At 44.7% G+C, this 144,179-nt stretch overlaps 1 protein-coding gene across 1 annotated transcript; it reads right to left on the minus strand.

The window, feature by feature from the left end:
• Positions 1-16,270: 16,270 nt before the first annotated feature.
• LOC116862533 (PDZ domain-containing protein 2-like) lies at positions 16,271-108,031 on the minus strand. The gene is given in 24 exon segments (XM_032849859.1): positions 16,271-19,257; positions 20,564-20,698; positions 23,527-23,788; positions 24,447-24,548; positions 27,863-27,980; positions 28,721-32,765; positions 35,137-35,281; positions 39,542-40,213; positions 40,215-40,339; positions 41,897-42,053; positions 42,792-42,826; positions 44,315-44,396; positions 48,816-48,948; positions 50,560-50,677; positions 51,830-52,055; positions 52,200-52,273; positions 54,767-54,881; positions 56,030-56,149; positions 59,168-59,313; positions 65,103-65,214; positions 89,385-89,540; positions 95,280-95,412; positions 98,347-98,489; positions 107,531-108,031. Coding segments are annotated over 24 exon segments (7,977 nt in total). The 5' UTR covers positions 107,987-108,031; the 3' UTR covers positions 16,271-19,090.
• Positions 108,032-144,179: the final 36,148 nt, after the last annotated feature.

Here is a 144,179-nt window from a genome sequence, read left to right on the forward strand (position 1 = left end):
CCTTGCCAGGCTCTGTATTTATTATTATTATTTTTTAAAAATGTAAAAGGTTTTATTAATTTGAGAGAGAGCACAAGCAGGGAGGAAAGGGCAGAGGGAGAGGGAGAAGCAGGCTCCTAGCTAAGCAGGGAACCCCATGTGGGGCTCCATCTCAGGACCCTGGGATCATGACCTGAGCGCGAGGCAGACACTAAAGCCACTGAGCCACCTAGTTGCCCCAAGGCTCTGTTTTTAATACATGGAAAAAGACAGATATTCTGTCCTTCAAAATTAACTTCCTTTACCTCTAAAAATGACACTACTGGTAGAAATTAAATATAGAAACTGTTAATTTGTTGTTTTTTTCCATAAGGGGAATACTCAACTGATAACTGATTCTATCCTGGAATTTCTTTTCAGGTGAAGATTTACTGTTTTTCCCTTGAAAAGATTTTAGAAGTGAGGTAATGGATATTTTTCCAGAGTATTCTTCACTTCATCACCAGCATCTGTTCTCAAGCAAGGGGGAAGGGCCTTGCCCGAACTTCTGTCAGTGTTTGTTTCAGAGCTGAGTGCCCAGCCCGCTCTTAACCTGTGAGTGGCCCCAGCTTCAGTGTGGGTTTCTGTAGCCAGAGGGGAGGAAAAGTAGTATGATCTGGATGTGGCGGGAGTGGGGGCGTTTCCTAGAACTCTTTATCCTATTAAAAAATGCTACTGCATGTAGGCCTCTTTAAAGGAGAAATGGTAGGACCTCATGGAAGTAATTGTGCTGTGTTGCAGGAGCAGTTCTTTCACAGGTTTATGCCACTTCGATCCAAGAATCAGGCAGTGAATTTTAATATAATAAAACTTACATGAAAGCCTGTTGTGTAAAGAATCTGGTCTTTAAATTCTTCATATATTGTTTAATTGTTGAGTGTTCCTTAAAGTAACCTGATCTTTAACAATGTTCTAACCTGATCTAGAACCATGCTTCAATAGAAAGGAGAAAGGGAACTTAACTTACACTCTGTGTCTAGTCAAGTAGTCTATACCTTGTTTTGACCTCCCCAAATTACAATTACTGTTTTCATTTAATGAAGAATAAGATTGGAAAGGATGACCTGCCCATTCTCATATTACCTGGTAAGTGTTTGAACTTTTAACCCTGAGTGATTGAATAGTAGTTGTGGCATTCAACTACAATTTTTCCTTTCTTGTTTTGGCACTAGGAGGGGACTTCTTTTCTCTAATAGAGACAAAAATAGAATAGCAGGCATGTGAAGAATTCTCATGGTGGTACAGAATTCAATGAAAAAGGTATCTTTGCCTTCTTCTAATATCTTGGTCTAACGTCTATAAATTTTCTTTTGGGGATGAGAAAGTGGGTCAATTGTATATGTTCTTAGAAGAAAGAAACATTGTGAGATGTTGGCCAAGAAAGCACCTGACTTGTTGAAGTAGGTCTCAATGCCCAGTGGTCTCAGGCACGTTCCATCTTTCAGTTTTTCCTGTTTGTAAACAGATGGATGCACCTCTGAATTTGGTCAACACCCAAAGTAAAGTGAAAGGGGCTGGTGTTTTGGTTCAGTGGCAGTCTAGGACCAGTAAGTAATGACATTCAGCCTGATGATGACAAGGGTCCATGACTGCCAAACGTGGCTATCCTTGCCGCAGGAACATGGAAACCAGTAGTCACAAGTGTGTGTGAGGTATTTACCTTATGAAGTTTAATCCCAACTTTATGGCCTCCATCTTGTATTAATGTGTTAAATATATTTACAGATAGTGTTGCTCCATTTCACTTTCATCCAGATCAAGATGACTGACAGCCTGAGAAAATTTCCTATTTATTGTAGCCCACTGAGTCCTGAGACAACATCCTGGCTCTTGTGAATTTTGCACAAATTTCCTGTATTCTTTAACAACACCAGTAAGGTAGTGGTATTAATGTCATAACCTTGCAGGCAACCTTTAAAAGGGTCTGGATGGTAATATAGTTAAACTGATACACATACCTTCTCAGTCCAGTGTTAGAATGAGCATCATATGGTAATAGACAACTTTGTTTTTCCATTTACATTGTGGAGAGCTTTCAGAATAAGCACACATCATTCTTAGCATTTTTGGCTTCATTGTATAACTTTTCCCATTAATGAACATTTGGATTATTCTCGTATTTGTTATTATTACAAACAGTATTGTATGTTTTGGTACATATGTCTTTATATTTGATTTCCATAGGAAGAATTCATAAAAGTGAATTTGCTCAAAGAGCATGCCTTTGAAAATGTAAAAGATAAAACCAGTTTGATTTCTAAGGTTCATATTAACTTACACTTCCACCAGTAAAGTGAAGCTGGTTACTTTATACTTTAGCCAGTAATGTAGAAGGTATCACCAATTCTGGTCTTTGCCAACCAAGCTAATAGAGGAGAAGGATCAAATTATTTTAATTACTGAGGGGTTATCGTTTACTATCTTTATTGGTAATTTTTTTTCCCGGTGAGTTACTTATTCATGTTCTTCCTTCTTTTTCTAATGGGCATTGACCTGTTTTTTGTACTGATTCATCAGGACTTTCATATATTATGGATATTAACCCTGTGTCTGTGGTTCAGTTGGTTTTCCCCCAGCTTTGGAGTTGGTATATTGTAAGCCCTTTTTTTTTTTTTTTTTTAATAGTTTGGGAAAATGTATAGTGCAGTGCTCAGACATGGAATGTGTGTAGACCTTAAATGTCCTACTAAAGAGATCTTCCTGGTATCAGATTGGGATATGTATATATCATAAGAATTTGGGGGATATGACTACAATATCTAAAAATCACATAAATACATAATTTGTGAATGTGTATTATGTAAACATTTAATTTTCATGATTAAAATACAAATGGAAAATCACATAAGCAAATGTATAGGCTAATAAATTATTATTTTTTAAAGATTTTATTTTTGTTTATTTAACAGAGAGCCATCACAAGTAGGCAGAGAGGCAGGCAGAGACAGAAGGGGAAGCAGGCTCCCTGCTGAGCAGAGCGCCTGTTGCAGGGCTCAATTCCAGAACCCCAAGATCATGACCTGAGCCAAAGGCAGAGGCTTAACCCACTGAGCCACCCAGGTGCCCCAATATTTTTTTAGTATATATATATATATTTTTAAGATTTTTGTTTTTAAGGAAACTTTATACCCAATGTGGGGCTCAAACTAACAACCCTGAGATCAAGAGTCATGCGTTCTATTGACTGAGCCAGCTGGGTACCCCTACATTAATTATTTTAAGGCACATACACTTGGAACCATCACCTAGGTCCGGAGCTAGATCCTTGCCAGCTATCCAGAATCTAAGGCTTCCTCCCAATTACGATCCCTAACCTTTGAGAGCGATCACTGTTTGACCCAGAATGCTTCTCTAATAACTTGTCCCGTTTCATTTTTCATTTGATGTCATTTTAAGTCTCTTAATTTATAGCACCCCCCTCCCCGTTTTATCCCTTGCAAAATATTTGTTGATGAAATTGGGTCACTTATCCTGTAGACTTCTCTGAAGTTTGGATTTTGCTGATTGTATCTGCATGGTGTAGTTTAATGTGGTTTTCTGACTTCTGTACTTCCCAGGTATTGGTAGTTGATCTAGAGGCTGTCAGATCCAGGTTTATTTGGGCAGCACTGTTTCACAGGTGGTGGTGTGCTTCCATCAGGAAGCTCAGATGTCTTTCATTTTGTGATGTTAGTAACCTTTTAATTATTTTTTAAGATTCTTGGTGTATTCATTTGAGAAAGAGAGAGAGCACACTAGCGGGGGGAGAGGCAGAGGGAGAAACAGACCCTCTGTTGAGCAGAGATCACAGGCAGGGCTGTATCCCAGGACCTGGAGGTCGTGACCTGAGCCGAAGGCAGATGGTTAACCATCTAAGCCACCCAGGCGTAGATGTTATCTCCCTGATGTTAGTAACCTTCTTGGTCAGTTCTTACATCTTATGATTTATTGGGATTGCACAGTGGTGATATTTTAATTCTTAACCATTTGTTTATTATCTGGAGAATTTGTATAAAGAAGAATTTCACCTTAGATCATTAATACCATTATTAATATAGTTCATGGAGGAAGGGTAGGATCAATTCTGTTTTATTTATCAATTTTCAAAATAGAGTTGGTTCCTTAACGTTCTCCAAAGGTAACTGATTAGTTTAAGTATTGTGAACTTGCGGAAATAAACACTCTTATCATCATCATTTTCCTTGATGAGAGCCGTGATTCTTGATAAGAATGGAAAAGTTGGAGGTACAGCATTAAGGCAGAGGCAGAAAAAAAACCTTGGAGTTCTACGTTTAAATGGGAAGTATCAGTGTAAACTTAATGAGATACTTTCTTCCTTTTGTATTGTGGTAAAATGCAAAATTTACCATTTGAACCATTTTTAAGTGTACAGTTCAGTGCCCCGTTTTGTGTAGCTGAGCTGTGTCTGCACTGTGAGAACACCATTATATGCTGCAGTCTGCCTTTTAACTCTTACTTAGTCTGAACTCCTCAGGGAAATGCATATTCAATACTCATTACCATTCCTTATGTCATTGTCTGTCATTTTGGTTGTCTTGCTCATTTGCTCATAGATCATTCAGAAAGGGCTTGTGAGGGTAATAGTCCCTGAGTGAGTGATGACAGTTTATTGGCAGCCCTTCATTTGAAAGTCCATTTGGATAAAATTCTAGGTCATATCTTGTTTTTTAGTGTGTTTAAGTATCTTCTTTTTGGCATAAAGCATTACTGTCAATGTCTGATTGTAACATGGTTTTCTTTCCCTCATGAATGCCTTGTTCTCTTTGTCTGGAGCCTATGGGATTTTCCCCCCCAATTTTTCTTCAGCGTCACCACACTGTGTTTGGGTGTTGGTTGTTCTGGATCAGTATTCCCAAGTACGTGGTGTGTTTCTTTAGTATGTAGTGTAAGATCTTTTCTTATTCTCAGTTTCAGGAAAATTAAAGTTTTAGTGTTCTGTCCCTTTGGGTTTTTTCCTTTGGAGACTATGTTTTTATAGCTCTTCACATCTATCACTTCTGCTTGGGTTCTTCTCTCTCTTTATGTTTGATCTTTAAACCTCTCACGCTTTTTTTTTTTTTTTTAAATTTTTTTTCTTTTAAGATGTTATTTTTACTCACTAGGAATTCTTGTTCTAATTTAGTTTTTTTCTGAAATTGCTTTTTCTGAGTTTTAATAACCAATTTCTGAATATTTTTCTAATTTCAGTTTTAAATTTTTTTTATTTTTTTATATTTTTATAAGTATATAATGTATTTTTAGCCCCAAGGGTACAGGTCTGTGAATCGCCAGGTTTACACACTTCACAGCACTCACCATAGCACATACCCTCCCCAGTGTCCATAACCCAATGACCCTCTCTTGACCCCCTGTCCCCCCAGCAACCCTCAGTTTGTTTTGTGAGATTGAGTCTCTGATGGTTTGTCTCCCTCCTGATCCCATCTTGTTTCATTTATTCTTTTCCTACCCCCCCAAACACCCCACATTGCATCTCCACTACCTCATATCAGGGAGATCATATGATCGTTGTCTTTCTCCCATTGACTTATTTCGCTAAGCATAATACCCTCTAGTTCCATCCACGTCGTCGCAAATGGCAAGATTTCATTTCTTTTGATGGCTGCATAGTATTCTAGTGTGTGTGTGTGTGTGTGTGTGTGTGTGTGTGTGTGTATACCATATCTTCTTTATCCATTCATCTGTTGATGGACGTCTAGGTTCTTTCCATAGTTTGGCTATTGTGGACATTGCTGCTATAAACATTTGGGTGCATGTACCCCTTCGGATCACTATGTTTGTATCTTCAGGGTAAATACCCAGTAGTGCAATTGCTGGGTCATAAAGTAGCTCTATTTTCAACTTTTTGAGGAACCTCCCTGCTGTTTTCCAGAGTGGTTGCACCAGCTTGCATTCCCACCAACAGTGTAGGAGGGTTCCCCTTTCTCGACATCCTCACCAGCATCTGTCATTTCCTGTCTTGTTAATTTTAGCCATTCTGATTGGTGTGAGGTCGTATCTCATTGTGGTTTTGATTTGTATTTCCCTGATGCCGAGTGATGTGGAGCATTTTTTCATGTGTCTATTGGCCATCTGGATGTCTTTGCAGAAATGTCTGTTCATGTCCTCTGCCCATTTCTTGATTGGATTATTTGTTCTTTGGGTGTTGAGTTTGCTAAGCTCTTTATATATTTTGGATACTAGTCCTTTATCTGGTATGTCGTTTGCAAATTTCTTCTCCCATTCTGTCAGTTGTCTTTTGGTTTTGTTAACTGTTTCCTTTGCTGTGCAAAAGCTTTTGATCTTGATGAAGTCCCAATAGTTCATTTTTGTCCTTGCTTCCCTTGCCTTTGGCGATGTTCCTAGGAAGAAGTTGCTGCGGCTGAGGTCAAAGAGGTTGCTGCCTGTGTTCTCCTTAAGGATTTTGATGGATTCCTTTCTCACATTGAGGTCCTTCATCCATTTTGAGTCTATTTTCGTGTGTGGTGTAAGGAAATGGTCCAATTTCATTTTTCTGCATGTGGCTGTCCAATTTTCCCAACACCATTTATTGAAGAGGCTGTCTTTTTTCCATTGGACATTCTTTCCTCTTTGTCAAAGATTAGTTGACCGTAGAGTTGAGGGTCTATTTCTGGGCTCTCTATTCTATTCCATTGATCTATGTGTCTGTTTTTGTGCCAGTACCATACTGTCTTGATGATGACAGCTTTGTAATAGAGCTTGAAGTCCGGAATTGTGATGCCACCAACTTCGGCTTTCTTTTTCAATATTCCTTCGCTATTCGAGGTCTTTTCTGGGTCCATATAAATTTTAGGATTATTTGTTCCATTTCTTTGAAAAAAATGGATGGGATTTTGATAGGGATTGCATTAAATGCGTAGATTGCTTTAGACATTTTCACAATGTTTGTTCTTCCAATCCAGGAGCATGGAACATTTTTCCATTTCTTTGACTCTTCCTCAGTTTCTTTCATGAGTACTTTATAGTTTTCTGAGTATAGATTCTTAGCCTCTTTGGTTAGGTTTATTCCTAGGTATCTTATGGTTTTGGGTGCAACTGCAAATGGGATTGACTCCTTAATTTCTCTTTGTTCTGTCTTGTTGTTGGTGTATAGAAATGCAACTGATTTCTGTGCATTGATTTTTATATCCTGACACTTTACTGAATTCCTGTACAAGTTCTAGCAGTTTTGGAGTGTAGTCTTCTGGGTTTTCCACATACAGTATCCTATCATCTGCAAAGAATGATAGTTTGACTACTTCTTTGCCGATTTGGATGCCTTTAATTTCGTTTTGTTGTCTGATTGCTGAGGCTAGGACTTCTATCTAGTACTATGTTGAATAGCAGTTGTGATAATGGACATCCCTGCTGCATCCCTGACCTTTGAGGAAAAGCTTTCAGTTTTTCTCCATTGAGAATGGTATTTGCGGTGGGTTTTTCATAGATGGCTTTGATGATATTGAGGTATGTGCCCTCTATCCCTACACTTTGAAGAGTTTTGATCAGGAAGGGATGCTGTACTTTGTCATATGCTTTTTCAGCATCTATTGAGAGTATCATATGGTTCTTGTTCTTTATTTTTTTTTAAGATTTTATTTATTTATTTGAGAGAGAATGAGTGAGAGAGGGCATGAGAGAGGAGAAGGTCAGAGGGAGAAGCAGACTCCCCAAGGAGCTGGGATCCCAGTGCAGGACTCGATCCTGGAAGTCTGGGATCATGACCTTAGTCGAAGGCAGTCGCTCAATCAACTGAGCCACCCAGACGCCCTGTTCTTTCTTTTATTAATGTATTGTATCACATTGGTTGATTTGTGGATGTTGAACCAACCTTGCAGCCCTGGAATAAATCCCACTTGGTCGTGGTGAATAATCCTTTTAATGTACTGTTGGATCCTGTTGGCTAGTATTTTGGTGAGAATTTTCGCATCTGTGCTCATCAAGGATATTGGTCTGTAATTCTCTTTTTTGATGGGATCCTTGTCTGGTTTTGGGATCAAGGTGATGCTGGCCTCATAAAATGAGTTTGGAAGTTTTCCTTCCATTTCTATTTTTTGGAACAGTTTCAGGAGAATAGGAATTAGTTCTTCTTTAAATGGTTGGTAGAATTCCCCTGGGAAGCTGTCTGGCCCTGGGCTTTTGTTTGTTTGGAGATTTTTGATGACTGTTTCAATCTCCTTACTGGTTATGGGTCTGTTCAGGCTTTCTATTTCTTCCTGGTTCAGTTGTGGTAGTTTATATGTCTCTAGGAATGCGTCCATTTCTTCCAGATTGTCACATTTGTTGGCATAGAGTTGTTCATAGTATGTTCTTATGATTGTTTGTATTTCTTTGGTGTTGGTTGTGATCTCTCCTCTTTCATTCCTGATTTTATTTATTTGGGTCCTTTCTCTTTTCTTTTTGATAAGTCTGGCCAGGGGTTTATCAATCTTATTAATTCTTTCAAAGAACCAGCTCCTAGTTTCGTTGATTTGTTCTATTGTTTTTTTGGTTTCTATTTCATTGATTTCTGCTCTGATCTTTATGATTTCTCTTCTCCTGCTGGGTTTAGGCTTTCTTTGTTGTTCTTTCTCCAGCTCCTTTAGGTGTAGGGTTAGGTTGTGTATTTGAGGCCCTTCTTGTTTCTTGAGAAAGGCTTGTACCACTATATATTTTCCTCTCAGGACTGCCTTTGCTGTGTCCCACAGATTTTGAACCGTTGTGTTTTCATCATCATTTGTTTCCATGAATTTTTAAAATTCTTCTTTAATTTCCTGGTTGACCCATTCATTCTTTAGGAGAATGTTGTTTAGTCTCCATGTATTTGGGTTCTTTCCAAAGTTCCTCTTGTGATTGAGTTCTAGCTTCAGAGCATTATGGTCTGAAAATATGCAGGGAATGATCCCAGTCTTTTGATACCGGTTGAGACCTGATTTATGACCCAGGATGTGATCTATTCTGGAGAATGTTCCATGTGCACTAGAGAAGAATGTGTATTCTGTTGCTTTGGGATGGAATGTTCTGAATATATCTGTGATGCCCATCTGGTTCAGTGTGTCATTTAAGGCCTTTATTTCCTTGTTGATCTTTTGCTTGGATGATCTGTCCATTTCACCGAGAGTGTTAAAGTCCCCTACTATTATTGTATTATTGTTGTGTTTTTTTTGATTTTGTTATTAATTGGTTTATAAAGTTGGCTGCTCCCATGTTAGGGGCATAAAATATTTAAACTTGTTAGTCTTCTTGTTGGACAGACCCTTTGAGTATGATATAGTGTCCTTCCTCATCTCTTATTATAGTCTTTGGCTTAAAATCTAATTGATCTGATATAAGGATTGCCACCCCAGCTTTCTTCTGATGTCCATTAGCATGGTAAATTGTTTTCCACTCCCTCACTTTAAATCTGGAGGTGTCTTCGGGTCTAAAATGAGTTTCTTGTAGGCAGCATATTGATGGGTTTTGTTTTTTTTATCCATTCTGATACCCTGTGTCTTTTTTTTTTTTTTAAGATTTTATTTATTTATTTGACAGAGAGAGATCACAAGTAGGCAGAGAGGCAGGCAGAGAGAGAGGAAGGGAAGCAGGCTCCCTGCTGAGCAGAGAGCCCGATGCGGGACTCGATCCCAGGACCCCGAGATCATGACCTGAGCCGAAGGCAGCGGCTTAACCCACTGAGCCACCCAGGCGCCCCTCTGTGTCTTTTGATTGGAGCATTTAGCCCATTTACATTCAGGGTAACTATTGAGAGATACGAATTTAGTGCCATTGTATTGCCTGTACAGTGACTGTTACTTTATATGGTCTCTGTTCCTTTCTGATCTACTACTTTTAGGGTCTCTCTTTGCTTAGGGGACCCCTTTCACTATTTCCTGTAGAGATGGTTTGGTGTTTGCAAATTCTTTTAGCTTTTGTTTGTCCTGGAAGCTTTTTCTCTCTCCTTTTTTCAATGATAGCCTAGCTGGATATAGTATTCTTGGCTGCATGTTTTTCTCGTTTAGTGCTTTGAATATATCATGCCAGCTCTTTCTGGCCTGCCAGGTCTCTGTGGATAAGTCTGCTGCCAATCTAATATTTTTACCATTGTATGTTACAGACTTCTTTTCCCGGGCTGCTTTCAGGATTTTCTCTTTGTCACTAAAACTTGTAAATTTTACCTGTTCTTATTGATTTTGAGGGGGGTTCTCTGCACCTCCTGGATTTTGATGCTTGTTCCCTTTGCTGTATTAGGGAAATTCTCTCCAATAATTCTCTCCAATATACCTTCTGCTCCCCTCTGTCTTTCTTCTTCTTCTGGAATGCCAATTATTCTAATGTTTCATCTTTTGGTGTCACTTATCTCTCAAATTATCCCCTCGTGGTCCAGTATTTGTCTCTCTTTTGCTCAGCTTCTTTATTCTCTGTCATTTGGTCTTCTATATCACTAATTCTTTCTTCTGCCTCATTTATCCTAGCAGTAAGAGTGTCCATTTTTGATTGCACCTCATTAATAGCTTTTTTGATTTCAACTTGGTTAGATTTTAGTCCTTTTATTTCTCCAGAAAGGGCTTTTATCTCTCCAGAGAGGGTTTCTCTAATATCTTCCATGCCTTTTTCAAGCCCGACTAGAACCTTGAGAATCGTCATTCTGAACTCTAGATCTGACATATTACCAATGTCCATATTGATTAGGTCCCCAGCTTTCAGTACTGCCTCTTGTTCTTTTTTTTTGTGGTGAGTTTTTCCACTTTGCCATTTTGTCCAGATAAGAATATATGAAGGAGCAAATAAAATAACTAAAAGGGTGGCAAAGACCCCAGGAAAATGTGCTTTAACCAAATCAGAAGAGACCCCAAATCGTGGGAGGGAGAAAGGGGATAAAAAGAAGTTCAGGGAAAAAAAAAAATTAAAAAAGGAAACAAATAAAGAAAAATATAAAAAAGAAAAAAAAAATATATATATTAGACTGTTGACTAGAACAGGGTCACCCACTTAATTTTGGGAGTATTTTGGTCTCTTAGAAGGAACTACCTCCCAAAATTTTAAATAATGAAAAACATATATAAGGGTAAACACAATGAAGGGATGGAGTATACCTATAAAGATGAAAAAAGAATTTTTTTAATTTCTAAAAAAGGATTTGATAAAGTAAGTTGGTTGGGAACATAAAGAAAAAGTGGAGAGAATTTGTGCGGGCTGGAGACTAGAACAAGCCCAGAGCTAGATTTAGGGAATATTTTGATCTATTAGAAGAAGTTGTACCCCAAATTTTTTAGAAGAAAAAGTCCTATGTGTATATAAAAAACAAAGTTAGATATAATGGATAAAATATGACTATAATAATAAGTTTCAAAAAAGATTATTTTTTTTAATGAAAGGTATTATTAAGATAAACTAGTTAAAAGAGGAAAGGGTAAAAGTTTAAAAAAAAATTAGCAGAAAAAAATTAAAAAAAAAATTAATTAACTGCAAGACTAAAGGATCATGGGGAGAAAGCCATGAATTCCATGCTTTGCTTTCTCTTCCTCTGGAAATCCGCTGTTCTCCTTGGTAAGTGAACTTGGTCTTGGCTGGATTTCTTGTTGATCTTCTGGGGGAAGGGCCTGTTGTAGTGATTCTCAAGTGTCTTTGCCTGAGGCAGAATTGCACCGCCCTTACCAGGGGCCTGGGTAAGTAATCAGCTGGGGTTTGCGCTCGCTCGGGTTTGCTTTCGGGAGCTTTTGTTCCCTGAGCGCTATCCGTAGAGTCCGGAGGACGGAAATGAGAATGGCGGCTTCCTAGTCTCCGGCCCGGAGGAGCCCAGAGCCCGGGGCCCCACTCCTCAGTGCGCCCTCAGAGAACAGCGCCCAATTGCTCCCGTCACCCTGGCCTCCGGCCGTGCTCCGAGCTGACCGAGCCTGAGACCGGTTCAAGGTAACCCGCGTTTAGAGCTCACTCCTCGGCTCTGTCTCTGTAGCCGGCTTCCCCGTTCTAATACCTGTGAGCTCTGCGACTCTCAGACACCCCCGATCCTTCTGTGACCCTGCGGGACCTGAGGCCACGCTGACCCCGCGTGCGCTTCACCCCGGTTAAGCCTCTGGAGCGATGTCCCTCAGCGGAACAGACATTTAAAAGTCCTGATTTTGTGCTCCGTTGCTCCGCCGCTTGCCGGGAGCCGGCCCCTCCCCCCGCGGTCTATCTTCCGGTCGCTTTGGATTCACTTCTCCACTAGTCCTACCTTTCAGAAAGTGGTTGGTTTTCTGTTTCTAGAATTGTTGCTCTTTTTCTCTTCCATCTCCTGTTGGATTTGTAGGTGTTCGCAATGGGTTGATAAGCTATCTAGCTGATCTCCCGCTACCTGATGTCGTCTCAGCCTGCTACTTCTCCGCCATCTTCTAATTTCATTTTTTTTTAAGATTTTATTTGAGACACAGGTAGTGAGAGAGTGCAAGTGGAGTGAGGGGCAGGGGGAAAAGCAGGCTCCCCGCTGAGCAGGGAGCCCCATGCGGGGCTCGATCCCAGGACCTGAGATGAATCATGAGATGAGATCATGACCTGAGCCGAAGGCAGACGCTTAACAGACTGAGCCACCCAGGTATTCCTTCTAATTTCATTTGAACATATTTTATGTCACTTTCTTGATGTATTCTAATTTGTTTCGAGGTATTCAGTTACACTTTTCACTGGTTTTCTGAGCATATCTCTCTGGTATGCTTTGTTGTCTGTAGGGATTGTATTTGCTACTCAGGCGCTTTTTCCTTATAATAATGTTGTATGGGATTTTATATAGATTATCTTCTCTTGCCTATTTTTTCTTTTAAAGATTTTATGTATTTATTCGACAGATAGAGATCACAAGTAGGCAGAGAAGCAGAGAGAGAGAGAGGAGGAAGCAGGTCCCCCGCCAAGCAGAGAGCCTGATGTGGGGCTTGATCCTAGGACCCTGGGATCATGACCCGAGTTGAAGGCAGAGGCTTTAACCCACTGAGCCACCCAGGTGCCCCTTCTCTTGCCTATTTTTTTTTTTCCTCTTGCCTATTTTTATATGAAATTACTTTTGCTGTTTTTTTACAAGGGATGTGGGTCAGGGCAGCTTTTCTAACTGTATTTATTCTCTATACCTTCTTCTTCTCTTTTGGGTGGAGTCTAAAGAAACAGGGCAGCTTACTTTCTGAGATCTGGTTCTGCTCCCCTATTGCTGATGCTGATTATGGCGGGGTATCCTTGGCAATCAGATGCCCTGTTGCTTCCTCTGCTTCCCTTGCACAGATCCCAATACCAAATTGATCTTGTTGTTAGTTTGTCCCTGCCTGTTTGTGTATTATGGGGTTTGGTGGGGGGTACTTTCATACGTGGTTTGTTTGTAGATGTTTACCTTGGTTTTTCTGTGCTGGTTGCTATGTTTGTGTATGGTGGTAGCAGGGAGAAGAGAATGGGTGGGATATGAAGAGACTGAAAAATTATCATTGTTCTGCCATCTTGCCTGAATCTGCTGGGATAGCCACTGGTTTTTAGTTTGGATGTAGTCTGGGTTAAATTATGAGTCTGTTGTTTTATAGCTTCTGAATTTAGCCTCCTGTTCATTGTATGATTAAAAAAACAATTACGATACACACTTTAAAAATGTGTTTATTGATGTCTTTCATAATACTTTTTCTTTTGGGTCCTAACTTAATGAATAATATTCTTAAAGATTTTTTTTTTAAGGAGTTTATTTATTTACAAGAAAGAGAGCATGAGCAAGCATGAGCAGTGGGGAGGGGCAGGGAGAGAGGGACAAACTGATTGCCTGCTGAGCACAGAGCCCAATGGTGGGGCTCAATCCCAGGACCCTGAGATCGTGACCTGATTTCTTAATTTTCTACCATTCATGTACTAGAATTAATATCACTTAGACTTGATATTTTCTTTAATGTATTGCTGGAGTCTACTGTCTAACAGTTCATCAGGATTTTTATTTTATTGATGAATATGCTTTGCCCATTTTCATTGTATTCTAAACATTTTTCAAGTTCATCTTCAATGCCATTGACTTGGGTTTCTGCAGTTTGATTTGACTTGATGCGTCTGATATGGCTTTAGTTTGGTAAGGTGGGCTCTTCAGTTTCTGTTCTTAGTTCTACCAGATCCATATTAATCTCACCTGATTTTATTTCTTCTTTAATCTTATGTTTCTTAGAAGCTACATTCTCTTTAATTATATTGAGAATACGAAACAGTTTGTGTGTTAATTTTCTTTTGATGCCCAAGGTAGCCCTCCACGTTATATTTTTTTATCTGCCTTTTGCATAATCTCTTTCAGCATCATCCCCCCACCTTTGCCAATTCTGCCTTCATGAGGGGGACTCTTGCTGAACAAATTGGGAGAGGTGAGGGTTCCATCTAAGCCTGCTGTTTGCCTGGAATTGGTCAGTCGTGGATATATTAGATCTCTTGCTTACGTATGTTCAGTTCCTCCCTTAGCACGAGAGAGGAAAGTTGGATAGCAGCCAATATTAAGATTTTATTTATTTTAGAGCAGAGAAAGTGCGAGTACGAGGAGGGAGGAGCAGAGGGAGAGGGACAAGCAGACTCTGGGCTGAGCATGAGCCTGATGCGGGGCTGGATGTCAGGGTCCTGAGATCAAGGGGCTGAACCAGAATCAAGAGGTGGCTGCTTCACTGACCGTGCCCCCAGCGTCTCACTTTCGTCTTGCTTCAGATAGAGGTTTTCGGAGGATTGGGAGGAGAGCATGTGGAGTGGTACTCACTGTAGCCTTTATGGGGTGGCTGAGTTGTGGCAGCTAAACTCTTACTGAATTAGTTGATCCCTTTTGTGGTAGGGGCCTGTCTGGCAGGGATTCCTCTCAGCCCAGACCATTCCTTGTGTGTTACGCTTCTGCCTGCCTAGGTTGACCCACGTACCTGGAAAAAGTAAAACAATCCCCCGTCTTCAACCTCACCCTTACTGTCATTCTGAGGAGAGTTAATGGCTCCAATTATGAGTGCTTCCTGCTTCTTCTGGGGCCCACTTTCTCCTGTAATCCCCTTTCTCCAGGTTAAGAATTGGTGGCGTTCTTCAGAACTCTCATTTTATACCTCCTTTGCTTTCTCTCACTTAGAATTGTATCCCATTTCATTGTTCTTCGGTTTCGTCTTGGGTCTTACTGTACCTGGTATATAGCCTCCAACGTTCATAGAATGGGTGGTTTCTATATTGTATTAAAACACAAATTTCCCTCTTTGTATTTGTTTGGGTTTTAGAGAGAAGAGTTATGTGAACAAGTAAGTGCGCCCTCTCCCAGAAGTAGTTCTACCCAAGTAGGAGTGAGCCAGTCAGAATCTTACTTTTGGGGTATATATGGAAAAAAAAAATCAGGCAGGCAGCAGCTGGTATGTCCTGAGAAATTCTGTGATAGAGGCCAAAATTATGACAACAACATTCATAAGGTTTCTAAGAAAAGGTATGAAGAGTTGGAGGATAAGGTCACCAGCTGGTGGAGGGAGAAGTGGGTCTACAGAAACAGACCCACATAAAGCAGGGGAGTCTTATCAGCGGAGGGCACTGAGTGACCCACGAACCCCACTGTTCCTCCAGTCTCAGAGGCCTGGTCACATGCCGAGTCCCAGTCTTAGATTTCAATGAGATGCCATCTTGTCTTCTTCCTTCGGCCACTCTAGGTTGGTGACTGCATCTTAAAATCAAGAGAGCCTAAGGAAACTAGATGCTTTTAATTTTACTCTGGGAAGGAAGATCCCAGGCCACCCATGCATGTGGTGGGGGGAGGTGAGTAGATCGCGGTTTTGAGAAAAATGAGGAATTGCAGTCATCATAAAGAAGTGAGAGAAAAAACTGACAAGGAACAATTGCTGAGTAGCATGGGGAGTCCAGCTGTGGTTGGGAACCATGAATTTCTAGTAGTAGTATTCTGTGTGGTCGTTGGATTTTCTCCAGGAATAGGACTGTAGGAACCAACAAGCTGGGTAGCTGGAAGGAAGGATCATGGACTAGGTGGGACGAGGGTGCGGAGTCTGGGCTGGGTGGGGCTGGTGCTCTATCATGGGTCTAGTCTGAACAGAGTAGAAATGAAAGGGTGGGGATTCTGATGGGGAGAAAACAGATAGTGGTCGGGGATTAGAGGGCTTGCTGAAACGGAAGACTTAAGTAGTAATGAGAGGAGGGCGTGGGTAAGATCCAGGAGGTGAGGAAGTTGCAAAGGCATATGGGATATGTAAGATTGAAGGAAGTGGAAGGGCTTTAGATTGGGCCCATCCTCAGTGTGGCCCTGTAAGAACTGTTGATTTTCTGTTGCATTTGGACCGCTCACTCAATGATGTAATAATTAAGGTAATAATAAACACTTCTCAAGATTTTACAAGGTTACTTTATAGATGGCAGAATTAAAAAAAAAAAGTAGTAAGCAGAGTGTTTATTTTTTTAAAATTACTTAAAAAAGGTTGTTTACAGAGATGTGGATTTACATAACTTGGCGACAACATTTTAAAAATGTACAGGCTATTTCATATTATTGCACTTACTCTTCCATAATATATAAGGCATTTTATTTTACATAAATAAAGGATAATGTAGAATATCATACAACAGGTGTGGTGCCAATTAAGTCAACCATAAAATTAAATGAGATGTGTTTCGGAGGACAGAAATGCAATCCAACTTATTTCAATCTTCACAGAATATCCTTGCAACTACAGTTTACTTGTTACAACACGTATTTACCCTCATAGCTTATTGTGGATGACTGATGCATTAGAAAACTGAAACAATGAAAGTTTTAGTAGGATAATAGAATACCATTAGTGCTCACTTCAGGAAGTGTGGGGATTAGACTCATTAGAAATACTAGTCATGCCTTGAACACTGAAGACAAATAAGTAGCTTTCGATCTGAGGGTCAGAGATAGTTTAGCCTTTTGCTTTCTCCCTTAAGTTCCAACTGTTGGCCAGGGAAACCCTTCTGGCAAGATATACTAGAAGTGATGACTTTAGCCTACTTCAGTGAGTGAAAGGTCCACCCTTGTCCTTTTCAGAGAAGATGATCAGAGACTCGGAAGGAGACTGTTCCATTGCGCTGAACTGCTCTAGAAATTCCGGTCTGTTCACATAGGACTGTGAATTTCTTACTAGGAGGCACAGCTGGAAGAGTGGAGGCAAATATTCTTACCACTTAGGCAAGAAAGCAGAAACCACACCCCTGACCCCAGAGACTTAAAAACAATCTAGCATGCACCTTGCACTGACTGCCTACAGAATCCTACCAGGAAGTGTAGTGAAAAGTAGAAGTTACATGAGTCATGTCTTTCTAGCTAACTCTTGTACTACATTCTCTTCTGTATAACCTGTTTAAAAAAAATGAGAAGTCTGGGCTCACACCAGCCAGATACTTCATTCTCATCCGAGAGACCCCTGTGGGCCAACTCGGCAGAGGTTTTATGGTAAGGGAGGAGTCCCTCGGAAAACGATGTACAAAGGTGACAGCGCGAGCATCTCCGTGATGGGGGCAGGGGCGGGTGTACAGTGACCTCACTTCTGTTCTCTAAGCCACAGATCCAGGCTGCAGGTTACTGAAGGAAGCGTCCAGCACAAAACCTGGGCGGCGTCCCGCACGCAGTTTGGCGTCCTCACCCGTAGTCCCAGGACTGGAGCAGCTGGTCTGGGTCCCTCTCGGGTCGGGGTTGTGCAACACAGTTCTGTTTCTTTACCTTGAAAGAGTGACTCACCCGCATTCCCCGTTGTCTTCTTTTTACATTTTGGTAAGTGAAGCTGACGGAGGTTTGGAATTTAAGAAAAGAAGGTGCAGTACGAAGGAGAGGAGCCAGTTTTGGGACCGGGAGCAAGAGCACACTGACTGGGAGCGGCTACGGGGAGAAGTCATGCTTTGACAGGAGAGCAGCCGGGACCAGCTTCACGGGCAGTGTGAGTCACGCCAGTCTTCTGCAGGGAACAGTTTGGGCCAAAGGAAGAATTTGCAAAACAGGAAAACACCAGCAGCAAGCAGTCCCTGCAGGGGCGTCGTCACAGCCAGGTCAGGAAGGTGGGCTGGTGCTTAGAAAGGGGCCGTTTCTTAAGCTTGTTGGCCAGGGGGAAAACCAACCAACCAAAGTCCCAAAAGGATGATTTTTAAGCTCTGCCCTTTGGATTGTAAATGTAATGCCTATGTTTATAAATCCAAGGATGCTAAAAAGATTACTAAAAATTTAGCTCAGTGTTGGGAGTGCATGAAATATAGAAATGGAAACCCAGTGACTATAGTATTTCTGCCCACTCCTGTGTTGACTGGTCTTGAATTCAAGCACTTACTCAAGACAAGTTCCGAACCATGTGCAAGGTGCTTTCAGAGCTGGAACCCGCTGCTCGTTCTAAGCAGCAGAGTTCATGGCTAGTTAGTACGGTTTATCAGAACAGCGTTTCTGTAAAATAGCCTTACGACTTACACTTTCAGATCACGATCAACACTTCATGATGATCAGTAACCCACGGAGTGAACCCTGCAGCCACACAGTGCACAGGACACTCACTAAAAAAATACCACTTTCCGGATTTTGCTTTTTCATTTTTGGATAATTCCTGAGCTCAGCTTAACTGTTAGGTCAGAACTGATTTTTTTAAGTCTCACTTTCTTTTCACCATAATGTACAGACCTACAGCTCCTTCCACTGAATGTGCCTGAAAGCATTCTCTTACTTACAAAATTATATAAAACTGTAGTCCTTTATTTGTGACATTCGCGTCGCCCCTCAGACTTGGTTGGCTCCCTCACTACCAGGATTAGGTCTGCTGAGCGAGGAGGCAGGAAGGACGCGAAGGTCTTAAGTAAATATTTTGAATGAAGAAGGGCATGCCACATCTTGTGTCCCCATCAATAAACACAAAAAGGGAGGGAAGAGGCACCGGAAAAAAAGGATCCCTCCTGGCCTCGGTCATCCGGGTAGAAGGCTTCCAGAGGTCAGCGCCATTGCCGTCGCACACACAAGAGGTCAGCTCCACAAAGATGTAAAAACCTGGAGATTTCTGTTGTCCTTGCCTATACCAAGGTTCCTGTGCTGTTTTAGGAACCCAGTGTTGAAAGAAGTTGTTCTGATTTGCTAAAGTAAGGGAACTGAGAAAAGGAGGTGGTTGTTAAAAAATGTAACAAGCCCCACTCGTGAGCGTCACTCCTGGTGCCTGTTTCAGGAAGAATTCCTGTGCTTCCGAATCAGCAACTGCACGGGTCCCTCCGGGACTGACTTCATAATAGTCCAGGCATCAAAGTGCATGAGCCCCACCAGGGGTTTCCCGTTAATGGCAAGAATTTCATCTCCGGCTTCGATTGTTCCCGCTTGTTCGGCTGCTCCACCTGTGAGAATAAACAGACAGCAATGCCGGGGCAACCTCGCAGGATTTCAGGTAAATTCTGGGCGAGCTAAAAACTCAAATGAGAAAAATCTCTGAACGACACGCCCATGATTCTTAGGAAAGGGAAACAGTCCTTAAAACACACAGAGCGTATACCCATGAAAAGAAATTTAGCTATGTAAAAATACTCAAATTCCCTCAAACACGCTATGGACTAGGAGAAGGCAAATTTCAACATATATAATCAAAATCCAGACGGACAGTTGACGCAGGAAAACAGGTTCCGCCTCTATCCGGTATACTGTGACGGCCCCCCGGTGCCTATGGAGAATACTTACACGGCCCTACGTACTTCCCCATCACCGCTGTCTGTACGACAAGCTTGTGGGTGTGCTACATATACCACATATGGATACTCTTAATACTATGACATTACATAGAATATGACATACAGTAGATTTTTCTATGTACTGGTATTAGTATAATAATACTTTTTAGAAAATTGTTTAGAATTAGCATGTGTGAGAGCTGGGGGGTGAGCGGCAGAGGGGGAGAGAGAATTTGCAAGCTGACTCCCTGCTGAGCGTGGACCCCCCCCCCCCCCACAGGGGGCTCCATCTCAGGACCCTGAGATTAGGAACTGAGCCGAAATCAAGAGTCAACTGCTTAACCAGCTGAGCCACCTAGGCATCCCCAGGATAATTATACTTTTAATATAATTGTTTAGCTTGAGAACCTGAAGAGATTTGTGAGAACTGTCCAAGATCATAAAATGACTGATCAAGTTCATAAAGAGACCTCTTATCTACCACATGTTTCAATCATCTTTACTGCTCTCAGCATCCTTTCCTGAAGTCCTGTAATTGAAGTCTAGTATTCGAAACGAATACTATCTCGGTCCATGGTAATTACCCTGACAGGCAATTCTTGATGGCACTGGCTTGGTATGTTTACATCAGTCCCAGCTAACATTAGTTACGAACATGGAGTTTGGGCTCTGGTGTAGAGGTTAGGGATGCTGACCCTGGCGCCTGACTGCCTAGGTCCAAGCCTCGTTTTGCCCCTTCTGTCCGTGTGACCTTCGGTGCTTGTGTAATTCCCCCGTGGCACACACCGTCTTTTGTGAAACAGGGATAATCGTACCTATTTGATAGGATTATTGGGGGGGGGCAACAGGAGTTCAAACACGTAAAATACAACAGGGTTGACATACAGTACACCCTGTATGTGACAGAATGCAAACGTTTTCTAAATGGAAGGCACAGGCACACACAGGAGAGAGCCGCCTGGCTTTTCCAGGGCATTACCTTTGTATACTCTCTTAATGAACAGGGGCCCGTCTCCCGCCGTTGAGGATTTCCCTCCGTCCAGACTCAATCCCAGCCCAGCGGAGGTCTTCAGCACTTCGACACACAGCGCATCGTGTGAAGGAAGGCTTCTCCCTGCAGCAACGACATTTGGAAGGATGGAAATGACAAGGACACTCATCACCTCCTCTCCCATCCCCCAAGTGTCTTACCCTAGCACCCGAGTCCCATCTACCTCTGAAACCAGCGTGAGGATGGGTCTCTCAGATTTGGAGCTGACCTCGTGGCTGTGTTCCTGCTGTACCTGCACCATTTGCTCTTCGAGGCATTTTCTTTAAAGATTTATGTATTTATTTGAAAGAGCACGTGCACATGAGCAGGGGAAGGGCCAGGGAGAGAGGGAGAGATGCAGACTCCCCGCTGTGCTCAGAGCCCCACGCGGGGCTCGATTCCAGGACCCCAGGATCGTGACCTGAGATGAAATCAAGAGCCGGATGCTCCACGGACTGAGCCATGCAGGCTCCCCTCAGCACTTTCTGGAAGCATGGAGGTGGCTCTGGTGCCCAAGGAGAAACCCTCAAAGGCCAGACTGCTCATGGCAAGCTCCACGCGCTGTGGTGGTGTGTCTCGGTGAAGCCACGCTTGGGGAATCAGATCCGATCTCCTGCCGTGTGTCACAGGCCAGGACTGATAGCCTGCAACACCCTCACAGGAGACTGATTGTGGACCCCAGAGCTCCGCGCCTTCCCCCTTCGGCCGTGCATGCTTATCATGCACCAGCGGCCCTCGCCTCTCTCCATGGCAGGGTGCAGAGTGTGGGAGGCACGTTTCCATGGCGGTGGGTCCTCCACTGCAACCAAAGTGTGCCCGCTCTGTGTGCTGGTTTGGAGAGGCCCGGCTGGGATCCATCCTGAGATCTGAGTAGCGATGGTGAGCTTGCCTCTTACTCCTCTTCCTGACACACTGCGCTGGTGAAGGATTTGAAGAGGTGAGTGGAAAGGCATGCCGAGCTCTCTGGGAGGCAGGGGAGGGACCACAGATTGAACTGCCCCCTTGGGGCTTGAGGCCAAGGTAGCCAGCATCCCTGCCTTTGAACAGAAAGGTCAGTCCATTAGTGTGGCTTAGAGAAGGTCACTCCATGTTCTGCGGGGTCTGAAGGCAATGTGTAGACAGGAGCAGCATGGTTTTCAGTAGGTCAGTCGCTTGCTGGTAAACAGAACAGGCCTATTACAGTAGCTCTCAGCTCTGGCCCGGTTCTATTGAAACCCCTAGGCACCTTAGAAAGCTAGTGACTCAGGACCCCGGCCTCCGCCCTCACCCTTCAGGGTTTCTGATTTCATTGAGCCGGTGAATTTGCTGGGCAGGAGGATGGCCCTGTGCAACCTCCTGCCTCCGTCTCCAAGTGGGATACTCTCAGGGCACGTGAAAGGATAGTTCCTTGGGTTCAGGTGGAGCCCTGGGCAGGGGAATTTTAAGGAATAGGAATATGAAAAAATAAAGTTTAAGTCCTGAAAGTGCTTATGATTTGGTGACTCTGTAGAATCTGGTTCAAGACCAGATGTTCTGAAGGTGTCCCAGGAATACTTAATGATTATAAATAACAGGATAGCCTTCTGTATCCTGAGTACATGAGTCTTAAACATTCTGGAAGTTGCTGGGATTAAGCGCCAAGTGGTTTCCTGTGACGTTAAGTTTCTCGGATCCACTGAGAACATACGAAGTAATGGAGACAGCGCTGGGGCAAAGGTGAGCGTGACACGGTCTGATGACTTAAGGTGTTTACCAATACTGGGAAGGGTTTCAGTCTTCAAGCAGCGCAAAAGCAAGACAACAGAGGAGAAGGGTGAGAATCCTCCAGGCCTGTGGAGGCATCTGGACAAGAAGAGTTTCCCACCTGTTTGGCAGAAATGAGTGCTGTTTTCAGCAAAGCAATCATGGATGGCCCAGGCCACCATGAGGCCAAGTTGAAGAGAGGAATTCAGCTTCCCTTGACTTTATTAGGGAGAGATGTTGAGAAGAAACCAAAGGCCTCCTCAGAAGGAGGAGCTGAAGCCTGAGCTTCCACAGGTTCTTCTTGCTTTCAGGACTGAAGACATTGCTCCTGAACTCCAAGAGAGAAACCACCACAGAGGTCTGAAGTAGTTCTCTTGAAGGCCGCATTCAGCCCAGTGCTTCAGAAATAGAAGTGGTACTTAGTTCTGAGCAAATAGCTCATATGCCTTCCCAGTGAGCCTTGTGATAACAGGATGGACAGCGCTTAGGAAATCCACTTCTGAACCTCTTTATAAGTTCTGTTGGTTAAGGCTAGAGTCTGTTTTCAAACATCTGTGCCTCCTCATTTCCTTATGTTCTTCTAAAACCGGAAAGAATATAAACCCTGGTGTTTTCAAGGACAAACGGTAGTTCTGCAATTTCTGCATACTCTCCATGATTCCCCTTATCACAAGAGTTTTGTGTTTTACCTACTGGCCACTTAAGTCCTAAGAAGATATAGCTGTGAAAGGGCTTCCCTTTCCCTCACAGGCGGAGAAACCGTCAAACAGTCGTTAAGTCTTCAACAGTATGGCTTTCACTACAGGGGGCAGTGGTTTCTAACTTACTAGGAACACTTTTTTCAAGAAGCATCCACAAACATTAGACTTTACTACATTTGATTTCTTATTTCTTCTTTTTTTGAGGGGGGGATGATTTGGGGGGCAGTGGGAAGAGCAGAGGGAGAGAAAGAATCCCAAGTAGGGTCCAAGCCCGGTGTGGAGCCTGATGCAGGGCTCAATCTCACAACTCTGAGATTTTTTTGACCTGAGTCAAAATCAAGAGTCCAATGCTTAACTAACTGAGCCACCCAGGGGCCCCTCCATTTGATTTTGCAGACCCCGAGAGCAGTAGTTAAGTTCCTTTTTGTCCAGCCAGGATCTACTCTGCCGGCTGCCCACTCCCTGCCAGCTGTTGAGCTGGTGTCTTACCTAAACCGGGCTCCAGGGTGCTGGTCTTTCTGGAGAGCGAGCCCTTCCCGTTGGCTTCCTGCCTACTGGAGGGTCTGGGCTGATCGTTCCCTTTCTTGATGACCACGAGGACATCTCTGTGCAGCTGTGCTTGGTGCAGAATCTTGAGGACGTCCCCATGGGCTAAGCCAGCCAGTGAGGCGCCATTGACGGACAGAAGGAAATCCCCTCGGTTCACAGTCCCTTCCTGAGAAGCAGCCCCCTGAGAACACACCCTGTGCACCTGGAGCGAGGAAAGACAAAAGCCAAAGTATTTGGAACCTTCAGTAAAAGCAAGAGGGCCGATGCAAATCTGTAGTAGAGAACTTTCTACAGGCAAGTTTGCAAAATCCTACAAACGTTCACTGAAAGCCTATATGCAGTGAGGGATGGAATTACAAATGTCAGTGCCGGCATCTGAATACAATACATTTTCCCCTCAACTTCTCGCTAGCGTCTAATCTGTGTGTGGCGCTTCGTGGGGCAGAAAGGTCACAAAAACAAACAGGACCTGGTCTGGTCTCACGGGTAATCTCAGAGGCCTTCGAGTGATCTAAAATTGGAGGTGGTTCTTGAGAAGGAAGTAATTTCAGAAGCATATGCAGATCTGGTCAGTTAATTCTAGTGTTTTCCAGTGCTTAAACAAAATGTTCAGGTAAATATGAGGAAACTCCAGAAAACTGTGGTTATATATATTGGCATCGAATAGGTCACTCTGTGGTAAATGTGTGTTATCTTTGCCAGTGACTAGTAATGTCTGTCCCCTACTTTTCCATTTTTGCTCTATTAGGAGGAAACAAACACCAGCGTTCTTAGAACACACGGACAGGATTTTGTCCTCGTCACCTCTGAGGCTGCATCAGGAGTGACCTCCCAGAGAGCATCTTGATGTGGTCACTTACCACAATTGATTTTGGCTCCACGTCTGTCCCTCCTGCCACAGTGAATCCCAGACCTGAGCCTTCTTTTTTATTCAAGACTATGAAGCAAACATCTTCTTTATTCTAGTAAAGAGAAACAGAAAAAAGTCCAGCTGGCCTCTGAATAACCCGGGGGGCGGCTCACCGACCTCTGCTCCATCAAATCTGCAGAGAATGCTGACCCTAAAACTTAACCACTAATAACCTGCCATTGGCTGGAAGCCTTACTCAGAACAGAAACAGCTGGTTAATGCATGTTATACATGTTCTCTGTGTTGTATAAAGCTAGAGAAAAAGGTGATTAAGAAAATCATAAGGAAGGGGCGCCTGGGTGGCTCAGTGGGTTAAGCGTCTGCCTTCGGTTCAGCTCATCATCCTGGGGTCCTGGGATCGAGCCCACATCGGGCTCTCTGCTCAGTGAGGAGTCTGCTTCTCCCTCTGCTTGCCGTTCCCCCTGCTTGTGATTGATCTCTCTCTCTGGCAAATACAAATAAAATCTTAAAAAAAAGGAAAATCATAGAAGAATGCATTTATAATTCTGTAAAAATCTGGTGCATAAGTGGACCTGTGCTATTCAAGAGTCGGCTGTCTGTCCCTCGTGCCAAGGGTTAGGAAGCTCTGATGCAAGTGAGTCCTGGTGCAGGGCCGTCGAGCTGCTCAGCACAAACCCGGTGGTTACTCGGGAGCTTTCGCACAACACTGGAATGGGAAGAGCTTCGTCTCAAGCGTCCTGCACCCCTCCTGGGTGGTGCTGACAGGAAGGCGTTTTGAGGGACACCCTGTAGCTGCAGGTCCGCAGGGTGGACATGAACCAGGACGCAGCAGGGGCAGCGGACAATTTAGGAGCTCTTCCAGGCACCAGAGAATGCCTTCCCAAATCTGAGCAGAGCACATCATCTGATAACGAAGGGGATTCTTTATCGCACAGCTGTGTACGTCTACAGTCGAGCCAAGCCAGTGTCAACAAGAACAGAGAGAAGTAGTGCCAAGAGGAGGCAGGACGAGAGACACTGAGGCCACTGATTTATGTCCCTGTCCTGTCATGTTCAGTTCACTGGATTTCAGGTGCAGGTAAGGAACTATCATAAAATACAAAATATGTTAAAACATATAAACTACCTTAAAACTGTCAACTCTTATCGAGACTAGAACATTCCTAGTAGTGTCCTAGGGTTAAGTAGCAAAAGACTGTCCTATGTTTCAAGCACCAAACAAAAGATATTTTGAAATAAAATACTTCAGATAACTGAGTTGGACTAATTATTCTGAATGGTGACTTCCTTCGCTCCCACACTATCTGATGGAGCACCATCTTAAAGGTCTGCATTGCTAGGTTCCCCACGGAGTGATATACAATCTGTCAGTTCAAGGTGTTCCCAGCCCAGCAAGAGAAAAGAATCTAGTAAGAATAACCCTTCAGTGTTGCTTTGATGAGAAAGAGTGAAAACACTAAACAGAGAGAACCATCTCCGTAGTGTGCTAGGGAGGGAACCCAGTATTTAAAAGAAAAAGAGTTCAGTCCTATTAGTGTGTGCTAAAGCGCAACCCCAAGCATTTTACACCTCCCGAAAGACGTTCATTCAACCCAGATCCCCACAGGCCGACACTAGAATATCGCGCAGACTGACGGTGAAGTCCAGCCGTTTCCGCAGTCAGACCCTGCTTGGTGCAGGGAATGAGGACCAGGCTTTCTCAGTGAAAATGGGAGCATGTGGTCTGGTCAATGACTTCTGTGTAGCTTCTGGGAGGTGATGCCTGATACTAAAATAGTACTTCTCAGAGACTTAAATGCCTTTATGGGAGCAAAGACAATATTTGAAAATGGAATTCTCTTGCATTCCAGGATACAACACCAAAATTTTAATTTACTCAAATTTATTTTCTACTCCTGTTTAAAGATACGAGTGTCAGGCCAAATCTCATCTCTAAGTAGCTCAGCACAGCATCAGGGAAGCTACATGCACTGAGAGCTCCCCAAGGTTTGGGTGTGCTGGGGTCAGAGGGGCCCAACTGATTTTTCTGCCTCTGATCTCTCACAGCGCCTCCATCAGGAAGCCGTGGGAATTGCCGTGCACAGTTCCATTTTTAGCGTCCCCACAAACCACACTCACTACAAAAGCAGGCAGGAAACTTCTGGGGTTGGTGGCATGAGCACATCTCTGCTCACGTGAAAGCAAGTGAAGACTGCAGGATTATAAGGGGGAAAGCCTCGTTCTGATCCAGGCAGGAATGCCCTTCCACAGTAAAACATAGTATGGTCTCGTGCAAAGTGTGGAACCAGAGCCAGGTGAGAGGGGAGGTGGGAGGCCCGAGAGGATGCCCCCCACCTCTCCTGGTGGCACTTGGCATTCTGTCCACATAAAGAGTCTCCCCTTTTGTTTGTGGTCCCTGAAAATGGCATCCCGTTTGTGAGCTGGTTGAGACCTTTTGATTTTCTCCTCCATTTTCTCTAACACTGTAATTTAGTCTGGAGGAAAAGGGACCCGGTGAACCGTGATCCCACCGTGCCACCTGGATTGGAGATGCCAGAACAAGACTTGCAGGAGGGCGACGCTTGCTTATTGTCACAGGTTGAAGGAAGAAGGGAGATGACAGACTAGTCCCTTTTACTAAAAGTGAAAATACTGGATGTCTCGAGGTTCACCGCACAGACCCAAACCAGTGGGCTGAGGACCAGAGGGAGTATAAGCTAAGGGCCACTGTCTCTTCCCCATCCTGGTTCACTCCTCAGTAGATGCCAACAGCACAGCCCTCCTGGGTAATATGAGAATTTCTGGAACAGTGTTCTTGGACTTACTAGTCGAGAAGATTTGTTCATAGTTCCTTCGTTTCTCTAAACAACTATTAGGGTTCAAATCTCTATGGGTAGTCCTGAGAAATTAATGTTCTTCAGCGACACATTCTAGATATGAACCCATGGCTTCAGTTTGTTGAAGGACCTCATCTGTAAGGACCACCGTGTCTCGAACCTCAGGCTTCAGAAGCTCCTGGGCTGCGGGCCCCGGCAGGGCTACACAGACGCGCTAACCCGCGTCCCCAGCAGGTGGCTCCCTTGACAAGTAGTTGAGGTCCAGGGATGCGCTTGTGGTCCTTCCCTCCCATCTCCAAGCCCCGACTTCCGTTCTGAGGACCCTCGGGGGACACACTCCAGACGTGGGGGGTGAGGAAGGCAGCTCGTCACTACTGGGGAGTCACACCAGCAGCTGCGCCTGGATTCCACAAGGCCTACCTAGCTCGAGGAGCGAGCCGCGGAGTGAGACCGCAGTCAGACCCCGCTGAAGAGCTCCCCGCACGGGACCCACTGCAGGTCCCGGGGCTCTCTGGGCTCGGGGGCCCAGTCTGAGTGCGCATGCGCGCGGCCGCTGCTCCCTCGCCCCCACTTGTCCGGTTTCGCTCACCTCCGATTGTGCTTTCGCTTCCTGAATGAGAGTGAGGACGGTAGATGGGGACCCCACTGATGACAGAACAGACTGCACTCTTTGCTGGTCCCCCGCTGAGATGAGAAGCTGATCCAAACTAAAAAATATAAATATATTTGAAGAACATTAAAGAAAAAAAGCGATTTTTCCATTTCATAAGGACATATTTTAAAAGATCTCCTTTCTACCAAATCATGCTCTCTTTCGGTCCTAACAACTCTCCATGCAAACCAAGGGGAATCCTGAGAGCTCTAATAGGAACTTATTCGCTGCCAACAGCTCGGGGAAGGACTATGGCTTCTGGGATCCCTCCAGAATGTTAGGGAACCAATCCTGGAGCTTAAAAGAAAATTTCTGACCCACTAAAAAATATTCTTTAAAATATGTTAGAAATTTTCTGCTGAACTCTGGTCACCTTCAAAGGCCCAGGTTCTCCCCCGAGGTGCATGGTAGGTGCCAAATCCCTTCCAGGCTCCTCTCCTGGGCTACAATCTAGCAAAGACTTTCTCTGCAGGCACTGTATGTTCTAGTATTGACATTAGAAACAAAGGGGCTAAACGTAATGTGGCATCCTGGAAGAGAAAAAGGGGGTTAGTGAAATTTGTTCGGTGAAATCAGAATGAAGTCTGTAGTTTAGTTCATCGTGTTCTGCCAGTGTTAACTCCTTTTGCCAACTGAACCATGAATACGTCCGATGTTCACATCGGGAGGCGCTGGGTGAGGGGTTCTTCACAGGAGCTCTCTGCGTTCTCTCTGCAACTTCCCATAAACCTAAAGCTAGTTCCTACTTCTTTTTGAAACGTTTATTTGAATAAAAGGGGAGAGGCAGATACTTACTTGACTGACCAGCCTTTTCCAGAAGGCAGATCCCGGGTGGTTTCACCCACATGATGGGCTGCACTGGGTCCCCCAGGCTCACTGGCTTTAGGGCTGCTTCTTCCTGGACAGGCCCCATCCCCTGGCTTCATGGGGCATGAAAGGGCGGTGGATCCACCGAGGCCTCCAGCGGGAGAGCCGAGTGACCTCCTGGGGACGATTTCCAGCTCGGTTTTGAAGAGCCCGGCAGTGGGCCTTGCCGGGAAATCCTCGCTGCAGAGCTTGTCCAGGTCTGGCATGCTCAGGGCACGCAGCTCCTGGAGCTTGGAGCGGGACAGGGGCGACGGCTGGGTGTGGCGCACGGAGGACTTGTTCCTCTTGCTGGGAGAGGCTGGAGTCACAGTGGGGGTGGGAATTCCAGAAGATTTCTTTGGGTCCAGGTCGGGGCCCTTGTTCCCAGCCTCTGCTGGGTTCTGCCGGGAGACTGTCAGCGTCGTGCTGGACGGGGACTTGCTCATTTGGGGGATGAGGGTGCTGGCTTCACTTTGGCTTTCGCTGCAGGAACTCAGGCTGCGTCTCAGTAACCTTGCTGTCACGTCAACAGGGTGGCTGAGGCCCCCCGAAACAATGCTGCCAGATGACCGTCTCCCGATGGGAGGCTTGGAGCTTACTGACAAAAAGGGGGACGCCCCAGACTTGGCCACCAGCCGGTCCGAATTGGCCAGGTTCTCAAAAGACTTGATCCTCTGCTTCACAGAGAAAAATGAGGTAGATTCATAGTTCTGCTCAGGGTAGTAATGTCTTCTGGTGACTTTGATTTTGTCTGTGACTAGACAGCTCCTTTCTTGCACTGAAAGGACATCCCCTTCATCTGTGGTCGGAAGGTTCCTCGATGTCTCCAGAAGGGGCTTTACGCTATATACGCCCTGTCCATTAGCCAGGCCAAGGACACTGCCTCTGGTTGCCTTGGCCTCAGGGAGGCCCCCACTTGTTGCAAGGATCTGGCTGTCCCGATGCGAGCGACCTGGGCTGGGCAGGCCATGCCCCTCCCGGCCAAAGTGGCTTGAAAACTGGGCAGGCATGGAGTAGGTCCTGGTCGCCGGCCTTGGTGTGAAGTATGGATGGTCATCTAGTGCTGGGCCCCCTGCTGCACCATTCCTGGGCATCCCTAGGGAGCCTGACGCCTGGCTTGCCTTCGGCTGGGAAGAATCGGCCTTTTTCGCAGGGAGTTGTGGGGAGGAGGAGGAAGAGGCCAGTTTTGCCACGCCGAAAGGTCGCTGGCTTTCCGGCTCCACCTGGGAGGCACGAGATGGGAGCGATGATGGCTGATGTGGGGTCGGCTCCAGGTACTGGTGACAGGGTCTGATTTCACTCTTGTCCTGACAGTTGCTCTGGGCCCAGAACCCTCCTAGTCTGTCACCCTCAGCGGGCTTGTCACCGCAGCCATTCTTTGGCATTCTCTCACAAGAGATTTCCACTATTTTCAGCTGGTTGGTTCTCTCTAGGGGATCGCCAGCAACTATTTTGCTTCCTCTGTCGCAAGTCACCCCTGGTTGGGCTGCCTGCAGTGCCGGATCCGTCTGGCTGGACCCGCGCCTCGCGCTTGGCCCTGGAGGTGGGACGTCCTGCCCGCGGGCGGCTGGGGACGCGCTGCTCCCCGAAGCTGCAGGGGGCGCCCTGCTCTCTGGGCTGCACCGCGGAGACGCGGGGGCGGCTGCGTAAGGGCCGTCAGGCTCCGGGTGGAAAGCCGCCTGCGATCTACGGCATGCGCCTTGCTCAGGAAGGGTCCTGGGGGAGGTGTGGGGCGAAACGGAGGCTGGGATGCTCGTCGCGGACGCGGGGGGCTTCGGCGACCCCGAGGCAGCAGGCGGCCGGCTCTCCAGCACGCACTGCGGGGGGCTGGGGGCTGCTGTGGCGCTCTTCTCCGGCTCCTCGGGCTCGGCAGTGTGGAACCGGGGGGCTGCTCCCTTGGGAAGCGCTCTGTGGGAGGCCTGGGGCGAAATGAGGGGTTTCCTGGGGTCCATCCCACCGGCCTTGGCCGCAGGAGCCGCAGGGGCCTCGGCAGTGACCTTGCTCTTGCTTTTGATGCTCAGTCTCTTCAGCTTAGGGCCGGACTTGGGTTTCTGACCGTTATTTAACAGTGTTTCCACGGAACCTTTTTTAGGTGGGTCTTTATTTTCCAGGCTCACTTTCAGCTGTGGGGGGCTCTGAAGCCCAGCAACCCCCTTTTTGTGGCTGGAACTCGACCCCTGACTTTTGGAGTCAGGACTCCTGGCGGGCACCACGGGCTGCTCCTTTTCCGTTTTGCCCTGCGCGGCCGAGCCGTGGTTATTTTTGTTTATTTCTTTAAACCAGGCCATGATGGGCCTCCGGGAGATCATTTTTGGTTTCTGGAGCGGGTCATCCACGCCCTGACTTTCGGAGACGTGCAGGCTCGTCAAAACGGATTCTCCATTCTTAGGGACATCCGCGCTGAAGGGGGACGGATTTTCAGTGGCATTGACGTTTGTGTCTTGTTTTTTATTGGGCGTTTTGTCACCGAGCAGGTCATGTTCTAGACCGTTTACCACGTTCAGACTGCGGAGAGTGACCGGAAGGCTGTGGAAATGCCCGGCGGCCTTAGGGGGCCGGCCGCTCTCCACAGCGGAGCCCGCGCGGGGGGCTTGCAGGGTTTCTTCTTCACACGGGAGCCTGGGGTTCCGTGACGGCCTTCGGTCTGCATGAAGCTCCTGCTCCCGAGAGCTTGTATCCAAGGGAGAAAACGGCTGCGAAGAGTCTGGAATCGAAGGGCAGGAGGTGCTAGGGACAAAGGACGCTCTCTGGCGCGGGTTTCCCACCACCTGACTGAGCGCGCTGTGCTTCAGCGGCAGCACTCTGGCCGGCACCGGGCAGGGTGCAGGCTGGGCGGGGGCGGGAGCAGTAGCTGAGCGGGGGTTGGGGGAACCATCTGGAGAACAAATCTCGATTTGCTCCTCCTCAGACTCCGTAGTGTTTTCCTTGTGAGAAGACCGGCGAGAATGAGGGGGTGACCAGTTGTCCCCGCTGGAAGCTCGTGGGGCTTCGCTGAGTGATTCCGGGTCAGAAGACGAGTCCTCTGCATCACCATACATGGATGAGAGGGATGGCTCTGTGCTGTCGCCGAGGCCTGACAGGGACATGCTGTCTTCGTGAAAACTGCTGAAATTTCTAGAGTAGTTGCTCAGGAAGTTTTTGTTCACAGTAAAATGTTTGTCAGGATTAATGGAATCCAAAACGGAAGGCTGGGAGGCCCAGTGTGGGTGAGGGGGCTGGCCAGCAGCTGCCCAGGTCCTCCTCGGGGTGGGGGTCTGGCTCCCCAGGACTGGCTCGGCAGGGCGGGAACCTCCGCTTCCAGCTCCTGCTGGAGGCTGGCCCTGAGAATGTCCCTCTTGAGTCAGCTGGTCCCCTCTGTGAGGAGACCGGAGTCTTGGTTCTGACGCATCCAGCTCCTTGAGGAGTTTGTCGATGTCGGTCACCGGACTGCCCCCGCGTTCCCTGGTGCAGCAGTGGCCCGAGACACTGCCACACACCCCATCAGCCTTGTCAGCAGGTGATGGCAGGGTGGGGCTGGCCTGCGGGGCCCTCTCAGACCCAGAGTCCGTTCCCTTGAGCAGAGCAGAGCCCCGGGAGTTTTCGGGTACGAGGACTGCTGTTGTCTGTGGAGCCTTGCTGTGGTTACCGGGAACTTTCGGTCTCTCCTCCTGGGACGTGAGGTCTCGAGACAGGGCGGTACCAGCTGGAGATGCTCGCTCTGCCTCAGGTCCTCCCCCGTGGGCAGCTGCCTTCCTGGGCGAGCTGGCTTCTGGGGCTGCTGGAGTGTTGCTGAAGTCATGCCGAGCCGCTGCCGTCTTCCTGGGGGATGAGCTGCGCTCCAGGCCGAGTCCCACTTGACATCTGTCCTCAGACTCAGGACCCCTGGGTGCCACTGGCTCTCTGGGGTCCTCAGGCCGCCTGGCTTGCCCTATGTCCATGGAGGTCTCGCTGGGGTCAGGATGAGCTGTCCCCTTCTGCCCTGGGGTAGGGACGAGGTCTGGGGGGCCATCCAGCCCTGGGTTGAGAATATAAATGAAAGGTGGGGTGAGAATATAAACAAGAGGTGGGGTGATAGGGGAGAGACAGGGGAAAATGTGAGAAAATAGAAAAACTGGTAATTTTTTAAAAAAAAAGGAAAATTTAATCTGTGTGTGTGTGTTTTTTTTTTTCCAGAAAGACCTTCTACAACCTAAATGTAGCCTTCCCGTCGTTCTGTTCTTGCCTCTAAAATTACAGAGCACTCACATCTAACAAATTCCACCCTGCTCTCGATGCGCTGAAACCCCTCAGACTGGCTGGCAGGATAAATCTCTGTTTCTGCCCCTTTCTCCCTTGGTAATTTTTAAGGATGGGGACATCAGAAATCCTTCACTGGGTCTCTTGACACCATCTGCTCTGATGGCAAAAGCCTCAGGAGTCAGGCTCGTTCATCCCTTCACTTTGTGGTTCATTCTGCGGAGGTCTGGGGTCTCCGGTAGCGCTTGTCGTGGGTTTGGCCTCAGGGTTTGGGTCGTAAGCCGTGCAGTGTTGCACAGTCAGGCGCGGACCTTGGGGGACTTACGGCTCAGTGCGGGAGAGGAGAGAGGAGGCAGATTTGGGAAGACACAGGGGAGCCGCAGAAGGATGCAAGCTGGACCCATGCCTGGACTGTGTCTTGAGTGTGTTCAGAGGCCCGCGAGTACTGCAAGGCCACGTGACCTGGGAAGTGGGGACAGAGGGGTGGTGACCTGACGGGGGTTCCGGGGGAAGAGGTGGCCACACGGAGATGAGGAGGAAGATGAAGAAAATGGAATGAGAGCAGGGAAGAAAGAGCATGTGATGGGAAGGGTGCAGGGAAAGGTGTCAATGCCAGGGACGGCATGACATGGTCATTCCAGGAGGTGGGTCCCAGAGAGCCTCTGTCCTGGGGGTACCTCCTTGTAAGGCCCTGCACACCCTCAGGCTAATCTGTGCGCCTCTGGCCCATGGCATCGGATAATCAGGGGAAACTGGCATAGAAGAGAACAGTAGATTTGCTATTTTCTTAGGAACCAGGGGTTATAGTGACACAGTCACAATGAAAGCACCTGCTTTGAGAAGACTGTCTACCCAAATGTTACACTCCTTCCTCATCTCCCACGCAAATCATCTTAATTGCATATGCCTTTCCCCTCCTGAAGTCCCTGTGTCAACAATGAAGGACTAATTATTAGCACTGTGCTACGAGTTCCTCATGCACTTAGTTTTCCTCCCAACACCATGAGGTGGGTCTGGTCTCCATCTGCTTTGGAACAGTAGGGAACTGAGGCACAGCGTGGCTTAGCAGTGGGTGCAGGACCACAGAGTGTACAGCCAGGGGTCACCTGGGAAGTCAGTCCCATAGCCTACCCCATTCTCTAAACCCTGACTGCATGACCTCTGTGTAGACAGCACCTGGCCACAGCAAGGTCGGCCCATCAAGACCTCGTGGAGACTGTATGTAACTTCCCCAGGCCGCCACGAAAGGCGAGGGATATGCCAAGACTTGACTCCGTGGGCTCCTGTCCTTCTCTGCTCAACCTTTTGAATTCGCTTCAGAATGACTTTCCTGCTTCTGCTGGTGCCAGCCATGGGGAACAGTCACAACGAGACAAAAGGAGGGGACGTGAAGGTTATTCTCTAGCTTCGGATCCACTTGCTGAGCAAACCCTAAATTTTTATTAACAATCTGACTTTATTGCAAAGTGTGTAACTGAAGAGCATTTTTGAGGGAGGTTAAGTGACACAGAGGCAGTTCTTGATGTCACCCCCTTCCCCAATCACATCATGGGAAGGACGATGACTCAATTATGGCACACGATGGGGAAGAGGGCCCGGCAGGCTTTGCAAACGATGTTGCAGGTACGGAAGGCCACGGCAGACGTGGGTGCAGTTTCCTAGCTAGAGTCGGTCACAGAGGTGCTGAGGCAGACGCATTAGTGCTCAGGACGGCTGGCCGGGCCCAGCACCAGTCACCCAGGCCAAAAGCATCTTACTGACCTCAGTATGCTGCTCAAACATTATATTCTGCGGATGCAGGAAGTAAAAAAATATTTCTCCATGCATTTGATTTCACGTGAGCCAAGTATTGAAATTCTGAAGGGCAGGAACTCCTCTATGTCATCTCATGTCTCATTCATGAAGGCACCCATCACAAAATAGTAAGGAGTGTCAAGTGGCTGGAAATGGACCACTCTGATGTGGAATTAAAACTATGAGTTCAGGCATGATGATCTAGTAAAGTTAAACGCAGGCAGCTTGTAAATATCACTAATCTGTGGAAGAGGTTTTTATCCCGCCCCCCTCAAATTTCTCCACATATAACATTTTTATTAGGGTAAGGTCTGCTCTCCCATCTTGAAGCTTAACAAGCAATGAAATAATCTTACCTGTCCTGGGTTGTTGACCCTGCTCTGGTGCAGCTTCGAGCAGGTTCTCTGGGCAGAGGCCGGCATCTGGGTGGGGCGGGGCAGCGGCAGGCTCCCAGTTGGCAGGGACATGCCCATCGCCGACAGTCAGCTTCCCCAGAGATTCCTGGCACAATGACAACCACGAGTCACTCTTGACAGCTTTCAGGTTTTCTGTGCCCTAACACATCACACATGAAAGCTCTGCTTTAGGAAATTTCAGAGAGCCCTGGACTAGGAGCCACAGGATCCAGATTCTGGGGTTAAGGCCGCTAGAAATTACATGGTCTTGTCACTCTGCCTAAGCCTCAGTTTTCTCAACTTTGAAATGAGGGTGATCAGGGAAATGCAAATCAGAATCACGTGGAGAATCACCCGCAAGGGTGGCTGTGACCCAAAACGGAAATAACAGGTGTTGGCGGGGATGGAGACGAATGGGAACTGTGCGCATTGCTGGCAGGAATGGGAAATGGTACAGCCACTACGGAAAACAGTATGGACGTTCCTCAAAAAAATAAAAATAGAAATACCATACGATCCAGATACCACATTTCTGGGTATAGACCCAGAAGAATCGAAAGCAGGTTCTCTAAGAGATATGTGTACTCCCGTGTTGATGGCAGCACTGTCTGCAATAGCTAAAATGTGGAAGCAGTTCAAGCATCCATTGAGAGATGAATGGATAAGCAAAATATGGAACAGACCTATGATGGAATATTACTCAGCTTTAGAAAGGAAGGAAGTTCTGACACGTGTTACAGTCGGGATGAGCCTGGAGGACATTATGGGAAGTGAAGTAAGCCAGTCACAGAAAGACACAGACTGTCTGATTCCATTTAGATGAGGTACTGGGAGTTGCTGACATCAGGGAGACAGTGGAGTGGTGGTTTCTGGGGGCTGGTGGGAGGGGATGGAGAGTTACTGTAGGACGGGCACAGAGTTTTCTGGAGATGGCAGTGATATTGCACATTATGAATGTTTGCCCCTGAACTGCATGCTTTTGTAATGTGTATTTTACCACAGTCAAAAAACTGGGGACAGGGGTGCCTGGGTGGCTCAGTGGGTTAAAGCCTCTGCCTTTGGCTCAGGTCATGGTCTGAGGGTCCTGGGATCAAGCCCCCCATTGGGCTCTCTGCTCAGCAGGGAACCTACTTCCTCCTCTCTCTGCCTGCCTCTCTGCCTACTTGTGATCTGTCAAATAAATAAATAAAAAATCTTTAAAAAACTGGGGACAAAATGGAGATAAGACTTGCTCTGTCTACATGAAAAAGTGCTCAACATCACTCGGCATCAGGAAAATACAAATCAAAACCACAGTGAGATACCACCTCACACCAGTCAGAATGACTACAATTAACAAGTCAGGGAACAACAGATGTTCTCACAGATGCGAAGAAAGGGGAATCCTCCTACACTGTTGGTGGGAATGCAAGCTGGTGCAGCCACTCTGGAAAACAGCATGGAGGTTCCTCAAAAAGTTGAAAGTAGAGCTACCCTACAACCCAGCAATCGCACTACTGGGTATTTACCCTAAACATACAAATGTAGTGATCCTAAGGGGCATGTGGACCCAAATATTCATAGCAGCAATATCCATAATTGCTAAACTATGGAAAGAGCCTAGATGTGCATCAACAGATGAATGGATAAAGAAGATGTGGTACATATATACAATGGAATACTATGCAGCCATCAAAAATGAAATCTTGCCCTTTGCAATGATGTGGATGGAACTACAGGGTATTATGCTAAATGAAATAAGTCAGAGAAAGACAATTATCATATGATCTCTCTGATATGAGGAATTTTGGAGGCAGAGTGGGGGTTGCAGGGGGCAGGGAGGGAAAAAATGAAACAAGATGGGATCGGGAGGGAGACAAACCATAAGAGACTCTTAATCTCAAGAAACAAATTGAGCATTGCTCGGGGTGGCGGGGGAGGGATAGGGTGGTTGGGTTATGGACAGTGGGGAGGGTATATGCTATGGTAAGTGCTGTCAATTGTGTAAGAGTGACGATCCACAGACCTGTACCCCTGAAGCAAATAATACATTATATGTTAAAAAAAAAGACTTGCCCTGTTTAACTCATAGCGTTTCATTTTATTTAACTTTTTTTTTTTGAGAAAGAAAGAGAGAGCACACGTACAGTGGGGGAGGGGTGGAGGGAGACAGAGACTCTTAAGCAGGCTCCACGAGCAGCACAGGGCCTGACCCGGGGTTTGATCCAACGATCCTGAGATCATGACCTGAGCCAAAATCAAGAGTCGGACATTAACCAACTGAGCCACCCAGGCACCCCTCATAGAGTTTTAAATAAAAGAGGATTAAGTGAACCATTATAGAAACCAAATGCAGCCCACAAAAGGCTTTCTAGGTGTAAGACATTATTGTCTTTATACTTGCATAATGATATCCAAGACTGTAAGATCAGCTCCTCAGTTTGGCACTTAGGGTTAGGACTTATCAGAATAAATGAAATTCACATTTACTATTTCAAAATTTCACTTTAGCCAAGTGTCAATTACTTTATCTTCCTTTCTTCTATCTAAAACCTACTATAAAATAAGAAAAGTCACTACGAAGTTATATCAGCTTTATTTAAAATTCGCCCTCTGAGTTAAGTAGTCAGAAAGTGGCCCAAAGGTGGCAGCAGAGGAGAGAGCTGAACTGTATTTTAAAATGTTTAATCTTGTTATATGATGTTGGTCTCCATTTAAAAAGTATTAAATAAAAACAGTAGAAGACAACGAAGAAGAGTTAAACTTCTGTGCAAAAGTTTTAAATGCATCTCAAAATTCTTATTGGGAATACTCATTCACAATGACAAAAGCTCTATATAAGTTATCATGAATAAAACCCGTGGTTTATATAGATATCCAAAACGGGCTGAGGATACTTTTTGAAAGAAGGGCTTAACCTATTAACTTTGCATTTTATTTTATTTTATTTTTTTAAAGATTTTATTTATTTATTTGACAGACAGAGATCACAAGTAGGCAGAGAGGCAGGCAGAGAGAGAGGAAGAAGCAGGCTCCCCGCCGAGCAGAGAGCCAGATGCGGGGCTCGATCCCAGGACCCTGGGACCACGACCTGAGCCGAAGGCAGAGGCTTTAACCCACTGAGCCACCCAGGCGCCCCTTAACTTTTCATTTTAAAACACATATGGTAAGGGGGCCTGGGTGGCTCAGTTGGTTAACCTCTGACTTCAGCTCAGGTCATGACCCGAGGGTCCTGGGATTGAGCCCCTCATCAGGCTCCCTGCTTAGCGGGAGACCTGCTTCTGCCTCTGCCCCTCCCCCTGCTTGTGCTCTCCCCCTCTCTCAAATAAATAAACAAAATCTTAAAAAAAAAAAAAAAAGAACATATGCTAGTTGGAACCAATAACATTTTTTAGGAGGATGAAAAAAGATGGATGTTTCTATTTTTTCTATACAGTTAACAAAAATCCCTTCTGCCTAATACAGTTTTTATGACTTCATATTTTCTGGGTCTGTTTACACGTATGTTTGTATAAAGCACTTGAACACGCATCTTTATAAACACGGCCTTACAATCACCTCAGAGAGAAACTATTTATGTTGAGATCGTAAACAACATTCATTTCTCTTACACTCTCCTTGCTTAAGTGGAAGTTTACTGATTACAAATGAGCAATTTGACAATTCTACATCGTTGTAGCATATGTGCAATAAAGCTGTAACATAAATAATATTGACTTGCATCTAAAGTGGTGTGTTGTAAGTTTCTTTAAGATTTTATATTTAAGTAATCTCTACACCCAATATGGGGCTCACACTTAAAACCCCGAGATTGAGAGTCACATGCTCCCGACTGAGCCAGCCAGGCGGCCCAGCGTGTGATCAGTTTCTAGCGTGCCCATTATTTCATGTGATTCTCACAACGAGGGTATGAGTAGCTTTCATTCCACATAATCACCAAAGTCTGGAAGAGATAAGGGTCGCTCAGAACCTCATCGACTTGAGGGAAGCACTGTTAGGCTATGTTTGATGGTCAGCCCGGGTCTGGGAGACGATCTGGGTCCATAACTTGCCTCCGTGGTCCCCCACCTGCCAGCGGAGCAGACCCGGTGCTCTTCGCCAGTCTCCCACCACCCTTCCCTCATCCATCATGGCCCCGTGTCCAGGCAAGAGAGTGATTTCATCATCCGGCAGGCTGATCGATGACCGGATCCCTGGGCACGGGCCCCCACCTGCCTGCTGATACGCAGGCAGGCTCCCGAGCAGCCCGTGGACGGCAATGGATGACCACTGCAAGAGAAGCGGCCAGCCACTGACCCTCTTCCAGGCGGGTTACGCACTCACACACCCCATCCTCACTCACAGGGTAGTGACTCAGGTCCCAAGTTATGAAGAGGAGATCAGTTACCTTTTCCGCAGTTCCCCCTGGATGAAAACCAGTCCTGGTCTCTTTGCTGGCAGTGGCCCGGACACAGGGGATGTTGGCTCCAGCGGTCAGGTGCACTGTCTCCGAGGTGCTGGGCCTGGCGTCAGCCTCGGGCCTTTTGTGATGTGGGCTGACTCTGGCCACTGGTTTGTGCCTGGACCCCAGGCTGTCATTCTTCTGCTGGGTGGACCTGGGGGGATCTGTGTTTCCCAGACTCTGGGTGCCTGTGTCAGCTTTGTATTCCAATTTGGGGGAACTCTTCGATCCAGAGAGCTCCTTCCTCCCTGAGCAGCCAGGGCCACCCCTGGAGGCTCCTGCAGAGGACAGCAGGTTGGCTGCTCGGGAAGAAGTGTCCCCCACACCCTCTGGGACACTCTCCTCTAAGTCCAGTGAGCGGCCAAGGAGAGGCACCGAGGAGGCCTTGCTGACCACGGTTTTCCGGGGCTGTTCCCCCCGGCTATTGATACCCATGACCTTGGAAGAGGTCATCAGGATGTGCCTTGAGTCGTCCTCTGTCAGAGGCCTGCTGGGACCGGGAAGGGTCCCCGGGAGAGAAATGCAGTCCCCTTCGCCATCAAACTCTTCCTCATCGCTAGCATCGTCTGTGTCATAGCAGCCCACCCTCCTCTGGCGGAGGAGCGGGTTCCGGGGGGGGCTGCGGGCTTCCAGGAAGACTGGCTTGTCTGGCAACCGTCACCTGCTTGTGGAAGAGCCCAGAGGACCGCTGGCTTCCTAGTGTCACAAGGCTGTTGGCTCGGGGTTTTCCTGGCTCCTTGTGAGCTGGTGGGGATGGGGAAAGAAACAGTCAAATGAATAGGGTTTCCTGTCTGACCTCGTTTTATAAATCCCCCCCTCATTACACAGGAGCATTCGCACCCTCAAAACTGCTGGCCATTCAGCCTCTGGCCACTGATCACCCAGATTCAAGGATGTGGCCTCCTGGGATTTGCACCCAGTGGACAGCCGGCTTCTCCCTCTCCTTTTCCTAATGGCCTCCATTTTTGTTTGCTTAGTTTTATTTTACTTATTTTCTTAACCTCAACCTCTGGATTGTATGCTGCCTAGAGACAGAAATGTTTAATTCAATGTCCAGGATGCCTAACACACTGCTGGGGTTCAAACCAGATGCTGTTGCTGGGAAGTCCTCTTTGGGACGATGCCCGGAGACCAACCAGCCCCACACCCCTGCACCTTCTGATCACAAGAGGCCCTTCTTCATTTGCAGAGACGGCTGGGGGCGGGGAGGGGTGTGTGGCACATAGAAGCTCCTAGAGCACGGTACAGGGAAGCCTGAGATTATTATCTATGTAAGTTCCAAGCAGGGACAGGGAAAGCCCGTGCTGCTCAGCAAATCCTCCAGAGCTTGCTAAATGTACGGAGAATTACACGTGCCTTCCACCGTGTGATAGAAATGCTTCTATCAGGGGTGCCTGGGTGGCTCAGTGGGTTAAAGCCTCTGCCTTCAGCTCAGGTCATGATCCTAGGGCCATCGGGCTCTCTGCTCGGCAGGGAGCCTGCTTTCCTTCCTCTCTCTCTGCCTGCCACTCTGACTACTTGTGATCTCTGTCTATCAAATAAATAAACAAAATCTTAAATTAAAAAAAAAAAAAAAGAAATGCCTCTATCAGAGACAAGAGTAAGCTTGTCAGCTGTTCCAAATGAGAGCCAGAGCTGTCAAGCCTGCCTATCCTAAGACAGGGATGTTCTGGTGCACACAGTAGAAACAAACAAACAAACAAACGAACGAACAAAAGAAAAGAAAAGGGAAAAAAAAAAAAAAAGCGAACCACACCAGTAGAAGCCGGAGGAATCAGTACGGTTCGCATCAGATCATTCTCTCATAGTATAGTGAGAGCTTGATCAAGGGGATTTAGAAGCAAACAACTGTTTGACAACATTGATCTCTTACAAGTTCTGAATCTTTCACTCAACTGCCTTATTAAAACAATTCAGTTTGGGCCTGGTGAGGGAAGGGACCTGGGATTTGGCTAGGAATCCCTAAAACAGAAGGCTGTTAGGTGGTCACGCTGATTTCATGCCATAAATGTCAAGATGATGCTACATACGTAGGATCTGAACACTGACCAGGTGAGCCACCTCCAACGCTTGGGTACAGAACGTGCGCCCGGACCCTTTGACCCAGAACCAAGGGGCCAGTCGGTGGGGGGACGGGGGCTGCATTTTCCAAAAATAAATTCAGAATTTAGTCAGGGTAAAAAGTCGGCTTCTAGGCGACCAAAGCCATGGTTTCCAGGTCCCCGTTACATGTCCCCAGGACATTATACTGTCCTGCTACATAAACTAAAGGGACCCGAGTCAGAGAATAGCATTGTTTACTGGAGGTTTTGGCTGGGGGGCCACCGTCCTCAGAGGTGCTGCCGCCGCTACCCGGAGGGTCCTCATCCTCAGAAGCAGCCACCACGACGTCTGACAGGGAGCCTGGGACACTGTGGGCAAAGTATGGGGAGGCTTCGGCTTCAGAAGTCAGGGTGTCCTGTTGGAGGAGACGGAGCGGGATGAGGAGGAAGGCACGCCAGAAGGCGGTTACCTAAAACAGTAATTCCTGGCTTTCCAAGAACACTCTGTTCTCACCCATGGCCGTCTGCAGCAGTGGTGAGAGCGGACGCCCACTCCCGTGGACCCTAGGACGGCTAAAGTAAACAACTAATGAAAAAGGCAACAGTTGCTGCCAGACAATGTTTTTAAGAGACTTTTTTTTGGCCAAATGTTTAGCGATGACCAGAAAAGCCACAGAAGCAATATATCAACCAACCCAGGAAAAACACTGGGGGAAGAGACAGGAAAATGGGACGCCATTCCAAGCCACTGGTTCAGCCTAGTGATGGAACAGAAAAGAGGGGAGTCTGAGTCCTGTGCTCTGATCCACTGGGACTGAGGCATCCCCAGCTGGGAAAGATTCCAAGTCTCCTTAAAGTCACAGGTCCCCCCCAAAACCAACTGGGGACCCCTTTATCGTGGAGCAGTTTGAAAACTGCTTCTTAAATTGCAGCTCAGTTCTTTTATTGTTTCTCTATTCTTTCCTTAGTTGAGTATTTAATAAAAGAAACACCCATTTTTGTATCTTCTCAAATTAGCGGTGTTGTCATCATCTGTGAAGTAGCCAAAATGACTCCTGGACAAAGGCATGGGCTGGGCCCTCAGGGCTGACTTATGGGCTCCAGGAATTGGTTCATGATCCAGCGGAGTGGCACAGCAGTGTGCCTTGACTCACCTTTTTTGCAAGAGAGGGACTCTTCAAGGGGGTACCTGTTGGAGAGAAAATTCACCAGAATGTCAAAACAGCAAAGCTCACATCCTTACAAATATTTTACATTCTTATCCACAAAAGACGGAGCCAAACACATTAATCCCCCTTTGCTTTACTGACACTGATGGGCCAGGTGCATATGTATAGACAGCCGTGTTCTTGACCTGGGTACCCGATCCCTACTCCATGCCACCTCCCATTTTCAGCTCCTGATGATGGGATGATCCCAGTCAGAAGTAACTTCTGAATCTTGAAAGTCTTTTGTATTGCCATTTCCATACACACAGTATAACTTAATTATAAGTGGATGCCCCTCATCTCCCTTCCTCAACTATGAAATGCTGAGACCTTTACTGATCTGACCCCACAGTGCTCAGCACTACACCTGGATCTGGGGAGTATTCAGTGCTATCTGTTGAGTGAACCTAAGGATCAACGAACAGAGAAACAACACGCAGGAAACTCACGAAGGAACTCGGAGGAGGGCTGAGTACCTATTTTGGTTTTCAGTAGAAGGATGAAAAGATTTGGCATTGAAACTTTAAATTATGTGCCATGAGCAAAAAGATCTTGCGCATGAATTTCACAGCTTAATAAAATCTTTCATGAATGATGGCAGGGGTATGCCACGGTTATGAGGGGACAGCTCGCAGGCAGGTCAGGAGAAGGAGCCGGCCGAATAAAGAGCCCATTATGGCTGTGGCCACTCTAAATATATTAATTACAGATGTAAATAATCAGGGTATTACATGGCTGCCAAAAAATCCTATGCCTTCCTTTTCCTCTGACAACCAGTAACTCATATCTCAGTTCCTTTTTCTCCTGACATCAATCTTGACATCGGCAATATCTTGAGTTGAGACATGTTTGCAGAGTCCCTTTGGATTTCCATTCTACGGAAACATTACTTTTAAAACTTGATGCAATGTTTCCCATTTGAAATTCATAGGAAATTCTTACTATCTCAATCCTTCTCTGCCTGAACTTTTCCACTTAAGAAGGCGGAAATCATGATTTGGGGAGCTTCTATGGTTACCCCTCCTAAGTTGAAACCTAAAAAAATATCTACTTATTACTGAAGGAAGGTTGCCTTACTGGGTGGAAATCTTTAATTCACGTAAAGAAACCCCAGGCTTTGGGATAGAGAACACTCTGTGTCTACCAAACAACCGATATTTTGGTATTACTTTTCCTCCTCGGCTATTTCAGATGAATTACACATAAACGCGTGAAATGCTGTTAACTCACTTTTGCAAATCATCTCATAGTGTAAGAAGCATGCATGATTAGAACTTTAATAAAGCACATTAAGTAACAACAGAAATCAAAAACAGCAGCTGGGAGAAAGCATAGGATCTGCTTGACAATGACTTCTGGCAAACCCGATGATGACAAAGAATCCAGTAACCCGGCATGGGGCAGGGCCCCCGGGGGAGCTTCCTGAGAAGCTCTGCTGAACACTGAATGAAGACGTGCTATTATAGTACCTGAGCCAGGAGAGGAGCTGGCCTCCTTGCTCTCCTGATAAGTGCTGCGTGCGATCACTGCATCCATTTCCTGCTCGGAAATCTGATTTTCAGCAGAAAGCACAAATTAGATGGTTTTATTTATTTATTTCCCCCCAATAAAAGTAGCTAGGACCTGAGTCAGAGGCTGAGTGCAGATAAGGAGGGAAACCATAAAGCCCATGATTATGCCCACCCTCGGAAGCAATGACTCAGGGCATATAAGGACACCAGGTTAGCCAGTCGCTTCCGATGGTGTGTTTGGAACAAGGTCTTCGGCTGCTTCCCAGCGTCGTTAATGCTCAGGTGCCACAGTTACCAACCATGGGCCGAAACCTGCCTTTCTCTAGAACTTTCACTTCTAAATCTTTTTTCCTCTAGATTTTATTTAAACAATTGCCAACCTACCTAAAGCTTGTAAGAGTAGTGCAAAAAGAGGGTACTCTTCGTGGTTGTTGGTTTTAAACATTCTGCCACATTTACACTCATGCTCTTTTTTAAGACTGATTTGATATATATATATATATATATATATATATATATATAGTTTATTTATTTGACAGAGAGAGAAAGAGGGAGGGAGAGAGAAGGCACAGGAGGGGAGGGAAAGCAGAGGAAGAGGGAGGGATAATCTGAGCACAGAGCCTGATGCAGGGCTCGATCTCATGAACGCGGGACTATGACCTGAGCCAAAACCAGCAGTCGGAGGCTTAACCAATTGAGCCACCCAGGTGCCCCACTCATGCTCTTTCTTCACACACACACACACACACACACACACACGCACACTGCTTCACTTTTTACCAAACCATCTGGAAGTTAGCTGCAGACATCAGGAACCTTCACCCAGAAATATTTTAGCATGTGTCTCCTCAAAACAAGAACATTCTCTTCAATAACCCTGGCACTATTGCCATTCTAGGAAATGTAACACTGATACAAATGACCATCTAGTTTACATATCTTATTCCAATTTAGCCAAGTGTCCTAACACTATCCTTCAGAAATGTCTGTAGATGGAAGTAGTTCCTAAGAAGTTTGATGCCAGCTTGCAACGAGACAGGTTTTTCCTCCAGAATGCTTTCCAACACTCAGTTTTTCACCACCAGTGTGTTGCTGGGCAAAAGTGTCCCCTGAACTGAGCAGTGTACATCGTGATGTAACTGATTTGCATTCTGGTACAAGCTTGTTATCTCATGGATCTTAGTAGACCGTCACCAGCCAACACCCTTGCGTAGTAATGCTTCAGAGAAATTTCATTTTTGGCAATCTGGAATTCAATTCAGGGTCTGGTTGCCATGTCTTTTTAGACTCCTTTAAGCCAGAACATTGCTGAGCCTTTCTTTGTCACAATGCTGATATTTTGGAAGAAACCCAGGCCAATCAAACCCTTGGTTAGGATTTGTGTGATAGCGTCTTCATGCTGAGATTTAGATGATGCACTGTTTTTTTGGGCAGAAAAACTACAAAAACTGTTTCCTTCTCAGGCTTCAGGGAGGCATTTGGGGTCAATGACTCATGTTTCATGACTGGAGATAACTTTGACCACTCGGTTAGGATGGAGTTCACCAGATCTTTCCACTGGGTTTTTTTTTTTTTTTTTTTTTTTTGGTCATCAGTGAGTGATCTGCGAGGAAACAGCTTGCAACAACATCCATATCATGCTCCCAGTATGTTTTTACTCAATGGTTTTAACATTATTGATCATTTTTACTTGGATCAATTTTTACAATGAACTTTTCAAAATAGTCATTTTCTAACTTTTTTTCTTTCTATATTTACTGTTATCATGGTAGATTCATGGATTTTCTCCCCATCAATTGTTACCCATAATTGTCCTTATTCATAGAAAAGATTTTTAAAAAGCCTGAGGTATGCTGAATTATGAGATATTTTAAAAGGCCATTACCTAAATTGCATAGAATTTCTTTTTTTTTAAAGGTAAGAATACTGTAAATTTAGAGTGGTAATTTTGTGTGGTAAAATAATATTTAGCATAAATAACATTTGGATAAGCATAGCAATTTGTCTTAGTAAGTACATAAAGCTATGTAGGATTCAGCATTACATTTTAACCTAACAGATAAACCATAATCACATCATGTTTATGTAATACTTTCTGGTGGGCCTTACAGGAAATAATAATAACAAACACACATACATGCACACAGGGATATACACTTGAATACACACACACACACATACACACTTCATAAAGCAAGAGCAATTTTGTATGAATGAGTCAGGAAAATATATCAGCTTAGACAGTGGTTGCTACTTTTTCTTGACATGAAACTTTCAATATTTGCAACTATTTTTCTGAGCGGGAAAAAAATGGTAGGGTTTGAAACAAGTGAAAGACTTCTTGGGTAATTCTATTCATGCTGAGAGCCCCAGTACCAGCTAAAAAAGGATCCCCCTGACCTTCTTTTGGCAAGTCCAAGTCTTAGCTTGTCTAGACCTGGAGGGTTTGAATATCCCAGTTGGGCAGCCACTGCTCCAGTCATTATGAGAAACAGAAGAAAAGCAAATCCTTGTGGTATTTCTATTGGAACAACATGAAAACTAAGGAAGCACATACATTCAGAACCAAAATGTACTATTGGCATGAAATGCCGGGGTGAGTGGAATAAAAATACATTAAACATAAAGTGGAATCTTGACCAAAAGGAAAATACAGGGTGGTGTTACAACTAAGAACACCACGTTTACCTACGAAGAAATGTGAGATCTAGTCAAACAAATACTGAAATCTGGTTTTGCGGGATGTATCTCTAGCACCGTCATGATGACCATTTTACTGTGGCTAGAGGCATGAATCAACCTGGATTCAGCAGGCTCGCAGACCACCAGTCCATCAGGATTATTATGTTTTGCACTGAAATGCCATTTTGATGTTTGATTATATTGGCAAATTAGGCAGATGCTTTTGGGCTGAGAAGAAGCAGACCTTCACACAAATCGTGACCTGTGCTACGCTGGAATGGATTCTGAAGTCAGACATGCCTTGAAGCCAGTGACTGCAAACCATGAGAACTTAATTTTTTATGATGTTGCTGAGGGACGTGCTAGGTCAGCCCCAGCTTATTGGGCTGCTTTGGAAGGGGGAAGTGGGGGTAGGGGGTAAGGCCATGCAGGTGATGGAATCCAAGAGAGGACCTTGGAGAAAGGAGCCAAGACCACTCGAGCTGTGAGTATGAGGAGGAATGCTATTAAAAATGACCCAAAGAGAGCCATGGGGGCAGGTGGGAGACAAAGGAGAATAGGTTTTAAAGGAAAGTGTCAAAACTACAAAATAGAAAGGAGGAAAAATAGGAAGGGACAAGAGAAAAAATGCAAAAAGGTAGAAGGAGGACTTGATTTTATATTAATGATATTCAAGAAGATTTTCTTTAAGACATATATGAGAATGCATGTAGACGAGAGAAAACAATCTGGGAAACAAACAGTAGTGGAGTTGACTTTGAATCAGTCTAATGGTTGACCAAGCACTGTGGAAAACCAGTGCAATGGACCCCACTGAGACACGAAACATGATGCCATATAATTTACATATGAAGAAATTTCACACAGGGGAGGACCCGCCAGGTCTCTCTGCACAGACGTCTCACTCTCAGAATGGCACGTGAGTCCATCAAATGGCCTGGGCCCATTTAGGACATAACAGTACAAATGATGCAGAGGAGGTGGTCATAGGACAGGCACAACAAGGGCTAATGTCCTTAAGGAGCATTTGAGTTGTTGGAAGAAAAGATTAAATTTCATAAAGATACACCTGATTGTAATACTAGAGACAAGCTAACTTAAAAAGACTTTTACATCAAGTATACTCGAAACAACAAAATAATAGTGCTCAAGGCCAGTAGAGTCCAATTTGCTAAAGGCCTCTGGTTAACCTTAAAAAATTCAAAGCAACTGCTTCAGTATAGAGAAGATACAATCAAATATCAGCAAAGTCCGAGGAAACAGGGGTTATGATGGTCTGCAAGTTCAACAATGTGATATCGATGCTGAAAAAAAATTAGTGGGCTCCTAAGCCTTAATTATAGAAGTATTCTGCTCAGGTCAAGGATGGCCTGGACAGACCATTTAGTCCAGTGCTCTCAGATTTTCTGGATACAGAAACCCAAAAAGGTTCAATATCTCACCAGAGATCAAACAATCAGCTGGGACGTCCTAGGAACCCAGTACTCTTACCTTCTACCATATTTTATATTCACCAATAACAATGTCAAAATTTCCTCATAAAATTTCTACGAGTGTAAAGACGAAGAAGTCCAGATCCATGACTTGTTTCCCATGGGTATCGGTTACCCTAGTTGCCGTGTGACCACAAGCTGCTGATGACCACGCCCAGCTGGGTAAACTGTCTCACCAAAGAGCGTGCGTCATCATACAATCATCATAGGAGCACGGGTCTCACTGCTGCTGGACAAACAGCCACCCTCTCTGCCCCTACTCAGAACAGTATGAAATACTTCACCTTTGGGTTAGGGTGCCGGCCGATGACAAGGCGAACGGGTCCTGGGGGGCATTTGCTCAGGATGGTATGGACCTTGCTTAAAGCAGCGTGGCGGACGTTGACCGAGTTCACTTCCAGGATTTGATCACCACGGCTAGGGAAGGCAAATGACCAGCACTCTGTGGTAAGAGCTTTTTACAGGATCTTACAAGAGAGGTTTATCACATGAAATCTATTCTGAATACCTTAAGCAAGCAAATGACATCCTTTTGTCTTTTCATATGGGTAAAAAAGCAACACATTCATAAAGCATGTTGGATATTAAACTGGCAAAGGAGTCATGCATATCTGAGTTAAATAAATTGATAATGGGACAATAGCAAGGGTTTTCATTTCTTGAGCTCATGGTGTAGACTGGGTGCCCCTATGAACAATTTACATAGCACTACTTGGACTATGTATTATTATTCCTATTATTTAGATAAGGCCTGAGGCTCAGAGAGGTCACCCTGACGTCACACACTGTTGAAGTCGGGTCTGTCTACCTTTTCATCACAAGATAGCCTCTTGACCACCATCATTTTCTTTTTTCCTACCATCTTGAAATGATTATTGTAATATAATTCGAGGAGGAAATATCTCGAGCTCAAAGGTTACCCAAGAGTTTGTAAAAACGTTTTAAATTTGAAGAAATGAGAAATTGGGGACAAGATGCCCATTTTGACTTGAAATTATAGGCAGAGAACTCAGTATGAGAGAACAAAGACTCTTTATGTGGGGTTTGAAGAATGTTCATTTGGCAGGCTCCAGACATATGGAACCATTCAAGAAAGAAACATCATCTTGGGATGTCATTAAAGGATTTTTTTTCCTAGGGTTCTAAAAGTATATTTTCTTTAATGTACTTTGGATGATTTGCTAACTTTTTTTTTTTTTTGTATGGAAATTCACTCTGATGATTAACTAAAAACATAATCTATTGACAGGGCCCCAGAATGGCAACCTCAAGGAATGTCATTTTGGACAATTCCTCAACTGCTCAAGGACTTGGAAGCTTACAGGGGAGAAAGGTGATACTGTTTGCACAGGGCGCTTTGTGCAATATGTGTACTTCTTGTGAAGTTTAGGTGGGCACAGACCCACTGCAATTACTGTAGGACAGAACACCTAGACATCTCTTGTACCAACAAACACCCAGGCTACCGATCAACTAGCCGAACTGAGAAATCAGACACGCAGTGATTTCAGACAATAAGCTTCTAGACAACATCACTCAAAAAGAAAGGAAACAACAGGAAAGCCTCAAGAGGTCATGTTCAATCACAAAGGCCTCCTGTTGAAGGAAGGGCAGGATTTCGGGACTCTTTGTATCTAGTGATCATGAACTGTTAGGAGCGGTTCCCCGCATCACATGTGAATTTTGCATAAGTGAATATAAACATGAAAGGAAATACTTAGATAATCATAGATATTTATACAGAGTTGTATTCTGTCAAGTTTCTGAAACTGAACTTCTGAGTTCCAACAGACCAAAACAGACAAGCCAAGATCTGGAGTTCTCTACGTCAACATTACTTTCATTTAGATTACCTTTTCATCTTTCAGGAAATGCTATTAATTGTAATCTTGGCTATGTTAGTGCCAATAATACAAAAGTCGAGGATCTCACACAAGGATGTTAAATAGGGCAGGGTACCTCACATGTACACTCATTCATTCATTCATTAACACTCGAGAAGCCCGTACGATCGGCTTCACAACGAACCTCAGGTTGCTCTCCATCTTTGCCACGGATCCGGGGGCCAGGCTGTGAATGTAGATCCCCGGAGGGCTGTTGTCCAGAGCCAGGCAGCAGGCACCGATGCCTAACCCAACCCTCGGCTCTGTGAGAGGCATCGGTCACAGAAAAGAAAAAAAAAAAGTATAAGTGATCTGAAGCTGCATTAATGTACATTCAGACCAATAACCATTTATTTGTGATCAGACTCAGAATGGAAATCCTGCTTTTCTTTGTCAACATCATCCTAGACTGTAAATGAAATGAGTCCGCATGCAGAACCGGGGGGCTAACTACGGGCCGTGTGAATCATTCTCTGCTTCGTCTTAGGAGCCTCCGCAAATCTGTTTTTGGGAACAGGGAGAGTCAAAGTAATACATATATTTTAAAAAGATTTTAAGTAATCTCTACACCCAACATGGGGCTGCAACTCACAATTCCGAGATCAAGAGCCGTGCGCGCCACCGACTGGGCCTGCCGGGGGGGGGGGCCCCCAGTATTTGTTATTCTGGATACACAGCTTTAGGTTTTCTTTCATTTGCCTTTTTTTTTTTTTTTCCAGCAACTAATCTCCTAGCTATTTAACTGCCAACCATATTTCCATAGTAGGTGTAGAGAAAAAGAAAGTTGAAAAGCAGTAAGATTTGGTGAAGGCCCACAACTTTTAGTTGTTGTTACCTGTTTTCTTAACTATAATCTTTGGTTCTTTAAAAATTTTTTGAAGATTTTTTATTTAATTGAGAGAGAGAGAGAGAGAGAGAATGAGCACACGAGAAGGGGGAGGTGCATTGGGAGGAGAAGCAGCAGACTCCTGGCTGAGCAGGGCGCCCCATGCAGGGCTCGATCCCAGGACCCTGGGATCATAACCTGAGCCGAAGGCAGATGCTTAATCGACTTAGCCACCCAGGCGCCCCTGTTCTTTAAAATTTTATATTAGCCAGAGAATTAAACCAGTCTGTGATTTTTTTGTTCTTTTGTTTTTTGTTGTTTTTTTTTAACACAGGTTTCTGACACACAGTGATTCATCTGGGGAGAGCTTAAAAGACTTTGTGCTAGTGGTAACTTCTTTTCATTTTTTCAGTGAAAGGACTAAAACCTCTACTTTTGATCCCATTGTCCATTTAGAGAATACCATATGTTGTTGGCAGATTTTTCCAAAAGAACAACTTACAGAAAAAATAGAAAAAGTTAACCCAAGCACAGATTGCAAATTGTTACTCAAGAGAATACGATGAAAGTGGGGAAGAGCTGGTATCACCTTTGTTCAGTGTTACTTCCATGACGATCCTGTCCTTGGGCCCGGGGGCCTTCCGACCCAGGGACAAAGAGCTGCTTTCCTCGGGGCCTGCCGCTGAGCTGCCCGCACTGGCGTTGAAGCTAGGGGAGCTGGATCTGCTCACGTGTGTGGGTGTGGAGCAGGGCGTGAGGCTTGGGCTCAATAACTTTGTGCGTACTGTTAAGACAAACAATCCACTCCGGATTTGCTGGAAAGACAAGAAGAGAGGACGGCTAAAACAGTCAGACTGTTCCGAGATCAAAGGGTAGGGGAAAAAAAAATCTCAAACCCAAACCAGAAGGAAATAAAGGACAAAAAATAAAGAAGACAAAAGAGATGAGAATGTTGTTACCTTAAAGGTGTGAATGGCTTCTTGGAACGTCAAGCCCTTGATTGGTATTCCGTTTACATCGAGGATTTCATCCCCTGGTGACCAAACAGGATTATGTTAACATAGAGCTTCAGAAGAGGACAGCATATAGAACCTCATTTACAATTCTATAAGATGATTTTTATTGTTCCAGTGTGTTTCCATTAGCTTAGCTCCCGGGAACTTCACAAAATGGGACAACTAATAATGCATATCCTTTCTCAGTATTTCTGCATCTCCATCTTTAATGAAAACAACCAGGGGAAGTACCCAGACCTTATTGTTTTGTCATTGCCGAGTTTGATAATAAGTGTCCCAAGGTTAGAGATCAAAACGCAATAATAAGGCCCAAGTCTTTCCTCATAGTATCTGTTTAAAAACGTAAGCCAACAGGCAAGAAAGCATGAACACACACAACACGTGAGAAAGCCACTTCTGTATTTGCAGAAGACAAGATTTTTGAGCTTGGAGAACCATCCTGGGGTGTGGACAATGGTTTTAACAACAGAGACAAAAAACTTTTGAGATACTATTTAAGAATGGCAGCCCTGCCTCCAGAAATAGTCTGGATGCTGGGGGTTACTGAGGCTGTTCCCGGTTCCCAGTCATGGAGCTGCTCAATTACTCCACGCTTCTATCTAAGACATTATCGTGGGTTAATGCCAAACTGCTCTCTCATTCATTCTCTCTCTCTCTTTCTCCCAAACTATCCTGGATTCATCCTCATCTTCAAGCCCAGGAAGGTACAGTCAGGTCATTTTTCCAGCTGTTGATAGTGTCTGCTGAGAATAGAAAAGAACTTGGACATCCTGTTGACTTATCAGAGTTTGTTTTTGGTTTGTACTCTTGTAACATGGTCTGTGTTTTGGAATAACAGTTCATCAAAAACACTACGAAGGGGCCCCCAAGAGAAGAACAGATGAACTTTGTACAGCAGTTCAGGACAAAAGAGGGACTTCCCTTACCTATAACAAAGAAGTGTAAATCAGCGTCAGAACACATTTTTCACCTCTCATGGACTGTGGACTCCATTTAAGGAATCCTGTAGGTGAGTTTGAAAACGTGGCAGTAGCCCAGGCATTTGTGTGCCTTCTCTCTAATGCAATTACAGAGGTTGTAAAAGAAGTGAAATAATCTGTTTAAAATAATCACCTAACTAGGTGAGGTTCTGGTTTGCTTCCACATGGGAAAAGGATACGATCATTAAAATGATTGTTCATGCTCTTAAACATCTCTATACAAGATTTTTAAAAGATCATTCAACACATTGGAAATACATTCCAATGATTTACCTTTATGGTAAATGAACATGTATGAAAAAACAGTATTTAGGAGAATCAAGTGCTATTAACCTTTACTATTGATTTTTCCTCCATTTTTCTCCATTCTAACAGTTACTGTAGGATGAATTTCAACCAAATGAACACATGGCACATCCATTATAAAAATGCTCTGTTAGAATTTTACATTGTTCTGAAACTAGCTACAAATATCACCTGGGAGTTAATCCTTCCTCTAAGAGAGAGAAATAAATATTCTGTCCTCACAATAAGCCTGGTCACGTCTGAACATTAGCATACAGGCTCCTAGGGTAGCTCTGCCTAGAAAAAGGAGACTCCAGGGGATTCTTATCAATTTAAAAAAAAAAAAAAAGCCGGCCGAATATAAGAGTACCCACAATTTGGGTCAGTTGAACTGAGCAGTTAGAGAATTTCTGAGGGTAACTACAAATAGTGTGATTTAGTCATTTCATGAAGGAAGTGTGTTAAAAAGGGAGGAAAAAAAAATCAGGACTCGTGAATAGGTTCTGGGGATCTAATGCCCAGCATGGTGACTATGGTTAGCAATACTGTGCTATCCAGTTGAAAATTTCTAAGAGACTAGACCTTACATGTTCTTACCCCGTCCCACCACACAGTCATTATATGATGTGATGAGGTGTTAGCTCGCTCAATGTGCTGCTCATTTTGCAATATATGTGCACATTAAATCATCATGCTGTATGCCTTAAACTTACACGATGTTATGGATCAATTACATCCCAATAAAGCTGGGAGGAAAAAATGCACTCATTTAGTATCTTTATGCAAAATGGCAAAATGGCAGGGAATATGGAGAATATAAAAGGTACACACACACACACACACACACACACACACACATATGCACTCTGGCCCTGAGGCAAAAATGGCCTGTAAGCTCTTAGGAATTTTCAAGGCAAGGAACATGATTAAGAACCAAGGGGACAAGACAGACATTTAAAGACCCAAATAAAAAATATCAAATCATTCCCCACATCATCTCCTTTAATCCCCACAATGACTCCTCGAGATAGGTACTAATAATCCAAAGTTTACAAACTAAGGAAAGTGAAGCTCAGGTTACATCAACTGTCCAAGGTCATGATGTACTAAGTATTAGATTCAGCTCAGGTCTACTTGACCCCCAAGCCCATGGCCTTAGCTGCTGTGCCACTGGCTTCACATCTTGCACGGGTGATGGAATCAGAGCCCACCACCACTGAGAACCACCGAGAGGCTTTCTCCTACCTTCTTTAAGTCTTCCATCCTCTGCAGCTGAGCCATTTGGGAAAATGGTCTTGACAAAAATCCCCATCTGTCCTCGAATGCAGTCTCGACCTCCAGCAATGCTAAAGCCAAGGCCCTACACCCCAAGCAGAAAGGTTGTCAATGCAGTATTTAACTGAGGGCATCTGCTCTTATTTCTATTTAACTGAGGCCTCCTTCCCAGGTAGGCTCAGGATTAAGCTAACTGGCTATAAATTTAAATTTGCATTCTCTTTTCCACTTCCTTCCTCAGGTCTATTTGCACTGTACTAGCTACACATTACATTAAAGGGAGACAGTTTTAGCTTGAAACAGGTGAACTTGCTAGTATTTGACAACCTATGATCTTCAAAAACAGCAATTTTGCATGGATCAATGAATAGCTCAAGAGAGTCATTTCGTACAATTTGGGTGCCATATTTATTTTATTCTTTGGTGTCAGTCTTCCCGTTTTGGGTAATATCAAAATGGATGGTTTGGTATTTGTATAATATCAACTTATTTGTATTATTCTCTGTGATAAAGGCAATGCTATGAAATTCATTCAGAAGGATAATCAGGGATATATCCCCAGCAGCTGCAGGAGTGGCTTTTCTTTCAATAGTCGTAAATGTTGGAGCATTCAGTCCACCCCACCCTGTCCCCTGACTCCCAGGACAAGGTGACTCCTTATGTCGTGAGGCCAAGAGGGCGTGTGTCACTCAGCAGCCCCTGGGAGAGGAGGCGAGGGAATCCCCTCTAATCTACACAAAGGCCACTCAATCTATTCCTCTTTGTATCTTTTAATTTTATTTCCATTAAAAAAAGTAATAAAGCTAGGGTGCCTGAGTGGCTCAGTAGGTTTAGTGTCTGCCTTCGGCTTGGGTCATGATCCCAGGGTTGTGGGATCGAGTCCTGTATCGGGCTCCCTGCTCCTTGGGGAGCCTTTCTCTCTTTCCCTCTTTCTCTCTCATGAATAAATAAAATAAAATACATTAAAAAAAAACAAAACAGGGGCGCCTGTGTGGCTCAGTGGGTTAAAGCCTCTGCCTTTGGCTCAGGTCATGATCTCAAGCCCCGGATTGGGGGGGGGGGTCTCTGCTCAGCAGGGAGTCTGCTTCCCCCCTCTCTGCCTGCCTCTCTGCCTACTTGTTATCTCTGTCAAATAAATAAATAAAAATTTTAAAGACAGTAATAAAGCTAACCATGTAAGAAGCAGATGCTAACATTCACCTGGGCCAAAAGAGTGAGCAGAAAGGAGCTCACCTTCCCCTTTTCTTTGTAAAGCCCGATGATGGAGATGACCGAAGGCCGGATGAGTCTCCACGGGGACTCCACCTGCGTGGTGCTTAGGGAGCGCGTGGACTTCTTTACAATGTGATATTCCTACAAGTCAGCATAAGGCAAGGTCAGGGATAGTCGTGTGTACCCTTCTGGGGCCTCTGGCATAGAAATATATTCAGATTTTGAAAATCTCAGTTGTCTTTTGGGTTAGACAACCATTTCTCCCTGCTCCATGTCTGACCGAGCAGCGTGAAGGAGCTGATGGACACCATTAGAGGACCAGCCCCTGCTGTCACACGCCACATGGTGCTGCCCTTGCCACAGAAAGAGCCGCCTGGAGGCTGCAAGCACCCAGTGGTGCCCTTCCTTTGATGCTACCTGGCACATCCTCCTACTTGCTTTCTGGAATGGAGTCAGGAACTGGAAGCCGAGAGACCTCAGAGACGTAGGAGGGCTATCCTGTGGTCAGGTTCTCCCTGGAAGCTGCTCCCTACCCCCACCCCGTTCACCATCATGGTTAAAAAGTATCTTGCCATTTTAAGCTGAATTCACTCAACCAAAAACGTAGCAAGCCCTTGTTTCTTATTAAAACCCAAACCGCAAGCCCCGACAACTGTTATTCCATATAAAACACCCCACTGACAAAGGGCAGCAGCTTCAGTTCTAACCCCTCACATGTGGAAAATAAAATACTTTTCCATCAGCTACCCTTTCCCCCCGTGCTGGCGCGCAGGAGCTCACATCTCAATCCCTTTGCTGTCCATCACCCACACGTACACGTGTGCAAGCAGGGTTCACCGTTTAGAACATAAACAAGACTTTAAGCAAATCTGTTGCTAAAGCACTTCTACAATCTATCTTCTTGCTATTCTTCTTAGAATAATAAATCTCTGAAACGAGACAGATAGTCCAGCATAAGCAAAAAAAAAGAAAAAAAAAAGAACGTTGTGCTTAATCTGAGAAAAGAGACATCAGAAAATAGTTTCTAGCCTTAATTAGTATATTCTACATCCAAAGGTAGAAATGAGTTGTCTGCTAATGATATTTTTGTATTCCTGGCAGCTTAGAACAATTCTATTTTGCAGTTTTACAAAATATCTGCTAGCTATGCTGGCCTCCCAGACTCTAATCTATTTAAAAAATGTTGGCTTGGCAGGGTTACTGCCCTTTTACTGAAACCATCATGGAGATGGCCAGACATAGCCTATGGGTTTCCAGCCCTCAAATATGGAGTTCATGTGTGGACTTGTAAGGGAACTCTCTCTCCAGCTGCACCTCCTGCCATCTCCCCTTCGGGAGCCCGTGGGAACCAGAGGCCGGCTCACTGTCTTATTCTCTTGATGAGCTTCAGGGGTCCCACTGCACTTCTTAGACCTCCGCTGTCCAAGATGGCAGCCACCAGTCACCTCTGGCTGTCTATATTTAAACAAAGATTAAAATTAAAAATACACTCCTCAGTCTCACTGCCCATGTCTCATGTGCTCAGTAGACACAAGTGGCTACCATACTGGACAGGACGGACATAAGATATCTCCATCCTGGTGGAAAGCTGTATTGGGTAGCTCTACCCTCCGCAATGCTTTGTAGGGGAGGGAGAGAGAACAAGGGAAAAGAAGGGTGAATCCTGGTAGAAAAAGAAAAGAGCAGAAAGGAAGAAAAGAAAAAGGACATTTTGACAAGGGGAAAAAAATCTTTCCTCTAAAATCTCACCAGCCTGTGCTTTCTAGGAGCTTTGTCAGAAATAGGTATTTCTGGGCTATAAGTATGGTCAGGTTTCTCAGCAGGTCACTTAAGAATATCACCTCAGAGCTAGGCCTCCTTGGTTGTGACGGCAGGAGACCCTCTCTTACTTTCTGCACTAACTAAAACAGCCTGACAAGTGGTTCTCCTATGACTTTCTGGTTTACCTCCTGACTGTTGGTCCAGCTGGATCATTCTGAGCAGGTCACAGGCTTGTCACCAGTCACGGGTCTAGAGGAGTTTTAACGAGTACCCACGCAGGTTTTCTGCTCTGCCTTTTCCCCATGTCCCAACTCAAGTTGTCTTTGGGTAGATTCCACACAAAATAACCTGATCAGCAGCTGCCTCTGGAACACGGGCGCTTGGTATTTGACTGGCTAGGTAAAATGTTCTTCCCAGGGATTCTGGCAAATCACTTTGAGTGAAATACTCACTCTCTTTGAGATTCACTGGCCTGTCTGTAAAATGGTGATAACACACCCAAAGGAATGACTTGACCCAGATGACCTGCCCCAGGACCTTTTCATCTCTATGATTCATGAGTCTACATGCACTTAAGGATGTCACTGCTCCACCCTCCATTTCCATTGCTGCTTCACTGTAGGCAAGATGCCAATGGTTTCTCTTCAGCCCTCTGGCTGACGGTGCCAGGACTGCAAGAACACTCCATGAGTTCCCCAGAGATTGAGCCTGCCTTCAACTAGGTTGGGAGCTCTCTACACACTTGTAACTGGACTGAGGATAATGTAATTGCGGAAGAGCCCTGTGAAGAATTAGGGATCCCTGAGCTCTTCTGGGGCGGGTCCTGGAATATTAACATCATTGCCTCCTTTACCCCCAACTGCAGTCCTCTGACCTTGTCTATTTGAACCACTACTAAGTAACAGATAAAATACTAGACATAGTATAGGCACATACATGCACTCCCCCCACTTCACACGACCCAACACTCACCCACCCACCCAGTGGTTACGCTGACACCTGACGCGCCCATTGAATAAGCAATGGTGGTTGACCACAGACCGTGAGGCGCCATTGTCTCCTGGCAGTTGAAAGCAGCTCTCAGGTCCAAAACACACAGTAGGAAGGGGATCAAGATGTCGAGATCCAACAAAGGATTATTTTTCTCTACTGCTTTCAAATCCTGGGCTGACTTCTTCCTAGCCTCCACAGATAGACCTCGTTCTCTGTGCTACATCTCTAGTCCCAAATACCCCTGCCCACACAGGTAGGCAGCTCTTCCCCAGAAGGATGCTCTTGTTGGTCTCTGAAAGAGTGAAAGAAAGCCTCAAGACCCAGGGGTAGAAACATGCTCTTACATCCCTGACCAGGCAACTCTGACAGTCTGAGAAAATGAAAGGCTCCATGGTACTGTCCTACCTGTGATGTCCCAGTAGAGTCCAGCAGCTGGGGAAGAGAGTGCTTTCGGCCATCTCGGGAGACTTCCAACATCCTGATCCTGGGGTCCCCATTTCGCACCATCAGCTCATTATATTCTTCAACAGACTCCAGACGGTGTACACCCCCTTGTGAAAACATGGAGAAAAACATGGCGTGATATGGGATGGAAAGAATGTTATGAGTATCACAGGCATAAAGTTGTTGGATTTACCTCTACACTACATGGTCTTCAGAAAGCCTGGTGTACTTTCAAAGTATTAGATGAGCTCAGTAGCTCATTGCTTTCTACCAATAAGCTCTGCCTAAGCTGGGGGTCTGTTGGGGCCATTAATGTCAGATAATGAAGCAAGTGCCAGTCTTTGAAGGAACCAGACCGGATATGGGAAAATGTACACATTTCATCTAAGTAAGATGTAGCCAGCATTGACAAGGCAGTAAACAACAGTGAGAAAGCTACCAGTAGATGGTTTTCTAGTGACGGAGGAACATTACTCTGTTTGGTACACTTCCATTGTTGGGGCAGGTGCTTTTTTCCCCCCATGTAATGACTTGTTAAATAAACTTCTTTATTAAAGAATAAAATCTCACAGAAATTTGCACAAGTTGTAAGTGTACAGTTCCATGAAATTTCACAAAGTGAATGTTCCAGAAACCAACAGTCAGACCAAGAAACAGATATTTCTGGTACTCAAAAGCTGCTTTGGCACCACTAACCAGCCTTCATCCATGGTAACCATTATCCCGACGTCCAACATCAGAGATGACTTTTGCCTATTTTTGAACTTTATATAAATGAATACATAAGATATGTACTTTTTGCATCTGGTTCTTCACTCTTAGCATCTATTTGTGAAAGCCCCCATGTTGGTGCTAATAGTCTGTTCATCCCATTTCTGTATACTACTCCATTGTATAAACATACCACAGTTATCACAGTTTGGCTATCCATTCTGTTGCTGATGAACACTTGCTTTGTTTCCAGTTTCAGTTCTAGAACAAGGGTCAAGGGTCAACTTTTTTTTTTTTTTTTTTTTTTTTTGGTAAAGGCCAGATAGTAAATGTTTTAGGCTCTATGGGCCACAGATGGTCTCTGCTACATATTCTCTCTCTCTCCACCCCACCCTTTTTTTTTTTAATCCACTGAAGATACAGAAAGTACTTCTAGCTTGTGGTCCATACAAATACAGCTATGGGTGGTAGTTTGCCGACGCCTGATCTAGAACAGACTGTTATGGAACATTCTCATAGGAATCCCATGTGTGGGGTGCAGACCTAGGCAGAGCTGCTGAGCCTTGAGTACACAGCCACCTTTCCCAATGCTGGAACACCACCGTATGGGAGTCCTAGTTCCCCCACATCATCGTCATACTTGGTGGTGCCAGTTTTTTAAATTTCAGCCAATCTCATAGGTACATAATGACATTTCACTTCTTCTTCTTTTTTTTTTTTAGATTTTATTTTCAAGTAATCTCTACACCCAATGTGGGGCTTAAACTCATAAGCCCAAGATCAAGAGTCCCACACACCACCAGCCAAGCCAGCCAGGGGCCCTCTTGTGGTTTTTAATTTACATTCCACTGATGACCCATGTGACTGAGCTTCTTTCAAATATTCGTTGGCTATTTTAACTTTTGTAAATTTGTACAATGGCTTTTTTTTTTTTTCCTGATAAAGTTGTAAAGTGCCTGTTTTGCTTATTCTTTTAATGGGTTTCTGTCTTTTTGTTGTTGACTTATAGGAGTTTTTATTTTTCTATTGTTAATGTTTTAGATTTGAGTCCTTTATGGGATCTATGTATTGAAGATATCTTCTCCATGTCTGTGACTTGCCTTTTTCACTCTTAATGGTATTTTTACATGAACAAAAATTCATAATTTACGTATAACGTATCGATTTTTCCCTTTATGCTTAGAAGTTTGTGTCTTAAGAAATTTTTGTAGTAATTTTTAAAGACACCTTTATCAATACTTAGTTTATATTATATGCTATTTTAAAATAAGATAAGGGAATTAATTTTAAATGATGGCTCAATTACACTGAATATAGCTATAATCACATCACAATGTTTACATGATACATTATGAATGTATCACACGTGTGTGTGTATAGCTATATACATATACAGATTTTTTGTAATATCAAATTCTCTAGATGATGTTTTATTTGATGAACTAAAATTCAATTTACTTAAACAATTTTCAGAAAGTTTTTCATGAAGTAAAACAGGATGATTCTGTACTCTTTTAAAAACAATATATTGAGTCTTTAATGGTGAGGAAAAGTTGGAAGAGTGCGGATACAGTTCTATTAACATGAACATCACTAAAAGCCTGGTGTTTCAAAAGCTACATATTAACTGTGATACAGGTTTTCAAACACCTGAGACTCCTTTGCAATCAAAGAGAAATTTCCATTTAAAAAGATCACAAACGTAGGGTATTAACACAGATAAATCAAAAATACCAAAATTAAAAGGGAACCCTGCTGGCAAAAAAGGCAGTATGAAGTAAGGAAAATTCAGGTTAGGATATCAGGAAAAATGTTCTATAAAATCACTTTAGTCATTCTGGAGCCAGACTAGGCAAAAATCTTAGTGGAGATGACTGGAACTTTTTTATAGAACCTCCTTAATAATTCAGGATTTACTAATTCATGGCCAGATTACTCCATCTTGGCATGCTTACTCATCTGAAAAAGATTTATTAGAAGAAAGTGCCTTTTGAGCTGACAGGGGGGCACTTGCCTCAGCAGAAGAGAAACCACATACGGTAGTGTCTGTAGATAAGATACAACACACGAATACCAGAGTGACTCGCTTTTAGAAACTAGGAAATAAAAATCCAAGTTTACAGGACAAATTAGCAGGTGATCACATTAAAATCTGTATTCAAATGTCTCCAGGCTGAACATATTTCACGGCACTGAATGAAGACCCAGCTCCGTAAGCCGCCTTTCTAGGTCTCAAATTACTTTTCCAGCCCTATCTCCCACGGCCCTGCCCCATGAATTCGTGGCTCTGGCCTGCTGATTCTCAAAGGAGAGGATCTGTCCTCCTCCCACATCCTTTCCAAAACCGGGGAGCCTATAAATATCGCCTGACATTTTACCTCACTTTGCCGGCACCATCAGCCCCCTCCTGGAGGGGCTCCTTACCCCTAATCTCCCTGACAAGCTCTGCTGGATTCAATCGTGGTTCCTGTTGGATTACTGGATCTTTCGGAAAGCTGAGGAGGAAAAACAGTTGCTAAAAACTTCTCTAACCAATTTTCCCTCATTGTCCATAAACATTTCTGGTGCATTTTCTCCCTTGTCCAGACCACCGTTGGCTTCCTCTTGGGTTCTGTCAAATCTTGCCAAGGCCCAGGCCCTCCTTCATCCTGTGTCCTCTGGATGCCTCCCCTGAGCACCACGACCCAGACAGACTTCCATCTTCGTACCTCCTGTCGCATGCCTTATCACCACCTAAAGTTCTCAAGAATACTCCTGTCTGAAACTATTCAAGCATCTTCCCCTCTTGACAGGGAAAGAGGAGACAACGATGATAATAAAGTTGGAAACGACAGTGACAAATGTGATGTTAACGTCGGCAGGGGTGGGGTGGGCCATCGCTGCCATACCTGCAGGGGCAGCGCCACATTCCCTCTCTCAACTCCATCTTTCAACCGAGATGGGGCACTGATTTAGAGAATAAATGTACAGTATAATCCTCACTCTACACCCAAAGAAACAGAGAACCCAGAGAAGTCAAGTCACTGGTCTCAGGTCAAGTCACAGCAGGGCTGAGAGGTGAACACAGTTCTCCCCGGCTTCATGCCTGTTATACAAATTTGCTTATTATGGCCCCAGGTGTCTGGGAAGGACAGGAAAAGAGGGTGACCTCCATTTGTGGCAAACAACAACCAGCTGTGGATTTTACTCAGCTGAATGTGCGGCTTGTTCTAAATTAATAGCATAAACAGCATTAGAGAATTATGATTTGAAAGGTCCCCAGCTATCTCCCCATCCCCATGTCTGTATCCATATAGCCCCAGCCTGGGGGCTAGGATTCCCATCAAGATTCTCAGGAAGCCAGGGTGGCTAAGAAGAACTATCTGGGAGGCAGATCTTTTTGCTGGCACTGAGTGAGTGACCTTTGGGATTCCCTTAACTCCTCTGGTCTCATCCATAAAATGAGGAATGTGACCGTATGGGTTTCAAAGGTCCCCAATACTTCCCCAGAGCTCTGTGGCCCTCCTGGGGACTGTTGATAAGGTGTTGATTAACTGTGCCAAGACAGCTGGCCTAAAGCTCTTCATCTGCTACGCCCCTGTGATGTCCAGGCCCCAAACACACACAGGAATGAAATGCATTTCTCTCTGCTGTTCTCAGGGCTTCGGGGGAGCTGGGCGGTCTCTCTGCGTGAGGACCTCACGATGTCTCCCCTCCAACTTAGCCTCTGGCCATTTCACTGGTCACCACCCTGTGTTCTGATAGACACTGCCTAACTATTTTGAGTTATGATCAGACTAATTCACTTTGTTACACTGGTTTGTTAAAAGAACAGATCTGTTTGAGGGTCCTATACCAGTCGCTTTACCTGAGAACAGCTCAGCAGAGGGCCAGGCAGTGGTGACAGGGGCGGGGGTGGCAGGGGTCCTGGGTGGCAGGGGTCCTGGGTGGCAGCACAGACAGCACCCCTCCACACGGGTTTGTGTCCAAGAGGAGACTGGCATGTTTTGGATGTTGACACACCTTGTGCTTCGGCTGGCCACTCCTGTATGTGTTTTGTTTTTTAATCTGCTCACCCTTTCAAAGTCAGGATTATTATCTCCTTTTCTCAAGTGAGGAAGAGGAAGTTAGGGACTTGAACGCAGCGGCCCAAGGTCTCATGAGACGCCTTTCATGGGTAGGCAGCCAGGGCGGGCCTCTCCGTCAGGCCAGCAGACACAGTGCAGAGGGCCCATAAGAAAGTTTTAAGTGTAAACGTCATGGTAATGAAGAGATAATAAAGAATCCAGCTTGTACCTTTATACCAATGCAGACACAAAATGTAACTTTCAGGGTTTTTTGGTTTGTTGTTTAATAGGGGAAAGAGCCCATCAGGGAGCGGGTGCCTAGGACCCTCGGATCATAATAGGTTCTTGTATGTGGCCTCTGCTTGCTTGCTTTCTCTTTTTTTTTTTTTTTTTTTTTTAAGATTTTATTTATTTATTTGAGAGGGAAAGAGTGAGAGAGAGAGAGAGAGCGCACGAGAGGGGGAAGGTCAGAGGGAGAAGCAGACTCCCCACCGAGCAGGGAGCCCAAATGCAGGACTCCATCCTAGAACTCCAGGATCATGACCTGAGCCGAAGGCAATCGTTTAACCAACTGAGCCACCCAGGCACCCCATGGGGTCTCTGCTTTCAACAAGAACTTTCTGTCTCAGAGCACCGGCCAGCTGCTGAGGCTATACCCAGGAAATGTGAAATCTCTGTTTCCAGAGCTGTAGCTCCCATCCTATTTTTCAGCCTGCTTCGTTGAGATGCAGATTTCGTATTAAGTCAATAACTCTTTGCCCCTGGTTCTGGTCAACCAAGGGCTGGGGGGAGAGGGCCATCTGCCGGGAAGACAGGCCACTAGGAATGTTCCACAGGGCACGGGTCACCTGGAGTTCTGTGCAAGTCAGTGAACCACACACACAGGAAATTTAGGTTTGAGCAGAGACAAACGGAGATGCTGACATTCACTTCATTATGACTCAAATAAAAATATTCACTTAGGCAGCCCGGCTGAGGGCAGTTTTAGGCTTGGGGCATGCACTTCCTAAAGGGAAAATAATTTTGAGGCTGTAAGGGGAGGGGGAGGCGCTCATTCTGTTAATGACTCTCCTCTTCGCACTCCTGAGGCTAGAAGCTCACTTTCGGGCAGGCCGCATCAGACACGGGGCTCCACTCACCTGAAAGTCGACTTTTGAGTTTCATTTTACTGCTGCCCTGCTTGGGACTTTCCAGGTTTCCCTTGGATTCCTCGGGGCCGCCCGAATCTTGGGACTCATCTGTCCCGGGCATCTGAAATGCAGAGAACACGGAGCTGACGGGGGAGGCGGAGCAGCGATCACTGATGAGATCCCCTCCCAGCAGTTATCTCCAGGCTAGAGGCCTCCAGGCTAGAGGAGCAGAGCTGCAACACAGGTATCACGTGAGGAAAAAAGCTTCCTGGGATCAAAGCACAGCCCCTCAGATAACCTGGAACCACACAGCTTTATGCCGGCAAGTTCCTCCTCAGCGAGCAGCCCTGCACAGCATAGAAATAGCAGGTTTCAAAGTGGAAATGGCCCCAGAGGCCGCTTCATTTCTGGAGGAAACTTGTTGGTCAAGATCACCCAGGGGGTCACAAAGCCACAAAGACAGCCCAGGTCTCTTGGCTTGTGGCTAGTGCTTTTTCCCAGAGTGTGAGCTGCAAGAACTATGAAACCAGAAATTAATTAATTAATTAATTTATAAAAAACAATTATTATTATATTTTAAGATTTTATTTATTTATTTGACAGACAGAGATCACAAGTGGGCAGAGAGGCAGGCAGAGAGAGAGAGGAGGAAGCAGGCTCCCCTGCTGAGCAGAGAGCCCGATGCCTGCCGGGCTCGATCCCAGGACCCTGTGATCATGACCTGAGCCGAAGGCAGAGGCTTTAACCCACTGAGCCACCCAGGTGCCCTGAAACAAGAAATTTAAACTCAATTCTGAAATACAGTAAAACATTAATTTGGGGGCAGCCAAATAACTACACCCCTTGGGTCAGCCACACTGTGTGCCACATTCCTGAGTACTAATTAGCACTGCTTGGGCCACGTGCAGGGAGCCCCAGAAAGTCAGCCCGCACGTCTGTGCGTTGTACGCCTATGCTCTCAGACCCTGAGGCGTGGGGCAGAAAAAGTCCCAAGGTCTGTAGAAAAGCCAAAAATGCTAAAACAACAACAACAACAAACGACATTTATTAGAAAAGAAAAGGTGACGTACATGCTTAAGAGTTCATTTAAAAAATTTGGGAAGTAAATTTATATGTATAAAACTTATGAAATCAAACAAAGAGTTTTCCAATTTGAAATTTCCTTTTCCTTGGCGGTTCTGGAGGGAAAAAAGTCATTAATTACAGCAGGTAGGATTCATGTGAACAAACATACATGAATTTAAAAAGACAGAAGATATCCTTTAACACTTCACAGTCATTGAAAAGTCACATAATTATAATGTAAAAAAACCCCCAAATCCTGAATGTTAACTGATAATAAAAATTAGACACTATTTCAAATTCAGTATATGAAAATGCATAAAGTAGTCTCCCAGGTAAACTCCACCTCCTTCTAAGAGGTTAAGTTCATATGGAAATCTTTTTCTTAAATATATAGATATATTTGTATTTTAAGTAGGCTCCACACCCAACGTGGGGCTTAAACTCATGACTCTGAGATCAAGAGCGCCATGCTCCACAGTCTGAGCTAGCCAGGCACTCCATATGTAAATCTTACATGTAATATAGGAGGTTTGCAAAATTCCCTCTTCCCCTTCAAGTTCAAATATCTCTCCAGATGAGAAAGAGGGGAAAAGAAGGTCTGAGAAATGAGGAGATGCAGGCGAGTTGAGGAAGGGGCCGTGGGAAAGCAAATGAATCCCGATACATAAAACAAAGATAAATTTGGTGAATCCCTATTACAATGTTGGGGATTGGCAGGTCTCCAGGTTTAAATTATGAAGTAAAGACAAGAATAGAATCCTGAGGATGATTTTAGAGATTCTCAAGAGGGAGGTCTTTCCCAACCCCAAACTGTAACATTTAATTCATACCCAGTGCAGAAGAACCCTCTTGGAGACTGGCCAGAGAGCTGAGGCACAGGAGGAGACATGCAAATGAGAATAATCCAGAGAGAAGCCTCGGGGCCTCCCCCTTTGCTTAATTTAAAAGCTTTATGGAAAAAACCTGTCTCCGGAACATAAACAGCAATTACTGGAGACTGAGTTAAGTTCCTGGTTCTTTCTCTCGGACCACCTGACCCAGGCTCAGCTTGTAGGTCATTACCTCCTCGGTGCCCAGTCAGGGCGTGGGTTACTCCACAGCTGCCAAGGCCCAGACCATCAGAAAGCACGTCAGAGGAGCTCCTGTCAAGGGAAGAAAACGATCCCGACCCACTGTTTCCAGACTTCGGAAGTTTCCTTCTTCCATTTTTCCTCTGTTTTCCCAGCATGGCTCCAGTTCTCGCAATCGGAGGAATTTTGGAGATGACATAAGCCCTCATATGAGTAACCGAAAGGAAAGTGACCTGCCCAAGGCTTTTCAACTCATTACAGGCAAGGCTGAGACTCCTCTGTCTCCTGATTTCCAGCTTTATGCGTCACGAGGATTTTCCCTTCCTCCATCCTTAGATGCATTTTAATTGAGTTAACATGTTGGGCGATCAATACCGCACCATACTGTGTAGTTGGTATTCCTGACATTTTTCCCATTTAATGTTGGCAGCAAACATGTGTCCCAAGGTAAAAAAAATGTTTTCTCCATCGACAGATGAGGAAATAAATAGAGACCCTGAAGTAATTAATACCTTTTTGTGTCTAACATATATCCGAGACCTGGGCTGGATCACGTGCGCAGGGATGGAGCGTGGAGTTTTACAAGAGCGAACATGCGCTGTGTCAAAATCTGTGTTCTTGTGATGCGAGCCCAGCCGCAGCCAAATCTTCTTTATTTTCAGAATCTGAGAGAGGCAGTTTAGAAGAGAATCACAGCCTTGAGGAATAACCTTCTTCTTCTTCTTTTTTTTTTAAATCTCAAATGTGCCAAAGAATGAGACGACATTTGGTTTCTGTGATCTATAAAATACTGATACCATTCCTTGTACCAAGGAAATCTTACGCAAAAGATGGTGTGTGTTACATGACCACCAAAAGCCCAAGATTAAACCGGTCAGAATGGACCTAAAGGCACTGCAAAGAGGCACAAATGTACACTGTTGAGCTCAAGGCAGAAGCACAATCTGATTTCAGAACCCCTGGAAGGTGTCTGCACAGGGTTCTGAATTTAAACAGATCCTTTTCCTCTTGCAACAGAAAATAGTCTGTCATGATTTGAGGTGGCGTGGAACTCAAGGAACAGAAAGTAACAACATACAAATTGCAATTAAGATTACAATGTGCCTCTCTTCAGTCTTCAGAATATTGTCTGAAAATGTCCACACTCTAAAGAGTCCCTTTGCTGTATTTTTATTTTTTCAGATGCACAGAACAAATCAAACTGTTCTGGAAATGATGTCATTTTAGTTGTTCTAAAATGAAATGTGCAAAAAGTTCTCCTGGAAAGCCTTTGGTTCAGCTGGTATAATCTATTATTCATGATCAATTTCTAATGCATGTGTTATACAACAATGCCATTAAATTAATGGAATCTAATATAATTTGCCAATTTCCAAGTTAGAGCCCTTCTGTTTGAGCAGTTTTCGACACTTGTAGCCTATGAGATTCTCTCTCACTGAAGAAGAATCTTTAGCTTCTGGTTTTGCAGTGAGGTGGTAGAGCAGAATGCTTAAGAATCCAGCTGCCTGGACACAAATTCTGGTTTTTAGCAATTTAGGCCCATTAGTCATCCTCCTTGAGCTTCGGTGTTCTCATATGAAAGATGGGGTTTGATTTCAGAATTAAGTGACAGGGGCACCTGGGTGGCTCAGTGGGTTAAAGCCTCTGCCTTCGGCAGAGGTCATGATCCCAGGGTCCTGGGATTGAGCCCCGCATTGGGCTCTCTGCTCAGCAGGGAGCCTGCTTCCTCCTCTCTCTCTGCCTACTTGTGATCTCTGTCTGTCAAATAAATAAATAAATAAAATCTTAAAAAAAAAAGAATTAAGTGATAGTTGGTTTTTTATTTTTTTAAGTTTATTTACTTATTTTTCAGAGAGAGTATACAAGCAGGGGGAGCAGTGGGCAGAGGGAGAGGGAGAAGCAGGCTCCCCTCTGAGCAAGGAGCCTGATGCAGGAATCGATCCCAGGACCCTGGGATCATGACCTGAGCTGAAGGCAGATGCTTAACCAACTGAGCTACCCAGGTGTCCCTACGTGATAGTTTTCTGATTAAAGATGACAGATTTCCTTCCTTTGTCCCCCTTCATTTGAAACCACACTCAAATGAAAGAGAAGAGATTTTAAAATGAAAGACAATCCCACAGGCAAAGAGAATAGCAACAAAATGTTGAAGACAACAGCAACAAAATTCTGGAAACCAGTAAGCAGATGAATATGTGGTAATGGATCCAACTTGAGAAAACGGAATTCTAAGCTGGGGTCAGAGAAAGCTGAAATGCAACCCAGTTTGAACAGAAAATCTCCCCCCAACCCCCACACCCCAAAGCTCAGGAGTTGCCCATAAAGGGTCTCTGGTAGTAGGGATGTAGCAAGGCTAAGCAATGGTGAGAGTGGAAAGTGGCTGGCACAGGTATTTAGAAAGGATCTGATTTTGTCCAGGCATTGGGAATGACCTGGACAAACTCTGGTGTGCAACAGAATCACCCAGAAAGTTAATAACGAACGTGGACGCCCAGGCTGATGGAAGTGGGGCAGGGCCTGGGGCTCGGTGGTTCACTATTGCCCTGGTCCAAACAGAGCTGGGTTGAAAGGGTTTAGGTGTTAAAATTATCTGGTAATGATCTAACAGGTTTATGATGAGGATTTAGTAACAATGCACTTGAAAGTACTAGCAGAGAACCTAACTGTACCCCAGAAGTACCGTGAAGATTCAGCCAAACAAAACCCCTCCAGCTTTCTCCCCACCAAGGCTCAGGGTGCCTCTAGATTTGATGATTACACGGGATTATAGCTCTAGACTGCAGATATAAACATTTCCATTTCCTACCTATAAATGGCAATACATTTAATGAATGAACAAAGCAAGACAAACAGTGACCCAGCATGGATATGCCATCTTGCTGGATTCACGATGAGAAAAAAACTCCATAAAATTACTGCAAACCTAACAGCTTAGAACTGTTTCAAATGCATGTTCTTGGAAATGTATGCTCCTGGAAGCCGGGTCTGCACGGGACACCAAGGATGACCTGAGAACACATTCTGGTCTCAATCCGAGCAGAAGCAGTGGCAGACAGACAGTCAAGAAACATGCAGATTAACCAGAAGAAGAGCGAGTCTTCTGTGAAGGAAAAGCAGAGATCCCAGACAACAGGCGGTGCAGGTCTGAAGGGGAGAGGAGGCTGTGAGGTCTGGGAGGCCAGTGCCCGACCACAGTGAAAGTGGGCGTCACACGAATGGGGAGACTCTTTAGTTTTTACTAGATTGGAAGGCATGACTGGGGACTAAAGAAATCCACCCGAGAAAAAGAGACAAAACCACAGGAACAGAATGCAATGAGGCTCCGATGGCTGCTTCAGGCCCAGAAGACAATGAGAGGTGATTTAAGAACAGCAGAGCTTGAGTAAGAGGATTTGGGATCAGAAAGGGATTGAGAGGGATCAGAAAGTTTGTACAGATCTGAAGGTGAATGGTAAAGAAGCCCACGAGGAGATTTAAAAAAATTCCTGGGTCAATTTGAAAGGGACAGTTATTTTTGTTGTCCTGACGGAAGTGGCCTGAGAAATGTCGGGATTCCAACTGGCCAGGAAGTAAACATGAGACCTGCTGAGGGGAGCTAAGCAGGATGATGACAAGCCAGAACTTGATGTTGGTCAGGTAGGAGCAAATTTCCTGGCTGGAATTAACCAGCTTAGAGGTGGTGGTGGTCCAGATGCATATGAACAAAGGATACTTTAGAAACATAGCACCCGGGACGCCTGGGTGGCTCAGCTGGTTAAGCAGCTACCTTCGGCTCAGGTCATGATCCCAGCGTCCTGGGATCGAGTCCCACATTGGCCTCCTTGCTCATCAGGGAGCCTGCTTCTCCCTCTGCCTCTGCCTGCCATTCTGTCTGCCTGTGTTCGCTCTCTCTCCCTCTCTCTCTCTGACAAATAATAAATAAAATCTTAAAAAAAAAAAAAAGAAACAGAGAACTCATTGATTACACACACCTTTCACAATGATGAGCCCCACGTGACAGAATCCAGACTAGTATTTTAGGAAAAAAGTCTATGTCAGAAAGCAAAGAAACAGGGGAAGTTTAAAAAACAAACAAACAAAGCAAAACAAACAAAAAAAAACCACCCAGACTCAGCAGGCAGGGCTGGGAAAGAAGAAAGGAGTCCATTTAAACAGCAGATTAAACAGAAACTCAAGGGAGTCTTCCCAAAAGGAGATAGAGATGAAACTCTAGAGACATATCCGATTGCTACCCCAAAATATGTAGCCAAAAGCCATGTTCCTCAACCCCTGGAACATTCAAAACCCGGAGGAAAGACAAATCTCAAGGAGCAGGTGGCAGAAGCAGCAGCCTTCCCGAGCTCATTAGGGGGGTAAGCCTCAGAATCGTCAGCAGCGGGTCTGGTCCATGAACCTGCAGAGGGTGTTTTTCCAGCTGAATCAATGGGGAGGAGAAACGCAGCTTTCTCTAGTCTAAGCCCTTCTCTGCATTTCTAAGAGGTGGTGGACATGGAAAACGGGGGCCCCGGACCGAAAATGGCTGCCCCAGAGAACACAGAGCCTCCGTCAGAGGCGCAGTCCACACCGCCCCCCTGCATGCAGTGGAGCAGGCAGCCCGCTACTTTCTTCTCAAAGTGCAAATGCAAATGAGGCCGATTTTGAATATAAACGAAAAGTACTTTAAGTAGAACCAACTTGATTTCCCCCCTCCAGATTGGGAGGAGGATTTCTGCCAGCTGAGTTTAAATTCATGGTCATGGACTCTAAATAACCACCACAGACTGAGCTGTATTTTGAGGAGACAGCACTATTTTCACCAGTGGTCCTTTATTTGATATGACTGGGACTCTGCTATGCGCCGCCAGGAGACCATCCTCCAAGGGCTTCTCCCATTTCTATGTGGCTTGAGAACTGAGGCACAGGCTGTTTTTACTCTGGATTATCTATCTTTTCAAAGCAAAGCACCTTGAAAGTCGGAGCTAGTGTCTCTGGAGGAAAAGGCAGGTTTGTTTATCGTCCAGTAGAACAAAGATAATGTCTCTCTGTGGAGCACAGAGCAGTCAGATCTGCTTGGAGTTTGTCATGGAACATGCAGGTTGCCAGCAATCCGGGTTCCTCAGCTGCGATACAAATCGGCTGCTTGTGCATCTGCTCGAGCTCCTCAGTATCATTCCTACTGGCCTTGGGGATGCAGGGGAACAGCGTGCAAACACGATGCTCTAAACCGGGATTGAATCCTAAACCGGGATTGGAGAAAGCCGAAAGCTACTTGCTGTGCCATCAGTAACGAAGTCTTTTGTCTCTGACCCAGGAATCTCATGTCTTGTGGCAGCAGCCATGAAACTGTAGTGGGAAATCTCAGACGTTTTATAGTTCTTGATGTGGTCTTTGGGCAAAATTAAATAAGATCCTGGGAACAAGAGTTTGCCTGGGACAACTGTCTAGGCATGAGGGATTGGCTCATTTTTCTAAATGTCAAGGGTGTAGGTCCATTTACTCTTTGTCCATTCACATTTCACTAAAAGAGAAAGCATACAAGAGACTCGCTGTTGAACAAATGCAACTTTCTCGGAGCTGAAAGAGCCGTATTTGTTGCAATGAGAAATGGCCCAGGCAAAAGAAAGAATAGGAGAAATTGAAGGAGGCCATTAAGTGCTTTGGTTTTTAACTCAAAAGGTGAAGGAAATTTAAGACTGGATGTTAATGACTTTTGATTTTAATGTCTTTGGATTATGACTTACAAGGAGGTTTGAATTTGTTGGGATGGTAATGATTTGAATATCATTATTGTATTGACATTTTCTCTCTTTGTAGCCCCTCTGAAAAGCTGTACTGAACAGTGAGGCTAGAAATAATTTTGTAGGCGAAACAGCCTAGGATTGAGTTTTAGCTTCTGGTAAGATTTAGTCTTCTGGAGGCAAGGAGCAAAGCATCATTACCTTAAGAGACAGGCCCCCTGGGTCCAAGTTAAAAGTCTAGTACTTAGGAATGGTCTATAACTGCCGTCCAAACCATTTACGAGATCTCCTTAAACACACTGTGACTAATATAATGTTGACTCCTGAGCATCATCTGTCTTTCTCAGCAAACTTTTGAAGACTTACAAACAAACCGTGCAAAGTGTGGCTTTCATCTCCAACCATCTCCACTGCGCAAGCAAATCTGATCCCAAGGAAAACTGCAGGAGGACGGGTTGCATCCAGTTCATGCCATGTTTTTACAGTTTCCAGCACTTGAAAAAAAAATAATCTGCAGATGTGACAGAAGACATCCAAGCTCCAAATCCCTAGGAGGCTGTGCTGGCTCATCCCCCTGGTCTGTGTCTATGGGACAGTGGAGCGTGGCGATTTCCCTTTTATGCTTCACTCACACTCAGATTATTTTTAGGCTGCCAAAGGAAGCTCATTTTCCAGATCTCTGGGGCAGATGTTTGAGTGACCAAAGGAGAACCAGATGGCCATCAGAGAGGCCAGGGCTGGGAATGAATAACCATTCAGAAAATGGGAATCAGAACAACAATAAATCAGCCCAAAGCAGCAAGAAGCCTATGAGTTGACTGCAGAAATTAAAACAGAAATCCGCTGCTACGTTAGAGTCACTGCTTTCCAACAAAGCGGACTTGGGACTGAAGAGGAAAACAGTGAAACTGAAAAGTAAAACTTGCCAGACCCCAGAATGTTCTAGTACACGTACAGCGTGTGTGCAGAGCGTCAGAGGCAGATGGGGAGAAGCCGCAACTGATGGGGGACCCAAGCGTTCGGGCTGGGGGCCTGAAAATGAAACAATATTGTCCTTGTTCAGAGCCTGTTTCTGGTTTCCTCCCCTTGATCATCCCCAAACAATCTGAATGGGCTTAACATGCTTGGTTGCTGATTATTTGGATGATGTTTATGCATACACATTAAACAGATTTCTTAGTCCCTTGGAAAGTTGAGGCAAAGAAATCACCTTTAGGATGTCAGAAGGTCATCAGGCACTGGTCCCCGTTTGCCTCCCCCATGGCAGGTTTGTAGGTGTCACCATCCCAAGGAGAGGACAGTGTCCTCAAGCGACTCAGTTCTTCAAAAATAACAGGAGATGCGGATCGCAAGGGGAATCGGCACATGTTCCTCCTTGGTACTGATTTCAAACTCAGACAAGGCAAGTGCAGACACTCTCTACAAAGCAGGAATCTATCATTCTCTCCGTGTTCCATGACCTAGTGGGTGAGAAAAATGTGGACTGGGAGCTCTTCTTTGGCTTGTGGGATGGCTACTATAGGCAGATCTTTGGGTCATTTCTCAGCAGGAGCTGGCTGCCTGCTCTCCTTCGACATATTTCTGGGAGCAGGACAATGAATTTTTTTTTTTTAAGGGAGGGAAAGATGGAGGAGGGGAGAGGGAGAGAGAGAATCTAAAGCAGGCTCCACACCCAACACAGAGCCTGATGGGGCACTCGATCTCACTATCCTGAGATCCCAACCCAAGCCAAAATCAAGAATGGGACCCTCAACAGACTGAGCCACCCAGACACCCCTGATATTCTTTGTCCTCAACTCCAGAATGATAAAATCGTGTGTGGCGGGGGACAATCTCAAGACACACAAAAGGTAGAAGTGGGTGAGCGATCAGAAAAGAAAGGCATGGGGCACCTGGGTGGCTCAGTCATTAAGTGGCTGCCTTTGGCTCAGGTCATGATCCCAGGGTCCTGGGATCGAGCCCCACATAGGGCTCCCAGCTCAGTGAGGAAGCCTGCTTCTCCCTCTCTCACTCACCCTGCTTGTGTTCTCCTTCTCCCTGTGTCTCTCTCTGTCAAATAAATAAATGAAATATTTTTAAAAAAGGTATGTTAAAAGAGACCCAAGAAGTAAGTGGGAGGGATGGAGGAAAGAAAATAAGGTATGAATTAAGACAGTCCCATACAAATGTTTTCTCTCTACAAATGTTTCTCTAGAGAAAGTTTTATATGATTATCTGGCTTAGAAAAATAGAAGATCATTTTGACTGAACACACCATGTAGGCAGGTTTTAGATGGAGAGTAACTGGTTAGGCTGTAGACATTGCCGCTAAGGGTTGATGTGCTGGCAGGTTCCGGGGGGTCACCCTGAGGTCTTCTGCTGCCTTTTCCAGATCAACAAGATTTGTACCCTCCACTCATTATTCTCCAGGACTGGTACTAACATCACGCTTCTTTGCTGATGTCTATTTCTAAGGGTATGCCCTTCTTGAAGAATCTGATTGGAAAGCTGGGGTGTGTTCATGGGAGCCCACATAGGAAGCAATAAGAAGAGAGGCTGCCCCAGGCTCACACATGATCATCTGTCGAGGGGTTGGCAAACTGCTCCCTGGGGGCCAAATCTGGCTCCAGATCTGTTTTTGTGAAGTTTTAGTGGAAAACAGTCATGCCCATTAGTTTTCTGATTGCCGATGACGGCTTCTACTCTACAAAGGTGGAGGTAAACGGTTGCAGCAGAGACTTGCCAGCAAAGCCTGAAATGCGTATGATCTGATAACTGCTGACCCCTCATCTGTAGGAATAGTTCAAACCCTAGCCCTCTACTGCCCACCTCCATCCCTAACCAAAGTCACTGTGAACAGACCTGAGAAGTTTTAAGAAATATAACTTAGTAGGGGCGCCTGGGTAGCTCAGTGGGTTAAGCCTCTGCCTTCGGCTCAGGTCATGATCTCAGGGTCCTGGGATCGAGCCTCACATCGGGCTCTCTGCTCAGTGGGGAGCCTGCTTCCCCCCTCTCTCTCTGCCTGCCTCTCCGCCTACTTGTGATCTCTGTCTGTCAAATAAATAAATAAAATCTAAAAAAAAAAAAAAGGAGACATAACAGTCAGCTGAAGGGAAGGTACTGACAAGAAGAGGCATCTTAAGGAACCTGCTACTGGAGACCAGGCTTACTGATCTACCATAGAATTTCCTCTAAGGACATCTTCGGCATCCATGCTTTGTGATTTTATCTTTAAATTTCATTTTAAAATGATACTGGTAAGAAACTCATTTGAAATAACAAGGGTTCTCTTTTTAAGATGCACATAGTTTGCTAAGTGTCACAGAATCGCTGGCCACCACTGAGAGCGGTTTAATCAGATTGCTTTAATAGCAAACATACTGCTTGGAAGAAATGGAAATGATTTTGCTTGTTGGATAGCCTTTTATGTTATTCATGTTGATAGCAAAAGTGGGGGAGATGACGTGGAGAAGAAGGATAGAGGACTTCTTGGAGTCCTGGAGTCTCCTGGGGGCCAGGGAGGCTGTGGGTACCCTCAGTAGGGGAGCTGAGAGCAATAGGAGGGCTCCCGGCTTCAGGAAACCTGTGAAGACAGGGACTAGCAACTGAGAAGGAGCAGAGCACAGGAAGCTGAGGTTTCGAAGGTAAACAAAATCCTATTCCAACTATTGGTTAGGATTAGTCCTGCCTTCACGAAAAAAGGTGGAGAGGAAATTCTCATCCTTCTTTTCTACCACCAAGCACCCCTTGATCGCAGAAGCCAGCCCTCAGCCTGGTGGGCTGGGCCTGCTCCCTTCCTCCACCGACCCGTCAGTCACACTGCCTCCCGCCTTTCCACCTTCATGGCCACCTTTCCTGCAGCACAGGCTCTGGTCACTTCCCAATGGGGCTACTGCAAAGGCCTCCACACCTGTGTGAGCTTCTACCCCTGCTCTGCTTTTCTTCAGTCTCGCTGTTTCTCTATGTCACCGTTGGAATAATCTTAAAACTAATACTCAGACTCCGTCACTCAACTTGAAAACCATCACTGACTCTAGTACTTGGAAGATAAGTCAAATTCTTTAGTCTGCAACTAAAAGCGTGGACTAAGTGTCTGTGTGTCATAGACTATTTGTTGATTCTTGAATGGGCCATAAAATTTCTTATTTGAGGACCACTGTGCATGTTGTTCTGCTCTAGAAAGTCACCCATTTCTGTGGGTGTTCCCCACAGATGGAGTAGTCAAACACCACCCCATCTACTGAACCCTCCCAGATTCCTGGGAGAAATCTGATGTCCCTCCTCTGGGTCAATATGGGATATGGCTCTTACTATACAGAAGAGGGGAATATGAAAAGTTTAGTAATACCTATAGTTCATTATGGAAAACAATAAATCCTGTTAAGAGAGAAAGACTGTGTCTGTTATCTCTTTGTACTCCCTGGAATCCCCAGCACAGCTCTCAGCAGCATGCAGATGGCAATGTTAGGCTGGCTGTAGTCCAGTGTTGGCTCCTTCCAGGACCTGGCTGTGGGCTCCTGCACGGCCAGGTTACCAGCTTCTGTGGTTGTATCTGGTGTCAGAGCAAAGAGTGTCAGGAAGGATTAGAGATGTCCTCAGCTTCTGGAGCTGAGGACAGGAGGTATGTGCATGTGTGTGTGATGTGTAGGTTATCTGTCTGTCTCTACTAGCTTAAAAGACAATTCCACAAATATCTACTAAGTAAATATGTCTTTCCTAGAGGAAATAAGTTTGAATATCCACACAATAGCTTTACAAAAAATGTTTTAAAATCATCTATCCCATTTATAAATCAGGAGTGGTCTTTCTGATTTTAAGTGCTATGATATGAGAAACAGACAAATGAAATTGGCAATCAGAGACAGTAGAGATGACAGAAGCTGGCACTATTAGAAAAGACTCTTTGAAAGATGAGGAGAGCTTCAAAAACTTGATAGGCAGAAGCAGAAGGAAGGATATTTCAAGTGAAGGTATAAGAGAAAGAACCAGAAGGGAGAGGCATGGTTTTCATTTTCTGCAAATGTCATTTACTGAGATCAGCCAGTACATAAAACACCGGGCAAGGAAACAACAATATCAGTGGGGGTGGGGAGAACCCCATCAAACTTAAACAAACCTATTCCTTTGAGAAATGTCTGCCCTGGATTCTACAGGGGAACTTCTGATCTCTTACATTTTGCTATGTTTTTATTTCTAGGCTCTGCACTACCATTTTGCATAAGACATAGTGAAAAAGGAAAAAACACCCTCAAAACTCCAAATCTTCCATTGCTCATGAAGCCTTCAAGTGAGGTGTGTGTGTGTGTGTGTGTGTGTGTGTGTGTGTGTTTCCTACATTGCCTATTTGTCTAACTCATCTATGCACTGTCAAAGCGGTTTTGTCATTTTCCTAAAAAAAACCAACACAATAACTGGAATTGAACCTAAGTGGGAATATCCTGTTTCTCTTAAGAGAGCAAGAATCTGACTGTATCAGCACGATCTCCATTTACAGTCTCAAAAGACACGTACATCTCAAGGATTTCTGTTACTTTCAAGGCTGAGTGAAGCTCATAAACAAGTAAGATAGATTTCCTAAGGCATACGGTGCACAAATGAGTCACACTGCCCTGTTCTTCCCTCCTGTGTAACTACCATCATTTTGGCTAGGGCAGAAAAAGTTTTCCTTTCAGTTTCATTTCTGAAACACATTTCATTTACCTTCCTCAAGTCTTAATATACTCGTCTTTATATTTCAGTGTGGATCCCAGATTTAAATTCCCAAAGGACATATAAAACTAAATTACTAGGGGTGATATTTATAAGAGGGAAATTCGTATTGGGGGGCAGGGCTGAAACGCATCTTGGGCTGCGGTAATGGAAAGAATACACAAAGACAGGAACCAACATGCCTGAAGTTGTAGTCGCCTCACGACTTCTAGGGTGTTATTTTCACAAAAGAAATTAATGAGAGGGCAAATAAATTGTATTACATGCTCTAGTGGACCACATTCTATTTTCACTGAAATTTGAAGGAATTTTTCAAATTTAGAAGGCGATAACAGCATTGACTGCACGCTAAGATTCGTAAATTATAACCCTATGCTACTGTGCTAATGTGTGTACACTGTAAAACCCGAAACAACCTAAAATGAAATAAAATCTATACACGTTCTACTACTTTCCGCCTATGCTCCACAGGATGGTCTGGCATCCCCCACTGGCTGTGTACACCCCACAGTGGAGACCGCTGTGCAGAGAGGGTAGACACAGTATTTGCTTTTTTTAATGCAAATCACTTGAGCTGTTTACTTCCTTGAGAAGTGCAAACTGCTCATTGGGAAATGCAGCCAAGAGCCAGGTAACGAGTTGGAACAGGCCCCAGAAAATGCACCGCGGGGACTCAGCCTAATGCAGACTTCAGCCGTTTTCTGGGCAATTTATCTAGGCCCAATCATTACTCTTATCTTCCGTCCCCCCACCCATTTAAATAATCAGTTCATCTCCTTAAGCATGAAACCAAAACAAACGAAAAACCACCCCCAAATTTAAATCTCCTTTTCCTAGACCAGCAATAATTACAGCCTTGTCTTATCTTGTACTGGCAATTCTGCACCTCACACTGGCCTTCGTGTAGCCTCTAACACGTGGCCCGAGCCAGCTGACGTCTGGCTTAGGGAACATCTGAGTGAGAGGAGACCTGTGTGGGCAAGTGTCGGACTCTGGAAGGGAAAGAGAGGGTAGTTCACTGTCTGCGACCGTGGAATGAAAACGTACAACTCCGGGAACTGTGGATCAGTACATGTGTTGCTGCCTGCTTCGGGCTGGTGCTGAGAACACGTGGTCTGTGCGCCAGGACCTGGCGTCTGCAAAGGCAACAAGGAGCACTACGAGATGCACGCAAGTCTCTGCTCGCGGAGGATCCAGAGTGGGCTGGGGGAGTCTGTGTTTCCAGGTTTCCCACAGCACCTCAAACACATGGCCTCACTCCCTCATCCCAAACTATGGAAAGGAGGGCGCCTGTTGGGGGCCTAAACCTTCCCCTTGTCCCGAAGCCATGGTCAGACAGGTATGAGGGTTCACGCAGCCCCCATCCGGGAGACTCAGGAGCCCTGCCACCTTGCAGCCGGCCCCGGACACTGCCACATGGCCAACAAAGGCTGTATCCGAACCTGCCACTTCCGACAGCAGTCACCTGCTCCCCCAAATTTGCTTTTCAAAATCTGGGTGGGCATCAGAATCACTGGGAAGCTTCTGAAGACGAACTCCTGGGCCCTACCCCACTCCAGCCAGGACCCTGGAGATCTGAGGACCAGCTGAAACCATGCCCTCCCCGTGCACTGGGGACACAGAACGCGGGGCTTTCCCCGCACACTGACGCGTCTGCAACACACACCCAGTCCCCTGGCATATTTGAGACGTGCTGTGAACGCCTCCCTGAGGACATTCACCTTTTCTTTCCCGGCTCTTTTGCTTTACCCTCGTAGCTGCCTTGAGCCATCAACCTGACTGGTCTGGGGGGATGAGCAGAGTTAAGCAGGCTTCTCTCTCACCACACATTTCTAGCTTATAAAAGGCACAGGTTGGACCGGCTGATCTCCACGGTTCCCTGTAGCTCAGACACCTTGTAGTTCTGTTCATGAGAATCCCCAACTCTGAGACTCTCCGTTCCGTGCTCTTTTCCCTGATACCTTTTTGGCTTGTCTTTTCACTTACAGTCCATGTACTCCTTCGCCAACTCCCCTGGGATGTTTAATCTTTTGTAGGTACTGTTGATTTGCTTAAAAAAAAAAAAAAAATCACATCCTAAATTCCATCTCTGGCCTGCAGCTTTCAAACCTTAACTGAACAAAAAGTAAAGAGATCTACTCATTTGTTAATGAGGTGCTACCACGGATGTCCTATTTTTAGGGAGCTATGCTGTGTTTTCCCCAATGCTATACATAGAAAAATGATTTCTCTATCATCGATACTCCTATGCCAGGTGGAAAATCCAGAAGGAAGAGGCAGATAAGGCTTCCTAGCTCGCAGAAACAAACAATAAGCGCCATGCCCGTTTTAAATTCATGCCGTGCTGGTGAAGGTGGACAAGTCAGTGGGAGATGGCCAAACATGACGACGGGGGACGTCAACTATCCACCTGCTCCAACATCCTTCCATCCCATACATAGGTGCACACTGAGAGCCAGCAATGAAGCCCTGGGGTACATGAGGAAGCAAACTTGACATGGTCCCTGTCCACTTGGGTCTTACATTAAGCAAGTCGGCGCATGCGTCCTTATAATCTGTGTTAAGGACCATGAAGGAAAATACAGGCCCTGTTATAGGCTGGGGGTCCAGGCATGAAGGATAAGTGTATCTGGGAAGACTTCTAAGGAGAAGTGAGTTCTGATGTTAGACGAGGAATAAGAGGAAGCCCAGAAAGAAGGGAAGGTCATATCTGACCCAGGGGAGTGAGCCATCTCAAAGCAGTTGCTCAGAGACAGCCTGAGGTGAGCAGCCCACACCCCTGCGCCTGTGCGAGCAGACTGTCTTAACAGCCTCTCCTCAAGGCTTTAGGGAAAGAACATCTGCTCCCCTTGCAAAAAGGGCAGGGTGCCCTGTTGTCAGTCTCTGTGCATTAATAGTTTCATTCTGTGAAGATCCGATTTCCAGACAGATATGGGGTCTCCCCATTTTAATACTAATTGCAAGTTTATGTAGTTGGTGCTCGTGGTTCCTTGCATAAGGCTCTCTCCTCAGCATCACCAGGAAAAAAACCTAGCTTAGGCACAAAACAAGAGACCGTTTCCCACCAAGGGCAGCTCGACTCAACCAGAAATGGTACTTCTAGACACCGCAGTACAAGTTCTCGGTGCTTGGACACTCAGGAAACTAAGGGCTGTCACTTTATCCGCTATTCAATCCAAACAAAGCACAAGAGGTCCTGTCCTTTCTTTCCATATATAGATTAATACCTACCCCCAAAGATACCAACTCTTCCAGAAGACTGGAATTCAGGTTCTCCCACCCCATGACTATCCCACCGACACAGAATCAAAGGCCAATTTCACTCACAGAATTGTAAGATCCAGTTGGGCTCTTCTCGCCTTCTGAAAGGTGAAGTCCTTTATTTTCTTCTTAAACCCTCCTCAGCCAAAAGTTCTCTAAGATTTCCCCGAACTGGTGATTCCAAAAACGTTAGAACTGATTCCCTTGATGTCAGAGGAAGCCGGATACAGGCCCAATGATTGATGTGCTAAACGAACTCTTCCCAGCTGAGCCTTGACAATCGCAGGTTTGGCAAGACAATTGTTACTTCTGGTTTTGTTTTTGTTGAAATTCAAAGAGGCTCCCAACTCCTTAAGAGGTATCCCCCCGTCCATGCCCTGTTCTAGTAAAACTTTTCTTCCCTCTCTTCGTTTTAAAAGAGAGGAGCCACTTTCTCAGGAGGCTAGACCTGAGAAAGGACACATATGTTTTGGAATAGCCAATAACACAGTTGCCACCCCTTTTACTGGAGGGCCCTGACGTTCTCAGATGTCAGCCTGGGTCCAGATCACCTAGAAAGCTTGTTCAACTGCATTGCTGGCGGCCAGCCTCAGGGTTTCTGACTCAGCAGGTCAAGGGTGGGACCCGAGGAGGTGGGACCCGAGGATCTGTGGTTCTAACAGATTTTCAGGTGATGCTGCGGCAGCTGCTCCGGGGACCATACTTTGAGAACCACTGCTCCAGGGACAGCTTTATGATCAAGAAATATGTACTGAGGAGTACCTGGGTGGCTCAGTCGGTTAAATGTCTGACTCTTGATTTTGGCTCAGGTGATGATCTCAGGGTCATGAGATCGAGCCCTATGTTGGGTTCTCTCTCCCTCTGCCCCTCTCCCCTGCTCATATGCGCGCTCTCTCTTTGTCCCTACTAAAGAGAAATATGTACTAAGTACTGAATACAGGGTACTCCAATGGATACTGAGAGCCCAAAGAGATATACCTGACTTCAAAAGTTTACAAAGTTGGGGCATCTGGGTGGCTCAGTGGGTTAAAGCCTCTGCCTTTGGCTCAGGTCATGATCCCAGGGTCCTGGGATCGAGCCCCACATCGGGCTCTGTGCTCAGCAGGGGGCCTGCTTCCTCCTCTCTCTCTCTGCCTGCCTCTCTGCCTACTTGTGATCTCTGTCAAATAAATAAATAAAATCTTAAAAAAAAAGTTTATGAAGTTTAAGTATTTTCTTTCTTCCCTAAAGAGATAAGCATCCACAAGTGAAGAGACAACAGCACCTGCTAAATGCTCAGGGAGCAGTGGTCAGCAGATTCAGCACAGAGAGAGATGTTGATAGATGTTTTGAGTAGAGGGCAGCCTTGGAGATAACTCTGAACTTGATCTGGTCCTTGAGAGGAAGGTTAGCATTTAGATATCCAGCGATGAGACACACGTGTAATGCCTCAAAGCAAAGCATCTCAGTTCCTTTCAACACTGATTCGCCTTTATACAGGGAGGTTGGCAGCGATGAGACACACGTGTAATGCTGCATCTTGGTTCCAAGTGCGCAAAACCTGCACCTGACTCAAGACTCCCTCAACTGGGCACGAAGACCAGAAGGGAATTACTCTTCCTGATTCTCCTGCCAGCAGCAAGGCCAGATCTTGCAGCACTGCAATGCCCCCACAGTGTGATACCCTCAATGGTGGAAGAGGCAGGGGCAGGGGCGAATTTCTCTGAAGAACAGACAGGGAAGGGTGCAGGCAAGGGCATATGTTGGGGGCAAGAGGAGTAAAGCACCAAGAGTCAGAGGCTCATGGACCCAGGCTGGTACCTCAAGGACATAAGAGGACCAGATGAGCACTAAGGGACAGATAAGAAGTGGTCAAGGAATGACCAGAGATCACAGGAGAATCCTTCCTCTTGTCAACCTCCTATTAGATCCCAGACCTGCCACCATTCTAGGGTGACAGAGATGCTTAAGGCATCATGGTCTTTGCCCTTGAAATGTTTCCACCTAATAAGGAAGACAGAAGAACAGAAAGATCAGTTATGAAGGCAAGAGGGTAAGCACTCTGGAAGAAATCTTCGTAGTGTCATGCAAGTGCAGAGGGAGACCATAGAACTTGGGGGGCTCAGGGAAAGATTTGCTTATGGGGAGAAGCAACATTTGGGCTGGGCTGAGGAATCTCTTCCAAGTGCAAAGAGGAGATTCAAAGGCACAAACTAGTGGAGAGTTCTGGAACACTGGGGAATGTGGAGCTCACGTGCTAGGGGAGGACTGTGTGTGTGTGTGTGTGTATGGCTGCTGGGAGCATGTCCAGACGTCAGCACAGGCAGGCAGGAGCTGACATATTCCACGTTAAGGAGGTGGGATTTTAACCTCAGTGTGATTGATAGTCCCTGAATAATTTTATACCATTAAGCGATATGGTCAGATCTTAATTTACAAATTGTCATTGCAGAGCAGAAGACAGTGGGGAAGACAGACTTGAGAAGGAATGGCCAGTCACATGGACCAGGACGGCAGCCGGCATGGCGGAGGCGGCAGCCTTCCACACTGGATATGGAGGGGTGAGCGATGGATGGTGGAGAGGGAGCCCTGTCACTGAAGCCAGACCCCTCTGAGATGGACGACAATTATGCAAATGACCATAGCATTTCACTGTCCCGCTCCCATTCCCTTTTCCCTGCCTCTACTCTTCAAATTTGATATCCACCATGTGGTTTCATTCCAAGCACAGCTGGACCGTTTTGGAAGGAAAATCTCCTTGCTGTCCATCGCAGCCATGAAAAGTAAATCCTAAGGGTGTTCATCACACAACCTCAGCATTTGTGTTACATTCGCTCAGCCAAGTGCTTGGAGCTCACCGTGACTTACAGGTGCAAAACCAGTCAACGTCTGAGTGCAGTCTGGCAGCGGTCTAATCATTATCATCTGTGAAATAAAAGGCTTTTGAACTTGATTAAACAGCACCAGGTTTCTTTCATTTAAATAGCGCATTCGTATTTAAAAAATGATGAAACAGAGGTGCTGTGTTATAAACATAGAACGGAAAGAGAATTTTTCTCCCCACAGTGGTTCAGTACGTTTGTAAGGCACTGTGGGGCAGACCCTGGGCACACCGTGAGATCCAGAAAGTACTTCGCATCAGCGGCCCTCCAGCCGGTCCTGCAGGGCTCTGTCTCCGCCTCCGTTCTCCTGGCTGAAGCGAGAGCAAGAGGATGGTGACACGTGACTGGTGTTGCGGCCTTACTGGGGAGCCAGGGAGAAACCCAGGTGTCCCCTCTCGGGGAGTGCTTTGCGGAGAAGCAGAGCAGAAGGCCAAGTGTGCGAGGTGGTGTTGAGGCTCCGAGAAGGGAGAACTGTTAAGGCAGGATCAGTTTGGGTTTCAACGGATAATGGATTTGGGATTTGTCTATGAAAGCCCCAGGTGATGTGACGGAGGTCTCCTAACGGACGGCACTGAAACACTGACTTGTGGAGAGTTAGTGCTGGGTTTTCCAAATAAATTATGTTCTCACATAACGCACTGACACGCGTTTGGCAGAAGTACAATAAACATACAAAACAATATGATTAATCAGTAAACCTTTTTTTTTAAGATAATGTTATTGGTGATGATGGGAACTGGCCACTGCTAGATCACTAAATTAGTAATAAACAACCTCTCTGGAGAAAACCTTTGACTATGCAATTCTGCTTAAGCTATTTAAGAAAATAGGAAAATAAAAAATGTGCACAGAGGTATATGGGTGAAGCTATTCTGTATAGCATTCTTTATAACTTTGAAAAAATCAAATATACATGTGATTGATGAAAACAGAATTTCTGGTAGAAAACTGGTGAAATAAGCTATGGCACTTCTATGTTGTGGAATATTAGCCATTATAAATCATGCTTCAGAAGCCCCTTTAGTGACACGGGGGAAATGTTCATGATTATATCACTGAGATCCTACCAAGTTTCAGAAGTTAATATAAAATCAATTAAAAATACACATGGGCTGTGGCATCTAGGGGGTGCAGTTGGTTAAGTCTGACTCTTAGTTTCAGCTCAGGTTGTCATTTTGTGGTTGTGGGATCGAACCCTGTGTTGATCCTTCTGCTTAAGACTCCCTCTCCCCCTCTGCCCCTCCCCAGTAGTCCCCTCACCCCCATATGCACACATGTTCTTTCTTTCTCCCCCACAAATAAATCTTAAATATATATATGTATATATATATATATATATATATATATATATGGTTATCTACAGATTTAACGCAATCCCTATCAAAATACCAACAGCATTTTTCACAGAACTAGAACAAAAAACCCAAAAATAGCATGGAGCCACAGAAGACTCCAGAGAGCCAAAGCAATCTTGAAAAAGGAGTAAAAAGCAGGAGGGATCAACAATCCCAGATTTCAAGATATACTACAAAGCTGTAGTGATCAAAATAGTGTGGTAGCACAAAAACAGACACCTAGATCAATGGAACAGAATAGAAAATCCAGAAACAAAGCCATGACTATATGGTCAATTAATTAATGACAAAGGAGGCCAGAATATGTAATGGGGAAAAGAGAGTCTCTTCAACAAATGGTGTTGGAAAAACTGGACAGCAACATGCAAAAAAATGAAGCTGGACCACTTTCCTATGCCACACACATACACGCACACACACACACACTTGTGGCTAAAGACCTAAATGTGAGACCTGTAATACTAAAAATCTGAAAGAGAACACAGGCAGTAATTTCTCTGACATCCGTCATAGCAGCATTTTTCTAGACGTGTCTCCCGAGGCAAGGGAAACAAAAGCCAAAATGAACTACTGGGACTTCATCAAAATAAACTTCTGCACAACAAAGGAAATAGCCAACAAAACTAAAAGATGAGCTACCGAATGGGAGAAGATATCTGCAGATGACACTCAAGCTGCTTTCATAATTTGACTATTGTTAACAATGCTACAATAAACATAATGATGCGTATTTTTTTTTTGAATTAGTGTTTTTTGTATTCTTCGGGTAAATACCCAGTAGTGGAATTACTGGATTATATGGTAGTTATATTTTTAACGTTTTTCCAAAGTGGCTGCACCCATTTGCGTTCCCACCAATAGTGTGTGAGGGTTCCCCTTTCTCCACATCCTCCCCAACACTTGTTTCAACCTCAGCAGTTCTGACAGGGTTGAGGTGATAACTCATTGTGGCTTTGATGTCCATTTCCCTGATGATGATGATGTTGAGCATCTTTTCAAATGTCTCTTGGCCATCTGCATGTCTTCTTTGGAGAAACATCTGTTCATGTCTTCTGCCCATTTTAAAAATTAGATTATTTATGGTTTTGGTGTTGAGTTGTGTAAGTTCATTATATATGGACACTAACCCTTTATTTGATAAGTCATCTTCAAAGAGGTGGTGGGGAGAAGACACTGGGTGCTCAGGTCCATTCAAGGCTTATTCAAGGACCGTCCCCTGCCTAAGGGGGCTAGAATGTTGATAGGAACCCAAGACCCTTTGAGGCTGCCAATGCTGTGGTCAGTTGTGGACCTTGGAGTAAACAAAATTCTTATGGTGGATAAATCCAGTCAGATTTGTGTGTCATTTTCATTAGCATTCAATGAACACTCATTCTGTTGTTTGTTTTTAAATTCATTTCGTTATTTATAACTCAGTACCAGATGTAGTGGGTAAACTCTAGAGATTCATCGGGACCCCAGTCTAGTCATCACGTTACCTCATGGAGCTTAGAACTGGTTGGGAGAAACAGATCTTAATCAAATAATCACAAACCCAAGTGTGACAAGTGGTTCACAGGAGAGCCAGCCACCTACTCATGCTGAGGGCAAAGAGATTTAATATACATGGGTGCATTCAGGAGAAGTTTCTCTGAGGCAGTAACACTATGAATAGGAATCATCAAAGATGATTCAAATTCAATTCCTATTCAAAGATGAATAGGAATCATCTTATTCAGGCAGAAGATTCCAGAAAGAAAGAGAGAGAAAATAGCATTTGCAAAGGTCCTGTGGTAGAAAAGCATGCAGTCTTCTAGAGGGTCCACAGGAAGGGTGGTGTGGTGGTTGCTTAGGAGTAATGATGAGCTCAGTGAGAAATAAGTTTTGAGAAGTTAAGCAGGCGTCAGAGAAGCAGTCTAGGCCACGAAAATTAGTTTGGTCTCTGCTCTTACTAAACATAAAATTAAGGGCAGCCACAGAATGGTGTCAAAATACAAAGAGATGGGAATAATCACGCGGTTGTTTTTAAACTGTTCACCTTAACTTTATTCATTCAGTTCTGATTTATTTACTTTATAGGTTACTGTTCTGAGAAAGTTCTCTTTTGAAGGAAAAGCAGCTAGAAAAATGTTTCAGATCAACAATGGGCTTATACAGTGCCTGTGGGCAAATTACAAAAAGGTATCTCTTCTTTGAGCGGCTTTCCCTCCTTGACTGGAAAATTGTCCCAATATATTGAATTTGTTAGAACAAAACTCTTTATTGCCATCTTTCAGAAAATTGTCCTAATGAACAGAAAAGCCTATGATGTTTACGAAGTGAATGGTGCTGCTTCGAGGTAACACACGTGCAGCCCACAGCCGCACAGCCGTGCTCGGTGGCCCTGGATGTCCGGGGATCGAAAAGAAAGGAGAAGAGCAAATTTTCTTCCTTAAAATAAAATGGCATATTACATATGCCATACAATTACATATGATGTAAATGTAACAAAACATGCATTTTTTGGTCTTCTGAGGCCCAATTATAACCACAATAAATTTTCCGATGCTCACCCATGCTGCCTGGGTTTAGCGCTGGTGGGAAAGACTACGGGGCTCCAATGGCAGAAGGGAGTCCCCACCCCATGGCTGGTTGGGGGGGAAACAAGAGCTAACAAGAGCTGACGCTAAAAATGCCACATCTGTCAGATCTGGGATCCAGAGAGGAAACAGGGGGCCACACTGCAACCTCAGTTTGCCAAAAGCCGTCCTGACCCCGCGTGCCCGGTGCAGCAGACCATGGGGGTGTGAAACGCACAGGCTGTGTTAGGAAGAGCCTGGCGAGAGTCCTGGTTTCCTTAAAACCGTAAGACTTATCCACACCTCTGTGCCCGAACGAGCTTTGCGCTTTTGGAACATTCCACTCTCGACCACAATCTCCCCGTCTAAGTTTAAATTCACAACCAATCATTTTCAAACACTACATCAAAAAGTAGCAATAAAATCCTCTTGTATATATGAATGACTAAGTGTCCTAAAAATTGATACGTGCAGTGCACTTAATATGCAATTGCTCTCTCGTCTCATTTCCAGTTTCAGTGTTTTTTTCTTAAATGGAAATCATTACCCTCACAGGTTTGTCTGGGAAGATCCTGATTAAAAATAAATAAATAAATAAAATAAAAAGAACGCCCTGTGGCCCACTCCCATGCCGGTCTCTATCCTACTGTCTTAAGCTATTATCTCTGATCCTGCCATCACCATCTTTGGGGAAACATCGTTCCAGCACAGCAGCTGGGGAAACCAGAGACACTTACTGCTCCCCGGACAGAAGACGAGCCGGGTCCTTCGTCTTCTTCCCCGTTTGGCTCCTGGTCTTCGTTGTCAGTCCAAGAGGACACGTCTTCTACTGAGCTGGTCAGATCAGGCAAACTCTTAGACGTTAACCTCAGGAGGTCCTCAGCAGAGTTCTCCTATGGGGACACAATTAAAGAGTCGTGAATTACCCTGTGGCACCAAGTAGCTCTGGGTCAAAGAAAACCCAGCAGAGCCTGCTGGGAGTGCTCATGTGCTCCGAACCTACAGGCCATAGGGGAAAGTAGGTTCCACGTTTCTAGGTTGGTAAGGTTACTTCATATGTCAGGGCTGGAGACCCAATTTAAACCCTAACCAATTTTTTTTTCCCTGAAAAATCTGTGTTTCTTAGCTATTTCTACAGGCAGTCCAAATTCCCTGAAATTTAGGTCCTTTGAAATCCTCTCCTGCCGTGTGTTCAGGGTAGTTTAAGCACCCTCATGGACAGGCCACCATCTCAGAGCTGCGGCCTCTGCCCAGTGCTCCAAACACACCTCCCTCCAGTCTCCCCTCCAACCCACACCTTCCAGTCCAGCCATACTGACCTTCCAACACACCAGGCTCTCCCCTGCCCGGATTCCTTTTCTACCAGCAGCTCCCTCTGCCCAGCGAGCTCAGCTTCCTGGCTCAGCACCCTCCCCTGTAAGCCCTCCTGGACCATCTCAGGAGGCATCCGGTTCACCTCTCCCTTCTTCTTGAATGTCCTTTACTGCTTCTTTCGTCACTTGGCACGTACGTCTGAATATACCTCTCTCTCCTGGTTATCTGAGCGTTCCTCAAACTAAATGTCATTTCTACTCTTTGTTGTGTCCCCAGGCCCAGCCCAGAGCCCTGATATCCATGTGCTCCCCCCCTCACGGCTCATCTCACTAGCATACGCTCACTAGAAAGAAATTAGACTGTTGATTGAATCACGCCAGTGGAGACTGATAACGAATGTCTCTTCAAAGAAAGCAGCCCTTGAACAATTTTTAAAGGTCAACAAAATACATGGAATCAGACTTCATTAAGATTAGACTATAAAGAGGCCTCCACCACAGCCCTTCTTCCTTCCTGCATACAGACAGGGTCACAGGGGTTGGTGGGAGGCAGGCGAGGTCGCTGGGGCCACGTGACAATCCTCACACGCAGAGGTGGCACACTCAGCCACCAGGAACTCTCGGGGAAATAGCACAGCCCAGGAGGCCAGGGACCAGGGCTGTGGCTGACCTGAGGCCAGAAAAGAGAGAAATGTGTCCTCCCTTCTCTCACACCAGTCATTTTTACAAGGAAGGAAGCCTGTGGAAAGCTTTGGTCGCCATATTCCCCGGGGCTTGACAGAAAGGAGTATAACAGAAGACACCCATCTTCAACAACGGGTGTTATTAAAGACCATTTGTGAGTGGGCGCCTGGTGACAGTGACGTTTGTTACTAGTTTGACTCGAGTCCCACCTTGTAGGCGCCCAAAGCTCCTTCATGTCAGGTCAGTAAGTGTGAATACTATAGTTAGATTCTACCTCAGGGAAGGTAAAAGCTATGAAGCAAAAAGTGAGTTCAGCCCTCTTCTGTGAGGTCAGCTCTACTAGACCATTAATGGAAACGAGTTTTTAAAAGAGATGAAGGTCCCAGCTCGTGAGTAAATGGCACAACAGCCACAGGATAGAAGACTCCACGGTCATTAGAACTGGTGCCACAGAAATGCACTTTCCGATGCGGAAAGATTCTTATGGCATGCTACTTAGTGAAAAAGCAGGTGAAAAACAGTATTATCATTTTATTAATGGACATTAACAATTAGCTGGGTGTCGTAATATGTGATAAACATTTCTCTAAGTGCTTCTTGCAGCCAGCTGCATTGCTCGGGCTTTTACATTTCACTTAATCTCCCTGACATTCCATGAAGTAGTTACTGATTCTCACCGTCCAGGTGAGAAAACCAAGGTTTAAAAAAAAATGCAACAACTTGTTCAAGACACACAGCTTTTAAAGGGCTGTGCTGGCTCTGATGCCCAGGGGCATTCTGTCTCGTTGTGCTTGAGTCTGTTAAAAATAGAAAACACGCCTGGACAGACAGATCAGGTAATGGGTAGAAGTACTGGTGGTGTTATGAAAACGTCATCTTCCTTTTCCTCTAGGTTTTCTACATAGACATAATAAATGCATATTACTTGCTAATAAAATCTGAGAGTGCTAAAGAGAGAGAGAAATCTGTGTGGATAGCACGTGCTTCCTGGGATAGCAAAGCACACTGGGAAATTCTGATTTCATTCATTTGACAAACCTTTCTAAGTTCTTATGCACAAGCAAACAACCTATTTGTATGGAGACATGAGACAGCCTGTCCCGAAGACAGTCATGGTTATATTTTCAAAACAATGTCCTAAAGTTTGGTGACAAAGTGACTACTTCCTACAATAATAATTTACATTTTTTATTATTCTTTGTACTCAGCAAATCAAATGCTCCCCCCCCCCCCTTCAAATGTGAAGACAAAACAAAGACTCTGGATTGCGTGCTCTTGTTGGGTAACAAAGAGGCACGGATGCCAAGAGGTGTGGAAAGACTTTTCTCTCCAAGGTGGTTGAGCATCTTAAGAGGGTGGGGATTCAGTTTAGGAACAAACAGTGGGCAGCTGCTATAGCAACGTATTGCCGTGAGCGGAGCCTATGGGAAGAAATGAAGGGTATTACCTCTCTGCGGTCTGGTCATCTTTAGGCCTATTGCTCAGTGCAGTTGGTCAAGGACAGTAGGTCGAGTGCATGTCCCTAAAGTCAAAGCCTCCGGCAGGAACACATGACCCTTCTCTAATGCCATTGGCTCCGTGTCCTTCATATCTTATTTGATAAGAGGCAGCTTTCCGTACAGGAAGAAGCATGAAACTTATGGGTCCACGATGAAACCTGTTTCTGCCCCCCACTGCTTGTGTGACCTCCAGGGAAATGAATTAACCACTTAGATGTTAATGTCATCTTTTGAATAAAAAGAACTAATACCTCTCTCATGGGGTTTCAAGAATTAAATGAGATCAGAGGGAGAAAGCCCCTGTACCCTGTGGATACCTGATACATGTTAATGTCCATTCTTTGAGCCAGTGAGTGAGATCACAGATCAGGCATCATCCAGGAAACCAGCTTTCAAAACCCCCTTATATGCTCCTTAATTATGCTTACCCATGAGTTGACTTTTTATTATTTAAATTTTAGGTAGCGCAATACTGGTTTCTGGAGTGGAACGCAGTGATTCATCACTTACACACAACACCCAGGCCTCATCTTCACAAGTGTCCTCCTTAATGCCCATCACCCCTCTAGCCCATCCCCCACCCATCTCCCTCAGTCAACCCTCAGTTTGTTCTCTACTGTTGAGTATTTTATGGCTTGTTTCCTCTCTCCTTTTTTCCTTTTCCTCCTTCCCATATGTTTATCTATTTTCTTTCTTAAGTTCCCCATATGAATGAGATCATATGGTATTTGTCTCTCTTTAACGGACTTATTTCACTTAGCGTAATACATTCTAGCTCTATTTCTGTCATTGCAAATGGCAAGATTTCATTCTTTTTGATAGCTGAGTAATACTGCATTGTACACACACACACACACACACACACACACAAACACACACACGAGCCCACATTTTCTTTATCCATTCATCAGTTGATGAACATCTGGGCTCTGTCCATAGTTTGGCTATTGTTGATAACGCTGCTATAAACACTGGGGTGCATGTACCCCGTCAAATCTGTATTTTTGGATCCTTTGGATAAATGCCTAGTACTGCAATTGCTGGACTGTAGGTTAATTCTGTTTTTAACATTTTGAGGAACCTCCATGTTGTTCTCCAGGGTGGCTACACCAGTTTGCATTCCCACCAACAGTATAAGAAAAGTTTCCCTTTCTCCACATCCTCGTCGACATCTGTTGTTTCCTGTGTTGTTAATTTTAGCCATCCTGACAGGTGCGAGGTAATATCTCATCATGGTTTTGACTTGTATTTCCTTGATGATGAGTGATGTTGAGCATCTTTTCATGTGTCTGTTAGCTATCTGGATGTTTTCTTTGGAAAAGTGTCTATTCATGTCTTCTGCCCATTTCTTAACTGAGTTGTTTGTTTTTATGGGTATTGAGTTTGAGAAGTTCTTTGTAGATTTTGGATACTAACCTTTTATGAGATATGTCATTTGCAAATTTCTTCTCCCATTCTGTAGCCCACCTTTTAATTGTTGATTGTTTCCTTTGCTGTGCAGAAGATTTTTATCTCGATGAAGTCCCAATAGCTCATTTTGCTTTTGTTTTCCTCGCCTGTGGTGGCGTGTCTAGTAAGAAATTGCTACCGCCGAAGCCAAAGAAGTTGCCGCCTGTGCTCTCCTCTGGGATTTTGATGGTTTCCTGTCTTACATTAAGGTCTTTCATCCATTTTTAAATTTATTTTTATGTATGGTATAAGCAAGTGATAAGTGGACCTTTTTTGTTTTTATTTTATGATTTCTTTGTGTTCATGTGTTTGTGGGGAACAGCTTGACCTAGAAAAGGTTTTCTCTTCCCCATTTTCCGAACTAGCAGGAGAAAGAAGTCAGTATAGAAATAAAGGTTTGGTGGCCATGGTATGCTTGTGCAGGAAACCCCGCCACCCACACCCCCCATTCTTGAGCCACAGACTGTGGGGAGGTGGGCTGTGCAAACACAGGCCTCAGTCTGTGTGAGTGTTTAAGACCCGATGGTGCTTTTCAAACCCCATCACCTCTGGCTGAAAGGGAACTTGCTTGTCCTTCCCTTCCAGCATTTCCCTCTTATGGAATTCAACAGACTGAGAGGGAACATCCCTGTTCTGCTCTCCTTCCTGTCCCTAGTGAGGAGACATCAGGGCGCCCCATGGTATCTCTGGGAGGGGAGGAGGGGGCCTGTGAGTGGAGATGGTCTCAGCCCCTGTCTCCAGGGCCTCAATGCCAACCCTTCTTCCCAAGTCTGTGCCAAGGCTCTGTGTTGCTGTTGGAAGCCCGAGAGTCCAGGTTAACAGACTGGTGACAGGTGTAAAAGGAGGAAAACAGATTTTTCAGATAGTTCAAAATATTCTAATTATTAAATACTCCCAAAATAGGCAACATACCTTGTAATCTAAGAGAGAAAATATAGAAAAAACCTGTGGATGTTAGGTTCAAAAAAATACTAGGAATAATGAGGAAAGAATGAGTCCTACTGGCAGGAGTGTGTTGCTGTGAAGGGTTAGGACTGGGATGGCTTCCCATCAGTGCTTCCATGCATGAGAACGAAGCCTAGTTGCTCCCTCGCACTAACTCCTGAGGCCTGTGGGCGCCTTCCTGTCTTATCAACAGCAGAGGGGACCGTGGAGCAGAAGCAAGTGGGCTCAGGTCCTCCTCTTTCTGGTCACACTACTGAAGAAGCCTGCAGCCTTTATCCAGGGCACTGAGGCTGGTGACACCAGGGGACAAAGTGGATGCTGGGGGCCCAGGACATTGGCACCCTTTCCTCCTCCAGGACCTGGGAGAGGTGCAGCTCCACACCTTTCCTGCACCCCTGCCGCCCAGTGGACATCCATGTCTCCTCTTTGGCTTCTCCCTGGAAGAGGTGCTACTCTCTCTACCTTGTCCTTCTGTCCTCCCTACCACCCCCCCGCCCCATTTCCTTAGTCCTATTACTGCTCTTCCTTCTACTAAATATTTCAGCTCAAGGCTGCTCACATGGGCTTGTTCTGGAGAATCAAGGCCGTTTAAATGGCACCGGTAAACTTGCAAGTAGGTGTGGAGTGAGTGTGTGTGGCACAAAGTGTGTGTGAGTGTGTGGGGGGAGGGCTCAAATCCAAATTCACCACCGATTTTAATATTAAAAATATTAAAAACTAAAACCAAAAACAAACTACCTACCTTGCTGGCTACCACCAGCTGAACCATTCCAGTGGCGGAGCGGAGAATGGCCACCGCTTCCTCATGGGAGAGCCCCACCAGTAAGTGACCATTGATTACCAGCAGCTCATCTCCTAAGGACAGTCTGCCGTCCCTGAGGAAATGGAGACGGGGGGGAAAAAAATCCCTTGTCAAGATATTCTGGACTTGAGAAGGGACATTCTCCTGGAGCTGGGGAGGGTCGTGAGAGGGCACAGTTAAAATCAGGCTAAGGAAAAAGCAGAGATGGCCAGCAACAGTTTGGGCTGGGACGTTTCCTTTGGTCTGGCTGGGTCCCGATGCCCACCTAGGGAAGCTCCATGATTTCACACGATCACCTGGCAGCGAGCAAGCTCTTAAGTCACTACCATTCCCTGCATCAACCTTAATGAAATGCCTCCCGTCCAGGGGGACACAATGACAGAGGAATTGAGACCCCCAAGGTTTTTGGATAGTCTAGTCATTCCATCCATTCTCAATCCTAACGCCATCCTGTCCTCGCAACTGAGTTGGCAGCTTAGTCACTGAGCTAAGCGCCCAGACAAAGGTATCTTAGACTCAACAGAAAGCCTTCTCTAACCTGCTGTCCTCTCTCTTTCCAGGTGACATGGCCCTGGCCAGATTTCCTCTGTGGCACCTGGTGCGCTACAGATGTGCATGTGCTTGTGGTCCCCCCGCTCCCAACACACACACAGAGTTATAGGACCTTGAGGATAGAGCCTCTCACCGCCATTTCCATCCTACAGCCTGGCTTCCTCAGGAGGATGAATACAAAATTGAACAGACTGACCAATTGACTGCTATTGCAGGTATCAGACCTGGTCTACAAATGTGTTCCTTTATTCCTCCAAAGTAAATTATAACTAACTTAAAGCTTCCTTCCCACTGGGCTGGGGCTGCCTGCACTAGGCGGGGTCAAGGTCCTGGGGTGGCACACTTGCCAGGGCATCGTGCAGGTGTCCTCAATCATGATGGATCAACAGTCCAGTGGGTTCCCGTTGAACCTCCAATGGTCTAGTTCTCCATGATCCCAAAGGGGCCAAAGGTTTTTCATCTCCATTGTTAAATATGGTACAGGAAATCTGAGGGGGGTGATCCCTAAGCCTAGGGTTCCACCATCCCCCCTGAAGGCTTTCCATCAACACCCAAGGTGCTGCTTGGGGACCTTTGCCTGTCTGCAATATTCCTAGATTCACGCAGCTTTCTCTCCAATCTGTCGACTCTTTCCACCTTGGTTTCTTTCAGCAAATCAACCAGCTTCTCTCCATCCTTTCCTCCCTCATTAGTTTTCCTCTCAGTTCTCTAGGGCATGCATTATAATCTTTTCCATGAATTTAGGCTTTCACGAAGATATGAGGCATCGGAGACTTCTGATAGCCTCTGATTTCTGTCCTTCAACAATCCTTAAAGCAGAAAAATACTAAGAACCCTTTTAGTTGCTTAGACTGAAAAGAGAAGGGGAATAGGAAGCCAACAGAGAACCTCAAGGAGGCATGTGGGTGGCCACCAAGAAAGAGAGGGATTCAGGACTAAAACAGAATACAAAGTTCTGACCAGTGTTCTTGAACTTACTCAAGACCATCCCTACCCCCTTCCTTTTTCTTATTTCCCTTTTCAATTCCATTCGTCTCATCTCCTTTTATTAGCTAGAATGCCCCACATTTGAATTATATACTCCAGAAGCAGAGAGATACATGCACACAACTCCAGGCTAAGGGTGAAGAGAAAATGGTGAAACCCACTAGAAACAGCCCAAATAGAAAACAGACAAGAACAGTTCTATATAAGTTTATCTCTGGGAACAGGAATTTCCCAATTGTCAACTTTCCAAAGACATGCTAGAACCTAAGACCTAGGATTAATGGGAAAATGGTTATCTGATGGGAGTTCCTCAAAGCATATCTCATGTGGGAAATTTAGTGATGCTTTTCTGGATAAAAACTAAGGTCTTAATCCTTCCATAATGACTGCTGCCCAGGTAACTGACAAGTGCAGTCATTCTTATCTCTAGTTGTTAGCATCTTACTCTGAGACTAAAATTGGGACATGACACACATTGATAGTTTGTACCCTTGACCTCTCCTTTGTCTTCCAATCTTTGCCTCTGGTTCCTTCAGGTCCACTTCATGAGATATATTTTTCAAAGCCGTCTCGGTCTAAGGCAGGCCAACGCCACTCTGGTTTGCCCTATCCCCCTTATAGCGATGATACCTGGACTGAACCCCAAATTCCCAACTAGGTTTACCTCCCTCATCTGGGAAACTCTACCTTTATACACTCACTGCATATGTGAGGGCACACACATGTGCATCCACCCCAGCGTGCCTTGCCAACAGTAGACACCCCATATACACAGAAGCAATCAGCTAGCAAGGCAAAAGCACGCGTACAGTTTGGGACAGTTACATCCTTATAACTCCAAATGGACTTCTTTGTACATGCTCTGCCTAAGCACTGTCATTCTTCCTACTGAAGACGATAGCTAAGATTAAAAAAACATGTTTTGAAGTATGAATTGTTCAGGTCACAAGGAGAAAAATTCACATTTACTTTTTTCCCCTTGGCATCTCCATGACACACGTATATAACTGCGTGTTGAATCCTGGTGGACCTGACACAGCACATGAACTGCGGTCACATTTAAAAGCAATTACTTTCTCAAGTCATTAGCCATGATCTTATGGGGGTTAAGATGTCAGGAATGTGGTGTTCTGTTGCGTAGCATGATTTTAATAGGGAACCACATATTACCAGTATCTCAAAAGTCAGGATAAGTAGCCATCACTTGAAACTCAAAACAGATTAGAAAGAAATCTGATCTCTTCTTCTGATTCAGAGGAGCCTGCACCAACTCCAGCAAATTACCCACTTCCTGTGCCCAGAGGTGTGTTTAATTGGAACTGCTCATGCCTGATTTTCTTCCATGCTCCAGCATATTTTATATGAACTGTAATTACCAGGGCTTTGACCAAGTGGAAGAGTCCTATGCCCAGAGGAAGGGAAGGGAGAGGATAAGGAGGCAGAGAAAAAGGGAGAGTTATCTAGTCACCTGTGAGCGGCACCTCCTTCCTTCACTTGAGTGACAACGATAGCGTGAGGTGAGCGCTTTGATCCTCGGCCTCCACTAACCTGAATTCCCAGCCCATCCGATTCTTTAAGCAGCTCCATCTTCCATATCCGGCCAACTTCCTCCTTCGAAGAAAGAGTGAGCACACTATGAAGTATATGGACAGACACATGGCGTTGACCCAGGAGAGTGGAACTGTTAGGTCAAGCCAAATACCCATCAATTGTCAACAGGTGTTGCAGATGACCGCAGAAGAAAAAGCTCCGTGTGCTGGATCGGAGTCTCTAGCTGCCAGTCCTGTCTAACAGAATGTTCTATGATGACGGAAATGTTCTATATTTGCATAATCCAACAGGGAGTCACTAGCCACATATGGCTATAGAGTGCTTGAAATGTGGGTAGTAGCAACTGAGATGCTAAATGTTTTACTTCATTTGGTTTTAATTAAATTAAATAGCTACCTGTGGCAAGTGGCTAAATATTGGATGGCAAAAGTGATTATCCAATTTCCTGACCGGGATGCTGTTAAATAAATCTTCTTCTGCCTGAAACCTGGACACCACTGTGTGTGTAAACGCTGGCTGTGTCTGGGTTCCATTTATTTACACACAGCTACTAATTAATAAAGGAAGATGAAAGAAGATGAAAGGAGGGCAAAGATAGGCCTTGGTGCTGGGAGACGTCAACTAATTTGAGCCCAGCTCTGCCACTTAGTACTGATGAAAGTCTTTATGCCTAAAACCCTTTCCTTGCCTCTAAAGTGGGGATAATTATGAATACTTTCAGGTTTGTCATTAGGAGTAAATGAGATGTTTATGGAAGCAGCAATGCTTCTGGCACCTAGTAGAGACATAATAAATGTTGACTGGTAACGTTATATTATCTGTATATGCACATACATATGGTAGAACCATCATACTGTAATATATCCAATGGTACTGTAATAGTGCTGCATTGTAACAAATAGTAGCTACAGTTGCGGTGAGTGTAGCATAATGTGGAGTTGCCCAATCACTACGTTGTACACCTGAAACTGATGTAACATTGTGTGTCTACTATACATCATTAAAAAAAAAACAAAAACCCATCATGTTGAATTGAATCTCAAACCTCCGTAGAACATAAAAATGAGATCTTTGGTGGGAGAAACCAAAACAGGAAATTAATTGATGAGCTTGTTATTGGCTTCTGTAGACATTGGTCTATACACTCTTTAAATACATTAAAACATGCTTCAACCCTTATAAAAATCTATTCTTTAAAAAAACTCATCGTGTCTCTAAGTCCTCTGGACTGCTGGTAGTTTTTCTGCTTTGGTTAATTCTTCACTTGACTCCCTATTTTACCCTGAGGATGCAGACATGAGCCGATGTAAAATGTTTGAGTTCCTTCAGATACTTGCTTTTTCAGAGAAATGAAAGCAAAACCTCCCAAGGTGATTTACTTTGGGGGGGGGGTCTTATGTTAGGCTAACTCCTGTAAGTTCTTTTTCTCTCTAGATCTATGGGTATTGGTCACAATGCATTCCTCAACATATAAAACAAAAACCATGTCCTTTCCTCATCCATCACGAAGGTCTGATGGAACCATTAAGGTCCAATATGGACAAAGCCATCCTCCTCCTAGAAAGAGGCAACCTTCCCATTTAAGCTGCATACAAAACAGGAAGAATGTGAGGTATTCAGAAAATCTGAAATACACACCGTCAGAGACTAAAATGAAACTTTATGCAATAGTAAAAAAACCAGATGTTAAACAGTCATGGATGTGCAGCAATAGGAATGTCTGGGGAAATTATTAACAGACAGCGACTTGCTGGATCCTCTGCTTTCTCCAGCACAGCCGTGCTCCGTGGGGGTCCACGGCTCCGGGAACGTGCAGTGGTGCCAACGGTCTCCCTCATCTGCTGACCACAGACAAACGATGCCTGTCTGGCCAAATTTAACTTCAGAAGTCACTGGCTTACCACACTCGTTCATGAACTTGTCAACAATCCCTATATCATCCAGTCACTTCACTTTGGACTCCATGGTTTTTGGTTTGTTGCCTCTGACCTCTGGAACACCTTTTTCTCTTCTCCATTCAGAAATAACGTCCCTGGCCTTCAAAGCCTCTCACAGCTCCACTATTTCCAAAAAGCCATCCTTGAGAGTCAGTGCTACTGATGAGATGGCAAATTTCAACACTTCTAGTATATGAGGTGCTGTGGCCGAGTAGATAGCCCAAAGGGAACAAATTCAGGGATGTGCTGACTAGCTGTTGTCCTGGCTTACTGGGGTCCCACTTTAGCACGAGGGTAGACCTATGGCTGCCTCCCTGGGCCTAACAAAGTAGCTGAGAAACTACGGCATAAAGGTGGCTTGAGATGTCCTTTCCATGGAAGATATGCCATGGCTACTAGGGTCTTAAAGATATGGGACAGTGTTCCTTCTTTGCCCAGTACAGAAAAGCTGTGAAATCCTTTCCCCAAAGCAACAGGCAACATTATTGGAGTCCAGAAATGAGCAAATCCATTGGGTTTTTGCCCAAATTAGTAAAAACCTATCCATCCCATTACAAGCTGCACCATCATCTCCCCCATCTTACTGTCTTTTTGTTAAACAGAACATGTTATGTATGGTTTACAGAGTATGACAATACTTGATACACAATCCTTTCTCATTTTTAAATGCTTTTAGAAATAGAACTTGTGGTAAGAGACATGCAAAACTATGATCATGGAGGAAGAGTAATGACTTAATGTATCCTCGTTATGAAAGAACTAAAGACAGTTTTCATTAGGAGCACTCACGTGTCCTCTTCATACCCATATACACATAAATGGCTGAATGTAAAATAAAACACATATCTAAAAAAAAAAATGGCTTCAGAGGGCAGGGATGACCAATCTGTAATACAGCCCCCAAGTACGCTAATCAAGAAGCAGATCTTCGTTTTCACTTTTATCCAGTAGCATGAGTTTTTCCCTCTATAACTGAAAGTAGTAACTCAAGCGGGGAGTTCAAAGAAGTCCATGCAAGTTTCCCTGCTCTGGAATTTCTTGATCATCTAATGAGGAGTTCAGAGGTACACAAAGGAAGGCACAAACAGGAAGAAAGAGGCAGATGTTATCAGTCTCAATTGTCCAACTGTCGGCATTAAATCTAGCTGCCCCCGGCTAAAAGCAGTGTTCAGTTACAAATAATATCGGCGTCTGAAGTTTATGAGGCTAAACCTGGCACTGGCAAAAAATCAACAGGCCAACTTAAATATGATAATATGAAGTATATTTCCAACTGCCCCCTTACAATTCCACTTGGGTATCTAATAACACACTTCAGAATGGTCAAAACAGGACTGCCCCCCTCTCACTCCTGGCTTTCCCACCTCCAAGGGAAAGGCACCATCATCTGCTTAAGCTAAAGAGGATATGCAAACTAAAAGCCCACAAGCTATCCTTGATTCCTCCTTTGATTTCCTATATGCAAATCATAAGCAAGATCTGTGGGTTCTACTTGCGAAACACACCCACATCCATCTACTTCTGCTCTCTGGCCACCACCGCTGCCAAGATCATCAATATCTCTAGCTTGGGTTAGTACAGTAGCCTCCAATCTGATCTCCCTTTTTATTTTTTGTTCGCCTACAATCTCCTATTCTCCATTATACATCTAGGGTGAATTTTTTTTTTTTTTAAAGATTTATTTATTTTAGAGGGAGAGAGAAAACATAAGCGGGGACAGAGGAAGAGAGAGAGAATCTCAAGCAGTCTCCCCATTGAGCATGGAGCCTGATGTGGGGCTCGATCCCAGGACCCAGATATCATGACCTGAGGTGAAATCAAGAGTTTGCGGCTTAACTGATTAAGCCACTCAGGCACCCCTCTAGGGTGAACTTTTAAAATACATACATCATGATGCACTCAGCTTAAACCTTCCAACAGCTCCTACTAGACTCAGACTGGGGTCTGAATCTTTGAGATGGCGCACCCAAACCTCTCCATCCAGTCCCGCCCATGCTCCCAAACCACCTCCTCGTGCTCTCTCCATCACACACTGTGCTTCGGTCTCTCTGCCCCCGGGGACACTCCATCACTCCTGCCTAGGACAGCTGCAAGGGCTGGCTCCTCCCTGGAAATATTCCGCCCCCAGATTTTGCAAGGCTTCCCTTTCCTGACACTCAGGCTTCAGCTCAAACATTGCCTCTTTAAGGAGGTCTTCACTGGTACCTATTTCTGCTAACTCCCCACCAGGATGCAGCCCAGGCACCTTTCACTTTACTGCTTGTTTCATTTATAGTACCTGTTTCACCACATAATGTTTAGGTTCAGCTATTTGCTTGTTAATTGCTTGTGGCCCCTTCTCTGTGATAAATGCACCGGGATAGAACCTTGTCTCTCATTTATCAACGGGTTCTCCAGCAACTAGAACAGTGCCTAGCATATAACAATATTGCATAAATTCCACGGAATTAACAAATACAGGATGTTTATATACTAATCTTATGGTTTTTCAGAAGTTATTGAGAGTGACATTAAGAGGCTTGCCCAGATGGGAAACCTGCATGTTTGCCAATGTTTAGTGTGTGAACACCCAATCCAGTTGTAGAAACGACTGAGTTCTGAAACAGATCCTGTCTAGACAGATGGCTCAAGCCTTTGCTTCCTTTTACACTGGCTTAAAGGGCAATGAGACTCTGTCAGCCTGTTGAGAATAAGCCAAACCACGCAAAACTGGTTGCCATGGACTTTTGTATTAATGCTGTCAAAGTGCTACCCTTTCCTATAAAACGGCAATTACTGTGTGATGCTCACACAGGCATCTCTTCAGAGAGGCAAAAAAAGAGAAGGGATTTATTTACAAAACAGAGGTGGTACATTAAAGGGAGCTGTCTCAGCAGCATTTAAATGACCTCATCTTCTGCTGGAACCAAAAATAATATTTCACAATCACATCTTTTCTCCAAATGTGAGAAGAAACATCATCCAACTAGAATTTTACTGCAGCATATCGTCTGGCACTAGTTGCAGACTTAGATTCTGAGGCTGTTTGTCTGTCCCTTCTTATTTACAACTATCAGTCAGAAATGAAAAGATATGTGACCCATGTCAGAGCTGTGGTTCTGGAGTCATCAGACCAAAATGTTCAGTTTATGGGTGAGGAGATGGAAGCTCAGAGGAAGAACGGGCAGCCTGATGGCCACAGAGTGGGGGAGGAAGAACTAGGGGTAGAACCTGGTGTCCCGTCTCTCAAGCCCGGAGCTTCCAGATGCCTTCATTAATAAACATCTGCAGAGCACCTACAGGTGCAAGGCAATGAGCCAGGACACAAAGACAAAAAGGTCCTTGCCCTTCCAAGTCTACTGGCGACACGACAAGCCACATGGTAATTAGAGTATGTGGGATTCATGCATTGATGAAGACCGAGAAGGGGCACCGTAGGAGCCCAAAGAGGAGATATCTAGAGATGGGACAGATGGCAGAAGGGTCACGGAAGCCTCCTAGAGGATTGTGTCATGGTGTTTTGTCCCCCAGAAGCGGAAGAAGCTAAGCTGCACGGGGGAGGGGAGGAGAAACCGGATAGCAAGAGCAGCAAAGGTTCAGAGGAGACAGTGAGCACAGTCTTTTGGAAAAAATTGTGGCTAATTCAGCCCAAACAGGGCAGGAACAAAGCAGTGAGAGACTAAGGCAAAAGGTTAGGTAGGGATCAGACAGTGAAAGACCTCCTGAGCCTCACCGAGCTACGGAGTTCAGGTATTACTCTGAAGGTAAAGTGGACCCACCCAGAGGGCTTACGCTGTGGAGTGTGTGAGTGCGCACGCGTGCGCCTGATGCACTCTTTAGAAAGTTCTCTCTGGTTGCCACGGGGACAGCGGATGACGGGATGACACTGGACAGTGGGATGGGCAGCAGAATACTATGACCGCCCACGTGGGAAATGAAAGCAGCTTGGCCCAGACAGAGAGCTGCGGGAGTGGGAGAGAGGAATGAGGTGTGTGGGGAGATCCCAAGGGGAGCCGGGACGGACAGGACTTGGTGATCAGCCGGACAGGGGGGAAGGAAGAGGGCAGCATTCCAGTTGACTTCAGGATACCAACTGTCCCAATTTGCTGGGATGAAGGCATTTCCTGGGATGTGGGGTGGTCTACACAAAACTAGGGAAAGTTCTAGACAAACCAGGTGAGAGACTGCTAGTTGGAATCTCAGGTTTCTGGCTTGGGCAACTTTACAGGTGGCAGGACCTGGAATACCGGTGCCGGCTTGGCGGTGCGGGAAAGTCATGCATCGAGTTTTAGGCATGATGTGAGATATGCAAGATGGAAATGTACTATAGGCTGGTGGTGGAAAGCTCGGGGTGGAGGGCACAGGAGAGAGGTAAAGGAGCAGACACGGACTGAGAAGAGACATTACCACATAGAAGGATAGAAGTTCATCCAGTGACCATGGAGGGGCTTACTAGACTAGGGCCATCCTCATACTGTTTCTGCTTGATGCAAACATCAGGGAGGACTCAGGAGATGTCCTGGGTGTGATCAGGGTGAATTACAAGTGTTAGGGGGAGACCACAAATGGACCCATAGACACACACACCAGCTATGAATAAATCTGCCTGGCTGGCAAACAGTAGGATTCTTTTTTTCACTGTGATGTGACTAAGTTGTATGTATTTTTGACCATGCTGCATTAAAAAAACACACATCTGTAGTAAACAGGCTTGCAAGAACTTTCCCCTTGGATGAGCAATGGTCTTCCCTAGACAGGGAGTAAGGAACTCTGAACTCAGTTCTAAAATTTCTTATCTATGTCCTAAGAGATTATGTTTTAGACAATGGGCCCACTTTTATAGTTTAAAAGATTAATCTGGTTGCATATGTATTATTATGTGTTAATATTTTATAGAAACATATGGCTTTTTAAAAAGAAGATATTTATTAGAGGAAACGTGTCCTATAATTCTGTTAAAGGGAAAGAGGATATGAAAACAAAGACTGAAGATTTATTTTCATGTTACAAATAACAGTCTATGAAAAAGAAGCATCTGACAAACAAAAATGGGCTGAATGATTATAAGCCTTTTCTGTAATTTATTAAGTCTTTGTAGATATATTAAATCATTAATAAAGCAGAAACAGAACAATGCTGACATGTTTAATCTCCCATTATTCAAATGGAATGGAATTTTTTACCCCAAGGGCTTAAGAGGTAAATACCTAATTTTTGTTTTCCTGGAAATTCCATTTTAGTATGACCTTGGGCTCATCCCAGAATAAAAATAAAAATCTCCTCAGCCCAAGAACCTACAGGACCTTCTGTGATGGTCTACTGGTTCCAATCTGGGTGCTACCTGGATGTGGGGGAAGCTGTGAAGACCTACTTCTTGCCAACTCAATCAATCCGGGGTACGTGCATCAAATGATGATGCTTCTGGGGTTGAAAAGGGTGCTAAAATTTATTCATGCCTGAAAGGATGTGTGGCCCATGCTGACTTTCTAAGATGGAAAGTATAACCCAGGGTCAATATTCAGCCTACAGATTACGGACAGTTATGAAGAATGCAAATTCCAGAGGGCAGGTCTCTTCTTTCTGTTGGCACGTAGTTTTAGAAAAATGTCCCCAAAGCAAAAGACCTAGTTTTTTTTTTTTTAAATCACCATTTCATTTATATCTTCTTGAACATTTGACCTTGAGTGCAAAAACCAGGCAAAGAAACTCTGATACGTGTAGCCTTCAGATAGTCTAATCCAGAAATTCAATTTTATGTTACAGCCTTTAGTTAAGATGAGCAGAGAATAGTAGCCTCTTAAACGCTTTTTTTTTTTTTTCCCTTTTAAAGTCATTTCCAAATTATTTCCAAATGAAATCCTGTTCTTTGGACTATATATGAGATTCAATCTCTTCTGGAACTTAAACCTTCAAAATTATTAAGAGAACCAACACTCCCTAACTTACTCACTCTAGGCTTTCTGTGTATTCATAATTTAATCATTTGGAGAAAAAGTCATATCCAAGTAGAGTATTACCAATAAGAAACACATTATAATCTTATTGCCCTTAATTCTTTTTTGAGAGGGACCATAAAGTTTGTAGAGAATCATTGATAGAGACATTACTTTTTTCTTCTCCTTCATTTACACATTCCATCTACAAATCATGCCTCCTCTGGGTAAGGCTTTATGAAGATCACTGAGAACCTCCGAAGAAGGAACACGGTCCTCCGAGAGAGGGGTTATTTTAATTCCTCTCCTCTCATTAAACAGATCAGCTGTGATTACAGAGAGATGCGTGAAACAGCCTTACTAGAAATTCTATTCACTGCCAGGGCACCATTTCAGCAGTATGCAAAGCTGAACTTGATACTTCTTCTGTGCCCATTTTCTATCTTTCCAACTTCCTCTTCCATCCCAAAAGGGTGTCTCATGGAGGGACTCAGAGAGGAAACCAATCAGAAACCACGTAGCAAGTAACTGCTTCATTAGGAACCCACAAGAATATGTGCCAAGAGGAATCTTGGAAGGAACATGCTTACCCTAGAGCTATTTCACTTCAAGAGAGAATGCAGGTTATAACGAAGGAGGTGGTTTGGGGCTAGAAGTGTACCCAGCACCATTCAGAGTATACCACATCTGCTTTGCCTTTAGGGAAGACTAACCCTGACCATCACAGCTGGATATCAGAGTATCAGAGACTTCTGTGAAATTTCTAAACTTCGCTGGAATTCAGCAATTTAATAACATGAACCCATAAAAATGTCACTGGTTTTGAAGTGTTAAAAAGAAAAGCAGATGCTTCTCTGCATGGTGAACATCCTTCCTGTGTAGTGCTGAGGCTCAAATGTTCATGCTATCAGCTGCCACCACGAATCCTTGGCCTTGCCGTGGCAATTCCACTGGGGACGGTAGTGATAAATAATGATGCGGTTCAAGTACTTTATCTGGGGCTCATATGACTCAAATTATGCCACAGAAGGCTTGAATTTTCCACTTAGCATCATTCAACTAGCTCTTTATTTAAGTAGGACAAAATGATTTGAATTTTTTTTTTGTTATTGTCTGTCCTCCGACAATTTATCATAATAAATGTGTTGGCTTCTAAATACAAGGCCATCTTAGATATATTTTCTAAGCCTTAAAAGCAACTTCAACAGTATTTCTTTTAAAATTCAGGCTCTATAATCAAAGCAAAGCTTACCCGTGCCAGGCAGTCACTCGATTGGAAGTCTGTCTTCCCAGATTTTGAGAAGCGGCGTTTGTCATTGCTTGTGGGTAGAGAAGCATCTGTCTTTGGAATGCTATGCTCCGTCCCTCTGTCTGCTTCTGAACTGTCTAGATGGGATCCGGCCAGCTCCTTGAGAGGTTCTGGGCCATTTTCTAGCTCAAAAGCATGACCATTTCCAAGTTCAGGGTCTGGGCCATTGTCCGACTCAGAGATGGGGTCATTGTCCAACTCACAGCCAGGACCGCTCTTGGGTTCTTCAGTGGCCTTCTGGGGAGAAGGCCTGGAAATGACTCCAAACTTTCTTGCTCGTTTCCCCTTTTTCACAGCTTGGTCACCCAGCTCCAAGGTCGGTGTCTCTCCTGGTTCAGAGCTGTTGCTACTGCTGCCATTGTAAGGAGAGTGGACTTTGTGCTTGAACCGGCGCAGCATGATCAGGTAGATGAAGCCGCCATTCCAGCACTGTTCAGCCAGGTAACTGCAACAAACACAGACGTGCCGGTTAACACCCCCAGAACAGCGTTCTTGACTGGCGCATTGGGCTGGTGCACTCAGCAGCCCACACGGGACCCATGTGATTAACCACCTGCCCAGGTAACCGAGGTACTGAGCTTCCTACAGAGGCTCAATATGCCATTGTTTTAATCTACATAGTTGCTGATGTGAAAAAGAACCCCCAAACAAACCAAAACCCCCATGAACTAGATGTTACTAAAGAAAACACCCTACAGTAGGTAGTCAGAAATGGACTTTTCTAGTCACAGAGCCAATCTTAACACGGGATTAAAAAAAGCAGTAATTCTCCATTTCCTCAACGATGCCTTGTATTAGAATTATGCAAGCCTCGCATTTACATAGTTTATAAAAAAATTTTTTTAAAGACTTTATTTATTTATTTGACAGACAGAGATCACAAGTAGGCAGAGAGGCAGGCAGAGAGAGAGGAGGAAGCTGACTCCCCACCGAGCAGAGAGCCCAACATGGGGCTCGATCCCAGGACCCTGAGATCATGACCTGAGCCGAAGGCAGAGGTTTTAACCCACTGAGCCACCCAGACACCCCTATAAAAATTTTTTTTAAGTGAACCTGCCCCATGTGAGGCTTGAACTCACAACACCGATATCAAGAGTCGCACTGAGCCAGCCAGGCACTCCTCCATTCATATGCTTTTGCCACAATTACTCTGCAAGTCCCCGGGGGAAAGAACAGCTGAAACAGACTGAGGAGAAATGTGAGGTTCTGCTCTTAGGATCAAAGTATCAGCTGCAGAAGAAGGACCTCTGCCTCACAGCACTGAAGTGAGAAGAGAGCAGAGGGGGAGGGTGCTGGCTGGGATCAAGATGCAACCGATAAGCGGTCAACGGTCCGCTACATTGAACGCACGTCAAGTTCACTTCCTGATAACGGTTCTAGTTCGGGTGGTTCCTGGCGCACAAGGAGTGTCATTTTCAGTCGGGGTATCGCATTAAGAGGAACCCCAACATAATGAGAAACATGCAGACATGGGGTGACTGGGACCAAGAAGCCTGTTGGAAACTGTGTCAACCAGGAAAAGTGAGAGGGGAGAGGGATGCTTAGCTCAAAGCAGACAAGCCCGGCTTGGGTTGCGTTTCATGCACTTGAGGAGCAGCAAATGCTCAGAAGCAGGAAATCACATAAATGAGATGAAGCGAGTGAAGCCTGACACACAAGAACGGCTCCAAATCTCAAGGACTAACCGTAGACAGAACACCCAACGAGATAAGTAATTGGTGGTGTTCAGGACCATTAAAGCTTCAGCAGAAAAACCCACACTTGCTCCAAGTCAGGAAACCAGGCTAGGCTAGACCCTCCACTCACGCCGCCCAAGCTAAGGACACGCAAACCCCAGATGAACCCAGGGAAATGCCTTCACCATGGAACGCTGTCACATTCTACACATCACCCGGTCACAAGCAAAGAATGTCAACAATCAAACCCTTAACGAGTTGGACCTGCTTCCAGTCTTCATGTGCCCGCAAAGAGAAAGCCAATGTCCTCAATAAGTGAGAAGCGGAGAACTTTTTCAAGTATGCCAAGCTAGCTGCTCTCTCCCAGGCCTGCAGCTCAGACCTGAGAGCTGGGGCAGTCCATATGCAAGAAGGAGCCAGGTTATAAGGAGAGGTGATCAGCTGTGTTTGAAATGTACTAAATTCTGGGCCAAAGCCATGTTATCACCCACACCTAATGGTCAGGTTAATGCAATGACAGTGCCAGTCTCACTGAAGAAGAATTTTTACCACGAAGTAGAGTGAACAGAGAGAGGGGTCCTCAAACCACCTCCAGAATCAATAAAAACTTTCTTTGATCCTGGGTTATAAACCATGGTAATGAACTTATATGTGAAAGCCAGGTAGATAAAGGGTACCACACAGATCTCAGGCTGTTCTGTGTAATACAGTGAGATGAACAGGTAAAAGCAGTCCACTGAAGTCTAGTAAATGAAAATTAAACTTGGTTCTCAGCACAATTTTTCTACAGCGTTTAGATTTCGTTGAGTTGTGTATTTTTTTTCCACCCTGGAAAAATTTCCGTAAAGGTATAAAATCTTCTAAGAGTAGTTATTAGTAAGGTTTTAAGGGTTTCTTTGAGCAAATCACTACTCTTAATGCAACACATATGCCAGAGGTTATGAAAAACAGTGTTGGGGTAGTAAAAATAGGACCAGGGAGAGAGTCAGACACCCAAGTTCTCATTCTGGCTTTGGCCTAGCCATGTAAAACTATGGGGATTATACCAAATTTCCATCAACCTACTACTAGATAAACAAAATGTAGTATATCCCTGTAACGGAATATTATTTAGCAATAAAAAAATGAAGTATACACTATAACTTAAGTGATGCTAGGTTTAAAGACGCCAGACCACAAAAGGCCATATGTCATTCCATTTATAGGACATGTCCAGAATAGGCAAACCCAGAGAGACAGGAAGTAGATCAGTGGTTGCCAGGAGCTAAGGGGAAGGGAGAACTGGGACTGCTAACAGGTACAGGCTTTTTTTAGGGGTGATGGAAATGTTCTGGAATTAGATAGTGATGATGGTCACACAGGACTGTGAATATACTCACTGAATTGTACACCTTAAAATAGTGAATTTTATGTGATATGAATCATGTCTCAATTAAAAAACAATAGCAGATATAATAATTCTGGCCAAGTTTTGAGTTACTTCTTTGAGTTGGCGCTCCTTAAGAACATTCTTTACAGAATAAGATACTGAGGCTCAGAAATATTTAATTATGTTCCCAGGTCCAGATAACTGCCAAGTGGTCAGCCCAGGCCCTCCTGCTTTCCAAACCACATGTGCACTGTGCAGTTGTGTTGTTTCAGTTACGCTTGTGTCCTCATCTGTAAGACGAGGGTGTTAAAATGGGTCATCTCCAAGTTGCTTTTACAGTTTAATAACTGTGAAATGGTAGTTTCTTGGGAAGACTTCTGGGGATTAAAGTAGCAGGCCATCCTGAAGGTACTGACCCAGTGCCAAGGACAAAACAGAACCCTGGAAAAACAGAAACATTCCTTGTACGTCCAAGTTGTCCTAGGTCTCCTGGACACTTACCATCAATCTGAAAAAAATCCCACCTGGAGAGGCAATTCCTTTACAATTGCTTTAGGGATTCGATCTTTTGCTTTAGAACTCTGAGCCGTTGGGTGGGTTCTGAGCAGAGACCTTCTTTTTCAGGGCTGAAAAGGCAGGCCTATTGACTCAAAGTATAGGATCTTAGGTATTTCTACTCTCATGGAAGCTTCAAGAGCCTTGTGACCGAGATTATTTTATTCTTTCTACAGGGCCCATGCTCAAAAAATTACAAAGCAAGAGGAGTTTATCTTTAGTTTGGCACCATCTCCCCATCGTCTCCAGACTTCCTAGCAATAAATAAGGCTCTGACACCTTCAGGGAACTCTATGACACGGAACTCTGGAGACAGGGAAGTCTATTTTATTCCTTCCTGGACACTGAGACTTCTAAGGTCATCCCAAAGACAAAGTGCAATGAATGAACTATGGATATCACAGCAAATTGGTGAGAAGACTTTCAGGCAGGGGTAGTTTTCTTGCAATTCTTCCAATCACCTTATATGTAATGCTTCCCTCTCCATCTGTACTGAAATGACTTACCTAACTTTTCTAGCACTTTCCTAGCTAATTCATGCTTCCAAATCTCTGTTTCTATTCAAAAGAATTCCTACCCACCATTAGAATCTTTAAACTTCCAAGTAAGTCTTTAAGAAAGAAGAAATGGAATACAATCCTGGTCCAGAAAATTAGGTCTTCTCTTCAACAACGACAGGTAAAATTAACCTTTTGGAGGCTTCTCTACCATGTAATTATTATTATTTTTCTGTTTCTTCCCAAAATGTAAAACTGTCTACTGGTATGTAAAGTTATTAATTCAACTCAATTAAAATTTATTTGATTTTGACCCTCCCAGGATGGTCTTAAGATAAATGAGGAAAGACGAGCATATCCAGAAATGGAGTTCCAAATTCCAGCCTAGAGCCCTCCCTTTGAAATGTGTTGAGGTTCCTCACTTCACTTGGTCTTTGCAAGCATGTTTGGTGACTAAATCCCCTTCTACTTCCCTTTCCCCTCAGACTGTGCTTTAACAAAACAAACAAACAAACAAACACAACAACTTTTGAGCACCTCCTGTTTCTTGATCTATCATAATTCTGGAGTCTGGGCTCTCTAGGTATGGGAAGCCTAGGAAGGGTCACAGGGGAGGTTGGGTGCTAGGAAAAGCTAGAAGGATGAAGCTGCCTGGAGTTTGAAGAGCCAGGACAGGCAAACAGGAGATAAGAGAGAGGAAAAGACAGACAGGTGTTGTAAGGCCAATGACACACATTATATACCCATGCCCCAATTCTACCAAAAAAAGGCTTAGGGCAGCTGAGCAATTTTGATATTCTAGACTGTCTTGCCAATGTCCTCTGAAGAACCGATCTCCAGATGCCTTTGAAAAATCCTCCTGGGCATTTGGCCATCAACTACGGATGCCTGGTAAACATGTGAACCCACAGAGGGGTGCTGCCAGGCAGAAGCACTGGTATATATGTGTGTGTAATTCAGAGTAAGTTGGATTGCCACCCCTGGGCATTGGCCTGTACTACAATGCCATGAAAACAAGGTGTAACTCAGACAACATAAAAGAATTCTAGAACTCAGACTTTTCTGCAAAGCAGACATTCTTACTTCATCTGAGTAAGTCTGGTCCCCAGTATAGGCAACAGGAGAGCAAACACCGGCTGCAAGACATTTCTAGATGAGTTCCTAGGATGGGTTATGAGTTTTACAGAATGGGACTAACTGCTGATAGCCACTCTAACGCACAGGATGAACGGAGATCAGTTGTTCTTGCCCATGACTGCCCCTCACAGAGAGCAAGGGGAGTCTAAAAAGCTGTTTGTGGTCCTTTGAAAACCTGCTAAGCCTAATTAACCCAGAGGGCTGTCTGAGGTTATAAATCTGTAGGTTCCCAGAGGAGAACGGGTTGAGAGGAAGTGTTAAATATATACAGATTAATTTCCCAATGAAGTCTTGGCTGGGAAACAGAGGGAGGCAAGCTCGGACAGCTCCGTAAGAGGGGGTGGGAGGATGAGAAACATTTCCTGGAGAATCAGATTCCCCAAGATCAGTCTGTCTCAGGTGCTACCTCCCAGCTACTTGGAATTTTGGGCTTGCTTCTCCCCGATTCCACAACCCACCCTGGAATGAGCCAAACTTTCTTCTGGGGACTCTGTAGGCAGAACTTTTGGGCTGTATATAGTGCTGAGAAGAGTGACTGCTATCCCTGTGTGTTCACATGGCCACTTTCTAATCAGTCCCGATTATGTGGAGGAAGATGGGGCTCAGGCACCAGTAAGGCACTGAAAATAGACCAGAGTCTAGGCTTAGAGCATAAGGGACTGAACACCTTATTCCAACTGCTGTATGAGAGAGGTGACTGCCCAGTTCTGCTCATTCTCACCTCCTCATCCAGCATAAACAGCTGGGGTCAGCAACTCTTTCCTCTTCCCCCTCATCTGGGGCCAAGAACAGAGAGTATGAACACATGAATCTGTCCTCTTTTTATGAAATCTGTATTTAATTATTTTTTTTAATCATACAACTTGGATTGGGAAACAGGTGGGTAGTGAAAAATACATATATTCTTAGGTATATAGGTATATAATAGGTATATAGATAAGTATTTATGCAAAAGTTTTTTTGGACCTATGATACAGTATTAGACATTCGAACTCAACCCAAATTATCAGCTGCCCAAACTTGCTACCACCATAGAGCTTAGTGGTCAAATTTAAATCATACCCGTCTATCCACTGGGACAGAGATCCATGTTGCCCTGAAGGGAACTGGGGCACAGATGCTGAGAATCTGGCTACTGCTATTTCTATGAATAATAAATGATCTTTCATCTTTGATCCCAGAATCTCATGCTTTCTGCCCGCATTCATGAAACTGTGGCAGAACAACTTGGGTTAGCTTACCAGTAAAGTAAAATCACGGTTCTTGCTTTGCAGCAGGATAATCCACACAGTAACTCAGTTTATAACTGGTCCTGCTCCCCAACTTTGAATGTATAGAAGGAGCTTAATGATATATCTTTTCTTGACGCCAGCGAGTAAGAAATAAAAATAACTATGCATCTTAAACCAATACTGCGTCTTTCTTGAAGGCATATCAGACACAGGTGAAAGAGGAGGAAGAAAAAAGGTAGGTGTTCTACCCTCTGATTCTACAAACACTGATTAAATTCAGTGCATCACCTCAAAGGCAGAAGCCACATTTGTGTCCAGTAGTGTTAAGTGGACTCCCTTCTGCCCTTTCCCTACTTGAATTCCATTTCCTGCAACCCTTTGCTGCAATATCTACTTCTGTGTGGAGGCAGAGCTGGTTCTCTTTCTCTTTCCTGCTAAGAGCTTCTGGATGTAAAGGGATTGGGGTGGCAGAGACATGGCAGAAAAACACTGGATAAAAAGCAGCTAAATCATGGAAAAAGTTGTTCTGATTTCCCAGCAATAAGGTATCATTGATTTTTGTATTCATCTTAGAAACTCACATCGCAAACTAATGAGCATGATTGAAATAGCTCCTATGTCAGAATGCACTACACATTTTCAAATCCAGTGTAGCTTTACAGCAAGGAAGCAGAGCTGTGGTCCTTTCCAACATATAGCAACAGGTTTACAAGAAGTTCTAGTTTTCCTCAAAAGTTTTCATGCAACTTATGTCTGCGCAAATCAATGTGCTTTTTTAAAAGCCACCATCTACTTTGTTGAAAACAGAAACTCAGAAGCTAAATTAAGTAGAAAATGCGTGATCAGTGATGAGAATGGACCTAATAAAACATACTACAGAGATACTGGCCCTTAAAAGAGAACTTCCAGGCTTCTCTTTGCAACTGATTGCATTTCTTTATTAAATTACTGTGAATGAATCAGAGTTTCTTATAACTATATGAGATCAGCTTGCAGCCTATACAGAATCAAATCAAAACTCTAGCCACATAGCTCGGCTAAGTCATCCTGATGACGGTCCCATCCCCCCCCCCCGAGGGCTGGGGGGCAGAAGGAATGCTGGGAAAGTCAGACTTTGCTGTGCATGAATGAGTCAGTCTCACCTCATGAGCGGAGTGATGAGCTAAGAAAATGTGCATGGGAGCTCATCACTTTTCTCTTTTATGACATGAAGCTGCTGTTTTTGTTTATAAAATCACTACTTGCTCATTACAAATTCATTCATTCATTCAACAAATAGTTGCTGAATACCTATCACACGCCAAACGCCGGGAGGCACACGGGGGTACGGCAATGACAAAATGATGCCTGTCTTTGTGGCGCTTACTATCTGGTAGGGGAGACAGGCGATAAACAATGGATCTGTTAAAGCATCCTGTATCATATGTGAGAAGGTGAGACATGTTCTGGAAAACAGAAAACACAGGATAAAGAGGATGAAGCATGCCAGGAGCTGGAAGAGCCAGGTGGAAATTTTAAGGGCTGTGCCTGAGGTGGCCCCACTGGGAAGAACACACCGAGCAAAGACTTGAAAAAGATGAAAGCGTTGGCCATGCCACTGCCTGGGGAAGATTGTTCCAGACAGAGGGAAGAGCCAGGGCAAGAGTGGTACACTGGAAGCTTGCCCGCTGTGTTTGAGGAACTGGAGTGTTGGAGACAAGGGGCAAGGGAGGAGGAGAGCAAGAGGAGACAAGGTAGCAGGGACTGGTTCCGGGAAGGCTGTATATGCTGCTCTAAAGATTTTCCTGTGAAATGGGGAGCAGTTTAGTTTTAAGCAGTGGAGTAATGTGATATGTGCTATGTTTTAAAACAATCCCCTTTGTTCCCCTTTGTTCCTGTGTGGAGAATAGACTGGGACGGAGACAAAGGTAGAAGGAGGGAGACCAGACGGAAAACCATCTTCCAAAATTCCAGCAACAGCTCAATGAGAAGCCATAGGGATGGTAAGAAATGGTGAGACTCATGATCAGTTTTGAAGACCGAGTCAACAGCCTGTGCTTTTGGAACTGACAGACGGTGTGAGAGAAAGCAAGAGGTCATGTATGGTGTCTAAGTGTTTGGCGTTAGCAACGAGAAGGGTGGCGCTGCCATCACCTAAGCTGGTAGAGCCGCCTGTGGGGCTGGGGGCTCTCTGACCGATGCTGAATGCAGGGAGCCATTCTGGAGTTCGGTTCTGGACATGCCGAGCTTGAGATGATATCTGAATCTGGATTTTGGAGCAGAGGACTAGTCTGGAGAGAGAAATTTGGGAGATGCAAGGCTATGAACAGTATTTTAAGATCCCAGAAGATAAATTCCTTCGGGGAGATTTTCTGGGTCCGAGGTTCTTCTTGCTGGACCAAAGCATATCCAAGGGTTTCCTACGTAATTCTAATCTGTCCTCTTGAAAGGGGTAACAATTTAGAATCCCAGCAGTAGTGCTTTAGAGAACTGTTTGTTCCTGAATATTGTCACTTTTTAATCTTGGCCAGCTTGAAAGTCAAAACCTACCTCATGTCATAATTAGCAAATGATGACTAGTGAGGTCAAAATTCTTATTAGTCACTTGCTTCTTTAAAAATTGCTTACTTACACCCTCTTTAAAAAAAAATCTTCATATTTGTACCCCACTAGCATGGTGGCTGTCACTTATTAAGCATTATAATAAAAATGACAGGTCAATGAGAATTTCTATTAAAAATTCTTTTAAAAATGACTTTGAGGCAACTTTGCACAGCATATAATTCATCCATTTCAAATGTACAATTCAGTATTTTTAGGACATTTACCAAGCTGTGCAACTGTCACCATAAATCAGTTTTAGAATATTTTCATGACCCCATTAAGACCCTTCCCGCCCATTAATGCTCATTCTCCATCCCAGTCACCAGTTTCTTTCTATAGGACTGCCTCTTCTGGCCATTTCATATAGATGGAATCATATAATACGGGGTCTTTTGTGTCTTGCATCTTAAATACAATTCCTTTTTTACTAGGTTCTTAGTCACCAGTCTTTACCTCCTTATGCATTCTCTGCCATTTACCCCTTACAAAATCTTGATTCATGTAGACATGCCCTTTTGATGGTATCTCTCTCCCTTTCCTTGAGATCATACCCAGTTGTCCTGAGGAGATTGCCCTCATGCCCTATCCTGCCCTGTATCTTCTCCCACCATACCCACCACTCCTTCTAGTTTAGACTATGGAAACCCCCGGTAGCCTCTCCTATCTTTAAAAACCCTCATGTGACTGCACGTGAGTACGTACCCCTTCCCATTTAGTCTCCTAGATTTTTCCCCACTGTTCCACTGATACCATAAACCAGATCTGCCTCCAAAGGAAATCTTTCTATGGCACCTGGGTTCCTCAGGCGGTTGAACATCCAACTCTCGATTTCAGCTCAAGTCATGAGGTCAGGGGCATGGGACAGAGCCTCACTTCAGGCTCTGCTTGGTGGGGGATCTGCTTGAGATCCTCCCTCTTCCTCCCCCTCTACCCCTCCCCCTGCCACTCTCTCTAACATAATACATAAATCTTAAACATTTTTTTTCCTCATTAACAGTAACTAGCAAAGCTCCAAATATCATGCTAATGCAGTAGTATATAATATGTATCATATGTTAATATATTCAAGTTACTACATATTCACATCAATAGCATTTCATTTTTTAATTTTCTCCATGCTATTTTTGTCCAGGCCAGGTTACCAGCACAAGATTATTATGAGACCCAGAGTCTTTTCTGTACTACCTTTGCCTGGAATGCTGCTAATGAGCCTTCCATAGCTTCCCTATTCCTTGCTCCCTGGCCAGCAAAAGACATTTCATATCACAGAGGTCTTTGCTAGGATGTGCCCCTGAGAGCCGAAGATGGGCCAGGTCTGAGACACACAAAAAGCAGGGAAGCCTTCTGCCTGTCTTGAGTCTTGCCTGACCTCCAGCTTCCCAGCCTCGCTCAGTGCATTTCCTAGAGCAATTCCTATGTTTCCCTCTGTGTGGTGCTGCCCTTGGCCTTGCCTGGAAAGAGGCTATGATCAAGGTAAAAGGATACTGAAGCCACACCATGTCCCAGAGATTATGTTCAATTTGCTTTTTAGCTTCAAGGCCACCAAGCCCTAAGAAATGTGTCAAAGATGACACAGAGGGGCGCCTGGGTGGCTCAGTGGGTTAAGCTGCTGCTTTCGGCTCAGGTCATGATCTCAGGGTCCTGGGATCGAGCTCCACATCGGGCTTTCTGCTCAGCAGGGAGCCTGCTTCCCTTCCTCTCTCTCTGCCTGCCTCTCTGCCTACTTGTGATCTCTGTCTCTCTGTCAAATAAATAAAATCTTAAAAAAAAAAAAAGATGACACGGGGACTCAGTTCCATATTGCCCTTGCTGCCACTTCCGTGTCCCTCCACAGTGAAAGCCACTGGAAGCTGTGAGACTTAGTAATACACATTCTCCCTTTCTTTCCCTCTTCCCTAAAACCAGCTGAATCTGCGATTTCACAACAGCCACTCATCCTCAAACTTCCACACTGCACAATTAGCAAGGCAGCCACCCTTCTCCCCTTCCCTAAAGGTGATGCTAAAAGAAGGGGTCTACACATCTCACAACGCACGTGAAGCTACTCACACACTCACTCAAGCACTGATGAAATGTCTGGACCCTCCAGTTTCCTCCCCTTTCAAAGGGCTCCAGCTCCATCTTGAACCAATTTCCTCGGCTTGCCTCAATCCTTCCAGGGTCTGTTCCGCGGGCTTGGCCAGAGCCTGCCCTCACCTCACGCCAAGGCTGGTTTTGCTTATGTCAAAACAGCTTCCATCAAGATAGTGGGCTTCTTTTCCACGTTTTGTTCACTGTTTTGAAGTTGGCAGAGAAGAGATACTTAAGAAATTGCAAGATGAGTACCTCTATCGGTGTGTTCCAGCGAAAGTCACGCACTGTTCTTCTCTTGAATCTCTTCTCTACAGTGTACTGAGACTTTTTTAAAGCCTGATTTTTCTCTTCTTTTTCTTTCTCTTCCAAGGCGCTCTGGCAGGCAGAGCTGGGCTGGACAGGTCTCATAATCTACAGAAGTTCCTTTACACTGGCTTTGTAAGTTTGGCAACATTCTCCGCTAAGCAAAGGGATGTTCCTAAGAAGCTAGATTTGTTGGATATTTTCCCTCTTGTTCATCCATCTGCATGAGCCTCTAGGACTCCTCTTGGTTTGGAGGACTTCGACTGCAAGAAAGCCAGAGCAACAGAACCCTGACCTAGAAAAACAGGTAAGCCAAGTCCTTACAGATAGGGACAGAACAATTAAAAATCTTGGCTTCCAATCTGTGCATTCTTCATAGTGACCAATGCGAACTGTGGCGTCACGGACTATCTCTGTGGCCTCGCTTCTTAGTTCATGTGCAGACAAGGGACGTGCAGAGGCATTTGTACTTATCTACTGAGATTTTAAAGATAACTGCAAGTTAAGCCTTAAAGAAACCTTAAATTATTGGATGTACAAGCATAGACGCTGATACAAAAATGTAAAACTTGCTTCTAATGGTGTGTTTCTTTTTCTTTCTTTTTAATTATTATTATTTTTAAAGATCTTATTTATTTATTTGACAGAGATCACAAGTAGGCAGAAAGGCAGGCAGAGAGAGAGGGGGAAGCAGGCTCCCTGCTGAGCGGAGAGCCCGATGTAGGGCTCAATCCCAGGACCCTGGGATCATGACCTGAGCCGAAGGCAGAGGCTTAACCCACTGAGCCACCCAGGCACCCCTAATGGTGTGTTTCTATTAAAAGTTCCCAAAACTAACGTGAATTACAATAGACAAGGGGGTGAATGCCAATATGAAGTCGTAACTACATGCTGCGTACGGAGTTAATGACACACACACTTTGCCTCATTTCAGTAGAAAGCAACCCTGTTAAGGTTGACATTATGAGTCATGTTGTAGAGAGGAGCAAACTGGGGCTTAGAGAGAATAATTTGCCCAAGGTCACAGAGCTGGCAGGCGTGGAGCTGGGATTCAATTCCCATCTGACTACAAACAATCCCAGCCCGTGACCTTGGGATTCACTGTGGCGAAGCCCCATCCTAATGCTGGGTATTATGATAAGGTTTAAATGAAGGAAAAGAGCTACAACTTCTAACAGCCAAGAGAAACCTCTCCCAACTTTCATATCACAAGGGATTCCATTTCCGTGGTATGTTAACACCCAAATATGTGCTACACCCATAAGAAAAGGGCCCCAGGGAAAACAAGAGGTATTTCCAGGCAAGCCCAGAAGGCAGGTTAGTATTTGGGAGGGGTACGGTGGTTTCTTGGGGTGTGGATAGACGTGGCCAGCTCTAATTCCATTTCTCAGGTATGAGCTGAGACAGTCCCCAAGATTTCTGGAAAAGTAGAGGCAATATTTGCTTCCATTAGCTAGAATCAGAGGATTAAGGAATCAACTTGGCCTCCAGCTCAGCCAAGGCCAAACAAAATGGCTAAACCAGCTACGCCCTGCACTGCCGGCCTCTCTTTCAGAGGCATTCTGGAGCCCAGTCATCCCTCTCCCTCCCTAAGGATCCTCACTCTAGATCAATGCTTGTCAAGCAGCACTATGCACTGGACACCTCTCCTTCCACGAGGAACGGCCCCTCCTGATCGCAGGCGGTCTGGGCACACCTTCAGGCCCTAAGCAAGAGGTGTCTTAATACCATATTCTTTGTTCCTGTGGATTGTTCGTGGGAGATAATGTGCCGTCAAGTGGTGATGAGCTGACACGGATTAGAATAAGGAAGAGGCAGGCAAATCTCTGGGCTGAAGTAGGGCTCAGATGTCCCTTCAGTAAGGACTTGTCCAGCCGGTGAAGAGTGTATTAGCTCAGGACCTCCCGCTGCGATCTTCAACAGAGTCCACCTTGGCTTTCAAGTCAAGGTCATGCTGGGGCAATTCCTGGCCAATGGTGAACAAGATGGTATGGGGCCAAGGGCAGGATGGCCTAAGATGGGCAACCTGGGTGTGAAGATTATTTTGAGTTAAAAGACAATTAAAACTCCTAGATTCAGGAAAAGCTCCCTACCTCCACCACAACCGCCTAAAAAGAATTTAGATAGACGACCTGCTCCTGGAAGAGAGCTATCAGCATAGATAACTACATTATACTATGAACTAGATATGGGGGACAGGGAGGAACCTACCAAGGCCTGTTTGATCAAAGCCTCTATGTCCCATTGTTTCTGAGTGGCCCAGAAAACATTTGCTTACCAAATATTCACTCTTTTTCATCTTCCTGTGAATTGCATTCCTTACTTTTGAAATCCCAGACCCCTACTTCCTTCTGCTTAGTTCAGAATGATATATATATACTTCATTGTGCCTGTCTTTGGAATTTACATGTCTGTGTGGATTCCTAGGATGCTATTAAATTTGATTTTCCCCTGTTATTATGCCTGACGTCATTCTGATTCTTAGTCTGGCTAGAAGGACCTTGAGATAGGATATTCTTGCTTCCTGACAATGCGGAGATGAGGGCTGATCATTTCCACCCAGTGTGGGACTCCCCCAGGCATACTTGGCCTAGAACTCCCTGTTGGACAAACGGGCTTTGTCAGGGGGACAGCAGGGTGTGCGGCTCCCATGTCCAGTGCTGCTTCCTCCTGTTTCCTTTCACAAGTGTTATCCCCACAGACATTTCACACTCTTAGCTCTAACTTAGCATCTGCTTCCTGGAGAACTCAATGTGAGTGAAGGCAATATAATGATATTAACAAAATATGTCCCCAAAAGGAGATGATAGAAAATAACAGTAGCCAAAGAAGGTCTGTTAGGGATGGGTAGGACTCAGCTAACTGGGTATAGAAGCAGCCAGCAGAGCATTCTTGAGAAGACAAGTTAGATGAATGGAATTCACAAAGATTTCCTTTAAACCTGTTGGCCAGTAGCAGGAAAAACCAAATGGCAAAAGGCTTCTTCTGCAAAGGAGCTCTTTTGGATTAGGACTCTCTTTACTCATTATCCAAACAATTTCACCAAAATTCACCCCAGTATCAAGTATCTGGAGCAAGATTATGCTTGGTTCAGGTGTCAGCATTTCCACTTGGGCCTGTGGGCAGGACACTTAACCTCTGAGACTAACCCCTCAGACTCATAGACCTATGGCGTCATGGGGAGGATTGCAGAGGATAACGGACTAAGCAGGCTGGTTTCCCGCTTGGCACACAATATATGCCAGTGTCAGCTCCTTGCCTTTTCAGAAATTTGCTAGGTAATCACAGGTCGACTAGTTAGACCTGTCTGTTGCCCCTGTCCGGTCTGAAAGCCTGGACAGGGCAACTCAGAGAGGAGAGTGATCAAAGCTGATTCTATGGTCTGAGTGCAGCAGAGAGAACCACGGTCAAGTCAGGGAAAAGGAGTCTCTAGAAAAATCAAATTCACAGGGACAGGCAGAGACTCAGAAATGATTCCAAAACTGAAGATCTGGAAAGGCAGGGCAAATGTGTCCTAGACACAGAGCTCTCACAGGGAGGCATTCTGAGGGTCTCATGGACCGCTGTGTGTGTATCCTGCGTGTGCTGTAGGGGATCAGGCAAGCACAGGCAACCAGCACCAACTGCAGGCCATCTTCTCTGCCAGAGAAAGAAGAGACACATGTCTTTCAGAACAAAGACCAAGGGTGGCCTCTTGTTTTGCTTCCATGTCCATCTGGCTGTGGTCAGAGCAAGTCCCAGAGCAGTTGCAAGCTTTCTGGCCTGACCTGAACTCTGAGGATGGTCCCAGAGCCCCTGGAACCACCCCAGCACTCTGGGTGGAGCCTGGGAGGTTGCCCAGCCCAAGCTGTGAGATGAGCTGACCCCTAATATTTCGTAAAACACGTGGGCTGCTTACACTGACACGAGCAACTGCCACAACGAAATCAGATGCACGTGTATGTGTGCGAGAGAGACGCTGCCTCTTTCAGCACTCACTCCTTCCTGATGCACCTTTCTGCTATTTCTCACAGAAATATGGACAACCCTCCCTTTTGGCTCAGCTACCTCCTTTAAAAGGGATTCTTTCACTTTTTTGAGGCAGGGATTTCAAAAGCCCAATTGCTTTTAATATTAAATGTTTCAACATGTTACAATGCCCTTAGTGAACATTATGATATTTTTTAAAATGTTTGGAGAGGGTCTCTGTAGACACAGGATTACAACTCTAGGGGAAAACACCCCTGGCATGAAGAGCCAACTCTGCTTTTGTATAAGGTGCAAACAGGTGTGGGTATTTGAGTCACAAGCATGTCTTAGAATATGAGGAACTCACTTTGTTACCAAGCGTTCTTAACAGGAAATAGCTGGCAGACGGTACACACTAAACTTGGAACCCTCCAGCTCAAAGTGAACGGAAAACATCCAAAAACAAAATCAGAGCCATGGGCCGCCTAGAAAAACAAACACCCCAAAAAGTTATTTCTTGAATTGCACACCAGGAAGAGCGTGATCTGGAAGACTGTGGAAGTGGGAGAAACAAAAGCACTGACCAGAGGACCTTCTCAAATCTCTGAGGGAAAAAAAAAACATGAGTTTTCCTCTGTGGCGTTGTTCCATTTAGACTCAAACATTTCTGACAGATAAAGGGGCATCTTCACTTGTTCTGACTTCCCCAAGTGAGGACAAACCACAGCCACTTTTCACACAGACTGGAGCTTTATGAGGCCGGCAGGGGTCGCAGGTCGGGGTTCAGGGCACCCAATTCACCAGATACTTAAAGAGCTCCACGTGGGCTCAGGGAAAGCCCCAGGACACCATACTGTCAGAGAACACAGCAACTCTCCACAACTAGGGGATTTTTTTTTTTTTTTTTTTTTTTGCTGTTATTAACACCTTACATCCTGAGCTCTCTTCAGACATTTCCTCCTAAAGAGACTTACTGTACTCTTTTAAAATTTGCTTTTATGGTCTACTGAGAGGATCAACATGAGATTTGTTTACCCTCCCTGTCCAACTTCCTCAAAGGATTTACATATTGGCATCACCTCTTCTCACAACGTACTTTGGCTTTGGGCAAAAGGACATGATCTCCTGGATGACTTAAGGGAAGGAAAAGCTAAGTCTGATGAAGCAGATCTGTGGAAATTTCAATATTGCCGTTTCTTCAAGAACTAAAAAAGAAGGATTTTTAAATTATCAGGCACAAAGCTTACAAGGCCCAATTTCACTTTGAAATAACTTCAAAACCTATAAGTAAATACACTTCAAAGTCCAAAGGGGCCTCTCACAGACTATTTCTTTTTTAATTGTGTTATGTCAGTCACCATACAGTACATCACTAGTTTTTGATGTAGTGTTCCATGACTCTTTCAAATGGCTTAAGTTCCAGATCAGAGTCCTCAGACCTGGTCTGTAGAAAATGTCTGGTTTTTAAAACTGAGATGTCCCAATTCTCTCTTTCCCTGGGGCAGAGATGAGAGATAGAAGGAAGAAAAAAAAAAGGAAAGAAACTGAGGGGAAGAACAAATAAGAAAAGTGAGTTTTCAGATTTCATTCTTGTCTTAAATCCCAACAGGGCCAATGAATAAAGCTGTATTTAAAATGCCTTGCCTTGGCTTTCAAGACAATATGGAGACACCCCTCACACAACACCGAATCCGATCATAAATCACTCCCCAGCTTCCACGGGTGAATGTGGAGGCTGAAGAGAAAAAACACACAACTATTGCCCCAGCCCTCAACACTCACAAGGGGAGTTCCTGGGAGGCATTCACTAAGCAGACCCAGAAGGGAGTCAGACTTGTGCCAAGGAACAGATTTTCTCTGAAAATTAAGGGGATGCTATGAAGAGAATAAGGTTCAAAATTCTGAGTGCAGGCTTGCTGGCTCAGTGCAGACAAAACAGTGAATAAGGCAGCTGATTTCTGCCCTCACAGATTTTCAGTCAACCTATAATTAATGTTACAAATTAATGTGTCAGTTTTCTAATTAACTTTATATAATTATTATAGTGTATTATGAATTACATTGACAGGTTATATTATTTACATATTGTATTATTACATAATTAACATGTTATTAACATATATATAGTGTTATATCATTATTTATACTATAATAAATTATATATTAACATATATAACACATATATTAATATGTATATTATTTCTATCATAAAAATTATACATTACAGAAATGAAATTTTATATAAAATAGTAATAAAAATTAATAGATATTAATAAAACGTATTAGCTACTAGGTAAATATTTAATAAAATAATATTGATATAAAATAATAAAGATATATAATGTGGATTTATATTCTCTACATTTTAAAATACTAATTATATGAAGAATGTTCCAACAGAAGCACAGGTTACTTCAAAATCTTCTAAAAGAGGGACTGGCCTGCTTTGGGGGTGGATGTGGACAGACAAGGTTTCCAAAAGTACCTGGGGTCTGAGGTCCAGCAGACGTTAGCTAGGCTGGGAGAGGTCTGGATTGAGGAGAGAGGGTCCAGGCAGAAACTAAGACCATGTTTAAGGCCCTGTGGTGGAATCTGACTATGAATTACAATTCCTCCTCAAACTGGAGATGTAGTAGTGGCAAGTCTCTGGGTGGAATAGTTCCCTACACCCACCCCCCCAAATTCACATCTATCTAGAACCTCAGAATGTGACATTACTCGGAAATAGGGTCCTTGCACGTAATTACTTGGGGATCCAGAGGAGATCATGGTGGATCAGGGTGGGCTCTGAATCCAATGAAAGTGTCCTTCTAAGAGACAGAAGAGAACATACAGATACCCAAGAGAAGGCAGTGGTGTGTAGCTGGGCCTGGAGGTTGGAGTGATGCATCCACAAACCAGGAAATGCCAGGGACTTCCTGCAAAGACGGAAGCTGAGAGAGACGCAGGAGGTGCTTCCTCCCTTGGAGACTCCAGAAGGAACCACCTCTGCTGACAACTTGATTTGGATTGCTAATCTCCAGAACCGTGAGAAAAGACATTTGTCCTATTGTAAGCCATTGCATTAGTGATTTTTTTTTTTATGTCAGTCCTAAGAAATGAACACAGCCTCCTTCTGCCCCTTTCAGCTTTTCCAAGACTTTTTGACTCTTGAACTTCTTTCACAATAGGATGAAATCTTGTAAAACCTCTAAGACCTGCTTAAAATAATTTCATCATGTTTTTCATGGTCATATAACCAAGTAATTTTAAATAAATATATTAGATATGCTCTTAAAGAGGTTTAAAACCCGTTTTAATATAATCTTTAAAAATATCAGGGTGTATTTCCCTGTTTCCCAAGTAATGCATGCTGTGTCATTTACTTCAGATTAATCTGTAAGGACAAAGACAATGTACTGACTCGAATTTAAATAACGTGCATCATTTTAAAATATTTAAAACATACATTTTAAAATACAGAGAAAAACTACCTATGGGATAGTTGTGGTATCAATAATAGGAAAAGTAATAGCCTGCTGTTTTAATTATTGATCTTTAGAATTTTGCATCTGAATTGTATAAAATGTCCTAGTTTATTTTAAAAATTATTATGTTTGGTATTTAGATGACAACATGAGAGATATTTCCAGCTGCAACTTGTAATCATTTCTCCTTATGTAATACATTGGGGGGCGAATAGTCTTTACTCCAACAAACAGCAGCAACATTTGCTAGAGCAAGAGACAGAGGTTATGTGCGCATTTTGATCAGATGAGCGGAACCCGAAGATCTGGTGAAGGTCATCTTCAGGAGAATCATCACTGTGACATTCCTTGTTTATATGAACCATCAGTGCCCTTATACTCCTTGTCTTTCACGACTTTTAAAAGGCATAGCCACAGGGATGTTACCAAGCAGGGGAAATGATTTAAGACCATACAATGGGCAAAACCACTAGGGTGGCTAGAGCTGATCTCTGTGAGATGAAGTTGTCTGGGTTTCTGAGTCACAAGAACACCAACTGTTTTCCCATTCAGAATCTGCTCTGAGATTCTTTTTTTTTTTTTTTTAATATTTTATTTATTTATTTGACAGAGAGAGACACAGTAAGAGAGGGAACACAAGCAGGGGGACTAGGAGAGGGAAAACAGGCTTCCTGTCGAGCAGGGAGCCCAATGCGGGGCTTGATCCCAGGACCCAGGGATCATGACCCGAGCTGAAGGCAGACGCTTGACTGAGCCACCCAGATGCCCCATGCTCTGAGACTCTTAACCCATGCTGGAGGGAAAATGTTTAAGCAATTCTTTTATTTTCTGATTTTGAGCAAGGCCACTGGGCTTGACTCCATGATCTCCTTTAACAACATGACCTCAGGAACACCACTGCCAGTTCTCGGTAACTTCCCAGTCACAGGTTTGTAATGTGCGACCTCCTGCCCGAGGGTGGGGTCTTGTGGTACAGTGAGCTTCAGAGAGCTCAAACCACTGAGTGGTGGTTTCCCCCTGGGTTGGAGCCAACAGGCATTAACTGCTGTCATGTCAGCTTCTCTCCTCACTAAACATGCCTCAGAAGCTATTTAAAAAGCAAACAAACCCAATAAAGATGTCAACGTGTATTATCCATGTTTCCCACAGGTTTCTAAAGGACCCTAAACTTTGGAAGGGGCTCGGTTTCGTCTGTGTCCTTTCCCCTACGGCATCGGACAGGTTACCAGAACGCAGGCTTTAACCTGACAGCCACTCCTTCCTTTTCTTGTAGCACTAGAAGTGGACCGCCATCTTGTCGGCCACGCACAGACAGGCATGCTACCTAACGGCATTACAGACTCAAGCCGTTCGCATTGTTCAGACCCCACCTAAGAGTTCCTGTGAAGAGGAGAGTCCCCAGTCATACCTGCTTTCAAACATCCCACATTTCTAATGGGTGCCTTCATCTCACAGGACTATTTTCCCTTCCTTGTTCAATAAAGTTGGAATTGCTACTCGCAGCCTTCTGTGGAAAAGAGAGTGGAAGGAAAGGTCAAGAGAATTGTGTCAGGCAAAGCACGTCTGTAGAGGGATAAAAGAGCTGGGATTACACATCAGGCACTCACTACGATCATTAATGCTTCCTTACTTTGTATAACTCTACATCTTTCCAAAGTCAGTAACAGTCGTCCTATCGTCATCACTATCTGACCACTGCAAACTCGTGAGCTGGGTAAGGAAGATGCGCTGCCACCCGTCTGTCAGTGACAGAATTGAGGAATGACAATGATGGAGCTGCACCGAGCCCATCTGGACTCCTGGTACAGAGCACCTTCTTCCTTCTGTACAGAGGGAAAGAGATGGTAAAACTGTTGCCTTAGGAACAGGCTGCACTATGGTCAGGAAGATCTTCCAGAAATCTCCTGTGCCACAGGGAGAAGTGATGCTCACTGGGGAACGGGCTGGGTTAGACCTAGCAGCCCATTGGACAGAACACACGTTTTGGAGCCTGGCAGACCTGGGTTTGAATCCAGATTCCGTCACTTGCCCGTTATAGGACCTTAAAATGAATTATGCATTCTTTTTCTTTTTTGCCTCCATTTCCTCATCTGATATGGGTTGCTTTGAGAATTAAATGACATTTAGATATAAAGCATGACACCTACAAATGCAATACCTGACATATGTTCATAATGACTACATCCAAGCCCGCTGGGCTACATAGGCAGACAAATCAACTAACTACACATACAAATCCCCACTGGTGAAGGCCAAGAAGGAAAACCCACATGATGAAGTTGAATGTGGCGGGGAAGTGGATACCAGCCCTAGGGCTCTGTCCCACATACTCAGAGAAAGTTGGCTTTCCTGGAGCCCCCATGAGCACGCCAACTTTCTAATCGAGCATTCTAGAGTATCACATGTGAATCACCCCAAACTCAGAGTATAGGCTCAGCTAGAAAGATGCTCGTTTCAAAGGAGCAAGAGGACAGGGAAAATTTCCAGATATGTCTGTCTACCATTGTTAAACTCCTTGATTCACCTCTTCCCAACCCCTCAAGAGGCTGGTCCCCTCTGAGGTTCCACAGAACACAGGTGTTAAGACATCCTCCAGTACCAAGCCTCGGGCCAATTACATTCAACTTGGCATTTGATGATAACACTTCCCCAGAATGTACTCTGGCTGTGTCCACGTGCTTGTCATGTTGATCAGCAAGACCATGTACACCTTAAAGCAGGTTCATGGCTCTTTTACAACCTCTCATCCCTGCCTCCCATGTTCTCCCAGAGAATGCAGCAGGTTCCCAAGCACACTGCAAGCCAAGAGCCACAACTTATTTAATAACAGAATTGAATCCTTTACCCCTGGCACTGAGAAATAATGAGAAAACAGCATTTACAGTATCAGCAACAAGGCAATGGTTTTCAAAACATAAGACAATTTTACAAAAATATACTTAGACATGGAGCTACACTTTCGAAACATGAATCACTGCAAGTAAGGAAGGGGTTTAGAACTAGTAATACCTACCCAAAACTGAGATGCACGTGCCACGGTCCACACACGGCAGTGAGCATGTTGAGAAACTTATGCAGTTTGTCAATATGCTCTTCCAAAAACTCACATGGCAGAGGAGGAGAGAGAGACATGCAAGTCACTCCTTCCTATCGCCCTCCAAACCATTCCTATAACGTTCAACTTACAGCTTCTCTGTAAGTTTAATCTTCCTTCTCCTTTACGACTTCTTGCATTCATGGTCTTACTTAGGAGGCTTCCCTGCCCTAGCTGATACTCTATTTTCTTCTAATATTTTCACAGATTTCATTTTTTTTAAAGATTTTATTTATTTGTCAGACAGAGATCACAAGCAGGCAGAGAGGCAGGCAGAGAGAGAGGAAGGGAAGCAGGCTCCCCGCTGAGCAGAGAGCCTGACGTGGGGCTCGATCCCAGGACCCTGGGATCATGACCTGAGCCGAAGGAAGAGGCTTTAACCCACTGAGCCACCCAGGCGCCCCACAGATTTCATTTTTACATTTAGCTTTCTACCCCATTTGGAATTTATTCATCGATTTTTAAGGCAGGACTTAACGTCACAGTCTCCTATAAAAGTTTTAGCTCATTATTGCAATAAAATCCACGAAGCAGACTGTCATTCATCCTCCAGTTTTCAACTGCGTCCTTTTGCACACACCAAATTTCCTGCCATACATGGGCCTATCTGGGATTCCTTACTTTGTGCCACTGATCTATTTGGCGATCTCTGTGCCACACTGCTTGAATTACTCTAAGTTTAAAGTATAGTTTGCTCTCTGGTGAGAAAGCCCACATCCTTCCTCACTGCTCTTATTTTCCCCCAAATTTCTTAGCTATTCTCTCACTTTTCCCCCTTCCAGAGGAGTTCGGGTTCATCGGTCAAGTTCCAAAATAATACTTTCCAGATTTTAATGGAAAGTGTATTTAGTTATAGATAGGAAAGGAAGGCAACAGCATCTAGTATCCTTAAAGGGCTGTCTGCAGAGCTGTAGTTCGCTTAAGAACCGTGCTTACAGATACATAATCTGAACAACTGTTCTTTAGTTAAGGATGCAATAAGTTAAGATCGCCCCCATTAAAAAGCAAACAACAAATTCACCCTAGCCAGCCCTAGCTTGGACTCTTTCAAGTAAATCTCCCTGCTGTAATCAGCAACCCACAAGTTCTCAATTGAGGTCATGAAATCCAAGAAGGCTTTCTTTAGAAGTAATTTTTACCAAATTATAAATCAAAGATATACAGAGGTTATGAATTCAGACATTCCCATCACATAATTATTTCAAATCACTCTCTCCCTTCTCCATTCTAACCTGAATTTCAGAGTGCAGTCTTTATGACATACTATATCTCCTGGCAGAGATATCTCAACATGATTACCATAGACATTTAGTGGAACGCGTCCAATTTTAAAATGAAAACAGTACTTTAAAAGAGATTTTTAAATTCTGGCATCCCTGTTTATATAATAATTATAATTCAATAAAAAAGTCCTAATATTAAAGAAGTGACAGTTTTCCTTTAAAGAAGGTGACACAGATTTTTTCTTGAAAAGAAGCAAACAGACAAATAAATGAAAACCAAAAAAATAAGAAGAGTTGAAACTGGCTTGAAAGTGTAATAAGAGCTAGAAATAAGATCTCTATTTAAAATAGACAAAAATCTAGTACTGAGGCTTGTGGGCAAAGAAAAAGAAAACACACGTCCTCTGTCTAGTCTACTTTCCATATTTTTTTCCAGGCTTCAGGAGACATTATAAAGATAATGATCTAGCATGACTGAAGAACAGAAATCACATATGAGAGCAGCAATTTCTCTGTCCAATAGACTGCCTTTGGTGAGAGCAAAGGGGCACAAATCCTCTTTCTAGAGACATTACACAGACCTTGCTCTGACATACCGACACATTCAAGGAGCAAACAGAGAAACCCACTGTGACACATTTGCACAACCATGGAAGGCTCCTCCCAGTGGAAAGGAAGGGCTACTGATACTTGTAACTAAGGTAAATCTCAACTGTGTGAGGCTAATGAAAGACTTACATGGCTACCGGCTGTAGGATTCCATTTCCGCAACATTCTGGAAAGGCGAAGTAATAGGGACAGTGAACATATCAGTGGTTGCCAGAAGCTGTGGGCGAAGAGAGGGTTTGGCCACAGGGGGCCACTTTCTAGGGTGATGGAACGGTTCCTTTTTTTTTTTTTTTCGTTTTTTATTTTTTATTTATTATGTTCAATTAGCCAACGTTGAATGGTTCTCTCTTGACTGAGGTTGTAGTTTACATGACTCGTGTTTGTCAGAATTTATAGACTGGCACAACTGGAAAGGTCTTCCTTTAGTTTCTTTGTTATATTAGCATAATGTCTCAGTTTTGTACTTGAACATATTGCATTTAATCCTTTCTTCTGGAATTGGGTAAAATTCATTAGGCTAAAAGTGTAAGCAAATTCTATCTCAATAAACTTGACTTAATAATAATAAAGAAGAGGGGCACCTGGGTGGCTCAGTCAGTGAAGCATCTGACTTTGGTTCAGGTCATGATCCCGGGGTCCTGTGGTCAAACCCTCAACTGTTTTGAGATGGAGCCCCATGTCGGGCTCTGTGTTCAGCACAGATTCTGCTTAAAATTTTCTCTCTCCCCCTGTCTCTCCCCACACTGCTCATGCGCACACTCCTTTAAAAAAAATTTTTTTTTTTTTTTGCAAACCAAGCTTTGTGTTTTGATACCATTTTCTGTTCATCAAGAGCGTGTTAGCTATTTATTTCTATAGGAAGGATCTACTTACTAGAAGTAAAGTGGACAATACTGGGCCTTCTTGCTGGTTTGTGTTCTTCATTTTTCCAGCATCTCGAACTCACCTTCTCGGTCTTTCCATAGAGGAATGTGGGATTTCTCTCACATGAATTTAATGGTATTAAATGCTGGTGCCAGGATGGTGGTCCTAGGCTCCTGGGTCAGAATCTGATCCTATGGGGGTATTTTAAACAAGCCCCACGTAGCTTCAATCCAAATCTATAGGTTTTCATGGACAGTCAATCTCATAACAGAACCAACTGAAGGCATTTCAACATTGTTACTAAGAGAAGTATACTGTTCACATCAAAGGAGGCAACAGTTCTTTTCCCATAAGATTGCACATAGAGAGTTTGATTCAGTTCAAGGATGAGAAAATGGCAATCCTCTTACGATGAGCCGCTGAAGAGACTTAAGGAGGCTTCCCCTGGAGAAGATGATGGAGGGGGTGTAGGAGGGATATAATGGTTTTATACACAAAGACATGAATGGTTATATGAGGAAGGGGTAGACCACTTCAAGGTGTCACAGCTTACAGGGGTAGTTCCCATAAGAAAAAGATAAAGGATGGAAGATATTTGGCTTTAAAAGACAACGATGTTTTAAACACCTAGGACCACCCCGTGATGGAGTGGCTGCCTTCGGAGGCAGGGATGCTGTAGGCAGGGCTGCGGATGTGGTGGTGAGCTGGATGAAAGGGCCTCCATGAAGAGAGGTGACCAGCACTAAACCAATCACACTGAGTTTGGTGGTTTATCAGCTGTGCCAATGCCCGAGAGAGAACCGCGTATCTGGGAAAGGCAGTGAAGGAGGAGAGGAAAGGCAGGGAAAGGAAAGGGTGTGGACACATGGAAAGGAGGTAGTGAAGGAGGAGACCATCTCTCTAGCTCATTCTGCCTGCATGGTCAGGGGGCTTTCTGTCATTTGATCAGCCTTTGGATTTGGAGACGCTCCTATTACATGAGGGGTGGTGGAGAAGGGTCATTTATTATCTGTCTCCACTCCCGGGAACCAGCCCACAGGCACATGACTTAGATCTGGCCCACTGGAGGCTCTTGTCTGGTGCTCTAGGACACAGGGACAGATAAAGGCTAGTCACAAGGGTCTAGTAATCGTAGTGGTGGCAGTTGGGGTATCTGAAGCAGAGCGTTCCTGTGCCATGACCTTGGGTGTGTTCTTGGCTACTTGGTCCTTGCCCATTCTCTTGAGTCCATACCTCAACACTGCTGTGGGCTTCTGTGAGCTACCCAACATTCTGGCACTCAATTTCTTTTCTGCGTAAATGAGTCAGAATTGGTTTTTATTACCTGCAACCTCATAACTCTGTTAGGATCACACAAATTGGGGAAGGAGATATTTTTCTTTTCTTATTTTTTTTAAAGATTTTATTTATTTGTCAGAGAGAGAGACAGAGAGACCACAAGCAGGGAGGGTGGCAGGCAGAGGAAGAAGCAGCCTCCTGCTGATTAGGGAGCCCCGTGTGGGGCTCGATCCCAGGACCTTGAGATCATAACCAGAGCTGTAGGTGGATGTTTAACCGACTGAGCCACACAGACATCCCAGGAAAGGGGGTATTTAAGAGCTATTTTATATTATCCATCTGTCATATATGAGGATCAAACTCTTTAAAAGTTACATGGCTGGCTCATATTATTGGTTGCATTTGGAGAGCTTAAAAAAAAAAAAAAATCAGGATCTCTACCTTTACCACTACCCCTAATTGCTTCCAAGGTTCTAAAATACTAAATCAGGGCTAGGGGGTAGCTGAATAGAAGCCAGCACATTTCTTCTCTCTAAAGTTTTCCAGGTAATTCTATCGTCTATTTTCGGGAGTCTGGCATTTGGGTTTCTAAGCAAATGAAAGTAAGTTGAACCATTAAATAATTTGTCTGGTTTACTATAAAGTCTTTTCAATCTCATCTGTTTCAGCCAAATCTCACTAACCTATAAGCATCAACAAGGTGACTCTCATGTCCCCCTCTTCTTGTTAGCATAGGACTTCTTCCACAAACACCTGCTTCACACCCAGCCTCTACTCTGGACTGTTACTCTCCGGGAGGGAACTTCCTATTCTCTGCCTGCACATCCTACTTATGCATCAAGGCCCACATAAGAATGGCCTCTTTCATGAGTTCTTTCCCATCCATTCCAACCTAGGCTATTTGTATAAATGTATAAATGAAGTATAATTTCAGAGTTGGAATGTCCTCTAATAAGGACATGCCATATATGTAATGTCATTAACTCACATGTTCCTTTCTTAGAATTAATTTCTTACATTTTATTTCAATTTTCTTTTTTCCTTTTTTAGATTTTATTTATTCATTTGACAGAGAGAGAAAGAGAGACAGACTGACAGACAGACAGCAAGAGAGGGGAACACAAACAGGGGTACTGGGAGAGAGAGAAGCAGGTTCCCTGCTGAGCAGGGAGCCCGATGAGGGGCTTGATCCCAGGATTGACCTGAGCCAAAGGCAGATGCTTAACGACTAAGCTACCCTAGTGCTCCTTCTTTCAATTGTCCTTGTCTCTTTTATACCTTCTTTCTCCAAGCCCTTAGGTTTTTTTCCAACACGTCTATGGAGACATCACTGGTGGTTAATATCACTAAGGTTACATTACCATACACCGAGCTCCCTCATTCCCAAGCAGTGTTATTTCTGAGGCAGAAGAGTAAAGTTTAATCCATTCTAGAGATTTCTCTCTGTTGGAACAGATGCAGACAGTTTTACAGATACTAAAATCTGTCTGGTTCTTAATCTAGTCTGGAATACAAGGTCAAAAACCCTGCCATTCTCAAAACGACAAATCTTGAAGCATTTTCACCACCCAGCGCAGCAGGAGAGGCATGAAAGACAGTCCCTGCCTTTGAGCAGACAGAAAAACATCCTGTGACTTACACGTACCAACTTGCTTCCCCAAACAATTCCTGGCTCTCAGTACAGCTGGAAAGTGGCCTTTGAAGGGCAGAGGGTGTGAAATGATTCACTAATGGGCCATTAGAGCGGCTTTAATCAGGAAATTCAGAAGTGATAGATTTCTGTGGGAATCCTGATTCTCTACCCCGCAAAGTAAGCCTTTCACTGGGTTATAATAGAATAAAGCACTTATTCTACCTGGAGTGATTCTATTTGGAGCCTCTCAGCAGAAATAGAGCATCTTTGGCGGGGGAGGGGGACTGGTAATATAATATCAGTGATGATGAGACCACCTTAGGATTATATAATGCTTTGTATTTTTTCTCCCAAAGCCCTCCACATACATTGTTTTGTTTGATTTGCACAACAAGTTTATAAAGGGGCTAGTGCAGACAGAATTCACCTCATTTTATAGACGGAGAATTTGAGGCACCGGAGGTTGAAGAGCTCTAATGAGGAGATGGGGTCCCCTGGGCATTCTGGGGGCCTCCATCTGTCAGCTGTGGAAGCAGCAGGATGGCTGATGTCACTGACATTTTAGTGCTAGAACTGGGGACAATATTTGGGTGACATGTGGTCTGGCACCTTGCACATATGGGGATTAGATTATTGTTGCTCTATGGAGACACCCCGGAAATAAGGCCGCTGGGGCTGAGCGAGTGGCTCTAGCCAAGGAGCAGGGAGACTATTGGGTGTGGTCTATGTACATGTACCCAGAGGGCAACTCTTCCCTTCCTCCCACCCCCTCAAGACAGCCAGTTCATGTGGGAAGCCTCGGCTTTCTCATCCATGAAATGAGGCTCTAGGTCTGGGACAACAGGTCTGTGGCAATGGTTTCAAGCTTGACTGATTCTGATTCTAAGAATCATCTGGGAAGCTTTTTATCCAAAGAAGAAAAAAAGAGATCGCCCTGTAAGACACCACACATTGATTACATACAAGATTTAAGCAAAAAAGAGAAGTATACGTAAGAAATAAAAGAGATCTCCAATCCTCCTCCATCGCTGACAGGACAGCCGTGACACAAAAACATTCTGAAACAGGGGGCCACCATTTGAGGGGTTCCTCTACTCCTGCAGAATGTTTTACAAGCATAACTCTAGACTCTCACTCAGAATGCAGATCGGGGCTCAGCAGTCAGTATTTTACGACCTGCCTCTTGTGACGCAGCCAGATTCACAGGCTGACTTTTGGGAACCAGGGTGTTGATGATAGTAGATAAGGAGTCTTCCTGCAGAGACAGGTATGAACTAACATGTTTTTCAGGGAGCAGACTCCTGGTCGTGAGGCGTCATCCATGTTTCCTCAAGGCTGGGATCGCCACTCTTGGGACTACAGGGAATTGGCCCCGAAAGTAGAAATAGTAAGAAAGAGTTAAAAGAAAAAAAGGGAGAGAGTAGAAATAGTACGAGTCACCTTGTAATGGCTGGGCACCTGTGCTGTTTCACCTGCTGCATAGACACACACACACACACACACACACACACACACACACACACACACCCTTCCTTCCTCAGAGATGACCCAGGAATGGGGAGGGTGAAACGACCCAGCCCGGGGGACAGAGGTGGTCTCAGGCAGGCAGCCCCAGGAATATGGAAGCTGAACCAGAACAGTTGGTGGGTCACCACACTGGAACCAGGGTAGGGAAGGAGTAGACCCAAGGGATGCGAGTCAAGGTGAGTCCAAAAGCTGAGGGTATCGTGGTGTGGTTATTCAGTCCTCCACGTGAGAGAGAACACTGAATGTAGGTCCTGGAAACTTCCTTAAGACTTAGTCCATATGAAGTCCTCAGGCTCGGTGACCTCTCTCCTGTGAAGATAGGGCTAAGACGGCAGGAACAAATGACAAAGATGGCAGACCATATTTGGCGACTGCGAGGCCCCTTTCTTCACTAGGAGTCAATAGACTGAGTTTGGGATGCCAGTCTCCTGGGAGGTGATTAGCACAAATCAGTCTCCAAGCAGCTGATAACCTCAGATATATGGACAAAATTGGATTTCCAGACCTCTGTGGCAGCTCTAGGAAGCCACCAGCAGGCTACATGACATATGTGGTTTGACCAAGGTCAGCAGCACACTTAGGAGACAGCAGGTCAGGACTGGGGGCCCTGGGTTATTCAAGAAAATTGCTTGGGCCATGGAGGCTCAGTGAGCTTTTCCCCTTCATACTTGGCCAAAGGTCCTTTCCCTAATTTGCAAACATCTATGAAAATCTTACAAAGATACATGACTTGCTTCATCTAATTACACACGTAATAAATAACCCTTGGGGAATCAAGAAGGCCACCCACCACGCTCCTCAGTGCAGAGCATAAGGTCAGCTTGTACACAGCAGCCCCAGGAGCTCAGGAAACAGCCCCTCACGGGGCCGCTGCTCCCCAGACGAAGCCTTCCCATGACATAGTCACGTGGCAGACATGCACCTGCTACTGGGCCCTTTACCTTGGCTCTTTCTCTTAGGCTGAGCCTCCACCAAGTTCACTCGGCAGCCTGGAAGCTACCCTGGGCTCCCAGAGACTGAGTGTAGGACACCTGGAAGCACGTGTGGTTTATGAGAATCTCCCACTTTCCCTCTCCTGGGACATCTTTTCCCATAGATAAGTGGTACAATAGTTAAGCTATTACCTATAACAAAGAGTGCTTGAATCATTAGAAGTGAGTTTGGAAAACATTGGCCTTAATTGGATTATTATGGGCTACAGCCATCCACCCTGAGTTTACGAAATGCAGAAACCTTAGGCTCCACCCCGACTCACTGCATTAAGAATCTGCATTTTATCCCCAGGTGATTCATAGGTTGGAACACACCCTCCTGTCCTGGGTTAATATTTTTCTTCTGGTAAATGAACGTCTAAATATCAAATGGTAGATTGTAGGAGAGGCAAGCTGGCTGGCTTTCTTTCCTTCACCATGGACCTCTCATGGACATCTCATGGACATCTCATAATAACATCTTTAAATGCATAAAATGTCTAGGATTACAAAGAAAACCAATTATGTTGAAATAGAAAACCCTAAATATATTTTTTAAAGATTTTATTTATTTATTTATTTGACAGACACAGATCACAAGTAGGCAGAGAGGCAGGCAGAGAGAGAGAGAGAGAGCAGGAAGCAGGCTCCCTGCTGAGCAGAGAGCCCGATGCAGGGCTCGATTCCAGGATCCTGAGATCATACCTGAGCCGAAGGCAGAGGCTTTAACCCACTGAGCCACCCAGGCGCCCGAAAACCCTAAATGTTTTAAAATGTATACCATTCTTTATTTTTTTATATATTTTTAGAAGATTTTATTTATTTGAGAGAGAGAGAAAGAGCATGAATGGTGGGCAGAGGGAGAGGGAGAGGGAGAAGAAGACTCCCGACTGAGCACAGAGCGTGTGTCCTGCGGAACTCGATCCCAGGACCCCGAGATCACAACCCAAGCCAAAGGCAGACACTTAACCAACTGAGCCACCCACGTGTCTCTGTGCTTCTTTATTAACACACTAAATAAGAAGATCTACCAGCAGGTTTATTTTTTTATTATTTTTTTAAGATTTTATTTATTTATTTGTCAGAGAGAGTGAGAGAGAGAGAAAGCACACACAAGCAGGCAGAGTGCCAGGCAGAGGCAGCGAGAGAAGCAGGCTCCCCACTGAGCAAGGAGCCCGATGCGGGGCTCTACCCCAGAACCCTGGGATCATGATCTGAGCCGAAGGCAGCGGCTTACCCAACTGAGCCACCCAGGCGTCCCTACCAACAGGTTTATTAACTGATGTATTTTCAAATTTGTAATGAGCAGAATATTGGAAGATATCTGCTACAGAAACTATGCCTCATTTCTACTGGTGCTGGACAGCTAACACTACTGTGCTTTGTTCCCTACAGCCATTACTGAACGGTAGTGACAACAAACATTAAATTTTCCTTCCTTTCAGGTTCACAGTTGCACTGAAATCTATTATTAGAATCTAGGTTAAAAGTAAGAGATGCTTAAGGATCTCAGGCAAAAGGAGGTAGAAAAGTTGGGCTCCATCTCTGTCTCTCTGTCTGATCTTAGTTTGAGCACAGCTGGTTGGATCACTTCCTTCTCTGACAGCAACTGCATTTGCCTTTTTGGCTTCTGTCTGCCAGCTTTGATGTGAGTTCCTACTAGAAGATGAGCGCTTAGATGTTTCAGGAGTACTTTTTTTTTTTCAAAGATTTTTATTTATTTATTTGACAGAGATTAGGCAGAGAAGCAGGTGGAGAGAGGAGGAAGCAGGCTCCCTGCTGAGCAGAGAGCCCGATGCAGGACTCGATCCCAGGACGCTGGGATCATGACCTGAGCTGAAGGCAGAGACTTTAACCCACTGAGCCACCCAGGCGCCCTCAGGAGTACTTTCAATCGAATCTTTTCGGTTGGAGTCCCAAATATTTCTGAAACAGACAGGCCAGGCTCCGTTCTGAATACTATCACACTGAGTAACTAAAATAATCCCATTTTGCAGGAAGCTGCCTTCTCCATCTGCATAGGTGCTTCCATTCAAATGTGGATTTAATACAAATTACTGACTCTGAAACATTCTCCCTGCTCTGCCCGAGGGCCTGGGGCAGGCTCCCTGTCTCTTGGATCGTAAGCAAGGCACCTTTTCGCGGTGGTTTTCTTGCCAAGAATAAGCAACACTTCCCACAGCCAAGTCAACGGTGGTTCTCAAAATAAGATCCGTTTTCAGAAAAAGCCAACACTGATTTGTCTCTGAATTTCAAAATTGTACATCCAAGCCATCTACGCCGGCTCTGCAGGCCATTTCCCCCTCACACTAACCAAAGTGCCGTGAAAGCAAAATGGAACTGAGCATATCAGCCCTGGGGAATTCATGTGACGCTCGGTTTGAACTCTCGCAGAAAAGTCGCTACTACACAATGAGGTGTTTCTCCAACCAACACAAATCAAGTGAGCGTGTTTCAGACACGTTTACAAAAAGGAAGAGAGACCTACAAATTTGAGCCACAGTCTTCCTGTAAGATTTTTGCTCAAAACCAGCCACGTCTCCAGCTCCATGTGAGTGTCATGAATTAATTTCTGCTTGCTGCTCTTCTCCAAAATGTACACGCACACACTGCTCTCGCATGAGTTTGTCTTGGGCTCGGCCTGCTCATCTGAAAAAGACGGCTAAACCTTGCATCTTGAACACCTATCAATGAATGAGTTGCATGACTTCTATCTAGTTCCCTGTCCCTCCTGGCTCAGGGGCCGATGACCTGGGATATGGTTCTAAGAAAGAAAATAGGCTGAAAGCAGGAGAAACTTTGAAGATTTTGAGGGCCAGCCTGCGGATGATAGGAGTCTATCGCAGTCAATTGTATCACCGTAAAACTGCTTATAAAATTCAGCACTGTATTATTCTCGGTCATCGGGCCTAGGAAGGGGACTCTCTGGAGGCTTTGAGATCTTAGCTTTGAGACCACTCTGGTTCTGGAGTAAGCTAGACGTTGTCGGAGGAGTGGATGAAGGACCCACAGCGTAAAAACTAAAGCTGAGGCAGATTCTCCCCCCCGAAATCCCAGTGGCAACAAATGTAATTAATTAAGCCACCAGAATGCTGGAGCGATGACTCATGTTTCTCCCAGTGAAAGTTTGAAATAACTGACTCTACTCACTTTCAAGATGAAGTGTTGAATTTTTGTTACCATTAGAAATGCCTTAAGAATGTCTAATTAGTTAGAGACAGGAGAATGTCTAAGGTCTCACCATTATGAAAACAGTAGGATTCCCACCACGCAATGTCTGGTTGGGCCCCTGGGACCTTCATAAAATCCTCACCCACCAAGATGCCCCCAGGTACATACTCAGCTCCAGCATTCCGTCCTCCAACATTCCTTGACTGAGTTGAGGGAGAAGCTGAAGTCAAGCAAGTTCTAGCCTGTAAAAAGGATTGTGCAAAGGACTTAGCTTTGCAAACCCAAGCCGTACCCTTCATTTCTGCCACCTTCTCCCCTGTGGCGCCTAGAGGCAATTTTCTGTTTCCTCTCCAGGTCTTTATCGTTCCCGTGCCAAGACTGTCTTGCATCGGTTACAATCAAATACCTACGATGTTTTCCAAAGCCCGCAGCTTATTGCCAACATTCGGCCCTCTACCCCACGGGCAGATGTCTGGGAACTTTAAGCAAAGTGTTATAAGATGAAGACTAAGGTAGAATTTGGTAAGTAGAAGGCAAAGGCGTGGTTCTTTGGAAGACAGACCCTCCACTGGGTGATGGAACCAGCCCACAGGAGAAAAGAACACTTTATCTGAAGCAGCAGAAACTAGAGCAAAAGGCATGGGTACAGGGTTGCTCTTCCAAGACCACCATGATGAATCTGGAGACTCACGCTATTTAAACAAAGGTCAACTATGGTGCCTTTGAATTCCCTCCCACCTCCCCCTGGATTGAGCACTGCTATTTGTGTTCTGATTTGTGTGGGAATTCTAAATTGTTCAATGCAAGACCATTTTTTTTTTTTTTTGGAGGGGGAGGGAAGACAGTCTCTAAGAATTTTTAAGCTTCTGTTAAAAGGGCAAGGTTTGGGAAGATATAACATGGAAACAGAAGGCCACCTATCTACCCTTTAAGGGAGAAATCTGCAAATGTTCATTGCCCTGCCCCCCAAGTCTGAGGAGTCCCACTGAAACGGAGGCCTTTTAACTGAACTGCTTCTCAAGGGCCACTCTGGTCATTCCTTGGACTTGCCCTATTTTGCCAATTTCCATCTTCTAATTTGGGAAGAAGACGAGTGGAAATTAGGCAAAGAAGATAGTCCAAGTAAATCTTGCTTTAGGTACACCTGATAGCCTCTGAACCTCAACGTTACCAAAAGTATAAAATAAAGCTTCTCTTTTACCAAAGGAATCACTTTGGGTCAAGTTCCTCTGGTGCATGTAGAATACAGTTACATTGTTTCTTCAGGAAGAGATCATAAAAAGGGAGGCAGATCTAGAGCCCAGGTCCATTCCTGCCATGGCCCGACTCATTGCACAGGGACCTTGTATCTAAGCCGAGACTGTGAGCTCAACCCGTGCCCTACTGAGGCCATCTACGGAACACAGTGTAGTGGGGCTACATGACCCCCCCCACACAGATTTAACAAACCATTGTAACCTAAGGGAGTGGGCCACCAGGGAGAGCAAAGCCATCAGAAGGTGTCCTAGTAGGCCACACTCAGCCTCCTCCTTTGCTAAGCAGAGCAGGTGTCTTGTCAATGGAGGAGAGATGCTGCCATCTTATTCCCTGGCCACAAAAGAAACAGCTGAGCTTCAGTTAGGACTTGCAAGGTGAGAAGAATGTGGTGTCCCTGGCCCCCACTGCAGGATATGTCTAGGAAGGATATTTGGGTGCACTGCCTACAGAGGTTCTTAAGAGGGACAGAACCTGTACGTGAACACAAAGCCACACAACGGGATCCCTGCCAGCCTCTGAGATGTGAAGTTACCGATTCCCTTTCATGGACACGATCACAAGTCTCCCTTTCTAGCTCAGGATCATAACTTCTATTAGGTTGGCTGTTCCTCTCTTCCAGATTTTCATACTTTTGCACACGTAGGCACACATTTAGCTCCGTCTTTTATCCTATTCACCATCAGGAAAAAGCTTATGAGTAGAGTTCAGATTCCAGCCCTGTTAAGATAGCCAAAAGGAGGGGGGAGATGCTCTAGCTTCCAGCGGACACACTTGCCCTCCCGATATGCTATAAACGAGTTGGCTAATTAAGTGCAGCTCGTGTCTTATCCACCAGATTAGCTCATGATCAGACTTTGCTTGACGGTTTCTGTCTCCTTATGAGCCACCTTGGTCACATGGCTCAGAAATGAAAAAAGGTCCCTCATGCTACTTTGGGATACCAGGTAGTTCTAGAGCTCTTAGATACATATCACCCCTCACGCAGATGAACACGTGACTCGCCCTCTAATCATGGCCTGCTGGGAACCCAAAGGTGACCCTTCGCCCCAGAGCCTACCCCATTAAATCTGGCCACACAGCACTACACCCTCTTGGGCAAGCTTCCTAAATTCCCTCAAGTGCTGTGCTTCCTAACTGCTCCTTGCTTGGGGAGTCCAGGCCTCAGTCTGCTCGGCTTCTAGTTGAGCTTCAGCAGTTACGCAAATCAGGTTTCTGACTATGTCTGAGAAATTCCAGCGCGTACAGGAAGAGCAGGTTACTTAATCTCTATATTCAGAGCCAAACTCCTTTCTAAACATAGGCAAAGGTGCTGCCTTGCTCATAAGGTAGATTAAAGGACCCACCCTTGCCAGCTCCGACAAGTTGACTTGACAAGTGCATCGCCGCCATCTTGTTTTCTAGCCCTGAACCCCCACGGGACACCAGCCTATACATATTTTCATACTTCCTCACTGGTTTTCATCTGTCAAACTGGACCCCACCCCCATTCTTCTCCACTGACAGCATCCAGTTTCCAAATACAGGATACTAGATGGCTGAAGTGTCTTGGAGAAAAAAAAAAATTAATACTGGCTGTTTTGTTATCCTTCTTAAACTGCAATCTCCTTGTGAGAAACTTTTCTGTATTTCTGCAGTGGACAATGAGCTTCTTACAGAAGTCTGCTCCACATCCAGGCCTGCAGTTCTGACACAAGTTAAACATGAGCAAGGTCACCAGATTTTCCTCTTCCCTTATTAGAAATGACATTAACAATGAAATACTGTGCTGGGTGGAAGAGAATTGCATGTTCAGGGGAAAGGCTGGTAGACCTAGAGTAGGATTTCTTAGAGAGCAATAAAGGAACATTGTTCTGGATATGAGAAAACATGACATTCACTTAGTTCACTATCTTTTTTTATTACAGAAAATATCTTTTTTTTTTTTCCCCACAGAGTGGCAATACCAAACAACTCAGATCATAGAATTCTGGCCAGCATTCGGTCCACAAAAGAGGAACAAGGAAATGGATCATTTTTGTGTAAGTAAGCAGGGTGTTTTGTTCCCCATCAGTTCCTTCCAGTGGGGGGCACGATCAAATATGGTTGGTCTGTCTCGTAGATGGCTTTGCCAGCAGGTCCACCAACA

This window comes from Lontra canadensis, unplaced genomic scaffold, assembly GCF_010015895.1.
Source record: "Lontra canadensis isolate GAN:19392208 unplaced genomic scaffold, GSC_riverotter_1.0 scaffold254, whole genome shotgun sequence".
Classification (NCBI taxonomy): Eukaryota; Metazoa; Chordata; class Mammalia; order Carnivora; family Mustelidae; genus Lontra; species Lontra canadensis.